This window comes from Periplaneta americana, chromosome 10 (assembly GCF_040183065.1).
Source record: "Periplaneta americana isolate PAMFEO1 chromosome 10, P.americana_PAMFEO1_priV1, whole genome shotgun sequence".
Lineage (NCBI taxonomy): Eukaryota > Metazoa > Arthropoda > Insecta > Blattodea > Blattidae > Periplaneta > Periplaneta americana.
The window spans coordinates 32,061,472-32,179,207 of record NC_091126.1 but is presented as its reverse complement, the minus strand read 5'-3'; the positions used below and the strand labels follow the sequence as shown (position 1 = coordinate 32,179,207).

At 36.2% G+C, this 117,736-nt stretch overlaps 4 protein-coding genes across 10 annotated transcripts; 3 read left to right on the top strand and 1 right to left on the bottom strand.

Moving 5' to 3' along the window:
- The first annotated feature begins 1,547 nt into the window (after positions 1-1,547).
- On the top strand, positions 1,548-13,426 carry LOC138707551 (zinc finger protein 100-like). 2 transcript variants are annotated; one of them, XM_069837104.1, is made up of 4 exons: positions 1,548-1,780; positions 5,017-5,118; positions 6,725-6,849; positions 9,416-13,426. In XM_069837104.1, exons 2-4 carry the CDS (start codon positions 5,110-5,112, stop codon positions 10,212-10,214), a joined length of 933 nt encoding a protein of 310 aa, XP_069693205.1. In that variant the 5' UTR covers positions 1,548-1,780; positions 5,017-5,109; the 3' UTR covers positions 10,215-13,426. The 2 variants fall into 2 exon arrangements, with proteins under 2 accessions (XP_069693205.1, XP_069693204.1); XM_069837103.1 differs by lacking the exon at positions 5,017-5,118.
- A 2,450-nt stretch (positions 13,427-15,876) lies between these two features.
- Positions 15,877-48,178, top strand: LOC138707549 (zinc finger protein 70-like). Of its 5 annotated transcripts, none has more exons than XM_069837100.1 (6): positions 15,878-16,266; positions 16,376-16,428; positions 27,123-27,256; positions 31,900-31,995; positions 35,313-35,474; positions 46,884-48,178. In XM_069837100.1, exons 4-6 carry the CDS (start codon positions 31,903-31,905, stop codon positions 47,856-47,858), a joined length of 1,230 nt encoding a protein of 409 aa, XP_069693201.1. In that variant the 5' UTR covers positions 15,878-16,266; positions 16,376-16,428; positions 27,123-27,256; positions 31,900-31,902; the 3' UTR covers positions 47,859-48,178. The 5 variants fall into 5 exon arrangements, with proteins under 5 accessions (XP_069693199.1, XP_069693201.1, XP_069693200.1 ...); XM_069837101.1 differs by lacking the exon at positions 15,878-16,266 and adding an exon at positions 19,101-19,226 and having other exon boundaries at positions 16,370-16,428; XM_069837099.1 differs by lacking the exon at positions 16,376-16,428.
- A 9,430-nt stretch (positions 48,179-57,608) lies between these two features.
- On the bottom strand, positions 57,609-98,354 carry LOC138707548 (toll-like receptor 2). Its single transcript, XM_069837097.1, has 8 exons — positions 98,150-98,354; positions 77,988-78,143; positions 77,571-77,715; positions 73,051-73,361; positions 71,014-71,315; positions 67,471-68,998; positions 63,610-63,799; positions 57,609-57,987 (listed from the first exon to the last, which is right to left on the bottom strand). Exons 3-8 carry the CDS (start codon positions 77,712-77,714, stop codon positions 57,715-57,717), a joined length of 2,748 nt encoding a protein of 915 aa, XP_069693198.1. The 5' UTR covers position 77,715; positions 77,988-78,143; positions 98,150-98,354; the 3' UTR covers positions 57,609-57,714.
- A 1,129-nt stretch (positions 98,355-99,483) lies between these two features.
- LOC138707547 (gastrula zinc finger protein XlCGF57.1-like) lies at positions 99,484-112,558 on the top strand. Of its 2 annotated transcripts, XM_069837095.1 has the most exons (5): positions 99,484-99,666; positions 102,244-102,403; positions 105,242-105,409; positions 108,299-108,388; positions 111,163-112,558. In XM_069837095.1, the coding sequence occupies exons 3-5, from the start codon at positions 105,329-105,331 to the stop codon at positions 112,420-112,422; spliced, it is 1,431 nt and encodes a 476-aa protein (XP_069693196.1). In that variant the 5' UTR covers positions 99,484-99,666; positions 102,244-102,403; positions 105,242-105,328; the 3' UTR covers positions 112,423-112,558. The 2 variants fall into 2 exon arrangements, with proteins under 2 accessions (XP_069693196.1, XP_069693197.1); XM_069837096.1 differs by lacking the exons at positions 99,484-99,666; positions 105,242-105,409 and having other exon boundaries at positions 102,268-102,403.
- Positions 112,559-117,736: the final 5,178 nt, after the last annotated feature.

The following is a 117,736-nucleotide window of genomic DNA, read 5'->3' as shown; positions in this document are numbered from 1 at the left end:
TCGGATTATCCTGGTGTAATGAGTCAAACCTGATGATGAAACCTGTATGTAGTTACAAAACATTGAAAATGTCAAGTTCAGGGACACAATGGATTACCCAAAAGCCAAATTCCACACTGAATCAACTTTAAGAATTGTATTCCAAAACTGGGATATTTTTCTTTCAATTCACCCAAGGTCTTAAAAGATCTTAATGCTACACAAAATTCAAACTCAGATGCATTTTGTTTAATGTCCTTTGTCAACCACTCATTTTCTCTCTTCCTTTCTTTATCTTTCCTCAGGACCTAACCTTATGTCCTTACAATTAGGCAAGAAAATAGAAACAGCCCTAGGAACAAGTTTAGGATGTTGCATGTTATAACAGCAATTCAATTTTTTTCCATTCTTAAAAGAAAATAGAGTGATTCGGATTAGGCTATGTCTGCAGCATTTTAGTGCATCTCACAAACCTGCAAATTTATAGAATATACGTTTATTTTTGTACCTAACATCCCAGTTTTCGGCACTGGACTCTGGATTCATTTTGCTGGTATTACCACCTTCATTTCATTCAGACACTAGATAACCTTAACAGTTAATAAAACGTCGTAAAATAACCAATTAAAGAACACCCCAGTAAATATATTCTCAAAGAAAATATCACTTTATGCTACCAGGTTTTACTGCAATTTATTTTCATTCTATATCAGTGTTCTTAGAATCACCACTTCTTTGTGGCTGTAGATATTACTCCTGTAAATAGCAATTTGCAAAAACTGCACAGCATACTAACGTTTTCACAAAATTTGGCCACAACATAATCATTTTTCAACAAAAGTAGTTTACAATGAATCCCAAGCAAAGCATTGACCTTTCTCACGACAATATTGTTTACATCGATAGTCTCTGGTAACAAGCAAACATTCTCATGGGGACAGATAAAAAATTCAATTTTTTTCTTCCACCAATAACGTCAAAACAAGTGCTTCTACAAATTTTGGCCACTCGACCGCAATTACGAGGCCGTCTAGAAAGTAATTTTCCCTGGGGCCGTTTACAGAAAGAAAACATAATTTCATGGAAATATTTATTGGAACAGATACAGAAATTGTTGCGCTATTTTTCAACATGTGCCCTACCAGAATTGGAACATTTGTCATACCATGGAATCAACAAAGAGGTGTGGACGGCTGTCACACACTGGTTCCGATCCCAGGTGGCAGACTTCTACGACACAGGGATACAAAAGTTGATCACATGGTATGACAATATCTCAATTCTGGTGGGGAATATGTTGAAAAATTGCGCAACAATTGCTGTATCTGTTTCAATATTTCTTTCACTGAAATTGTTTTCTTTCTGTAAACGGCCACAGGGAAAATCACTTTCTGGACGGTCTCGTAATTGCGGTCGAGTGACCAAAATTTATATAAGCACTTATTTTACATTATTAACATGGTAGAAGAAAAAACTTAACTTTTTTATCTGCCTCCATGAGAATGTTTACTTGTATGACTGAGTATCTAGGTGGTGTTGCTTCACTGTTGCTTAGATTCAATCACAAAATATTGTACGTGCAAGGTGATAGAAACATTCTTTGCACATTTGGTTTTTGTGCTTATATTTTGTGCAGAATGTGAAATTCTTATGAATTATATGTTCATAAATAAAAAACTTCCAATTTGCTTTCCTAAATAAAATGGATGAAGTGTTGGTGCCATTAATAATTAAGGAAGAACCGAATTCAGATAGCGAGGTTGATCCATTATCGACAAACGTAAATTCGCACAATGTAAAGGTGAGTTTTGTTGATTTAAATATATTTTGGACTGCAGTTCATTATGTACTGACGTAATGTTTAAATTTTTTAATCATATTTTATTTTCGTGATTGAGAAGAATTTTTGGCCAATCTTGGATATCGCCCCACACCACACAAGGTTAGTGGTTTAGTTGCAGGAATTATTTAAGTAATATATGATGTAGAAGAATTGTGTAGTGTGGGGAAAACCGAAGTTTCACCGAAATTTCCTGGATTGGAATTTGTGATGTATTATATCAACTTTGACTCTAAGCCGATAAAATTACATAGGCCTACATGTAATCTTACATACTCCAAAAATGATTTAGCATCAAACTTAAAACAGTTCTTAGAAAAAAAAAGCAGTAAATCATGTATACAAAGCCCAGTCAAGAAGACGTGTTATAAATTAGAATACTCTATTATAGGCTCAAAATTGGCTGAACTATGAAGTTCTAAATTTATGTTCTGAAAATTTTACTAAATTAACTTAACTTGTTCTTTCCGTATAGTCTTCAAATCCTAATTCAGATGTTATTATGGGTTATTGCTTCAGACCCATATAAAACGTATAAATAAAGTTCTACTGTAGGCCTACATACAAATCCGAATTCTATACATACAGGCAGAGCTCAGTTTAGTTAAACCAATTCTGTAGTGTTTGGTCAGAACATAACTCCAAAAAGTCGCCCTCGGTAGCGTAGTTGGTATAGTGCTGGCCTTCTATGCTCGAGGTTGCGGGTTCGATCCAGGCCGAGGTCGATGGCATTTAAGTGTGTTTAAATGCAACAGGCCCATGTCAGTAGATATACTGACATGTAAAAGAACTCCTGTTTGACAAAATTCCGGCACACCGGCGACGCTGATAATAATCTCTGCAATTGCTAGCGTCGTTAAATAAACCAGAATTCTTTTTAACTCCAAAAATGGCGATTTCCTGCTTACAAGTTATAGAAAAGCATGAGCATGTGCACATAATTAAACACTTCCCTAATCTGTGTTATTTTCATTCACATTTGTATGTACAGTATAATTCTGATTTTTAAAGGAAAAGTGAAAATAAATATGCTTGTATCTCAAAACAATTTTTTTTGGAGTTATGTTCCGACCACACCACAGAATTTACAAAAAGAACTAAGAAAATTAATGCTTATAGATTCTTTGACATCAGTTCCGTTTCATCTTACAATGAAGGAAAACTGAGCAGCCTACTGTTATGAATTTGTACTTTTGTCGTGAGTGGTATTGAGTATGTGATGCCTCTGAACAATTTGACTTTTCATTGCAAGTAACTAAAAAGATATTAACCAGCAGAGTTGTTCTTGGTGGCCTGTGGATCTGAGGTTCGCGAATTTAAACTCGTCCAAGGTTGATATGTTTAAAGGGCGATAAAATCCGAAGCATGGTGTGCACCAGGAGATATGTAAAACCGAGAATCCCTTTTCGAATATTTAGGGTACCGGTACGTGAAATTAACTATAGAAGGTCTCAGGCAAACTATTGCCGCATTTCTGGTCTTTTTACTGCTGCTGCTGTTATTACTACTACTACTGCTACTGCTGCTGCTGCTGCCACTGCCACTACTACTACTGATAATAATAATAATAATAATAATAATAATAATAATAATAATACACCACTACTACTATTACTACTAATAAAGTATTACTACTGCTACTACTGTGAGACCCAGCTGATGTTCCCAGTGCTTCTGTCACCTGACCACTGGGTATGTCCCCTGATACTGCTGCTTGCATCTGCAAACCCATGGTGCTTCGCTTACATATTATGTTATATGAATAACATTTGGTGCTCACCATCCCCACAGTAGCTGCTGGAAGTGTTGTTCATCTTTTGTGATGCATAATTCACATCACATTATTAACAGAATCTGTTTCATCACACCTATTCACTAAATTTCTGCAGTACTTGATGCAGGTTGGCAGCCTGAGCACTCCACGTGTTAGCTCTACCAGTTTGGTCTTGAAAAGTAGCAGTAAAGGCACGTAGTGTGTCATAAGTACAGTATATTTTCTTAGATTGTCTTGTGTTTCGCATTGGTTATATTTTCATTGAGTGAATGTACACTTCTGAAAACGTACATACAGAAATGTGTGGTAGAACAAGGAAAATTGTATACGTAAATTTCCTGACTGCTCAGTTCTGGGTAGAAAAACAATATTGAAGTTAGTGAATAGATTAATGGAAAAAGGTTTTGTGAATGATATGATGTGAATTGTGTATCATACAAGATGGGCAACATTTTCAACATATACTGTGGGGATGATGAGTGACTAATGCTGTTAATGTACTACTACTACTACTACTACTACTACTACTACTACTACGGCATCACAGCACAAAGTCGAGCCTTAGCCTCCTCAATTTTCTTCCTCCAACTGTCCCTGTCCTGTGCTAATCTCCTCCAGGCAGTTGTTCCGAGAAATTCACTGCCGATGTTTCAACCAATTCCGAGGCTTCAATTGAGGCTTCTCAACAAGTAGTTTTTTACAGTTGTGGGGGTGTCAGCCCCACGAACCAACCCCCAACCTGGAGGACCAGGTCTCTGTATTTATGGCCCCCAAAGACAGGGTGACCCAGCTGTACCCCCAGGCTCTGGGTGCTCATTTGATCGCCTTTTACGATCTGTATGAGCTCACAGTGGAACTATTCTCTTTCCTGGTCACCACACGGGAAGTTGTTAATGTAACATAACACGTAATTTTTATGCCAATGAGTTTTGAATGCATGCAGGGGCAGTACTCAGGGGACCTGCTTATTCAGAATACTTCAGGGAGACTTTCCTTCATTTATGTAAGACGCAAACTTCTTTGGGCCTTCACGAACTATAATAAAAATGTTAAAATGTGAAATGGTCCCATAATACCAATACCAAATTAGGATTAATTTTACGTACAACATAATATAAACTTTAAGTTGTATTAATTAATGTTTTTCTTTTTACATTGAACGTGACTCATTATCCTAACTTTCTGTCAATTTTAACATGAATAAATTAATTACATGTAGGGAATTGAATAAATTTGCACTTTGGACACCAATATGGATTTGAATTGAATTTTTGACATGTGAAAGAAATGGTTGGTAACTTTAATTTGAAGCATACTCATTCAGTTATAAGTTTCGTTAACGGATTGTAAATTTATGACATGGGCATCCAAGCTTTCTTTTCCTTTCAAAGTAAGCCATGCTAGTGATTTTTATCTCTCTCAGTAATAGATCATCCTCGACTGGTTTTGAACTTGTGAACCTTGGATCCAATGGCAGACATAGTAACAATTAGACCATGGAAGAGAACAAGTTGACATGTTCAGTGTAAGTATTGAATACTCTTATTTGACCTCAGTAAACTTTATTAAATACATTTTAGCCATTTGCATTAAGTTTTATTTCAATTTTGGTAAAAACACTACTGAATTTCACAGCTATACTACCACATGGAGTCCACACCTGTGGAGTAACGGTCAGTGCGTCTGGCCGCGAAGCCAGGTGGCCCGGGTTCGAATCCCGGTTGGGGCAAGTTACCTGGTTGAGGTTTTTTCCGGGAGTTTCCCTCAACCCAATACGAGCAAATACTGGGTAACTTTCGGTGCTGGACCCCGGACTCATTTCACCGGCATTATCACCTTCATCTCATTCAGACGCTAAATAACCTAGATGTTGATACAGCGTCGTAAAATAACCCACTAAAAAAAATAAAATAAAACTACCACATGGTACTTGCTTTTGTGATCAAAAGCAATACATTTTCAGTCCGTCCTTCATTTCTTGTATCGCTGAACAGAGCAATAGAACCCAACATCCTCTGCTAGAAAATCATCACAATATTTTCATCATGATTGCATTGTTAGGAAAATCACATACTATTGAAATTTTGAGTAGTATTATTCTCAAATGAAATTTAAGACCAGTTTTATCACACCCGATACAAAAAATAGCTGAAGAAAGCATGTTCTTCAGATTCTGTTAGTTTCTTGGAAATCCGATATAAACTATGGCATATACTTATCGTCCATTATTAAACTAAGAAATGTGTTGTGTATAGTGTGACCAGCGAATAGGGATTATAAAGAATGGACACTTCGCGTCGGTACCTTTGATGTAGCCGGACCGATTTCAATGACCTTCAAGCCAGCTAGAGCGTCAGATTCTGCTTTCTCCCTAGAGTTGGCGCTGACATCACACCAGCTAGCAGTCGACACAGTGGAAATATAACACATATAATTAATACATCTAGGTACATTATGTACTCAAATAAAATAAATTGGGTCCATAAAATAATAAATCCTTCATTAACTGTAATGTCTAGACTCTAGAGTTCCTTTATAATGAGAGTTCAGACGTTGACCCCAACAACAATTAAAATATGTAATGATTTGATAGCGCTGAAAATGGAAAAACAAAACTCTTACGAGATGTAAAACCATATACCTATATTAAATTATATACAAATATTAAACGAATTCGATACTTAATTTTATAATGTATTATATTATTTTATAATATAATTTATGATATCTGAAATATAACATATTATTATTACAACTAGTTTGTCACTGAGAAATAAGGGAAAGCTGTTAACTTGAATTTATTTGAAGCAAAGCGTTACTGGATTATGCAATAAGGTAGGCGATGTTTGGATCCTGTGCCTTAATTCTATTCTCAATTATTCTCAGCATATGCTCGATTACACTACCTCTAGCGCTTGAAAGTGGAACTAGCCGCTGGCGCACAGAGAAACAAAACACAGGAAAATTCGCTCAATGTCCATTTTTTATAATGCCTATTCACTGGTGTGACTGTGAAACAGTGGAGTGATACCTATTCTCTTGGCCACAGAAATGATAGGAAAATATTATCCATCTATTATTTCTTTCATCTAGTTAAGATAAATTGTGTTTGTCTTATTTTACGACTCTAGAAAGAAGATGAAAGGGAATACAGATCGTTTGCAGATATTGACGATTCTTTGGATATTCAGATTAATGGCTTCGGTATAAAAGAAGAGATCTCAATTGATGAACATGAAGTTGGAATGCAAAACATGTGAGTACTGCAGTTGAAGTACAGTGGGTGATAATTATGTTTGTGATTGATACTGAGTGAGCGAATTCACATGTGTTTCATGACCCAGGAGTGACAAGGGGGTCATGACTTGTTGCTGGGCAAGATAAAACCGAGCCTCCACATTTATGTGAGTTCGTCCACACAGTGTAAATCATAACCTTATTTCTCACCCAGTGCAATACAATTTAGTTTGAGTATGTCAATTTAACTTTCAAGTTGCTAAAAATTTCTTTAACAAGAAAGTTTATGACCATTAGTGTAAAGATTCAGCATTTAATAGTATGTGACCTCTCCTTGTTTGTTGGAGAGAAGATATGTTTAACATTGTTTTGAGAAAATGAAACTTATTGCAATCGCTTGCCCAGTTTTGAAGTGGAAAGTTATTTTTCTTGTAATAAGAAGAAATAGGACTTCATTTTTATAAAGGATAGTTTCTAATTTTGCTATTGATACCATCTTTGTGTTTGACACTAAGCATTTCGTCATCTGTTCTTGCCAATTTATTATTAAAAGTATTACGTTCTCAAGTCCTATTCCTGTAGTTTTTCTTCGCATTCCTTGTCTTTTTGCGTCACGTTTTATGTGTTTTTCACATTAAAAGTCAAATTTTTATTTGCATACCCCTGCTTTACTTGAAATCACTCAGGCTAAGTTTGACTATCCTGACTTTTTTAATGGTACCAGTAATACATTTTGTAAAACCTCAGGTTTTGTTTTATTTTTTAAATTTTGTCTCTTTTTTGTTGAAACCATTCTATATCACCAACTTTTTTTTTCATCAGTATTATTTTTCATCTTCTAAATAATTTGGAAATCTCTTTAAGAACCAGGCCTTAAATGAACCAACATTTTGTCATAAAAATCGGAAGTTGATTAGATCAAATTACCATTTGATCTCAAAACTGTTTTTGTAAACTTTATACAGCAAACTATGTCTGCCTCCTTTTTCATGTCATCATTTTCAGAAGTATCCTGACAAATTGAATTTTAATATGTGGTTTTGAGCCATGCAAGTATTGTCTAAGTAAAATATCTGTCTTTTGTGACCAAAATAGAATTTCATGCGTTGTGTGTAGTAATTTTATTCTACCACCATATCATTACTCTCTATTAAGAATTACCGGTGGTGTCCATTATTCGTCTTTTTTTATCTCAGACCTCAACTTCGCAGTATTCTGTAAAGAGACCAATTTCACACTATTAAATTTCGGTTTCAATAAATATAGCTTAATTTTTCGTAGGATTCCAAATTAACCTGTAGAAGTTGGATACAGTCCATTATACAACGTCCTTGTCTTAAGTATTTTAATTGTTGGGGTTCAGGAATATTTTAAATGTGATACTAATATCACATAAAATAGCTTCTGATTTTTTTGGTCTCAAGTCATGTGTGATACATAGCTTTACTTATCCCACAAGCCTCTAATGAAGTTCTACTGATTCAGAAAAAAAAAACAGTAAGAATTGTCACAGAAGTACCAAGCACATCGCATTGTAAACAACTATTTATACAGGAGTCCATCTTAACAGTTGTTAATGAATATATTCTGGAACTCCTTCTGTACATAAAGAAAATACTTTGTGGCTTCACCAGTGGGATGGATAAACAGGAGTATAATGCTCGTAATAAAGAAAAACTAGTTCTAGTTTTTCTTTATTACGAATATTATACTTCCTTATTCTAATACCACATTGCAGACTATCGAAAGTGGTCAAGTGTTCAAGGTCAAACCATTTCCCATTTGAAAGATTTTATAGACATTACTCTACATTCCAATTGAGAAATATTTTGGTCCTTGTAATTCAAGAAATTTTAAGGACTTGAGTACTTACAAGAAGTATCAGAGAGGATATTGAATTTAGAGGACATTTATTCATTTAATCTTTCCGTTTTTATAGCTAGCTGCACACAACGAATAGTAATTTGAAGTGTCCAAAAGTTTGAAGATCAAAATGTTATATATATGATGTCATGAAGGAGAAGAACGTTACACTACCACTTAGCGTAAAAACATCAATAAAGAATTAAAAATTGTTTCATTGGTATTTTATTATCAAATATATTGCTGCACACATTACATCATATTACAATTATTTTCGTATTGTTATTATATTACGCAAATTTTACAAACTTAATCAGAATAAAACTTTTCAGGAGCAAGTAACTGTTTTTTTTATTGTTAAGAGAGATCTGTATTTTTGGAAAATGCATTAGCTGGGATGAAGGAATGATTTTACGCATGCGTAAAGTCTTCCCTTTCTGTCGTCACTCTCTTTCATTCACGTGTGTGTGCACATGTGAAGTATTACAACGTATTTAAAAACTGCCTTTTAAGTTAACTTGTTCTTATTAACACAAAATAAACTAAGATTAAAATAATAGAATTGCATCTGAAACAATTCCAGTAGAAACTTATGATTTGTGTACAGATTTTCGTTCATATTTTCACTCTCAAAACTTAATGTAAATTTCTTCTTGTACACGTTTACTCATTTCTTAATACCTTATCCTATTAATCTTATAAGTTTTTATCTCACTTCGCAGCTCTGACGACAGCATTAGTCATCAAGAAGTGACAACCGATAACTCCAGACTCAGCCTCGACAGATTTTCTGGAAAACATGTTCATGTCCGAAAGCGTTTTTCTCATATCTGTGATGAATGTGGAAAAGGCTTCATCACGCCCAGCAAGTTGAAGAGACACTCACTCGTACACACAGGAGAGAAGCCGCATATGTGCGAATTATGTATGGGGAGATTCAAAAGTATGGATCATTTAAAAAGACATTCAATTATCCACAGTGAGGAGAAAGCGTATGATTGTAATGAGTGCAATAAGCGGTTTACTCGCCTGGATCGCTTAAAAGCACATTCATTGATACATTTCGGCAATAAACCTTACGCATGTAATGAATGTGGTAAAAGTTTCATAAATAGAAGCACGTTAAGGAGACACACGTTAATACACACAGGAGAGAAACCGCTTATGTGTAATATGTGCAGTAAAAGATTCAGTCATCGAACTGCCCTTGAAAGACATAAATTCACCCACACGGGAGAAAAACCGTATGTTTGTAAGGTATGTGGTGTTGGATTTGTTCGGCTAGACTACTTGAAAATACATACAGCGTCACACAGTGGAGAAAAGTCGTATGTATGCAAAATATGTTCCAAAGGATTCACGTCTTGTGGTGTGTTGAACAAACATACTCTAATCCACACTGGTGTAAAATCTTACAAGTGTTCACAGTGCAGTAAAGGATTTTTCCAGAAATTTAATTTGGTTCGTCACCTACAATCTCATACAGGTCAAAGTCAAAAACCGAAAAAGCTGTTTGATTAGGTACAAGTTTTAATAACTTTTTTTTTTTTTTTTTTTTTTGCTACTGGTATCGTATTTTCGGCGTTAGTGTAACTGCAAGTCTAGTGAATCTAGGTTCAATTCCTGTCAGGATTTTGAAAACTTCTCGGTTCAAAGCGACTGGGTATGTATTTGTGTTTGTCTTGTGCTCTCTTAAACTGTGACCTTTCGTCATGCTGACCACATAACCAAAGAGTCTTACTCCGTGAATGTCTTGGTGTTGGTTTAACTTTTAGAGGATTGAGGACAATAGGCTTTTACTGATGCTGTTTCGTCACGTCTTACAGGTTGTATTTCATCATCATAGATTTTGAAACTGCATTTCAAATTTTTTTTTTTTTTTCAGTTTAAAAGTTTGATTATCGGGTTGTAAAAAATGTAATGTTATTATCCTGTAAATGGCGTTCAGCCATATAACAAGATGGACTGAAAAAAATTAACGGAAAGAAAACTGTGAGTATAACATTGAAAAAAGGGAGAATGTTAGGTTTCTGTCTACTGATTTCTTCACATAAATGCGCATCTATCTCAGTCACGAGAGCTTTGATTACCTCGGAGTCACTCGACATAGCATGGAACAGCCACCGTCATGGCTCAGTCAGTTAAGACGCTTGCCTGCCGCTCTGAAGTTGCGTTCAGGCGCGGGTTCGATCCCCGCTTGGGCTGAGTACCTGGTTGAGTTTTTTCCGAGGTTTTCCCCAACCGTAATGTGAATGCAAGGTAATCTACGGCGAATCCTCGGCCTCATCTCGCCAAATATCTTCTCGCTATTACCAATCTCATCGACGCTAAATAACCTAGTAGTTGATACAGCATCGTTAAATAACCAACTAAAATAAATAGCAGGGAACCGTCTGTATGATTTATGTCAACGAAATAATGGCACTGAGTATAATAACTTTAAATAGAATTAAGCATCTCAGATAACTGTTACTGGTATTATCACTGAAGCTTTTCGATATAAAAATATACTCTGGTCTAGCATACAGATTGAAATTCACTTGGAAAATTGTCAGAAGGAAAAATCTTGCAACTTTCCATGCAAATTGCTGATATGCATTTCATTTATGAAAGAGCAGAAGAAAATGGAAGGAAAGTTGCAAGGTTCATTCAGTCACAATATTATTTACGATGCCAAATAGCTTATATCATGTTTATGAGAAATCACCAATGGTTGCAGGAACAGATTGCATGTAACCAAACTTCAAAAGGATGGCCTTGAGTTCGATTTTATCTGGTTACACTGACTGACATGTCTAGGCTTGTAACTATCAAACAGAACATTTTCGGACATAGGTTCCTATATGAAAGTTGTTCATAATTGTCTCCTCTATCACCCTTTATTACTTTCATCGTAATTACTGGTGCTTTTCTTTGTTCTTTTTTTTTATTTTTCCATGTTTTTGAGAATAGTTACTATTCTTTTATGTTTTAGTACCTTTTTTTTAGTAGGTTGTTTATGATGCTTTATCAACAGCTTAGGTTATTTAGCGTCTGAATGAGATGAAGGTGATAATGCCGGTGAAATGAGTCCGGGGTCCAACACCGAAATTTACCCAGCATTTGCTCATATTGGTTTGAGGGAAAACCCCGGAAAAAAACCTCAACCAGGTAACTTGCCCCGACCGGGAATCGAACCCGGGCCACCTGGTTTCGCGGCTAGACGCGCTAACCGTTACTCCACAGGTGTGGACTTTTAGTACCTGTACAGTATTTTTTTTTTTCACCTCGCTACACATCAATACAAATTCTGAATATGTTAGAGATTACCAGCATTTAATGTTAGAAGATCCACTTGTTTATGGTGATTTTTATGGAAGTACTTTTCTAGGCGTTGACGATATTCCATTGAAGTTTATCTTTTTCATACTTCACACTTCTGTGAATTTCTTTTTAAAATTATGGTTTATTTAACGATGCTCGCAACCACAGAGGTCATATTAGCATTGCTGGTGTGCCAGAATTTTGTCCCACAGGAATTCTTTTATATGCCAGTAATTCTACTGACATGAGCCTGTCGCATTTAAACACCTGGGCCGGGATCGAACCCGCAACTTCGAGCATAGAAGGCCAGTACTATACTACGCTACCAAGACCAACTCACACTTCTATAACTTTATACTATACAGTTGGGCCTTGACTACATATTATATTGGTTGCATTCTTGATCAGTCATTGAGATTGTGGGGTTCTGTGCAGTAAAAAATGAAGCACATGTACGCTTAGAATTATTTTCGCGGAACATGGTACTCTTCTGCAATTGAACTGCTGTAACACATTTTGTAATTTCTCCCCCTTTAAAATCTGCTCAGGGTGTCTACTGATAATGAAAGTGACTACTTTAAGCACTTGGTAACGAAAAGTAACGAATTTAAAAGAATCGAATGGTTGTGGATAATGAAATTACGCATATTGTTCTGCTGCACTTATTATGCTTGGCATCACTTCCTCAGCTATGATGGTCAGTAATCCGTGGTTATATATGTGAGTCTAATATGTTCTAGAAGGAGAGAAGTTGGGTGCGCATGGATTTAATTGAAGATCAGAGAACTTAAGAAACAAGTCTGATGGCATGTTGTAAAATGATAGAAATGTGATTAATGTTTTTTCATCGTGCTTATGAGTCATTAATTATAAAATTTTAGTTTCACATTTTCGGTAGACAACCTGCAGCTACAGCTGTGTTACAGCATAAATAGATAATATTTCTATTTCGTTTCAGAATACCTAACAATTCTAACGCATGCTGCCCTTAAAGGAACTTCGGGTACTAGGGAATATTCTGGCACTACTGAATAACGATGTTTCTTCTCTGTCAAGTGTCACAACACAGGAAAAATTACAGAAATGATAATATGATCTCTCTGACACTACAATGCCAGTTTAAATAATTATATTTTGCTAGTGGCAACATGTTTATTAGCAACTGTCTGTTTTTTGTTTTCCAAAAGTTTTGAAAGCAAGTTTTATTTAGTATATGATATTGAGTGCACGTGATATTAAATTTAATGAAATATGATTTGCAATAGCTAATAATAATAATAATAATAATAATAATAATAATATATTATTATCTCTGTGGTTTTACTTAAGTTTATGTCTCTCTCTACCATTATATTGTATAAATATGAAATACGAGAAAAAAAGTAAAATTGAGCACAAAATATGGTAAATAAAATGACGAGTCTAAACGAGCACGAATATTATTCTATTATTTTATCCTTCATTATCCCACAAAACATACCTAACTCATTAGCTCACAGTAAAGAGTACTGTAGGCTGTGTGCGCTTCCGAGTGAAAATTTAAACAATTCCAGGTTTGCTTCCTGCGAATCTTTTTCTACTCGAGCATAGTTCGCTCGTCAAAATGGTTTAGAGTTCTCCTTGCTCGAAGGACACTCCCTTGAGTGCGGGACCTTCAAACAAATGCAAGCGAATAAAAACGTTTGCATTGGATTACACTAATGAACACCCATTAGTGTATAAGAAGAGGTACTGTAAGGTTCATTAACGCCGCAGACAAATTCTCGAGTGTTATTTCGCTTGTTTCTCGCTTACAGACCTCAAGTGGATATGTGGCATGTGACCTGGTATGAAATTCTAAAATTATGGTCACCTTAATGTAACCCAATAGAAAATAAGAAAATGTAACTTCCTTGAAACAATTAATACACACTTCTACCTAATAGTTTCATTGTTGAAAACATATTCGTACCTTCTTGTTACATTACTCAAACATGATCACCTGCCCATCTGCATGCTTTTCACAGGTTTATACACGTAGAATTCTATGTTTATAAAGAGCTACTAGCCTGCATATATTTCAATGTGAACTTGTGCATTCAAATGTTCATATCAGAATATATTAAATGGCAGAAAGTGTATTTTGAAAGTGAAAGGTAGAAATGTCTGATAACAGAGAATATATTAGTTTGAAAATCATACAAAAAATAAAAGTACGTAAGAGTGAATATTCACTAGATGACTGCACGAATGTTATGGATTCAATCAAAGGACGAATAGTTGAGTGAACATTTACTCTCCTGAACAGCATGGCCTGCTCTCTACACTGAATATAAAAAAAGACAGCTCCAGGTGTCATAAGGTATGCTGTAGCATGTGAAAACGTCATTTGAGAAAACATCCAATTCAGAATCTAATTATAAACAAGACAAACATAGAAGGGAAAGGCCACTGGCGTGGCTCAGTCGGTTAAGGCGCTTGCCTGCCGGTCTGAAGTTGCGTTCGGGCGTGGGTTCGATCCCTGCTTGGGCTGATTACCTGGTTGGGTTTTTTCCGAGGTTTTCCCCAACCTTAATGTGAATGCGAGGTAATCTATGGCGAATCCTCGGTCTCATCTCACCAAATATCATCTCGCTATCACCAATCTCATCGATGCTAAATAGCCTCGTAGTTGATACAGCGTCGTTAAATAACCAACTAAAATTAAAAAAAAAAATGGAAGGGCAAAAAGTATACAGAGGTAAATGGAATAATTAAAGTCAAATTGAACACAAAATATAGTACCGGTAAATGCAAGAAATGTTGATAAAAGAAAATTATTCCCCAAAGAATATAGGACATCGCTAATTACATTTCAAATATCTTGCAAAACAGAAGATGCCAAAGACATATGAGACATGTGACATAGTAGAATCTTCCAGAGAAGAGATCAAGTTGATATGTCAGAATCTTCTTGGCAACAGTGGTGTCAAATGTGGTAGGTGTGAATAACTGCTCTTGAAAGAATGATGATAAGAGAAACATATTGTACTTCAAGTGCAAGAAACGATATGTGGTATACTACTGCTCGTTGGCCTGAGTGGCATAGTCTGTATAGTGCTGGCCTTCTGTGCCCGAGGTTGCGGTTCGATCCTGGCCCAGGTCGATGGCACTTAAGTGTGCTTAGATGCGACAGGCTCATGTCAGTAGATTTACTGGCATGTAAAAGAACTCCTGCGGGACAAAATTCTGGCACACCGGCAACGCTGATATAACGTCTGCAGTTGCGAGCATTGTTAAATAAACAAATATTAAAACGACAATTATCTGAATTGTTATTAAGATCAAACAATTATTTCATCCTACACCTTCTGTAATTTTTGGAAAGAGTTATTAATTTGTTGCTTCATTAGTGACATATGAGAGGAAACTCCCTGGTCACTTCACAATCCAGCTGTAACTAATCTTAAACTCATCCAGAGACATCCCCACTATACTGGGGACTTCACCAACTAAAGAGGCAAGTATCTAGAGAACAGACACTGCCATTGTCTTAGTTCTCACTCAGGTATGAGCAGACTGCAGCAGCATCTTCTCTCACATATATATATATATATATATATATATATATATATATATATATATATATATATCCCAGAACTTGTGGCTGAACCAACAATGTAATGGAATGTCAAGTAAAGGTTAGCATGTCTGACTGTGAACGAGGGGCCAAGGTTCAAATTCTAGTTGTGACAAGTTCCCTGAGTCAGATATCAAAATTCAAATTTGTATGGATTCAGACATAGGTTATCGAAAGTTTCTTAATTGATATGTTATGTGATAATGGAAAAGTGTGCCATTTTGTTATTTTATATCATGATAGAATATTTATTTTAGGCCTACTAAGATATTAAAGTATATTGCTTCTATCAATAGTAGGGCCACCCGTGCGTGTGTGTGCTCGCGCGCATGTGTGTGTATTTAAACTCCATTCTTGAATTCTTGATATTGTAAAATGTTCACTGGCCTAATTTTAGGGAAAAGAAGGATAGAGAGGCCATTTTGAGTGCGGAGATTCACCTACAAAAAACATACAATTGTCCAATCTGTATGTACACATAAATGAGTGTGACGTAGTCGACATCTATTGGTATTGAGTACTGTGCGATACATATAAGTTGATCAAATTGTAGAAGTGCTTACAAGGTCAAGAAGGTCACCAAGGTAGTGTGCAGAATAACCATGCAGTTATTCAACAATGATAATAATGGGTATCACTATGCCGTGCGAATATCAGAATACCAAAATAAAGGTATTTTGTACATTCATTCCATAGTAAACCATACGTAATTCTTTTTAGCCAGTCACTGCTTGTTGTATTCTGAATGCTTATATTGCTAATGTATATGTTTTTTTTCCAGGATATTTTATAATTACAAGATTAAAATATTGTTGGAAATAGACATTTTTCAAGGTATTCTGCATAGTTACACCATTGTAATTCAATTTATCAGTATACATAGGATGACTATTAGAAATTTGCCCGTGCATCCAGCAATTTTTTCATATTCTCACTAGTAAAATGTTGCGTAATTATATTGCAAAGTGGTACAATGTTGCTGTTTATATCGAAAACAGTGGTTAAAACACAATACCTTTTGCTCAGTAGCACTGCACCAACAATGGACTACTTCTTGGAGGTTGAAACATAACCTTAATGTCCGTCCGTGCAGGAGGTTATAAGTTACCATACCATTCATTTTATTAAATATCTTAAACAGATAGGCCTACATAATTTCATATAATAGATGTGGTCCAAAATCTGATATGTCCACAAGCTATTTACAAAGAATTCATTGTTTACTTTTTATTATCTACATATCATTTAGAATATTTCGTACAAGGACTGGTGAGTGTAAACATATTACTGAAAAAGTATACTTACAAAGTAAATTTAAACAATGCAATTTTATTCAATAATATGTGTTATTAACCCCTTACCGCATTCTGGGACAGATATGGCACATACCGGTTTTATATTCATATAATTTATAATATAAGCATATAATATTTCAAACTGCATACTGGGACAGATATGGCACACGGTCAAGAATTGGATTTGACCATATGTGACATCAGTTGAAAAAGAAAGAACTACTTAAGTTATTTGAATATTAAACCGGTGTGTACAAGACTGTCCAATGCGGAAAGGGGTAGAGGGGAAGGGTGCAACCCATGTTCTGGAGTTTATCCCTTGAAAGTGTTGTGTGGAGAAAATTAACATGGGTCCATACAATGCTGGCAAATCATAGAGTTTAGTGTAAACTCCTTTATTTCCTGCTTATGATATTGATTTGGCAATGCACTAACTTGTGAACATTATTTTACTCATTTCCAACATCACTTTTGTGAGAAAACGTGGTAGGCAAGTAAATTTAGGAATTTACACATATGTGGCTTGTGTAATTTTAACTCTTTGCTCTGAATGTAATTGGTTTCATGATTAATATCATTCCTGAGTACTCGTGAATTCTTTACATTCAGACTTGTTTCTGCTTCAAATAAGCTTACAATATGGATGTAAGTTAGCGAATTAGGTACCTAATTGGTACCCAAATTACAATTCAAGTAAAATTTTGTAATTAATAAAGTAAATGCCAGGTTTTCATTAAATGTTAATTATCAGTGAATACCGGTAATAATTACCAAGAAGCATTGGTTTCATCATATATGTTGATATTGAACATCTCTGTGTTGACCATTGTAGCCTGTTCTTTAACTCATTACCAGGGCCTACTCTATTGACCCTGAAGAGCACAAATTACTGATGTGCAGCATTCTCATTTTGTTACATATGTTGATTATTTATAATGGATGTGTTACCACTATTAGCGTATTTTTATGCCTGATTTATTCTGTGTTCTCCTTAAAAAATGGGTAGTATATAGTAGTATAGTCTATATAAAACAACCGAAATAAATATAATTATATGACAGGAAATGTGATGGGGGAGGGGGGAAGTAAGAACAATTTAAGAAACAACGTTTCTGGTTCCTTGGAATAATTTTAACAACATGTCTAAAGTATGACAATTTTACTACAACAATTGATATGGGACATCAGTTTGCTTCCTGTAGATGATATTTGCTTCATCCTTTGCCAATGTCTGTTCGATTTTGCCTATGCCCTCACTCAATCCAAAGTGTACTCTCTAAGTGCCTCATGTTGTGTATATGGACATTATGCCTTCACACTTAATTCTATGACACTACAGTAATGAATCAGTAAACTAATGGCTAGATGTCAGTAATTCCTCGTAACATTTTTACTTCATGCTGTCTTATTCTGGCCAAAGACGTTATATAGCATCATCTCAACTTAGCCTACTTCATATGGGACTATATAATCATATTTAGTAATAATAACTAGCAAAATTGTTTAACATTTTGTATATAATACCCTAACTTAGACTAGGTTTTGGACAAGGAAGGACAATACTTCGAAACTAGTCAGCCAGGTAATTTCTAAAAAGTTAACACAGTAAAGAAGTTGTAAAGTTAATCAAGTGGATATAAAAGTGTATACAGAACAATGAAGTATTATTGTGAGTTGAGTCTTATAACACAAAATGTTTAGTTCGATGGCATTGGTTGTCAGTTATTCATTTTCTTTCCTTATCTTTCTTGATATTCATTGATCTTGAAACTTCTACTTCATTTCACCATTAATTTGTTTTCATAGTGTCAAGCATCAAAGAGAATTCAGCAAATGACATGCAGTAGTGTGTATGGGCATAATATTGAATGCTGGTATTGTTTAATGTTTTTTCTGATGGTGAGTGGGTGAAACGAGCATTGAGCGACTTCCGCCGATTTTGGAATAGACACCGACACACTTGAACTGCCAACATAGAAGACAAAAATTCACACTCAATCGCTTTCACCTTCATCTTGACGGGATAATAAAAGTCTAAACTAACCTAACCTAAGTGCGTCGGTGTCTATTCCAAAATTGGCGGAAGTCGCTCAACACTCGTTTAACCGGTGAGTGCATGATACAACAATAATCATGATTCTCAGTATTCACACAACAGATTTCGTCCCTGTTATGTGTTTTTAATACCATTAACATTGTTTCACACTATAGGACTATACCAGAGGTCAAGCCAGTGGCATAACCAGGAATTTAAGATTGGATGTGGGGACAATTTTGGAAACATCACATAGCAAGTTTCTCATTAACTTACATCTAACATATTTTTTTAAACAGTAGGTAATTATTGTTGAACACTATACAATTTAAAACCAGTTTAGACTTACCAGATGATGTTATGAAACAAAATACATTCTCCGTCATTGCAGAGTGAATCAATAGACACTGATCCTAAATAAATGACTTAATAATTGTAGTTATTGCTTTCAGAATGCTAGTTTCGTAGTTTCTTTAAAAACATTGGTCAATTTAAGCAGAAATATAAAGAATTCGTTATTATACATTTTTGTCATTGTCGGTAGAAACAGCCAAAAATATTTATACATCTTGATTACACAACTTTTAACACTGTATCACTTCAGAATATGTATGGTAAGACTTTCCTGTGTTAAATTTCAACATGCCTCGTTTACATGTTTCGACCTGTTTATGGGTCATCTTCAGAACTGGTCGCTGTTGGTCTTGGCGCCACTTGTTCTGTTTCCTGTGAGGGTGTGTTCCTGTGGTATAGTGTAGAGTCAAAGAGTGTGTGTGTTTTGAAGTTGAGTTGTGTGTTGAGAATTTCGTTGGGGTGTGTTTTTGTGTGTCTGTATATTTCATATTGTTCTAGTGTGTTTAGTGAAGATGACCCATAAATAGGTCGAAACATGTAAACGAGGTATGTTGAAATTTGACACGGGAAAGTCTTACCATACATATTCCGAAAAAATATTTCCCTTTTTGTCACATTTGCATTGTCAATAGTGGATTTTTTCTCCGTGCTTTAAATGTAGGCTAATTTAAATTTTAATATATTTCTTGAAGAATGGGGGAGCTTCAGTCAGGTGAGCCTCCTCCTGCCTACACCACTGGGTCGAACCACACTGACTTTGTCAATGGTCCTCTCACACCTGTGTGTCGTGCTGCAGCACATTCGATAGAGGCTGCAAAATGATACTCCATGGCATGATATGATGCAGTGCGTTCGGTATTCATCAGGAAAAATAATTTTCGATGGCGCATCAGAGTCTGATTTTGTCTGGTAGATACTCGGGTTTTTCCGTTTAGGGGCTTTATTGTTGAAATAACAGTCTGCTCTCTTTATATACATATACTGAATTCTTTTGTGCAAAAGAATATTAAAAGTACCTATTGAAAATGAAACCAATTGAGTAAGGTTTAATACGTATTTTATTTGATGAGAAATACATGTAAAATACTTCCAGGTAATTTACTTGCCCAACCCTGGTGCCTAGCGGTAATGCTCAGGTCTGGCACAAACAAGTGTCAATTGCTCGTCCATTTACTGGTGAAGTGAAAGAAACTAAGGGCCGTATTCATAGACATTTTTAGCGCAGGCTTCCGGTGGATGATCAGCGTTTTTCGTATTCATAAACCAGTGTTAGCGATAGGATATGATTTGAATTCTGTACTAGTAACCAGTGGATAGCCGGGGCTAGCTTAGTACGCTCGTAGCGTGTGCTGCGAAATGTCTATGAATAGCACCCTTAGATATTAGACCTGTTGATCTCAGGAGTATGTGCATATAACTTGTTTACACTAGGTACTCAGGTCGACATACTGTCAAAATCAAATACTCAAAATATTGTCAGTGAAGATTGCTGCATTCGTTCTTGGTGGACATGAGCGTGGATTCCCACTTATTTCCTATGAATTTTAACTGTAGCATGAGCACTGCGTGAGCAGAGCTTCAGTATCCCTATAATGTGAATCAACCTTCATTGTGTCGACTGCTTGCTACCATAATTCTAATATTAGTTTGTCACATTACGCTTCACTCTGATTGAGGTTCTGGCTGATATGTACAGTCTTAGAAAAAAGTTTTGTCACACAGATACTTTACAAGTCCCAGAAAGGAGGCAGTGCGCATGATCAGACATACAACGAAACAAAACTAATTTTATTGCCTCAACTTGTGAATCAGGTCACTTGTCCTCCGACCATGTGCACTGCCTCCTTTCTGGGACTTATGAAGTATCTGTGCGACAAAACTTTTTTCTAAGACTGTACATCTATTATCAGGCAGTACCTCACACTTGACGATATGTGTCAGAGGAAGAACAATTGTTTGTATGCATCTGAAGTCTGGTCCCATGCCGTGGCATCGCGGTCTAAGGCATCCTGCCGAGGTCTCGCGTTACGGAATGCGCGCTGGTTCGATTCCTCATGGGGGAAGAAATTTTCTCATGAAATTTCGGCCAGTGTATGGGACCGGTGCCCACCCAGCATCGTGATGCACTTGGGGAGCTATGATAGGTAGCGAAATCCGGTTGCGAATGCCAGCTATAACGGCTGGGGGGATTATCGTGCTAACCACACGATACCTCCATTCTGGTTGGATGATCGTCCACCTCTGCTTCGACATGTGGGCGTGAGGCCAGCAGCCAGCTGGTCAGTCTAGGCCCTTCACGGGCTGTAGCGCCATGGATTATTTATCTGAAGTCTGACTAGTGTAATATGTAGCTAGTCAGCGATGTATGCAATGGAGGGGGAAAGAAACTGGCCACCCTACCGCATTATCTCCTGGCCTAGTTGCCTCATAAGTGGTGCCTTCTTGGTATCACTTGTGAGGTTCAGACCTGTCTTCGGACAGTTGACTAAACAAGAACAAAACATTACGCTTGTTTTGTTGTAGCATCAGAAAACATATTTCGGTTAGGTCTCTATTTGAACTATTTGAACATCCCTGTAAGTCGGAAAACCCGTTACATTTGGCATTCTCATGAAACTGGACAAATTCCTGTAAGTTTTTTACATGACCAACATTCTTCTGTCTTGTACTCCTCTTTATTCAAAATGATGGAGAGACCATATAATATTCTTAGCCTGGACATGGCCTTCAATTTGTCTCTCTTGCTCTTTATTTTGACTGATGCTTGGAGTTTAGTGGCATTTTGAGTTTTTAATGGATCATTTGCACAGTGAAGTGATAGTGTTTCATCTTGTATGTATCTGTTGAGGTTCTGGCTGATATGTACGTCTATTATCAGGCAGTACATCTTACTTGACGTTGTGTGTCAGAGGAAGAACAATATTGCTTGTATGCATCTGAAGTCTGACTAGTGTAATATGTAGCTACTCAGTGATATATGCAATGGAGCGGGAAAGAAACTGTAAACTCTTTGAACGTCCCTCTGCATTCCTGCAACTATAGGCCTAAGCTCATTGAACTTTCCCTTCTTTCTTAAGCCGCATACACATCTAGCAAACGAACAATGAATCGTTCGATACCTAGTGATCCTTTGCTTGTTGGTACAACAAAGGAAGTTTGCATTCCCCGTGGATGGGATTTGCTGAAATTCGACAGAAGTTCTGAAACTGAACTGATACAATTTGACGTAAATCATTAATAGTAGTCTTTATTGAACACAAATGTATACAACTTTCAGCCATTTTCTTTTTATTTATTCTGGAGGCCTGGCTTGGGACCTTGCAGAGTGAGGGTGACTGTGTTCTCTGACCATTTGCTGTTGATTCATATGTTGCTCCGAAGAGCTTCGTCATTTGCTCATTTTTCGTTCACTACGTGTGTACACATTTTTACAGTATTGTTTTTCTCATTCTTTGTAGTATGTCCAACAGTTACTCTTGAAGCTCTGAAAGTGATGATTAAGTTTTATTATCTTTAACAATTCGAGTGCTGGTAAGCCTAAGTTAGTGAAGTTAATAATTGGAAAGGAGGAGAAAGTTATCGAACGTCTAATTCATGAGCTGCAGGAATGTTGCAGAAGAGTTCCGAAGTTACAACTCTACAATTTCAAACATAAGTGTCAACAAAATTTCAATTATAAAATACGGTTCCTGATGAAACATCTGCACATCAATGAGCTCTAGAATACAGTACATTAAAAAATTGGAGCATTATGCTTCTATGTGGCCCACCACGGAGAAACTAGCGCTGAGGTAGTTCCGGTGATTTCAGAAGTGAAAATCGTTGAATTTATAAGCGACTTTTTTGTGGGAGATGCAGTTGATCGTGTATGCGAGGCATAATAAAAGCCTAAACTAACCAAACCTAACCTGTCACATATTCGTCTTTGCAAGGTGTATAAGCGGAGTACGAAGGGAATTACCTCAGCATTAGTTTAGCCAAAAATCACTCTTTTTCAATAGATTAAAAAAAGAACGAAAGTGTGACTTCATTGGGTAAGTCAATTAAAATGCTTGTATATATCTTACAAGTACTCTGTACTCTTCACTATATAACTAGTAGGGTTATGGAACTTTTATTTGGTAATTTAGTTAATATGTAATTCCTTTCCATAGTGCGCTATATAAATATTCCATTTCCCTTTACCCTGGACATCTTGTTAATTTGGACTTTTTTTGGCCATGTATTTCCAGATTAGAGAGATTTTAGTTCATCATAACCTCTCAGTACCCAGATATTATTCCAACTTTTTTTTTGTCTAGATGTCAGTGTTTTTAGCTAGTTTGTATTCTACATATAACCCCCAAATTACGATGGCAATGTTAGGATAAGCATGTTTCTGTGCGAAGGTAAGTGGGCATGAATCACCCGCGGTTTCGCAACAGCTGTTTCTTCATTTGATTGACTTTCGTGTCACTTTAGCACGAAGCAGGCGACACAATGACGGATGCACCCGAAGAAATACGAATATTGCCGAGGCCCGACTTGAGGAAAACAATGGCAGAAGTAATCGTATATATTGAATTTGAAGAAATATAACTACTGTAACACACAAGCGACACCCTTAAACGGAATTAAGCATACAGAATAACTGTTGATTGAGCAACGCCCAGCCGCTTCGAGCCTAACCATGGATAAATATTATATATTTATCCATGGCCTAACTGCATAAAACCTAGAAACAAATCTAACCCAACTTGGTAGCGTTAGTGATTGCGTGTAAGAATGGCACAAGTGAATGTCAGTTGAATGAACCAGGCTTGGAGATATAATTTTATTGCACGTAACAATTTACTACGTGCAACAACGAATCAAGTGCATTACCATGATATTGAGCATAATTAATTGCTGAACTAGTGGACTTACTCGTGTTAAGTCCACTAGTTCATCAATTAATTATATTCAAGTGTTAAAAGTGGTGTACGCAAGATTCAAAATGGATTATTGAGCAGTTCCATAGTTTAACTACATTTTTTTAAAGTTATTTAACGATGCTGTATCAATTACTAAGTTATTTAGCGTCGATGAAATTGGTGGTAGCGAGATGGTATTTGGCGAGATGAGGCCGAGGATTCGCCATAGATTACCTTGCATTCACCTTACAGTTGGGGAAAACATCGGAAAGAACCCAACCAGGTAATCAGCCCAAGCGGGGATCGAACCTGCGCCCGAGCGCAACTTCAGACCTGCAGGCAAGTGCCTTAACCGACTGAGCCACGCCAGTGGCTTAACTGCAGTGTAGGAAGACATGAGTAAGATAGAGTCCACCGCTGTGGAGTAACGGTTAGCACATCTGACCGTGAAATGAGCAAGTCAGTGTTCAAATCCTGGTTGGGACAGGTTACCTGGTTGATTTAGGTTTATTCCGGGGTTTTCCCTCAACCAATTGAATTTGATGGGTAACTTCCAAGCTTTGGACCTCGAGCTCATTTCGCCATCATTTCTTTATATGTCATTGCCATGATTAGTCTACCATAGTCTGAGTTAAGGTCAGAGTCCAGCGTGCTGTACTCATAGAAGAGCACGACCTTTTGGCGATAAATATTATTCACAAAATAGGAGTGGTAAGCACAGTAAGCCTCTTGCTGTGTTGCAATCTTTTAGGTCCCTCCTTCATAAAAAGGGGATGGGAAAATTAGGGACGTTAGATGACGTGCCCTTTCCGTGAAAATATTATGAGTGTTGGTGTAATATTGCTTTCAAATATTTATAGTCATAAGATTAAGGACAGAAAATTCAGAATTCATATGTTATGTTTAAAATAATTTGATAGAACAATATTTTACCCTTCCTTATTGTAAAAATTCACAAGCACATTAATTTTGCAACATTAATTGTTCACTCCATTCTCTCCACTAGATCTTTAATCATGAAATTATTAAAGGAAGGCAGAAATGCTTTGCAGAGCTTTCTTCAGAACGTAATTAAATTGTATGTCCAGTCATGTAGATGTACAAGATATGAAAGAATTCTGGCGGAGGTAAAATTATTGCCTCGCTTTTTATCGCCCCATGAAATTCTCCGCTCTGTCTCGATTGAAGTTGCAGATGTTATCAGGACAGTGTATCCTAAGGTCACATGTTTTTCTGGCAGAGAGAGTAAGGAAAAAAGTGAAACATCATGGCCTTTTAAAGACTGCTGTCATTAAGATTTTAAAGAATTGATACTATGCTTAAAAATGCTTCACATTTCTTATTTTTGATACTTCTTACTATCTGAGCATTTGAAAACTGAGGAGGGTTCCACCATATTGAAGAGGGGATGCAGTGGTGTAATCCACATTCCTAGATTTGAAATGTCCTTCCTCCTCTCCTCAAACATGAATATTGTTAAACATTAGAGCCACTGGCATATCAGTAGCTAAGGGGTTAGTGAGATTGACACTTGCATGGGTTGGAATCCTCCTTGCCCTGATTACCTGGCTTGATAGATTTTCCTCTGCTGTAAAACGGAAGTCGGATAATCTCATGGCTAATTCCTGGACTCGTCTTGGCAAATTCTATCTAGCTGTCACCGATTCTACCAACCAGACAACCACGCAATTGATATGGCATCACCAAATAAACAAAAGAATGTGGGAATTACTTGAAATATTGTTGAATGTGAAAACACGTCCATTTTTCGCTCCTTATTTCGTTTTGAGAAGGCTTTCATTCCATGTCACAGGGCATTTGTATGTGCTAATATTCCTTCACAATTGTTGATGCATAATTTAACGTCTTCTATCAGGAAAAATAGCATGTCTGCTAATTGAAAGTACACTCATACTGATGGTAATAGGTAGGTAATCTGAGAGATTATGCTAGTTAAACCTTACTGAGGGAAATGGCCTTGAACAATATTTAGTTATCTTTCTTCATCAGTAGTAACATTACGAAAAATCGCCTCTAGCATTGTTTGTTTTAGTCATATAACCTGTTGCATGAATAATAGTAAGCACGTGGAACTAAGTGAAATATTGTGCTGCTGCTTCCATCTGGAGAAGCAACATAGACTACTCACAAGTTGTGACTATGCGGTGATAATTATACTTACTTACTTATGGCTTTTAGAGAACCCGGAGGCTCATTGCCGCCCTCACATAAGCCCACCATCAGTCCCTATCCTGAGCAAGATTAATCCAGTCCATACCATCATATCCCACCTTCCTCAAATCCATTTTAATATTATCCTTCCATCTACGTCTCGGCCTCCCCAAAGGTCTTTTTCCTTCCGGCTTCCCAACTAACACTCTATATGCATTTCTGGATTCGCCCATACGTGCTACATGCCCTGCCTATTTCAAACGTCTATGTCCTAATTATGTCAGGTGAGGAATACAATGCGTGCAGTTTTGCGTTGTGTGACTTTTTTCATTCTCTTGTAACTTCATCCCTCTTAGCCCCAAATATTTTCCTAAGCACCTTATTCCTATGTTCCTCTCTCAAAGTGAGAGTCCAAGTTTCACAACCATACAGAGCAACCAGTAATATAACCGCTTTATGAATTCAAATTTTCAGTTTTTTGAGAGCAGACTGGATGACAAAAGCTTCTGAACCGAATAATAACAGGCATTTCCCACATTTATTCTGCGTTTAATTTCCTCTCTAGTGTTATTTATATTTGTTACTGTTGCTCCAAGATATTTGTATTTTTCCACCTCTTCAATACTTGGAGAAATCATATTCCATACCTGCTCTTTTTTTTCTTCCAGTATGTCTTATAAAGTCCAGCAAGAATCCTGGTGTCTTTGCTGAGAGTAGTGTGTAATCGTAACATAGGAAGCAAATGCATATGTCAATTATATATCTCTTGCTCTCTTAAAGGGACTGTCGTTAAGCAATGTGAAAAAGATCGACCTTCCTTTACGAACCAGGAAGTATCGGTATATCAGTATGCCGTTGTCTGGTCAGTTAGACTACACATCCTCAATGTGAATGCATAGCTGAATGTTTTACAGGTAAGCATGTGTATTTATATAGTGTTGTACAGTTGAAATTCCTGTTACAATAGCGGATTTCACCACACGTGCAATATTGCAATGACACCATGCCTCAATTTTCCGATCTTGCCCTGAATTGGACCATGCCTGCTCAACTTAAATAAGCTACATGTTAATGTGATGGGTTATTATTATTTATTATTGGGAAATTTTAATCTGATGGGAACTTGAAGTTGATCATTTATGGGGTGGTGTTTGATATGAGAAGGTATAATTTGATGATATGCTGTTTACTGTAGGATCATTGCGATGGGCTATTTTGAACTGTATGGTGATTTAATGTCATGGGATGTTGTTTACTATGGGTATATAGTAATTTGATGCGATGTTGAAGTTGTAATTGCTGGAGTGTTCATTTCAGCTATGGCTAGACTATAATTTGATGGGGCGTTTGTATACTGCAGACAGATTACAATTTAATAGGATTCTGGAATTATTGTAATTGAAGCAATGATTTTTTTTTGTTACTATGGCGAGATTATAATTTTATGGGGCGTTGTTAGCTATGTATAGATTGTAATTTGTAATTGCAGGAATGTTGTGTTTTACTGCTGTGAGAGCATAATTCGATGGGGATCATTTGTCTACTATTTGATTGTTTATCTTTTGGAGGTATAATACACTCAGGGACAAAAAAACCCGGACACTTCTATATTTGCTTGTATTTTGTTGCCAATTATTTCAAAATGAAACAAAACCCATTTAAACAAAATAATGTTTCATTTAGCACCTTATACGACAACATTTGAAAAAAAAAAATCTCTGATGAGAAAATTTACAAAAAAATTACAAAGGGCGTATAACTATGGCATTGTTTGGTCTAACTGTTTTTTCATTTTATGGTACCTTAAACATTAAAAACTCTTTTTAGTAACGGGTATTACCCCCTCTGGCTTGAATAACTGCATCCATACGTCTTGGCATGCTCTCAATTTGGTTAGCAGTGTCTTCTTGAGGAATAAGTTCCCATTCTTCGCCAAGTGCTCGCCTCAACTCTTGTAATGATTCTATTTTCGGTCGCCTATTCTTAACACGCCGTCCCAGCATGTCCCACACGTGTTCAATTGGATTCATGTCTGGACTCCTTGCTGGCCATGGAAGAATATGGATTTCCTCTTCTTGGAGATAATCTCCGACCGCATGGGCAATATGCGGCCGTGCATTATCATGCATTAAAACAAAATTATCGCCTACAAATTGGCCAAATGGCAAAACATGATCAGCCAAACATTCATTTATATACCTATCAGCTGTTAGTCTTCCATTTTCAACAAAAACCAACTCTGTACAAGCATCCGTACACACTCCTGCCCAAACCATCACTCAACCACCTCCATATGGCACATTTTCGGAAATGCAACACTGTGAAAATCGTTCTCCCCTCCTTCTCCAAACCCTTTCACGTCCATCAGGTGAGCACAGATTGAAACGGGACTCATCGGTGAACAGAACACAGCTCCACTGTCCATTTCTCCAATCCCTGTGATCATTTGCAAAATGCAGTCGTTCAACTCGATGCATCCTGAGAAGTCTGGGACCAGTTGCAGGTCTACTTGATATCAGTCCACTTGCTTTCAACCTCCTTCTAACTGTTTTGGCCGAAATTGGGCGTCCATGCATGTTAACAAATTGCTGGGCTACACTAGTAGCTGGCAGGTTGCGCTCCCTAAGAACTCAACACCATATACCTGTCTTCATTTGGATTTGTAGCTCTTGGACGACCCGAACCTGGTCTTCTGGTATATTCTAGGGTCTCTCTATACCGTTTTATGGCATCATGGGTTGTGCTTCTAGCCATATTCATAACATTTGCAATGTAACGTACACTGCGTCCATCATCGTAAAGGGCTACAGCTCGAGCCACATCTTCAGGTCGCATCTTGTTTTAAGACAAATGTTACAACCCACTTAAACTCAGAAAATGTAAAAATAAAGAAATAACGAATGATAACGATAATGAAGCACAAAATGGTTGAGACAAAATTGTTATAGCTGAGACTCCAAAAGCAAAATTGGAATATTTGGTTGTAATGGCTTGTTTATAAAACAAAAAACAATCAACAATGTATACACGTCTCCATAACAACAGATGGTTACCATAATATTGTATGGGAAGATAATGTTTTGCAAAATACCAGCAAATATTAAAGTGTCCGGTTTTTTTTGTCCCTGAGTGTATCTTAACAACTGCATTATCCTCGTAACGTACTGATTGTGGGTGTTTACATTAATTATGGCGACAAAGAAATATAGATTCTAGGAATACATTTGCTACACCATTAAAAGCTAAAGCTTTCATTAATTTTTTAAACACTAAAATATTTCTCTGAAAAGTTTTCAGTAGATAATTAATGTGTGTAGAAAAATAAAATAGCTTTTTCTGCTTATTTTTTAACTAGGTGTGTTTCTATTGCAGAATATTCTATAGATATTTACAAGCACTCCCAAAATGTTTGTTTGGAGTTTACAATTGAACGTATAATTATGAAAATAATAATTCGTTCTTTTTACATTAATGTTTTTGGATACATACCGAAACACACTTTTTGATAAGGAATCTTCAGATCCATATTTGTTTAATTTATATCTTTTTGTTTTTTTCACATGAAGACCCATTCATTTTTGTTATTATTAATATATATATATATATATATATATATATATATATATGAACCCCTTAGATCCAAAGTGGTGTAAGTCACACTTACATAGTTTTGAGATATGAGGGCTTAAAGTTTAACAGCTGTAATCAATTCATTTTGTACAAGAATTTTTTTATTCTTAAATAAACTTGTTGAAAAAGGGCTAACTTAAATTTCTATTTAGTTCCAAGGAAAAAAATAACATTTTCAGGTAGTAAAATATTTTTTTTTTTTCACAGCCATGTCACTTACACCACCTTTCCTGAAATGGTTTAAGGGTAGTATGTTTTAGCAAAGAACGAATAGAAAGAAAACTTTTAATACAGAAAAGTCAATTTTTATTTTTTACAAGAATTATAGCAATAGTTTACTAATGTCTAAGAATGGCTAATCTTTGATCAACAAATTTTCACAATAAACAGTCCTAAAGGTTGACATCAGGGGTTATCGGGATCCATTTCGCCATCTTCCAGCGGGCCAATATCTCTGACGTTGGATGACGTTTGAAGACTTTGAAAAATCCATGGCTTACAGGAGGGATGAAGGGGAGTAGATCAAGCATGTCTTTTTTTCTTTGCCGGTGTCACTGGCCGGGGTCCAGTGTAAAGGCGATCAAGAACGATATTAGACAGGTTCACTACTCTATGGCCACGTCTCGCTGTTGGTGTTATGTCCAACTTAAAAAAAGGCATGTCATCCATCAGAGTTTCTTTGTAGAAAATGGTGAAAGGGTCAGCTTTTGTGTATCTTAACCATTGAATCTTAAGCCAGTTCACAGGATTTTTTTCTTCATTAGTTTTTCTTCTAGTGATTTGTTTTTCCAGGTTTTCTGTTGACAAGAAGTCTTCTGTTGTCATTAATGACAAATGGAAAGGATTTTTCTTCCTAGATTCAAGAATTATTTTTTGCCAGTCTTCGGGGCCGTAAATAATATTATGTTTCCCTTTGCTATAATTTTCAATGCTAGCAAAATCGGTGTCATTTGGCAGGTATGATTGCTCACTCATAAATTTTTGGTCAATAACAGTGACCCTGCCAGCGGCTTCTGTCTGCAAAAACCTTAATAAAAGTAGGGCCATCTTAATATTTCAATTTTGGCCTGAGCTTGTGTCACTATACATGACCACATGTTCTGCTGTCTGTGCTCTGCATGTAATGTGTTTTATAACACATGCTCCAATTTCTTGAGCACCTCGTGAGCCTTCAATTTCGTTCCAGACAGCGATTGAGGGAAACCTGGTGTAAGTCCCAGTTACACCACTTTGGCTTGGAACAGAATAATGATTCTCTTGAGTGCTTAAACTTGTGCTGCACTCTATGAGAACTTATAAGTAAGCTAGGATTTGCTCCACTATTCCAGAAAATAGATTTTAATATGAAGAATCCATTTCTGGACTTAACTCAAAAATAAAAAAAATGGACTTACACCACTTTGGATCTAAGGGGCTCATATGTATTATGTGCTTTATCCCAAGGTATATTGTCTCTTAAGGGCTGAACTCGAACAATAGCTGCCCTATAATTTGTGAGAATTCGCTGTACACAGATGTGTAGGCATGATTAAAATGTGTGTTGTGTTGAAAATCTTAAAATATATTTTTTACTGCATCATATACCTTCTATTTATACTTCGTATAATCAACAAATAACAATCAAAGAATTTTACTCTTTCTAGATTTGCCATCTGTGCATCTCTGAAAACACGTAAAAAGAAAATGATAAAAGTACATCTTCCTATCAGATGAGTATGAGGTTTCATTTCCAGTGTAAATTGTAAAATAATTGGGTCATTACATTAATTGTTTAGTACCTTCTTATACCATATTCAAGGAATCATAAGAGGCCTATTTGCCTGCCTTTATAATATGTACATGGAAAATATTATCGGTACTAATACATGTATAGTATTTGAAATTAGTAACAGTCGTATGTCTAACTTTGTTGTTTTATTTTTTTAAGAAAATGATGTCAACTGATAAAAAATCTGATGACTGTGATAGAAATGTGTTGCACCTAAACATAAAACAAGAACCGCATATGGAGGACGAGTACCAGGTATGTATATTTTTTCCTGAATGAAGTTGAAGTGGTTTATAAAATTAATTACATATAAGTTATGATTTAAGACGTTTCTTTCATACTTCGACAAGAAACAGATAGGTGGATTAAAGGGGACGAGAAGAATGAATGGAGGAAAATGAGTTGGCTAGCATCTGTATTATGGTAAGAGAAGATATAATTAAGTACAAATAGACTTTCACACAAAATTCTACATTTTATAGCATACATTATAGTTTCTGATATTCTGCTGGAAGAACTAATTGCGAATGCTGAGAAAATGAAGCAGTTTGTTGAAGAGTTGTATGGAGAAATGGTTGTAATGGTAGCTAAATAAATAATAAATTTATTATATTCACTCACGAAATTTTACAGAACATAGCCACTCATGTGGTTTTTGGAAGGTTAAACATGTGTTGTATACAGCTTTCCTTCATTCAATCTCCTTGGCTGTGTACCTTATAACCACATTACTTATCTGGTGCAGAATAACTTGTGTAGTTCAATATCTCTTTAAAGGAACACTGAAAAAGTGATTTGTAGATGAAAAGAATGTCTGAGGCATCTTAAATAAGAGTTATTCAAGTAAACACGACTGATTATTTGCAAAGTACGAGAAATTTTGAGTAAAACAAACATAACTGCACTATGTGATAATTAGGGCTCGGATTTTTAGGTGTTAAAAATCGGAAAAATATTTATTTTTTATGTACTACAAATCGGGAAAGTATGTGGCAAAAAAGGAAAATATTAATTATGTTTAAATTATTTTATGTGAATATAAACAATATGCAGTATTCATCAATATAAATTATGCTGGCTCGCCAAATGCTGAAGAATTACAGTACACAATATTAGATTCATTCTCAAGTTGTCCATCACAAATGACTGATGATTATCACTGAACACTGCCTTGTACTGAAAAAAAGAGCGCCTTGGCCATTGAGAAACAACATGCATTCCCTAGGGACATGTTTATGATTGGAGACGAAAACAGAGGCAGCTGAGGTTTATGAAATTATAATTGCTTCCTGAATCAGACTTTCAAGGCACTCATAAATGACACATCAATGTAGATGTGTGTTAGTTACAATACAATTTTTTAGTGGTGACTGCTTTTATCGCTTGTGGTGAGAGAGCAGACTGCAGTTCCACAGGTCCACAAATAGGCAATTCCGAGAAACAGATGCCAGCTGTCATGTCTGAGCAGCTTCACTGAACATTCGGTGATGATTAATCTAAAATGGAGCTTTTGTCGAAAATTATTTGATGAAAACTTAATTTTTATGTGTTTTATGTGAATTTTTGAAAATATGTATTTACATAAAACAATTCAAAATATGTGTTTTTATGTGAAATAAAATTAAAAATATATGCTCAGGTGACCTTGTCCGAAACTTAAAACACAAGTACTAGTTCCCATTACAGTGCAAATAAAATATTTATTTATCTAAGAATCCCAGCCCTAGTGATAATATTACTGTGTTTCGATTATCATTGAAGCTTGTGCTTAAAGGGCAGGATTGTGTTTTTCAAGTTCTTTCTTCATTAGCTCTAACAAGAGAAACTTTACTATGTATTGCAGCTTGATTCAGGGATTTTGGTCCTTGCAAAAAGTAAGTAGATATACTAAGAGCAAGTTTCTCATCACTACTGGCGAAGCACAGGCAAGCTGAGTTGCCCAGGTCAGGCCACACAGTCATAACACCAACTTCCTTCTTATCATGTTAAGGTACACACACCTTAAAAACACAATATTCTTCCACACATCCCATTACTAACCACTACATCTGTTGACTAAACAATGTCATGATATATTTGCTTGACATGGAATATAGGGCTGGGGACAGAGCGGTTCGGTTCGGAGCAGTTACTGTGATGTCATTACTCAGTTGAACCGAGTACAGTACCGAGTATAAATTTGTGGCGGCAGATTTAAAATTTAGATAGATTGAGTCGATTTTAGAACGTACTTTGAAAGTGAAACCAAGCGTATTTTAAAATCGTTGTAATAAAGCGCTTTCGCTTTGCCAATTGACGAGAAAAAAGTGCTTCTCTTCATTGCGAAGTGGCGGTTGTAAATTCCATTTGCGTGATTACAATTATTTGCGGAGTTATTTTGTATGAAAGCCCTATTTAACTTTGAGTGTTGTTATATATGACAGACGAAATAAAATTGATAAAATAATTTATAATACTAACAGCTAATAAATTAACATGTGAGGTAAGCATTAAATACTGCAGCTAAGTAAAAAAGAAGATAGAAAGAAATGGGCTCCATGAAGCGCTGCCTAAAACACTTAAAAATAACACACAGAATTATTTACTATTACGGAAAGTGGATAAAATAATCAATAAAACGTTGGAATCTTAAACTGAAGAACATAATGTTTATTTATTTTATAACATTACTAGCCTTCAATACAACCATGTTATCTTTGGTGAAGAGTAATATTATTGATAAATTAAAGTAATTAGGTAACATAATTCGTAGAAATAAATGTAAATAAAATGATGACTGATGAGGTAACACAAATCCAATAAACACAAATAGAAGAAAAATGTAATGCACTTCCTTTTTTAACATATTTTAATATCAATGAAACACTCTAATATGATAATAATAATAATAATAATAATAATAATAATAATTAATAAATAATAATAATAATAATAATAATAATAATTAATAAATAATAATAATAATAATAATAATAATTATTATTATTATTATTATTATTATTCTTATTATTAATATTATTTACAGTAATATGTTCAGACTGTCAGTGTTCATTAGGCCCACTTGACAGGTCATTTAATAGGATGAACTCCTCTTCAATATTAGAGGCTTTTCAGCCCACCTTTGGGATAAGAAAATAATTTGTCCTGCAGCAGAAAATATTTAAATACAACATTAACAACGTTGTTGTCTGCTAGAATTAAGTAAAACATGTGAACTCTGTTTGAACGTTTGAACTGACCGGTAATGGGTACGGTTAACCGAGTAACTTCGGTGCTCCGCTGCCGAGCACATAAACCGATAGAACCGAGTAACTCAACAGTTCGACTCGCTCTGTCCCCAGCTCTAATGGAATATCCCTCAGCTACGAGCATAGATATTGTTTTGATTCTTCCTCTTCCCTCTTATGTATGTTTGTGATTAAATTTCTTTCTTATGACGTAACACACAGCTCGCTCACTAGCATAATGAGCAAGGACAAGGGCCAAGATCGTTGAATCGAGCTATATATAAAGCTTGGATCAGAACAGTGGGCAGTAACCACAAGGAGAGTATGTTTATTCATATTTCATAGCAAATGGATATGGACCCTATCATGACTCCTCAAGAAGGACTTCTGTCAAACAGAGTTGTAATAGATAATGTTGACCAGGCAGAAATGGTTGATAAGCAGAGGGAACTTCATGAACATCTGCTTGAACCTGAAGTCATTATAAATGTCAAACAGGAAGCACAGGTATGCAGTAGAAATAGCCATTCATCATTAATGTTGTAGGCCTCCTTATGATGATCTGTCATTTGAATTGCTCCTAGCACTTTCTCTTGCTGACCAATGTTTTAGGTAACATTCCATTTTTTCTCCCCCCTCCCCAGTACATTTTTACTTTTTCATTATGCAAAAGGACAAAGGGAAGAGTATTTCCATGTTATTATTTTTAGTGGGTTATTTTACAATGCTTTATCAACTGTGTGGTTATCTAGCATGCGAATGATATGAAGATGATAATTCCAGTGGGCCTGAATCCGGCACTGCAAGTTACCAAGTATTTGTTCTTAATGGGTTGAGGGAAAACCCCAGAAAAAACCTCAACCAGTTAACTTTTCCCAACCAGATTTTGAACCCGGGCCCACTTGTTTCACAGCCAGCATGCTGTTAATCCACAGCAGTATGCATTTCCGGAAAATTAAATTTTATGGCAAATGGGATGAGGATGCAGATAGAGTTGTGACTCGCTATAAAAAAGAATTGCAATCCATATAAACGACAACTGTCCTGTAATCAATGCCTACAGATTTTCTACAATTCATTGATTCTCGTTCCAAACATACTCCAAATACAACCATATTTTCAATAGCTATCATTCTATTTTGTGATTCTGTATATGAATTTTTTTTATTTCCACTCTCATAGTATATCCGGCATGTCTTGGCTTTTCGAGTCATACCCAGGTCTGAACCTTGCGAATCGGGATTTATCATTCCTGAAAACTCGCACCTGGAACATTTCGTCACACAAAAGAGAAATATCACTGGGACATTTTATCACACAAAAGAAAAATGTCACTGGGACATATTTGTGTGTTTCCTAAGAACTTCACAGGATCTGACTGTTGTACATTTCATTACGCAATTTCTAAGGACACTGGCTGCTGGAGGTCGATTGCGAGGGAGAAACAGTTACGTGCATGCCAGAAACCACACAGGACGTGTCCGGCCGGCCACTGCTTTTTGGGACCTTTGATAATAATAGCTCTGTATATCACCGAATGCATAAATACTGTTCGTGGTTTCCATTTGTGCAAATATAAAAGGATGAACATTTCCAAAAACATGTCTGAAATTTTATATTAATTTCTGATGCAACGATTGATGCCATAGGATCTCATGTGTTAAAATCATCCTTAGCTATAATTAGTAATCATTTGTACCCAACAAACTTTTATTGTAAATGATTTCCTATGTTTTCATATCATATATCTTAATGTTTTCTTTTTCCTTTCAAATTGTCACGCAATTGGTTTTTATGATTATTCTTTATGAATTGATTAGTAGGCCGATCTATTCGAACCCTTATCATGGATAAATATATAATAGGATGCGAAACTTAATGAGTTTCCCGTAACACATACTAGAGGCGCTGTTGTAGAAATTGATCTTGCTGCCATATATTTCTGGGAGGGGCGTTATTACATCTAGCAGCGCACCAAGTAGCGAAAAGAGTAATTACTCCATGCATTTAGCAGCGCACCTGGTGACGAAAATGTTAAACTGTGCAGAAAGTATTCCCTCCCACCCTCATCGATATTCAAAACTAACTCAATTTAAATTAAAACATTTACTGTTTTATTCCTCACAGCATATTCTACTGAAAATTCTTACCGGAGCCAACAGGAAGATAAAAGAGACGATGTGTTTTACACTACCCGATTAAAATATAACCAGACAGAGACAAAAAATAAAGCAAAAGGTTAGATAATTGGGATTGTATTCTTTGGGTATTTATTATACAGCACAATGGAAAAGTGTGCAAGAACTACTTACAATACATTCTACTTTACAATACATTTAACAACACTATTTTTACAACGTTCATAAACATCACTGTTTAACATACACTGCTTATACACACACGTATCACTTTTGTTCACTTATTAGCAAGTTTCAGTCCACCATCTCAGCTCTTCGACTCTCCTGTACAGCAATATCTCGAACATAGATCTCGAACGGATAAATAGAGAACTCTGGGTAATGTACCCAACACGTAGTTCTAATATTCACCACCTACGATGTTAGGCGCTGATCACCTTATTTCAAACCCCCAAATCCAGATGGTGCTGACCGCAGTTTCGCGTCCTATTATATATTTATCCATGCCCTTATTTAGGGCGGCTTTTTTATTAAAAAATTTACCTTAAATATTTCAATGTTAATTTTATATATATTTAGCATGGTAATACTAGGCGTCATTTCATTGATAATTAATCAACACCACCATGTCCATGAAAATAACAGAGCATTCCTATTCATGAAAACGTCCATTTTGATCCCTGCTTTTGGTCAACTTTGCAAGTAACAGTGCCTGACCTTTTAACTATGGTCATTGCACTAATTTGAGGAAGTTCTCAGTATGCAATAATATTGCAACACTGTGTAAGTTGTTAGAGTGTTATGGCTTGCCTGGGGCACATCACTAACTTGTACAGAATTTTTTAGGTTTTTCTTCTGCATAATACAATGTAATTCTTTCAAATATTTATACAAATCAGTGCCCTTTTTCTCCATTTCTTTTACATGTCTACTTTTTCGTTACTGCTCTCTTTTGTTGGTAGTTAATTTAAGGAACCAGAAATGTTTTCCATTACTTCTTTTTATTTTTATCCTATATTTTTAATCTTTATTTGCCATTAAAATTTTTGTGTAATGCAAAGGCGTTTTTTTATCCTTATTATTGAAGTATCAGATTGCACAGAAATCACAGTGTGGCAACCTGGCTCCCAGCCTAGTCACTTGCATACTTCAGTTATGCAGAGAGTGATACATAGTGCAGTGTAAGTAATTCGACACACCATAAATTATTAATCTATAATGTTACTAAATATAAGCAATTAAAACATCATTTACCTAAACAAATTGAGAAAGGAGATGCTGAAATAGTTTGTCTTCTTGTTCGTAACATTTGTTGCACTTGCTTAAGAAGTGGCACATTACTTGCTACAATTACTGTTGCGAAATAGAGGCGATATATTCCTGAATACTAATTTTTCAGTTTTTCCAGGCTTTGTGAATTATTTTTGTATATCATACTTCATATTTTAGAGTTACCCGGGAATAAGTCACAAGGATTTGAGTTGGAGTATGAGAGGGCCAAACATTCTTACTGGCGATTCTATCCTCTATACTCTATGAAGTTCGTCCTTAAAATAGTCAGCTGTATGTGTTTTTGAAGATCCCTGTGGCAAAGGATTCTACAGCAGCATATACAGCTGACTATTCTGTGGATGAATTTTGTAGAGTATTTATGATAGAATTATCAGTAGGAATGTGTGGCCCACTTGATCTCCTGACTAACCCCTTTATTACAAGTGAATTGGGATTTGCAGAAACAGCTCATATCAATAGTGACATATGCTGTTTCTGCAATCCCCGATTCAGTATGAGAAATGTTTGGAACATAAAGACAAGCAGTTTCAGCATCTCCTTTCTTAAATTGTGTAAGTAAATTATGTTTTAACTGCTTATACATATTTAGTTTACATTAATAGTTTGTGATGTGTCGAATTACTGATGACTGCACTGTGTATCACAATAGCATGCTTTCTGCATAACCAGGGTCTGCAAGTGATTTTTAGCTGACAAGCAAACATTCTGGTGGGGGCAGATAAAAAAGTTAAATTTTTTCCTTCCACCATGTTAATAATGTCAAAAAAAAGGTGCTTATACAAATTTTGGCCACTCGACCGCAATTACGAGGCCATCCAGAAAGTGATTTTCCCTGGGGCCGTTTACACAAAAAAGCACAATTGCATGGAAGGATTTATTGAAACAGATACAGAAATTGTTGCTCTATTTGTCAACATATTCTCCACTGGAATTGAGACATTTGTCATACCCTGGGATCAATTTTTGTATCGTTGTGTTGTAGAAGTCAGCCGCCTGGGTTCGGAACTAGCATTTGACAGCCGTTTGCACCTCCCTGTCGATCCCTTGATATGACAAATGTCTCAATTCCAGTGAGGAATATGTTGAAAAATATCTCAACAACTGTGTCTGTTCCAATGAAATTTTGTTTTCTTTCTGTTCTGAACTTATTTTTTTATAGCCTTCGTAATTACGGTCGAGTGACCAAAATTTGTATGAGCACTTCTTTGACATTATTAATATGGTGGAAGAAAAAGATTTAACTTTTTTGTCTGCCCCCATCAGAATGTTTGCTTGTGGGGGCTCGGTTACCATGTAGCAGTTTCTTTGCAATCTGTTCACCCAATATTTTTTAAATTACCTCATTCTCTTTCAACATCAAGGGCCTTTTCTTATAGTAAACAATATTCATAATGAAGACTGGATTAACCATTTTATGCTCGGCTGTTGGATTTTACTTCAGTGTTTAATTCTTTCTGATTTGTAGTTTTGCATTTCTTTTACAGCCAACCTTGTACATAATATTATTGAGTAGTGAACTGTTTCTAGTTCAAATGCTATGAAAACTATGGCCCCTAAAAACAATTTTCGTAATTTTTCAATTGGTATGTAATCATTGATGAAATAAAAATTTCTGCCAGAGTAGGTGTATTTTTAATTAATATCCTTTTGTACAAACCTGATGTTCATGAGTTTTAAACATAAAAAAATTACAATGTAATTAATTTTTGTCTATTGTTGTTAAGTGAATCTTTGCCATGATTTTCAACATTTGCTACAATTTCAGTTTCCCACTCTGTTATTTAAGTCTTTTATTAGTAATACCATGATATTTTTATGAACGTTTGGTACAGGCTTTGTAATGTGACAAAAAATAAAATTAATCAACTTCTATTTCTTCGTCTTCTACTAGTAAATGAACACTTAAAACTCTAATAGCCTGCTTACACCATCACGTCGCATTGCAATAGATTAATGTATTTAAGTGAGAGGCTGCAAAATGATGTGCTATGGCAGGGTGCAATGTGATGTGGCACAATCAGTATTCATCAAAAAGAATAATTTTCGATGGTGGATCAGAAGCAGTTGTCGGGTAGATGCTTGGGTTTTTCCATTTAGGGCTGAATTGTGGAAACAACAACAGTAAGTGTCTTTTTATATAGTCAAACTGTGCATCTCAGTGTCTTAGTTTAAAAATTAAAATGAACTGTGAAAAAGCTCATTAATTTGGTGAAGAAATATCCATTTCTTTATGAAAAAGCAGTAAATACTTTTGCAAATAGTATACGTGATAATTAGGGAGCGGATTTTTATGTGATAAAAAAATTTAAATATATTTATTTTTTATGTACTAAAAAGTACGAAAATATTTGCTAAAATAAAAGAAAAATATTTCTTTTTTTTAAATATGACAAAAATATCTTACTTAGCTTGAAAAAAAATGTTACTAGGTACTCACCAACCACACTTGAGTGCTAGTAGTTGGCCGAGAATTGCAGTGAAGAACAAGGGTCATCTCCAAATTCTCCATCACAAATGCATGCAGATTATCTCTGAACAACGACTTATACTGTGAAAACCATCTTTCCACATCACAGGACACCAGACATGCATATTTAAAGAGAGGAATGTCACAAACACATACACTGTGAATTTCACCTACAGGCACATCCTCCAATACTTGAGCAACTTTACACATTTTTTATATCCACTGTTTTTCCCAAACTCATTCTGGAATTTGTCCCTTAGTAATTGTGCTTCTGAACCTGGTAGCGAGTCTAGTTTAATTTCCATGGCATGCACCTCCCTGTTTCAGACAACAAGTTTTTTAATGTTTCGAGTTTTTTTATGGTGTCACACAAAAAGCTTAAATTTGCTAATAGGAAAGCCAAATCGTTTTTTAAATAACCATCTTTCAGTATATCTTGAAGGATATTGATTGACGAAGCCCAATAACAGGGAATCACAACAAGATATATTGCCTTACTTGATAGACATGAGTGAGAGGCGAGAGATTTGTTTAAATTAAATAATGTTCATACCCAAGCTCTTATCTGTTGTGTTTCACAAACAAAGCATGGAATGAAATCATCTTCAGCAACAATAAACATTCCTAATTATGTGTTGCAAGATCTCTCTTCCTTGTCCATGTTAATTTATTCTCTAATAATATCATCGTTATGCTGCCTAGCAGTTCTCAGAATTTGAGGCGATACTGTTACAAAAATGGATCACGGATACACCATGCAGCGCTTAGAAACACGAAGCAACCAAGAATCCTTAAAAAAAGATAACGCACTTCTGAGTGATATAATTGATTTAGTTTTAAAATACTTAAAAGTTCTTGTAAAAAAATAATTTAAGTAAAAAAACTCCAAGATTTATGTGTTTATGATAGATTTCCTGAAAATATGTGTTTTTATGTGAAATAAAATTCTGGTTTAAACTTGAAACTTAATGTTCGGAATTTTTAACTTTGTTAATTATGTTTTATCATACGCAAAAAGAATATTTAATTACATAGGAATCCACTCCTTAGTGATAATGTCTGGAGGGAAATAAGTAACACACTACAGATGAGAAAATAGTAGGCCTACTAATTTTATTTTGCCTTATGCTGTTCTGAAGAGTTCTGGTTAACGCAATCAAATACATGAGAACAATAAGATATGGTACTAGGTATCTTCACAGGATAGATTGTCGGCTGAATGTTGCCCAGTATCTGCACATTCTGAGAGATATAATTTCTTCAGTGCGCCAAATGTATACCATTTTGGTTATTCTTTTCCATCAGTTGGAGGTGCTTCATTTGCCTCCTTGTTAGGCCGATCTCAGCTCCATTGAAAACTTGTGGGCAGAGACAAACCGCATCATTTCCAAAAACTGGCCTGACCCAGCCCCAACTTCTAAAGACAATCTATGGGATGTACTAGATGCCTGGGAAGAGGTAGCTCATTGAATTGAATTGAAAGAGGAGAATTTGGAGGACAAATTTAAAAGGTACGCAAAACGCGTCCTTGCAAGGGGTTCGGGCTGTAAGACACTAAATATGTGAGCTCCATGCCTGTTGGCCACTTGTCTTACTCCGGGTTATGCTGCTCCACTGAAGGAGTTGTAGAAAATTTTGAAGGGGAAAAACCGAAAATGGACGTAACCTCTTAGGTACCACATATGCGAAGGGACGGAAATGTGATCAAAGTGATCACAGGACGGGACAAGGAAGAAATGGCTGGTGTAAATCTGCACATTGAAATGAACTGTGTCATTTCGCAGTGCAGGAAGTGTCGAGAAGACTTGTTTGTTTGCCGTTAGGATGGCAGGTGTTATCTTGCACATTGAAAGAGGCTTTGCCATTTCGCAGTGCAAGTGGAGTCGTGAAGACTCTGTCATCCGTTGTTCGATGACAAGGCAGGTGAAGGCCGTCAGAAGAAGTGCCGTGAAATCTGAATCTGCAATTTGAAAGGTTCCTGTCCTTTCACTTTGCGGCTAAATGAGTGACCTCGTACATTTAATAGGCAATTTATAGGTTCTGAACTAGGGCATTACGTCGTTGCTAGAAAAGGGGGAATATATATGGGAAAGGGTATATAGGTCTGTGGCCCATTTCTTTTAGGGCTCATCCCAACATTTGTCTTATGCCTTAGGAAAACCACGGAATACCTTAGGCAGGATGAGTTGTCTCATATAAGAGTTGTTGAATCGTCTAAATTTAGAGACCAGCCATTTGGCTTTATGGTGACTCAATTACGAAGAGAAGAAGATTTAATTATAATTAATTTAGAGTAATTAAAGGGTCATGGGGATATGAGTGCAGGTCCGTGGCCCATTTCTTTTAGGGCTCATCCCGACATTTGTCTTAGCGCCTTAGGAAAACCACGGATAAACCTTAGGCAGGATGAGGTAGCTCATGGTGAATGCTATGCAGCTGGTATTGTCAGATCCCTGCCTGGAGGATGAGGATGGTTGTAGGGAATGGACATGATATTAAACTGTAGCCCAATATGGTGCCCAGTCAAACAGTTCTTTCCAGGACCACCTAAACCACGCCTATCAAACTCGTGCTCCCAAGGCACGAACGAATACAGAGGAGGTAGTTACTAGTCTGCTGACTGCTTCATGTCCCTTGCAATGACTCAACATAGATGTCGTAGTTAAAAGATAGAGCCAGGCATTTGAACGTAAACAGAGCTGTTGGACTAGTAACAGTGGCAGCTGGTACTGTGCATATACTTTGCACCCCGATTTTAGTATATACTTTTTACTGTAATAAGTTTATCATCATCCTCGTCCTTCTCAGTAGGCCTATTGGTCCGTAAAATGTATATGATAGAAATCATTGCTGTGCTGCCACTTTGGAACACAATGGTAATTAAAAAGTAGGTTTATATGCTTATTACAATAATGTTTTAGTAAACATTAAAACAGTATACCAGTACGTATCCATTTCAAGAAGCTAACATTTTTCAATTTCTTCTGCCTCCTTTTTGACATACAATAGTAAACATGATTGATGAGATACTAACTTTCATGAACGTGGTAAGAATATGGCGTACCCAAATCGAAGGTGGTGATCTATGCAGTTTTCAAAATCTACAATTAGCTTCCTCTATGGTCAAAGTGAACTACGACTGAAGTACAGAGATGTACTAGACGATCTGCTTTGTGTGTTTGTTACTGCTAAAATACCTAATGAAGAAGTGTACACTGTTTACTTGATGCCAATTTTTGTTGTCTACGTCTACATCTTCAAATTAATGAAAAGTACAAAATGAAGTATTTTAACTGTTCAATAGAATGAGTATCAAAATTAACCAGACTTATTTGAACACTGTTATAAATAATAGAATTTAATTAAGAACTTAATATTCAGTGAACTAACAACAGACAACCACTTAGATATTAGAAATATTCACATTTGAACGACAGTAAGTTCTCAAACATATTTATATGTTAGCTGTTTTCACACAAAATGTAAACAACATCGTGTGAAACATTGTGGATGTAAGAGAGTTATAGGCACAGTACACATATATGGAGTGTAAATGTCTAGCTTTTACCTGTGATTGTTGGTTGTCAATAGCTATAACTATAGCTGAGCAACCTAGCCAGTCTGTTTTCGTTTATGTTTTTTAACTAATCACGGGGGATTAGAATTCCATCATTCACCCAAGCATCCCTATCTACTGGGCAATGCATCAAAGGTTGTAGTTCTTTCAGCTGCCATCCTTGGTGTACCCGGGCCAGGTCGATGGCATTTAAGTGTGCTTAAATGCGACAGGCTCATGTCAGTAGATTTACTGGCATGTAAAAGAACTCGTGCGGGACAAAATTTCGGCACATCCGGCGACGCTGATATAACCTCTGCAGTTGTGAGTGTCGTTAAATAAATCATAATATTATCCTTGGTGCACTGTAGGAAACAAACTATGTAACACTGAATGGTGATGATTTAATGGAACAGAGGTGGAATGCTGATAGGGGAAACGTAAACATACCGTGAAAATCTGACACCAGACATTGTTTTTGTCCACCACAATTTCCAGTTGGCTCCACCAGGATTCGGATCCCTGGTTACCAGTGTGGAAAGTCAATACTCTAGCTGTTAAGCTAATGGTGCGTCTTCTGTTTGTGGGGTGGTTGAGGCTTATTGTTCAGTCAGTATCTTGATTAGTTTTAACCCTTCCGTGGCCTCTACAAGCTTGGTGGTTTGCATATGCTTAAAGATATGACAAGCTGCGAAATTCATTATCTCCTTTCCTGTATTATAGGATGCCATCTTAGTTGTTATTTAGGATCCCCACATTTACTGTTGTTATTCTGATCTCAAGTAATGTTGTAGTATGATGATTACAAACATAAATTTTACCTAAGATATTAATGGCTGCTATCGATATATTTGATTTAAAGTACCTAACATATATGTTCAGATAATTTATTTTCATAAGTAATGTTGTTTTAAAGTTATGTGGATAATTATTTTGTTTTTTACTTTTTTTATAACACTAAAGTTCAAGATTTCGACACTTTTTAACTAATGGTGGGCGTCACTCTCTCAAGCATTCCTGTCTAGTGGCTGATGCCAATGTGCCAAAACATGTAGTTTTTGAGCTTTCGTGAAAGTGTTGCCCTTAGTGCACCATAGGAGACAAACTATGTAACACGTATGATGATAATGATTATTATTAATGGAGCAATGATGGAATGCTGGTAGGGGAAACGGAAGTACCCTCAGAAACCTACCATCATCTTTGTCCACCACAAATTTCAGGTGAATTCACCAGAACTGGAACCTGGTTTATCAGTGTGGAAAGTCGATGCTCTAGTTGTTCGCCTAATGGTACACCATTTCCACACAGTAGCTGCTGCAAAAACAACAGGAGTTTTACTTTGATTTCTTTGTAATAGAAAGTTCTTTACAAATGCCACCAGCTGCTGTGTTTCACACAGCCACTGCCTTCTGAAAATATGAGTCAGTAAATTGCGACCTGCTTCCAGATTGAAAAAAAAAAAAAGCATATTTAACTGCATTTACAATAAGACTCTTGAAATGATGACCATCTGTCTGTAGGCATGGTTCGTAACTTTGGAATGTGTTGTGTAGTATCAGTTGAGTTCTTCATGTTAAATGTTAATTTATTTTGTTTAAGGAATTTTATGCCTTCTACTAATCTAACTTTTTCATACTCCCATCTGTTGTGCTGAATGGCATAACATTTTTTAAGAATTAGCCCCTAATCAAGCAATGCTTTCGTGTATCTTTTCCTTAGTTAAAACGCTTTTTTTCGGTTATTTGACGTAGACTGAATCGCACAAAATTTCGTCACTAATCAGTGTATTATTGTTTTGTCAGGAACTGAAGAATCCAGACCTTCCAATGGAATTCTCTGCAACATTTTGCTCCACGAAGATCGGTTGAAAATGTCTCGCACATAACAAAAATCTGTTCTTCAAGGCCGTAACTCTTTTTCACAGGACTGCTCAAATTGCATTTTTTTGGTCTCCTGAACAGTACTAACATCTGCCTAACATCTGTTGATGCGACAACCAATAAAAATGGAATGCCAGGGGAGAGAGGCTTTGGCTGCAGACACATTTTCTCTAGCACTGTGGCATTTGTAAAGACATTCCCAGTGACTAAAATGGAGGAGAAAATAAATTATAATAAAGCTTTCAGTTGATTCTAATACAGTGCCAGCTTGTGTTGTTCTTCCTGCTTCTCACCCAATTATAATTTTGTGTTGCATAATTGCACCCAATTATAATTTTGTGTTGCATAATTGATCTAACAGACATAACCTCACAACCTTAATGACTGGAATACATGTACCAGTAACTCATTTCAATTGATTTTCTTTCTCTGGAAATGGAACAGAGAAAATGTTCTTAAATTGAGTCAGTCCTCCTTGATGCAGTACAATGGCTGAAAATCTTTGCACTATTCAAAGTTCACGAAAATTCTAACCCCATAAAATGTCATGTTCATTAATATTTCTGTATTCCTGGACAGGTTGTGTCAGAAGAGCCTGTTCAGGGACCAGTAAACAGTGCTGCTGAAAGTGGCAAGAACACACATAGTAACGAAGCTACAAAGAAAAAGAAGAAAAAGTCAAAGTTGCCTCTTGAGAAAAACTATGTATGTACAGTGTGTAACAAAGCATTTGCTTTGCCGTATTTGCTTAGGAAACATAACACGATACACTCGGGAGTGAAACCTTATGAATGCGCCGTTTGCAAGAAACATTTTCTTCAGAAGGCGCATCTGGATCGGCACCAAGTGGTGCATACTGGTGAGCGACATCATTGCAGCGTGTGCAGCAAGTCCTTCTCGCAGCTCAGCACCATGCACCAGCACATGCGTCTTCACACTGGCGAACAGGTTCACCAGTGTCCGGACTGTCACAAGTTCTTTCCTGTTAAAGCAAAACTTGATCAACACTCAATCGTGCACACAGGTCAGAAGATCTACCAGTGCACTTTGTGCAAGAAATTGTTCAAGTACAAAGTAGCCCTCGATCGCCATATCAAGATGCACAATAGGGACGGCCATTTATGTTCCATTTGCAACAAAGTGTTTGCTACGCAGAGTCACCTGGAACGCCATGTTAGGGTCCACACAGGGGAAAAGCCATTCAATTGTGAGATTTGTGGCAGGGCCTTCAGTAGCAAGTATAATTATCAGCAACATCTTGTAGTTCACAGTGGTGAGAAACCTTTTATTTGTAATGTATGTAATAAAGCATACACAAAGAGAAGTAAGCTAAAAAATCATATTCATGTTCATCATACTGAAAAAATTTATGCGTGTCCATTTTGTCAACAAAAATTTCCTTCCCAGTTATCACTCGAGAGGCATGTACTATTTCTACATAATTTAGGAGATCCTGCAAAGTTCAGGAATTCATCACCATGTGCAGAAGAGAGCCCCTTAGAAAGTAGTGGTCTGATGAATTATAATAGAGCAAATGATGGAAAACCCACGTAATATATCGTTTGTAACTTTTATTTAACATTTCTTTAATGAGATATAAATGACACTTTAAAATATGTTGCAGTTTGTTTCCACAGAAGTGTTGTAATATTGGTTCACAGTTAACAAATTCTGTACTTTTCTCATTTTGATATATATTCAAAGACAAATCATACAAGCTCAGTTAAATGAGTAATTCAAATAAATTGCGCATAATAAATATAATAGCATGCATAATACAAAACTCTATTAAGGTACACACCATCCGTTGACCTGAATAACAAAAAATAAGAATTAACTTTGAACTGATACAGATTTTAAATGTTTTTTTTTTTTCTTTTTGAAGGATATACAATGCTGTGTCCATTATTAATCGAAATAATTCTCTTTAGAAATTCATATAAATTAAATTCATTTTAAATGTGCTTGGCAATCATTTTTTCAGGAATTAAACAAATTTGTACTAATAGCTCATTCAATAAATACCTCAAGTAGAAATAAATCTTATATTATAAAAGAACAAAATATTTATTTTGAGTATTGTACCAGAATGTGAATAAACTTTATAATTGCCATGCTCTTGAAACAATTTTGGATGAATAGGTAGGTTCTAATTTAAATGGTGTGAGAAGAATAGCAAAGACAGTCAAAGTGCTCTTTTCCGATGCCCTGAGTTAGTGGGTATCGAGAGACACCTTTGAAGAATGAGTGGTTGGAATTGAGAGAATCTATCACCTAACGTGGGATTGAATGTCACCTTGATAGAGCACTGGCTTATATGACTGCGAACCTGGGTTTGAATCCCAGTCAGTGGCGGTTCCTTGGGGGAGGGAAGGGAGGAACGTCCTCACATTTTTCTTCTTTTGAAAGTAAATACCAAATGAAATATATGCCTTGAAATTCGAGAAAGATTCGATAATTTTTAAGTTCACAGCTATAAGAAAACCTCGGTTAATCGAGTTTTAAACGACGCACACTCATGTGCTGCTAGAAAACTGTGAGAAGGATGCGAGATTGTTTGTGTGGAGGAAAGTCAATCCATTCCTCCTTTACTGCAGTTAACACACATAGACAACAGCATGCTAGCGGCCAGAGAAAGAAGCAGAGTTTTAAAGTAAGTAAATGAACGGATAGGGAGGAGATCCTCCTCTGAATCAGCGCATGGGCGGGAAATAGAAACCGACTGGTCTTGCAGCAAGCTCGCTACCGCTGCCATCTAACGATGCTGCATTCAACCAGACTATAACATGTCATCTAGGAGGAGACACAATAAAAACAGTTTTAACGCAAAGCTATGAAAGATACCATATAAACTTTTTTTTAAATTATAAATCAAAATATATTATTCATTCCAATTGATATAAGCGATATTCATGGTTTGAAACTTTCGAGGATATCTGAAAGTTGAAGTTGGATTTGTATAAAACAAAGAGGAAGTAGTTTTAAGTTAGTATCGCAGATCTTTTTGGCCTCTGAAATTCACTTCCATTCATTGTCTACTAGACAGGACAACAGCCAAGTTGCCAGTTTTGTACAAATATATTTGAAATTGAAGGTACTGCAAACTACATTATTTTTAACATAAAAAAATTAATCGGCTACCGGCAGCTTTGAACAATAATGGTAGTATGACATTACAAGAGCTGATATTCTTCAAAAGCATATGATACTGAACTTGTAAAATGTACATGTGGCAACACAGACCACGTGGGTGGGTGCAGTGTTCTCGCTTTCCTAACAGATTATTTCTCATTCCCATTTCCGTAAAACGGTTCCGGTTATGTGTTAGTAGCTGGTCTCTTCCAACACCTGTGATGCTGTAGTGTGCGTGAAAAATGCTGCGAGGTTGTAAATTTCCTTGTAATTGTTAATTTGTGCAATTATTCAACAATGAATGGAAGTGAAAATATGTAAACTCAGTTTACAAAAACAGATTATTGCTATACAAAATGGAAGGCCAACCCTAACACTACCTGTTCTTACATGTATGCATGTAGGCTAATTTGTAGCTTGTTTCTCTCAAGAAGGTGTCATTTTGCGCTGTTAACTTCTTTCCTCCTCTTAAGAAATATGCAGGAGCCGCCACTGATCCCAGTGATGGCTGAGTCGCATTTATGGTGGACAAAACCAAGGTTTCTGAGGGCTTTTTCGGGGTTCTCCAGTTTCCCTCCATCATTCCACTCTCGCTCTCAATTTCAGTAGGCTTATACATAATGATCATTACAATAGCACTAATGAAAAGTGGTGTCAACATAATGTATTATGACTGATACAGATGGCACCAGTCTGTGGTGTAGTACATTTTCAGACAGGTGAAAGGGTACTCTAGTGGGACTTCACTGAAACCTTAAGTGTATATGTCTGAATTGACAGGTGGTACAATATAGCTGAGAAACGATATCTACGAAGAAGGTGGCCATTTGGATTCCATTCAACAAATGCTCGTAAGTAAAGGTTTTGGTAAGGTACAATAAGCCCATATGAGGCTGTGGTGCTAGCCTGCGAGTCCCTTCTCCATACAAAAGAATAAGAAGTGTAATTTATGCATTCAGGACTTAATTAATTACATTGAGAGACAATACTGATTTGAAATTACACGTGATACATTAAATATTGTAGCTATTTAAACATCCATCCAATATATGGTGTGCTGTATAGAAAGACATGTCATAAATTGTAAGTTTTGACTAGAGCAAAAGTAAAGTGTGGAATGAGGACCAATATTATATATATATATATATATATATATATATAAAAATTGGTTACTTTACGGTGCTTTATCAACTGCTATGGTTATCTAACATCTGAATGAGATGAAGGTGATAATGCCAGTGAAATGAGTCCAGGGTCCAATGCCGAAAATTACCCAGCATTTGCTATTAATGGGTTGAAGCAAAACCCTGGAAAAAACCTCAACCAGGTAACTTGTCCCAACCAGGATTTCAACTCGGGCCCACTCATTTCACGGTCAGGCATGCCAACTGTTACTCCATGGTGGACGTCATTATGATGGGCTGAAACTCTGATGCTCTACATCGTTATGGAAGAGGATAGACATATGCTCTTTATTCCATCTGAAGAAGTACATTTCTTTTATTCAAATGGAGATCTGACTTACGCCCTTTTTACCGCGCACCATAGAAATAATATTTGTGGAGAATTATGAAATCAGTGTTTCATATCTTGTGGTATAGGTCTAAACATGAAGAAATGGAAAAGTAGTGCTGCTATTTCTGAATATTGATCTTAGTGTGGAATGGAATTTACGGGATGGGGACAGTATGACCTGGCACTGCGACCTGTTACGATCTATTGCAGTAACCCTCAGGCTAGGCGCATTCCCATACCCACACCAGCTGACTACTAAGGTTTGTTGTGTACCCAGGTTTCGAGTAGGCCACCTCCCTCGTCCCTAGGCCAGCCCCCCCCCCCCCCCATGCGTTGCCAACCAGCGATTGGGGAATGCTATGGAATGATGACGAAATGGAGAAATGGTGATGTAGATGCATAATATAGGGTAAAACAGTAGAACCCTGAGGAAAACCCCAACTGCAACCTTGTCCACCACAAGAGTCACTATGGATTTTTCAATGAAAAATTCCAGACTTGACTGGGACTCGAACCCGGGCCACTTGCGTGACAGGCTGAAGGTCTGACCACTCAACCACTGCAGGAGTGTTGATCTAAGTGTAATAAATCTTATTTTGTCAGAGATTATAAAGAACAGGCAGAGAATTGATGACAAGTATTGAAAAAGTGCCAGTCCGGTATGGCCAAGAATGTGTTAAAAATCACGAACATATAGAAATTGGAAAAAATACATTGTTATTAGCGAGAAAGAAAATTTTCTAAATTACAGAAATAGATTATTGAATTATTAGTAAATAAAAGTTTTTCGAAAAATGAATTTAGAAAATTACTGGTAAGTTAATATATTAAAAGTGCTAACCAATATGACAGCATCATGGAAGGCAATGAAATTAATAATGTTGTGGGAGGTTAAAAAATATGTTAATAGATGAAGGAAAATGGATTAATCATTTTAGTAAGTTAATGATGAATAAGATGATTGAATTAGACAAGGACTTTTGAACAAAAAAAAACAGAGAATACCGGTATTAAAGGAGATGAACAAGAAATCAGTAGAAGTATATACAATGCTGGAAAGAATTGGATACTAGTATACAGCGGCGACTCGTCCATAAGAGCTGCGGAGCTGCAGCACTCCCTACTTTGACAGGAAAATAATATTTATTTTAATTCGTAGAATTGTTACAACTTTTATTGGTAAATTGCTTTATATTTCATCTGGCCGGGAATATGTACTATTATCTTATGCACAATCTTTTTGCGCGTCGACTGTATTGGAATTGACACTGCATTCAAAGTCGTCCTGGGATCTGCAGTGTGGGTAGCTCATAGAGAGTGTGTCTTGCACTGTCAGGAGGTAGAGAGGTGAAGGGAAGCAGAGGGAAACTGCCACTGTTTAAAACCCATATTTCGCTGCAGTGGCTTGCAGAGCCAGGCCATAAGGGAAGATCTTTCCTCCACTCCCACAACACTATTGTAATACTATATCAAATGGATTCTCTATTCCCTTGAAACTTAATGACAACATTTTTATTTTCTCTTCACATACTTATTGTTGTAGAATCTTATCGAGTTAATATAACGAAATTAATATTCTTTTTTGCCTTATTATTACGTATATATCCAGCCTCCAGTAGAACCTTAGGATTTGCCTTAACTCAAAATGATTGCACGAGTAGAATCCTTTTCATATAGCACGTAAAATACGAAAGAGACTTCTTTTCCAGTTTTAGAACATTGTTGACCATCAGTATATCTGAGTGTTGCTTTGGTGTGACGTCTTAGTACCGTAACTTAACCAGTGCAAATGTGCAAGCATGAGTGTGTGTGAATTACAGAATATTAATTTTATTTTTCTCAACTTTCCCTCGCGGAGAGGATTGATGTAATGAAGTGAAATCACAGGGTCGTCCATTACCCGACTTAAATCTTACTCAAGCTTCATCCAGCCGAAATAGTGCATATATGTAAGGAAGTATAACAATGAAATTTACGCTAAGCATTTGTGGTTACGTGGATGTGAACAAAAAAAATTCTGTATTTTGTTTTCCCTGCCTCCTCTTCGCTGGTGATACTGCATAGACTAGGAGTGGTGTGACAGATTTAGGACATTTGCCCCTAAAAATTAAAAAGCACGAATCTTCGCAATCTCACTGAAAAATGTTGTTTCATTGGCTATGCTAGGAAAAACTAATATTGCTGCGCAACTAAGTGAAATGAACAGAACAAATATTCTCAAACATAATCAAGAAATACAAAAAATCGTGAAATTATTTTTAAAAATATTGATTGTATCAAATTTTGTGGCCAATATGAACTTCCCCTTAGGGGACATGGTGAAAAAACGATTCCAAGAACTCTGATGTATTTCGTGAGTATTCTAAACGAGTTTCTCAAAAATCATTTGGAACATGCCACTGTTTAAAGGGAATTCTAAAACAATTCAGGATGAACTGGTAGATTGCATGTTGAGTGTCTGATAATTTGAAATTCAGACTGAAATCGATGGTATTTGTTTTTTCAGCGATTATGGCAAGTGATGCCACAGACATCTCCCAACTAAGCCAGGAAGTTTTGATTTTTCGATATGTAGTACATTTATTTTTGTCCTATACTTATTAGTAATGATATCAAGAAGTGAAATTTGTATGTACCAAAATCAACTGCAGCTCCCCCATTCCACAAGTTCACAAGCCGCCACTGCTAGTATACTACTAAAGGAGCAAGAGTGCTATTAAAGATTTTCAACATATTAAGGAATAAAGAGAAGGTTCTGTAGGCATAGAGTACAGCCATATTAATTCCCATTTATAAAGGGAAAAGTGATAGCAAGGATCATAATAACAATAGAGGGATTTCTTTATTATCTTGCCTGGCAAAAATTTATTCTGGCCTGTTATCTAGTAGACTAAGGAATTGGCTATCTAATTATGGAATAATTCGACCTACTGAATTTCAGAGTGGTTTTAAAGTAAGATTTCTTTCACAATTTCCGGGAGCAGGTATCGATATATGAAAGAACTACCTTTAACATTTCTACTATTTAATACGAGAAAAATTCGTACCGGCACCGGGAATCGAACCCAGGACCTCTCAGCTCTGCGCGCTGAGCGCTCTTTCCAACTGAGCCATGCCGGGACACAATCCACGGTGCCGGCCGAACCGCTCTCGTAATGCTTATACGGCCTTACTACCTGCATTTGAGACGATACAAGTCATATATGCAGGAGCGCATATTTAAATGACTTTGTGGCCATATTCAACATCAGTTTGTGACAACTGCTAACACTTAATACATCACATATTCATTTTGTATGAGGTCTCGCCCACCTCATTGGATACTATACTCTCGTATTAAATAGTAATAATACATATTGGCTACTTCGTAGTAGCCGTGTAGTATTCAATGAGGTGGGCGAGACCTCATACAAAATGAATATGTGATGTATTAACTGTTAGCAGTTGTCACAAACTGATGTTGAATATGGCCACAAAGTCATTTAAATATGCGCTCCTGCATATATGACTTGTATCATCCCAAATGCAGGTAGTAAGGCCGTAAAAGCATTACGAGAGGGATAGGATAAAGTTGAATGGGCCGTCAATGCTTATCTGTTATTTGCATTGATGTTACGATTTATTAATCACATGTGATTAATAAATCGTAACATCATTACAAATAACAGATAAGCACTGACGGCCCATTCAACTTTATCCTATTGTATATTGCTTATCAGACAAACTCTTTACAAAATGAAATTACTAAATGAAATTACGAGAGGGGTTCGGCCGACGCCATGGATCGTGTCCCGGCATAGCTCAGTTGGAAAGAGCGCAGAGCTGAGAGGTCCTGGGTTCGATTCCCGGTGCCGGTACGAATGTTTCTCGTATTGAATAGTAATAATACATATTGGCTACTTCATAGTAGCCGTGTAGTATTCAGTGAGGTGGGCGAGACCTCATACAAAATGAATATGTGATGTTTTAACATTTCTGTTAATTTGCCGTAATTTATATTGTTTTTAAACACATTAAAGAATCAAAATACTCATTCTATTTACACACAGTATTCATTTCACTTAAATACTACATAAGGTACTGGTATTTTTCAGAAAAATGAAATTTTTAAGCATGTCTTCTCTAGATCACAATTTTGCAGTAAATTCCTACAGGTCATGTCGAAGTTGGTTAAGGTAGCGAGCAAAGGTCAAAGAGGTTCTAAATTCATTCTGAATTTTTTGGATGTACGCATCATGTTCAGTGAAGAAAAAGTCTTCACTGATGCATTATTTCCAGGAAGACACAGGGATAGTTCAACTCCTGGAATTGTGCACAGTACATTTTATTCAGAAAAAAATTCAGAAACTTCACTCCATTTTGAGCACTGAGTAGCATTTTCTTCATTACAGTCCGCTATTTTCTCTGAAGACTACTATTTCATCAAGCAAGAAATGGAAATATAGTTTTGCACTATGAGAGTTTTCCACACTCTAAAATTGATTTTTTTGTACCATAGCTATAGTTCGTATGAATTTCAATGTGTATAAAATATTAACAAGAGAAGCAGTTTAGTGTTCTTATACAGGATACATTATAATATATACCGGTACATACTCTTTACACTATTACAATTATTAACTGCATTACGTTGATAATACATTGTTATTTAGAAAACAATAAGGATTTATTCAATCCGAATGTGGCTAAGCTTATTACAACAGTCACAACCAAAAACCAAATATTACCATGACAATCCATGGACTTCAATTCATATATATATATCTTGCCTGCTTAGAGTTGAAACTCTTCACTCTTTTGAATGATTAATATGTTTGTGAAATATTATTCCAGGTAGTTATCAGATAGTTTCTTGGTCCTACGATTTTTCGAACCTACTTGTAGCCAAGGGTGGCCCGTCCATAAGAGCTGCGGAGCTGCAGCACTCCCTGCTTTGACAGGAAATTTAAAATAATATTAATTTATTTTAATTTGTAGAAGAATTGTTATAGCTTTTATTGATAAATTGCTTTATATTTCATCTGGCCGGGAATATGTACTATTATCTTATGCATAATCTTTTTGCGCGTCGACTGTATTGGAATTGACACTGCATTCAAAGTTGTCCTGGGATCTGCAGGATGGGACAGCTCGTAAGAGAGTGTGTCTTGCTTGGTCAGGGAGTAGAGAGGTGAAGGGAAGCAGAGGGAAACTGCCGCTGTTTAAAACCCATATTTCGCTGCAGTGGCTTGCAGAGCCAGGCCACAAGGGAAGATCTTTCCTCCTCTCCCACACCGCTATTGTAATGCTACGTCAAATGGAGTCTCTATTCCCTTGAAACTTAATGACAAAATTTTTATTTTCTTTTCACATGCTTATTGTTGTAGAATTTTATCGGTTAATATAACGAAATTAATATTCTCTTTTGCCTTATTATTACGTACATATCCAGCCTCCAGCAGAACCTAATATTTGCCTTAACTCAAAATGATTGCACGAGTAGAATCCTTTTGATATAGCACGTAAAATACGAAAGAGACTTCTTTTCCAGTTTTAGAAAATTGTTGACCATCAGTATATCTGAGTGTTGCTTTGGTGTGACGTCTTAGTACCATAACTTAACCAGTGCAAATTTGCAAGCATGAGTGTGTGTGAATTACAGAATATTAATTTTATTTTTCTCAACTTTCCCTTGTGGAGAAGATTGATGTAATGAAGTGAAATTAAAGGATCGTCCGTTACCTGACTTAAATCTTACTCAAGCTTCATCCAGCCGAAATAGTGCATATACAGTATGTACTGTAAGGAAGTATAACAATGAAATTTACGCTAAGCATTTGTGGTTACGTGGATGTGAACAAAAAAAAAAAATCTGTATTTTGTTTTCCTTGCCTCGTCTTCGGTGGTGATGCTGTATGGACTAGGAGTGGTGGACACATTTAGGACATTTTCCCCTAAAAAGCAAAATGCACGAATCTTCGCAGTCTCACCTGAAAAATGTTTTTTCATCAGCTATGTTAGGCAAAACTAATATTGCTGTGCAATTAAGTGAAAGGAACAGAACAAACATTCTCAAACATAATCAAGAAGTGAGAAAAAAAATCGTGAAATTATTTTAAACAATATTGATTGTGTCAAATTTTGTCCCTTAGGGGACATGATTAAAAAACGATTCGAAGAACCCTGGTGTATTTCGTGGGTTGCTACAGTTCGTGAGTGATCTAAACGAGCCTCTCAAAAATCATTTGGAACATGCCACTGTTGAAAGGTAATTCTAAGACAATTCAGAATGCACTGGTAGATTCCAAGTTGAGTGTCTGCCGATCTGAAATTCAGACTGAAATCGATGGTATTAGTTTTTTTTTTAGTTTTTTTTAATTTTTTTTTTATTTTTTTTTTTTTAGCGACTAGCAAATGATGCCACAGATATCTCCCAACTAAGTCAGGAAGTTTTGGTTTTTCGATATGTAGTGCATTTATTTTTGTCCTATACTTATTAGTAATGGTATCAAGAAGTGAAATTTGTATGTACCAAAATCTACTGCAGCTCTCCCAATCCACAAGTTCACGAGCCACCACTGCTTGTAGCCATTTCTTTTCATTGCGATAATTCCTATAAAATATCCTATCTAGGAAGCTACTTTCAAACTCATTCCCTCCACCAATAATATTAATAAATTATTATTTAGAAAATAATAAAGATTTATTCAATCTGAATATGGCTATTACAACAATCACAACCGAACACAAAACAAAAATATGAAACTATGACAGTTCATGGCCTTCAGTAAATATCAGGTGATGTGATGATGTCAGCATTCTTTTGAGAGAGGCTAACACCAAGAGCAGACCTCAGTCGTTTCCATGCCAGATTTCTCGATGTCTGGTTATTTGGATTTGTATACGGCCACAGTAGGTAAGTTCTGGTTCTCATGAGGAATTGCAAGTAGTTAGGTATTTTATCTTGATCTAGTTGCTCCAGCTGAATCATGATAAGTATGTCTCTGTCCTCTTCTAGCATTGCATAGTTTGTCAACTCTAACTCCCATCGGCACCACTAAAATTATAAAATGTATGACATATTACAGACAGTAACAGTGGAAACAATGTACTTTTGAATTGCATAGATACAGAAATGTTCATGTCCAATTTTAAAGTAAATGAGAGTGGCTGTACTGTAGAAAAGAAATACATGAACACTTTTGAACCTAGTAATATACTTACTTATAAATGGCTTTTAAGGAACCTGGAGGTTCATTTCCACCCTCACATAAGCCCGCTATCAGTCCCTATCCTGAGCAAGATTAATTCATTCCCTACCATCATATCCCACCTCCCTCAAATCGATTTTAATATTATCCTCGCATCTACGCCTTGGCCTCCCCAAAGGTCTTTTCCCCTCAGATCTTCCAACTAACACTATATGCATTCCTAGATTCACCCATACATGCTACATGCCCTGTCCATCACAGACGTCAGGATTTAATGTTCCTAATTATGTTAGATGAAAAATACAATGTGTGCAGTTTTGGGTTTCGCAATAAGCTCTTTTTTTTATGGTGATGGGTTGTTAGCCCTTTGCCCAATCCCTGGAGGACCAAGCCTTATCGGCTGTCTGGGACTGCATATTCAGTATATTAGAATTACATAATATAATCATTATTATTAAAATTTAATAGTATAGACATGTAGTGGCGATTTCGGGACAAAAGTAAGTGATAATTACCAATCAATTTGAAGGAGGGGAAGTTCCATGTGAAGCCAGACAAAAAAAAATTAAGTGTTTATTACCTGTAATAGGCTATATAAATAAAGTGAATACAGAAATTCATTTCTGCACAATGTCAGCTTCCTCTGTGCAATAGTTTTCATTATATTAAATGTTTGACAGCAAAGGACTGAAAGATTTCGTTAAATTTTTGATAAACAGAATTTTCTTTTTTAGCCTAATTTAACAGAACCGTATATATAGCCTACTGGGTTTTGTGTAATAATGATTACCGATGAAAGTAAAATGAATGGCAATGTATTTACATGCTGATATAAATTTATTTCAATTGGATGAGCATTTTTGTACCATGTGATCTTATATGCTTCTCAGTTTGAAAACTTTGCAGTACTACATACTACTATAATAATCCATGGCGCTACAGCCCGTGAAGGGCCTAGACCAACCAGCCAGCTGCTGGCCTCACGCCCACATGTCGAAGCAGAGGTGGACGATCATCCAACCAGAATGGCGGTATCGTGTAGTTAGCACGATGATCCCCCCAGCCGTTATAGCTGGCATTCGTAACCGGATTTCGCTACCTATCGTAGCTCCCCAAGTGCATCACGATGCTGGGTGGGCACCGGTCCCATACACTGGCCGAAATTTCATGAGAAAATTTCTTCTCCCATGAGGACTCGAATGTTTAATGTTGGATTGCATAGAATTGTTCAAAAGATAACCATAAACCCAGGAGGTACAATCATCAATAGAACGGCACAATATATGGCATATGCAGACGATATTGTTATCTTATCACGCAATGTAAGTACAATGGATGAAATACTCAAACAAATAGAAGCTGAAGCAATCAAAGCCAGTCTGGAAATTAACAATGATAAAACTAAATACATGTATAATATGAATAATGACAATTCTAATAAGATTAATTTAAATGATACTGATTTTGATAGAGTTTCCTGTTTTAAGTATCTGGGTTCCATGGTGAAAGACAATAATGATGTTATGACTGATATAAAAGAGAAGATTGCAGCTGGGAATCGAGGTCTTTGGGCATTGAATAAAACTATGAAGTCTAGGTGTATCTCAAGAAAAGCTAAAATAAGAATATATAAAACTATTATTAAACCAATAGTAGTATATGGAAGTGAAACCTGGACTCTATCTGAAAGGGCAATAAAGATCTTAAATGCCTGGGAACGGAAAGTATTACGGAAAATCTTTGGGCCTACTTATGAGCAAGGGTTTTGGCGAATTAAAACAAATGCTGAGTTATATGAATTATATAAAGATAACAACATTGTTGTTGACAAAAAACTCAGAAGGTTAGAGTGGCTGGGACACGTAGCCAGGATGCAGAACAATCGCACACCCAAAGCTCTACTAGATGCATTGCCAGTAGGAAGAAGGAAAGTCGGACGACCTAAATTGAGATGGCTGGATGACGTTCAGGCTGACCTAACAAAAGCTGGAATTAGAAGATGGAGAACACGAGCATTAGACAGGAGTGATTGGGCGGATGTTCTGAGGGAGGCTAAGGCTAAACTATAAGGGCCGTAATTCCAATGATGATGATGATGATGAGGACTCGAACCAGCGTGCATTCCTTAACGCGAGTCCTAGGCCTGATGCCTTAGACTGCGACGCCACAGCGCGGGACACTACACACTACTACTCTTTTAAAATTAGTTACTGCAGCAAGACAATACCATAAAGCAAGATACAACAATATACTAAGATAGTTGTTAATTAAGCTTAATTATACCAACAACAATGATTAATTTAACCGAGCTGTGATATGGTAGATTATATGATGGCCTTTCACTGATGCAATCGAGGTTTGATCCCCGGCAGTGCCAGTGAAATTTTTGGTGGCCCAAGTGCCTCTGTGGCAGGTTTTCTCTGAGATCTTCGGTTTTCCTGGCATTTCATTCCACCTGTGCTCCATGATATATCCCTGCCCTCAGGGGTATGCAACAGCTTGACCAGCCACACAGATTATTCCTGTTGGTCCACAGAAGTGGATTATCAGTCAATTAGTCCACTCCGAAATGTTCACCAAAAAAAGTCCATCATCATTAAATGTCCTGTATCAGAAATGTCCCCAGTCATTAATTGTCCAATATAAAATATGTCCACAGTCATTAAATGACATTATCTTAAATGTACATAGACATTAAATGTCCAGTACCGGTAACAAAAATGTCCACAGTCATTAAATAGTCATTACCTTAAATACGGTATCCCGAATTATTACATGTATCATATTATGAATGTCCAGAACAATATTTATTAAAATGTGAATTAATAATTTAACAATGAAATGTAAGTTAATTTACAATATTCTGAATAATTTCAAGGGAAAAATTGTTCTGGGGCCGGGTATCGATCCCAGGACCTCTGGTTGAACGTACCAGCGCTCTTTCCAACTGAGCTACCTGGGAACTCCACCCGACACCATCTCAACTTTTCCCTTTATATCCACACAACTCGCGTGGGCTGACGAAATGCCAGAGACCCACATCGAGTGCACACAATCTCTGCGTGACTTGGAATTGTGGTTTTCTGTTAACGTACACAGTGACGTATATATTATGCAAATCTAGTCTTTCAGGTAAGGCTCCCTGTAAAGCAGATTTGAATAATTTCAAGAGAAAAATTGTTCCGGGGCCAGGTATCGATCCTGGGATCTCTGGTTGAATGTACCAGCGCTCTTTCCAACTGAGCTACTAGATGTACAATATTCTGTTACGTATTCTATTTTCTAATTTTCTTCCACACTGAGGTCAACATGCAGCTGCATATGACATGAAACTGCCCTCAGATACTGTTTCACAATATTGTTGTCCTTATATTTGTTGTATTGATGTACAGTAGTGGCAAAAAAACCGGACCAACCCTTGTAGCAGGTTCCAGAGCCTTGTTAACTCCAGAGCATGAGAGATTGGTAACTAAGACTTTCATGGTTCGAATCCTGCCTGGGAAGGACTTTTTTTCGTTCCTTATTCAAATTTATTTCCAATACTTTTCGATTGCAGCGATATTTTACTACTTAATTAACTTATTATTCCCAGAACATGAATTTTACCAGTAATCGAAACGTATTGGGAATAAATTTGAATAAGGAACAAAAAAAGTTTCCTTCCCTGGCAGGATTCGAACCACGAAAGTCTTAGTTACCAGTCTATCGTGCTCTGAAGTGAACAAGGCTCTGAAATCAGCTACAAGGGTTGGTCCGATTTTTTTTGCCACTACTGTACAATCACTTCAATTCGCCATTGTATAGTAATATACTCCTTGCTTATGGGGTGTTTTACATTTAAGTGACCAATGTGAACTTAAATTAAATGGCATTCTTTGTCTTATTCTGTTCTTGTTTTATGTTTTCTATAAATTTCCAAGCACTGACACAGTGTCCAGAAATCATTTTTTTAAATTCAGATTAGAAATCTTCCACTACATTATTGGTTCTACAGGGACATCATTTTATTTTTACTAACATTTCTAATATTAACCTGGCTATACCTTTGGATCAACGATTAAGAACCGGAAACATCGTTTGCTACCCCCTTCCATGACTGGAGTTCGAGGATACTGGCGTAATATACAAACAAATCACTTTACTAGGTATAGGAGGGAAGAAAAGTAGTTCATCCATTTACGTAAACTAGGAAATATCGCGATTTTGAGTTTGATCATTTTCATTAAGTTTTTGTTTAATAAAAATACAGTACAGTATTAACAATGAGTGTTTTTACTCATGCACTGAGCTTTCCATGCGGACGTATTCATTATGCAGTGTATATTGTATTGTCTACAGCACATTAGCGTACATTATAGAGAATGAAGTTACATTGAAAAATAATCATAATATGGATATTTAAACACATTTTTGAAAATGGTGGCCGTTCATTTAAATATAGGCTTCAGTTCTAATGTGCATATTTATCGCACTATAGACTACTGTACGTAATTCCAATTACCAGGTTCGTACTTCTTATCAGTAACTCATGTTGAAATAATTCTGTACCTACTCTATAAAAGAGACCTTACGTGCTGTAAATTCAATCTTCACTTCTGCCCGATCCGAAAAGATAAAATAACTCAGACATGCTATCTACTGTCCGTCCAAGTGATTACATCGCAGCGTTGTAGAAAGGGAGGAAATCACGTGACAGTTAATTACTTAACGAGGCCCTTTTATTTAAGTTATTTTAAACAATTGTATGGGTATAATATTGCCTAGACGTCCAATTCCTAACAGAAATTAATGTTTTCAGAAAAGAGCTAAGACACCCCAGCCACTAGCATCTACAGAGAGGCGAATAGAAGCAGGTGGGGGAAACCGGGAGGCGACGTAGGCAAATGGAAAATGATGCAATATTGAAAGCTCTTTCGTCACTGGAAAACGCGAACATATTTTTGGAACGTACTGTTTACTATGACAGTAATGCTACTATGATTGTATATGCGGTCTTGGATCTGTGTGGAGGACGGTTGAACTTCATTAGTAGAAGGGGTGGGAGTGAAGTACATTAAAAAACTCAGGTACAATAAAAATTGAAGTAAAAATAAAATGATGTCCCTGTATAACTTCCTTGCAGTGCTATTTCATTGGAATTCCTCATAGAAAGTGTGAATCTTGGTGATGTAGCTCTCCAAAAAGAATGATGAATAATCGTCTCTGTGCATAACACATATTGAATATTTTGACTTGTGGGGGACATTTCTGTATATTGCACATTTTGATTTGTGGACATTTCTATATATTGGACATTTTGACTAGAGGCGGTACCGGTATTTGATTTGATGTTTTAATTGTGGACATTTTTGTACTTAATTTTCTGTATATTGAACATTGTGCTGTGAACGAATTGACCTGGAACGCAGAAGAGGTTTCAAGTGCTGGAAACACGATTGAAGAAGAAGACATATGATTAATAGACTTACGGAACTGGTAAGAAATTTGTTGGTGAGAATAATAATAGTGTGTCGGCTGCTTCGGATGGCCTTGTCTATGTTTCTGATGATAAATGTACCAACAGGAAAGTCGCGTTCATGAATGCATAATTTGTAATTTTCTGGTTCTCTCTCCAGTTGAGGGCACAGTTCATTGCACACCCAAGAACTATCAGAGCCACTGAAAAACAAAGGTTAAACAGTCTGTAACAATTCATTTTATAGAATTAGAATTTTAAAACTTAAATTAGTTGCTTTTTTGCCTAATTCAAAATTAACACTTAATTCCAGAGTGCTGCAACCCTTGAAGAGCCTTCGTCTTCACATTTAATGTTTTCAACCTGACCTTCTACACTTTTACCGGAAGAATGGAAAAATAGTGTAATTATTCCCATATATAAAACAGGAGATAAACAGAATGTTGAAAACTATAGAGGGATTAGTATCCTCAACACATGTTATAAGATATTTAGTAGGATTTTAAATGAAAAATTAAAAAAAAAAACATGCTGAAACTTTCCTTCTGGAGTGTCAAAAAGGCTTTAGAAAAGGAAGATCATGTGTAGATCCATTATTTAGTATCAAACTATTGTTAGAAAAAAGAAGAGAATTTAATTTAGAAACCGATATAGCTTTTATTGATTTTGTGAAAGCTTTTGATAAAGTTCGAAGAGACCTTTTATTCGACATATTACAAGATAAAAATATTCCAAATTTGCTATTACAAAATATAATAGAAATCTACACAGACAGCAAAATAAGTGTCAAAATAAATAACTGTATATCCGAAAGAAAATTTGTTAATAATGGAGTTCGACAAGGTTGTCCACTATCACCAACTTTATTTAATATCTATATAAATGAAATTATTTTAAAATGGAACCAAATCTACACATCAGGAATCAAAATAACCAGTGCTCTAACATTAAATACCTTACTCTATGCCGATGATCAAGTCATAATTTCCAATTCAGAGGATAATTTACATAGAGGAATGTATACATTAAATAAAATATTAAAAGATTTTGGGGTGGAAATTTCAGCACAAAAATCAAAAGTAATGGCATTTTTAGGACAAGACCCAGTCAGAAGTAAGATAATACACAATAACCAATGCCTCGAACAAGTGCAAAATTTCAATTATCTGGGTTGTGAAATATCTTATCAAAATGAAAAAGATGTGAACAAAAAAATTACCAAATTTACACAAATTTTAGGAATAATAAACAATAAATTAAAAGCTAAATTAGTACAAAAATCTACAAGAATAAAAATATATAATACACTAGCATTACCCTCCCTTTTATACGGAAGCGAGATTTGGACATTAAAGAAAAAAGACATGAACAGAAAGCAACGGAAATGAAATTTTTCAGGAGGACAGCAGGATATACTCTTTTAGACCGAAAAAGGAATGAAGAAATTTTAGAACAATTAGAAGTAGAGTCAGTAGAAGAAAAAATCAGCAGATACAAATTCAATTGGCTAGATCATGTAAGAAGAATGAAAAATTCAAGAATCCCAAAAATTATGATGCAGTATAAACCTAGAGGACATCATCGACCAGGAAGACCTTTAAGAAGACTGCTAGATGGGGCCGAAACAGGTCTACAGAGGCCTAATTCGTGAAGGATGATGATGATGGCCTTCTACACTGATCAAATTGTTACAATAAGACAGATACAAGAAAAATGTTGGGAACAATCCATAAACATTCACTGCCTGTTTATTGATCTTAAAACAGCGTATGCCAGTGTGTGTGTGGAAAGATAAAAACGAAGTATGGGAAGGTATGCACCAACTAGGTTTCCCCAGGAAACTAGTCAAGATGTGCAGAGGTCTCAATAGGGATGTATATGCAATAGTAAAGACCTGAGACAAGGGGATACAATAGCACCCTTGTTATTTATTATTGTACTTGAAATTCCAATTAGGAAGGCCTCCAGCCAAACTAAAGGAACAATATTTAATAAATGTAGCCAGATTCTAGCCTATGCAGATGATCTTGTTATACTGGGAAGCAGACAAAAGGATGTTAGTGAAACATTTACAGCCTTAGTGGAGCAAACTAGTAAACTGGGATTAGAAATTAATGAGCAAAAGTCGAAATATATGGTTATGTCAAGGAACTCCCATCTATAAAATAAGATAATAAAAATAGGTAAATATAGTTTTGAAAGAAAAAGGATAAATTCATGTATTTAGACACATGTTTGAGAAGTAATAATGAAATTCATACAGAAGTAGAAACTAGGATTGGTGCAGCAAATAGAGCATATAATGTCCTTCTACCCATATTGAAGAAACAGATGGTATATAGCAGACGTCTCCAAAAGCGTACTCGTGAGTAAGCTCCTGAACGGAACTGAAGCCAATACATAAGGAGCGCGCTCTGCCTCACCCATCCCCATCTATACTGTACTCAATGTTTATGTACGAACGAAGAGCAGTGGCGGACTGCCATTATCATTGTGTTGGTCGGAGTGTTCCACCGTTTCACAATGTCTTTTAATCATGGACGTTGTACATTCAAGGGTGAATAGGAAGAGAAATTTTTTTGTGTTAGTGGGGAGAATGTGAAATGCTTAATTTATTCTAAAATTCTTAAGGGTGTGTTAAAATTGAACATGCGACGACAATACTCGACTCTTCACAAAGAATATCATACAATTACAGGCATGTTGGACATGTGAAAATAATTTATTTTGCGGCTATCTGTATAACTGTTGGTTATACATAATAATCAGTATATTACAATACATTTACACTCAGTTCCGCATGACAAACAAAGTTTTTCGTTTAATTTTAGGTGAAATGCGTAGGCCTACAAATATCTTGATAAATATAAAACAAGAAAATACAAACACAAATCACACACGTGTCCTCAGTCTTAAACAAAAAAGCTCCTTGCTAGCCATGTTCTAACTTGGAATATTGGAAAATCAATGAAGCCCTTTACGGAAGCATCATTTGTAAAATCGTGCATACAGGACGTTACTAAAATACTGTGTCCAGAACAAAGTCAAAGTTCAAGAAAATTAAATTGTTTCGAATTAAAGTTAAGAGAAAGAATTTCTAAATTTTAAATGTAATTGAACCTGAAGTCGAAACCACAATTTACCAGTTTGTAGCTTACTCACTTGAATTGGACAGATAGAAATGACAAAGCTCACCTAGCCATTTTCATCCGAGAAGTTAATGAACATTTTACTGTGTCTGAATGTCGTTTAGATGTAATTACAAAATACAACTGGAGAAGATCTTTTCCAGGCACTGAAAGGCACCATAGAACAGAAGAGGTTGAATTTACAGTGGCTTGTGTCAATAGCAACAGACGGGGCTCCAGCTTCATAGTATGTCAAAATAATATACAAACGAATGATATTTCTTATTCTTTTGATGTTATTATTTGTAAGCATAAGCAGACCGTTGCCACGATCCCCCACTGATCGCTACCATCTGTTGAGGTACGAATCTCTTCCCCTTCTCTAGCCTTACAGCACACTGTGTTCGGCGGGCAGCATCGAGAGCACGAATGATGATACGCTTTTTGGAGACCTCTGGTATATAGAAATACGAAAGTAAGAATATATAAATCTCTTATAAGACCTGGAACAGTTCCCTTGTAAGATTATCCAACATGAATTCTGGAAAAAATCAAGATTGTAATAATTGAAATTCTTTTACCTCATATAAATTAATGACACATTTTTTACCATAATTAATTACTTACAAACAGCATAGAAACATTTTTTTTCTTTCACCTCACTGTTGTGAAATTTTCTGCAGAACTCTATCTGACACAGAACATATTGTAACCATACCACATGGTCTGCATAACTCATGACTTACCTGTAGCATACGAAAGCATCATATTCTTTTACCACACTGCTGTCGCAATTTCTTTTGGAATTCCATCTGACACTCAACATATGAATAGTGTACATAATTTGCAGGCGGTAGCAGTACACAATTATTCCAGTTGAAAGTAGGGCTACAACCGCAATAATAACTATTATTATCTGTATTGAATAATGAACACCATTTCTTCCTGGAAGACATTCCACCTTCACATTGATTACATTCTTGCCTTCATCTTCCATAGGCCAGTGACAAGTATAATTGTGAATCTTATTTCGGGCACCATTCAAGAGCCAGTTCTGTACAGGCTTCAACTCACATTTCTCACAGTCAACGGGGTTTCTTCCTAGATCAGCACTATTGAGCACTTCCAATGATTTTCTCATATGTTCTGTCAGGATGTTAACTCTGTTGCTTGATAAATTCACGTTTTGAATTACTGTTGGTACTGAGAAAATCTTCGGGTCATTCCATTGGAAAATGTTATTTGAAGAAAGATCAAGCCACACGATCCTTCCCGATGACGTGATGTTTTTTGGGGAAGTTATATTATTGTGTGAAATATCCAATAATTTTATTTCACAATTTTGTGTCACGTTTAAATGTACAAATGAGAGGAGATTGTGTGACAAATCGAGTTTTTTTATGTAGTTCGCCGATTCGATAAGATTACTGGGAATTGTTTTTAGATTATTTGTGGATAAATATAATTCCTCAAGATTCTGAAATTTTGTAAATATTATTGGATCGAGGAAGGATATCTTGCATTTACTCAGATCCACAACTTTCAATTTTGAAAAGTTCTTTAAATATTGGACTTCATTTCTAAAACTGATATTAAGCCCACCTTGTACACTCATATCTATTCCTGACATGTTAAGTAACTCAAGGTCATGTTTATTTCTGAGAAATCTAAATGGCTCCTGTGCCCACATAAATTTAGTATTGCCCGATAAATCTATATACTTCAGAGAATTTACTTTCTCTAGTATGTCTTTTTCTGTCATTACTTTCTCTAGTATATCTTCATCTCTCATTACATAAGCTGTGTAAGAGAGTTTGAGTATTTCTAATGAAGTGTAAGGCTCTATTCCTTCTAAATAATGGAATGTGTTCAGACGATTGTAACTCAAATCAAGTAATTTTAACTTACTTAAAGATGACATTTCTTTAGGAATATTGTCTATATTATTATTGGACAAAACCAGTTCTTCTAAATTATTTAGAAAAGATATGCTATAAATGTCGCCAGAAGAAATTGCGTTTTTGGATATATCTAGAATTCTAATGTGTTTGAGACGACTGAAGTCGGATGGAAGGCTTCTTAGATTATTGGAAGACACATTTAACACTCTGAGGTCCATGCTTGCCAAAATATCAATGGATAAATTGGTAAGATTATTGATAGAAACATCCAGGAAAGTGAGTTGCTTGAGCATTTTCATGTCTTCGGAGAGTTGAGTCAATGAAGTGTCTGGAAGCGCAAGACTGGTTAACTGAGTCAAGTTTGCGAAGTTCACTGTGAACAAACAAAATGGAACATAGTTTTAGTGTATTTTAAGCAAACATTAAAAGAGACATAATCAATTATTCATAATAATTCAAACTATATGTTCTCAGCAAATTCGTCGTCCTTGCTAGCGTAGTCGGTATAGCTCTGGCCTTCTGTGCTCGAGGTTACGGGTTCGATACTGGCCCAGGTCGATGGCATTTAAGTGTGCTTAAATGCGACAGGCTCATGTCAGTAGATTTACTGGCATGTAAAAGAACTCCTGTGGGACAAAATTCCAGCACACCAGCGATGCTAATATAACCTCTGCAGTTGCGAGCATTGTTAAATGAACCATAATTAATAATAATTGTTCTCAGCAAATTCTCTTAGTTCTGTAAGAATTCTTAACCATTATATAATCCTCGGCTTCCACTATTTGTTAAACATACGTTTATCACAATTGAATAAATAAAATAAATATGTGTAAATAAATGAATAAGTACGGTACCTGTATATAAAATATATAAATAAATAACTAAATAAAGAAATAAATAAGCAAACAAACAAATAAGTAAATAAATAAAGAAATAAATAAAGAGATAAATAAATAATTAAAATAAATGTGTAAATAATATGAGTAAATAAATAAAAACAAATAAATAAGTAAATACCGGTAAATAAATAAATAAATTACATCCAATGCAAGATTTTCCAAACTTTACACAAATGCATTACATACCCGTAGATTTGTTACCACAGTAAAGAGATTTACATAGACCAACAGGCCATCAGAGCAATGGCCACTTCCAAAACTGGCTTCAGCAAAGTAAGTTACAACTGAATATTAATAAGACTGTTTACATACTCTTTAACAATAGCAGCGATCAAAATTCTACTCCTATCAAAATAAATGATAAAGACATAATGGAAGTTAAAAATACAAAATTTCTAGGCATCTGGATCGACTCTGCTTTAACCTGGAACTATCATGTTGAGAAAACTATAGAAAAATTGAACTGCTATATATATGCTTTCAGAATTTTAAACAAAACAACCTCTAATGAAGTTCTCAGATCTATGTATTTTGGCTATATACATTCCCAGATTCAGTATGGCATACCATTATGGGGCGCAACAAGCAAAATTACGGAAATTTTTAACCTACAGAAGAAAATTATAAAAATTATGAAACAAGCACCTATAAGGTCGAAAAGTAAAGAAATTTGTAGGGAACTCAAAATTCTGCCAGTGCCTTGTATATACATTCTAGAAACAGTGTCTTTCATTCATAAAAAACAAAGCAAAATTCAAATTGAATTCAGACTACCACATGTATCCAACAAGAACATCAAGCCATATCCATCTGTCCACTCACAGAATTACCACAAGTCTTAAAAGTATTTTACATAGAGGCATAAATATGTATAATAAAATTCCAAGCTCCATAATAAGTAGTAAACAAAAGAAGTTTAAAACCATGGTCAACAGGTTGCTGCTGCATCATATGCCATATACTGTAGAGGAATTTATGTCTTTAGACCTTGCATGAAAGTGCCTACTAATGTGTAATTGTGAAGGCATATAGGTCGTTATTGCTGTTAACATTATTATTATTATTATTATTATTATTATTATTATTATTATTATTATTATTATTATTATATTTATACAGTACAGTACTATCTTATATATAGTTCTTCTTAAATCATGTCAGCAGATGTCCTGCAATAACAAAGCTACAAATTCATAAATATATCTATAATATAATCAGAAACTAGATTAAGACTTAGAAATAAGATTGACGAAGCCATGATTTGTAAAAGTCTTTATGGTGAATAAATTACTACTACTATTACTATAGAAAGAAAGCATGTCAGAAACAAATGTTTAACTACTGGGGATTTCTTAAAACGTGTAATTCTCGAAACAAATCCTTCTATCATCATATTTATTTGTACTGCACATAAAGACATATTAAAAAGTGAAAAAAGTGAAGTTCAAGCAATTGAATTGGTACGACACTGTAAGCAATGCTTTAATACCTTTCGTAGTGTTCTTCAGGGCGTGAATTATATGAAGAGATTTCAACATAGGTTTATTCTGGATCACTGTATTTCCACTTCCAGTCCCTCTGAGCAACATTTCTTCGTAACAGCATTCACCTATCAAAGTTTTAAAGACCCCAAGTTGCAAGAATGGGTTGCAGTGAATATGAAGTCGCCTTGTATGTCCTTTGAAGGCCCTCACTGGTTCAAGAATCCAGGCATCCATATACAGCACACCTGCAGTATGATTTATCAGGTTCTTATGTAGAAGAAGTGAAACTCCACAGTCCCTGAAAGAGCTGTTAATAAGCAAATGTTTTACTGAAATATAAGGTCAATTCATAATTCTTGCACTTCTGAATTCAAACTCCCAACATTATTCTGTGTATGAAATATACTCTAAATAATAAATTATTATAGGTTTGAGAATTTCTGCAGCTTAAAAAACGAAGGTGCTTTTGTTGTCTAATACATTTATGGCACCTCATTAAGAAATTATCCACCACTTGCTGAGAAATGATGTCAATCTCCTGAGGAATATTAAGTTTAAATTATTCCAGGGTGTGGGTTTATCTTGTATACGACATCTTTAAATTTATCCGAGAGAGAAAAGTCACAGTGAATAGGTCGGGGGACTGGGAAGGCCACATCCCTATTAAGAACTCTGCCCTCGTTGAAAATTCTCTCAATTTCTGTCATTGAAACATGGCTTTATGCACTCTGACAGATCCTGATGAAAAAAGACAAACTTACGCTCCTTGTTGATTAATTCTCAAAATAAAGAGGGAAAATTCGTATTCACATATGTGTCTACTGTTGTCTCATAAAAATTGGTCTTATAATAAATTCTTTCGCCACTCATGATGCACTATGAACCAATTTTCTCATTGTGGAATGGTACTTCATGAATGATGTTAGGTTTCATTGAGAGAAAATAAGGATTATTTTATGAGTTCACTAACCCATGGAGGTGGAACCTAGCCTCATCCAAGAAAATTATTGAATACGGGTCTCTTTCTCCGTTATGTAGAGTTCAGCTCCAAACTCATGGCACTTGCTGCGCCGAAACAAGTAAACCAGCAGGAAGGGATGTTTAGGAGAGAGGGTAGTCCGCTTTTCCTAGCAGAAAACGGTCAGAATCAAGTGGGGATGGGTTGGGGTGAGAAATTTTGTAAAATTATGACAGGAAACATATTTCCCTAAAACTGAAGTAATGGTACCATTATAGTTTCAAATTGTATGGTTTATTTTATTTTATGCGTGTAGCCTTCATGAAATAAATATTAACCCTTGGCAAGCTGGGCGGAGTCCATTTTGTACCCCATACCATATTTTTCTTTGGACCTTCAAAACAAGTGAAGAAATATGGCTGGTTCCTTTTATAGCTGAATATTTAGATTTTCTTTATTCGATAGTAAAAAATAATTACAAGTACCGGTATACAAATATAAATGAATATAAATATCTACATAATTACCTAACATTCCAATGGTTGGGTTTGGATACATATATTCAAAAATATATGTCCAATTTTGTCTAAAGGGGCTGTTAGGCTTATGCAATTAAAAAAAAATCAAAATAATTTAACAGGACTTAGTTAAGAAATAAAATATAAAGTTCTGTACAAAGCCATTCCATTAATGTTATATTTGTGTGGACAGACAGACAGACAGACGTGCTGTCATTAGTAGGTAGTTTTATGCAGTTTATTGTTGTGCACGCGCCTACAGTGAAATTAAAACATAATTAAAAAAATAATGTGTGCACCCCACTTAGCTTAAAGAACATTCCATAAAATTTTGTCTGTTTATTTCTGAGACACTCTGTATACGTCTTCATATTTTCTACTTCTTTTCTTCATTGCGGTCCCTTAAAGTAAACATTATGTTGATCAAGTACTTATAAATAATATGTCAGTTATACACTCATCTGCATAAGTTTGTTTGTATTTAACTTTTGACCTTTGTTCTATTGTGACGAACACAATTCTTAAGTTTACCAAGTATTGAAAAGTTATTTTCAAATTAATATTACCTTTTGTTTCGTTTCCAACACATAAAGTCCAATATCAAAAATCCAGCTGTAATATTTTCATTCAGATTTGCCTCTATCGATAATTTGAGTAACTTTTCAGCTATAAACAAAGGTGGACTTGGAGCTGTAATCATTGAATTGCTGTTACAGGGAATTTTTTCAACACTCATATTAATCATTTTAATTTGAAGTTGTAGTGTATTGTTGTAATGAGTAGCAACTGAGTTATCATCAATTTTTGCAGTATATTCTCTTTGAAAACACATGTCATATTTTTCAATGGGCATAGAAATTACTTGCTGAATTGATACCTGTAAAAAAATAAAGAAACAATAAATTAATAAATTTATTACACAACTTTTAACACTATATCACTTCGACAACTTCAAGGACAGAACAAGTGATTGTCGCAGATCAACACATGGTAACAGGAGCGATTAGTAAGGAGTTCAGGAACCCACATACTGACGTATGAGGAAGTGTAAAGATGATGGCGCAGCTAGGAGAAGAAAACAGTAACGTGATCACGCAATGTAAGCGGATTCCTAGTCTACATACGATGGTGGTAAGGTTAGCGCACTCCAGAAGGAATGCTGACAATAACAGAACAAACAACACCGGCGCTAGAAAAAAGGCGAGGGGTGATAAAAAGAGAAACCAAGAGTCAGGAAGTGATAGGGAAGAAAGTATTGTAAAGAATAAGGGTGCAAGTGTAAGTGGAAATCTAGTATGTGAAAGTGAAAGCGTGGGGGGGGGGAATAAAAGAGGAATAGAAGAAGAAATAAATAGAAAGAAAGATAAAGTCAGAAATAAGGCAGAGACGAACAGTAAAGAAAGATCAGAATTTGCGACAGTTGAGGATTTAGCAGAGATATTTTATATGTGTAGAAAAAAAGTGGGGTTGTGATCAAAAAGTGCAAGTAAAGTGAAACTGGAAAAGATCGAGAAGTATAGGGGAGAGAGAAAGTGTATAAGCAGATGTGTAAAATAAAATATAAGTATTTATAGGAAGTGAGAATAGTGACAATGGTTTAGGTGTAAGCAGAATAGTGAGAAAGTGAAAGTGAGCGCAAATAGGAATGACTGAAAATAGTGAGAAAGGGTTTAGAGAAATGAACAAGTGACAGCATAAACTTAGTACTAACATTTGAACGTTGGAACAGTAATTGAATAAAATGTCAAAAAAACAAATAGGCAAATAATCCAATATGATAATTTATAGAGAAAAATTTAAATGGATATTTTAGTGAATAGTAGTTAGAGGATAAGGGGGGTGTGAAAGTAGTATATAATATTAGATAGATTAGGTTTAATGAACAAATAGAGAATAGCAAATGAAATGTAGGGAAATACTGAAGGGGAGATTGACCAAGTAACAAAAAAGGTACATTGCGTAATTGGGAGTATGTGTGAGACGTGTACTGCAAATAATGTGTTATTGTAATAATATGTTAATGGTGGCACCGGATACAGAAATGTGAGGTACACCATTACATGTAAAGAAGTGCTGTGAAGAAATATATATATCATATATCACTTCGGAATATAAAGCAGATGACCCCCCAGGCCGAAACTAGTCAACAAGGTAACCTAGTTGATTAAGACGTGAAAGCATATATACTTTATATTCCGAAATTAATATCACTTAATATTATGATATTTAAAAGCGGTCTACAAATGGAAAAGTGCAATGAATATATAACTCTGTATCTGTATGAATCTGTCACTATCTCTTTCCTACCAGTAATAATTTCTTAAATTGTAGTCTTTTCGACTGTCTACAAATATGTAATTTCATGTGCGAATTAGAAAAAAAATTAATATTTGGAACTCGCTGAAAATTGCTCACTCCTGAGCCAGGTTACCTTAGACAGAACTACACCCACCCCTCTACAACTTAGTAAAATGGAGTATATACTGTAGAGGCGTACGCAATGGGGTGGGGTTACCGGATTTGAACCCCCCTTGAACTTTTTGAAAAAATTACATGTTTAGATTTGAGTATTTTTTTATCCATAATCGTTTCTCTTTCTCTAATTTTTTACTGTCAGAGTAACAAAATCTACATCGACAGAAGGCATAGTCCCCCTATGCCTCCTTCAATATAATCCCTGTGCTTGGTGCTGCAGCACGTTCGAATTATAACAATGCTATCTTTATTATAGAGAGACCTACTGCCTAGTACCGACCTTGTAATAAAATGAAGTCGACAATATGAAATTTAACTTGTGAAACCTATCGAAAAGGTTGTTTGTCGTTCCGGGTTCTCTGATATTTCTAAACTACCGCGAAGCTAAATTTTACAATTTTTTTTACCAAAAAGTCGCGTTGTGTTTCTCGTGAGGTTAGTGAAAATTTCACATTGGCAAATGTTTCTTCGTAGTCACAACGTGACAGTGTTGTCGCGAATATTCTTCCCGAAACTAGTTTCACATCCTCTTGTGAAAACTCAGCTAATAATAATAATAATAATAATAATAATAATAATAATAATAATAATAATACAAATTCACAAAATTTTAAATACCGATAATGTAAATTGTAAACAATTTCAGTAATAACCCCCTTCCTTGTCAAAATTCTGCGTACGCCACTGATGTACTGCCATTTATGCTTTGTAGCATTGCTACATGTTGCAATTAATTTTCTCGAAAAACAAAAAAAAATCTCAATTGTTTATTAATCGTATCAGAACAATATTAATAAACACTTTACTTGTAATGACCTAGTTTATAACTAGTGTCTTTATTTTAGTTGGTTATTTAACGACGCTGTATCAACTACAAGGTTATTTAGCGTCGATGAGATTGGTGACAGTGAGATGATATTTGGCGAGATGAGGCCGAGGATTCGCCATAGATTACCTTGTATTCACATTACAGTTGGGGAAAACCTCGGAAAAAACCCAACCAGGTAATCAGCCCAAGCGGGGATCGAACCCGCACCCGAACGCAACTTCAGACTGGCAGGCAAGCACTTAACCGACTGAGCCACACCGGTGGCTTATAACTAGTGTCAATTAATGTAATAGTAATAGTAATTTTATTTTGCTTGGCAGAGTTAGGGCCATAAGGCCTTCTCTTGCACTCAACCAGGTTTGAATAATATACAGGAAATACATAATTATGTAATAGAATACAAGACAAAACAAAAGGAGATACTATAGAGCAGTGGTTGCCAAACACCACGAAATTGTGACGTAATAGAAATACAACCCGCACACCACTATAGTAGGGAGAGGGGTGAAGTGGGTGTCTCCTCAGGTAATGTATGAATGGCAATGCAGAGACGGACTGTGACCAAAAAAAAAAAAAAAAAAAAAAACATATAATATTCTTCTTCTTATTAACTACGCATACTTTTCCTGTGTTAACTTTTATCCTTCTATTCATTATTTTTATATTATTAATAAAATAAAATATATTTTCTTATTTACCATAAAAAGAACGTGTACTTTACATCAGCAGATATTAGAAAAAGCCGATACTTTTTATTGTTTGTTTATTAATGAAATATTCAAATTAAACTACATACGTCGAAGAAACATGGAAGTATTTTACCCCGATTAAGACATAGAAGCCGATACTTTTTATTGTTTGTTTATTAATGAAATATTCAATTTACAGGTAAGGGCATGGAAGAATAATGACAACGTACATTGTTCTTTTATACTTCATTTAAAATTTTACAACAAATTAAATATCTCATATTTTTGCCATCTGCACAAAAGAAATACTGTTCCTCCCATGCTCCTTAAAATTAAGTTTTTACATATTATCTGTTTTCTGTTTTGGAAAAGACATTGAAACATATTATCCTACACATTTGTCACATTACATGTGTACGTCCGTCTTTACTTATATCGAAGTGAAGACTGTAAACAGAGGGTGGGGGGTATAATACCATGGTTACGCTTGAGTGGAGGCAGGGGCATGTGTCGCGACACAGCTTTTGGCGATCACTGCTATAGAGATTACTTAAAATATAGTAGAAAATTACAAATAGTTAAGATCAGTTACATAATACAAGGAGAACATAAAGTAAAGTAGAAAATAACATATAATCAAAATTAGTTCCACAATATAAGGGGAATATAGGCCTACACAATTTATAGACATAAACTGCTCGAGATAAACTCGACGATTAATTTACTTGAGATATAATATACTAATTGGAGAATACATGTGAGTTTCAATACATAAAAAGTTGAATAGCAAATGCGTACTATATAGCATAGGCATACAGTTACAAAAGGTTAAGTAAAATATCAAGATAATAAAGAACAAGGAAAAAAAAGGAAGATAGAGGAGAAAAAAATAATAACTTGGTCATGTAAAGCAAATTATTTAGAAACTTCCGCAAGAGCCTAGTTCTATTCAATAAAAGAATTTCTAAATATAGTGTACTTAAAAGATTTTAGACTCCAATTACTGCTGACAAGGAATTCCAGGAAAGGTTCCTTGCTGCCACCTTAGGGAAAAGAATACCACTACCGATACATCTATAATTTGCTACTGTACCTGATGCGACATATTGCTGCTGGTTATTTCCGAAATTTTAAACTCCTTGGTTTCTTGGAATGTGATATTTTTGTAATTGTTATTGGCAGCGGAATAATGTATGACGAGAAATACACAGGAGAGAACAGAACTCAGTGTCACCATCCTGCAACATTGAGGAGCAATTTTTTCTTCAACAGATACGACAGATGTAACATACTGTTAGATGAATAAACTTGGGATTTGTGCTTTAAATTGTTCGGTTGTCCTGTCCCACACGAATTTTACATTCATCATAATTTTATACAAAATAATTGACATGTTAAAATAGGTCTAATATTTTTACACATTTTTTGCTTCATAAAAATATTATAAGCATATGCCAGAAGAAAAACACTATTTTGTACATATTGATTTCAATTAATTTCTCGTACTTACTTGGATTTAGTAATGGAAACTTGTAGATTTTCTGACAAGATATTTTATATTGAAGAGAAATATTTTGTGGTTCTATCGTTTGACTTGAAACATTGCAGAGGAGGAAAAACTAGCATCTCCGCATAACGTATTTCTCTTCTCATCCATTCAAACGTTCTAAAACACAGCATGAATATATTCGTCGATAAATTATAACAATAATGACATATCTTACACATACTGTACATGGTACTCTGATTGAGGTTCTGGCTGATATTTACAGATATGAAATTAAAATTTGGAGTGAGTTTGATGGGAGTCTACCTGTATTTAGGCAGCAGTTTCGCACGATTGTCCACAAGCAACATATATACAGGGGCTCTTGTTTACTGCATATGCGTAGTGTGTTGTAAGCGAAACTTTTACAATAAGGGAGCTCCAAATTTTATTTCCGTATCTGTACATTTATTATCAGACAGAACATCTCACTTGACGACATGTGTCAGACAAAAAACAATAAATTATACATCTTGATTACACAACTTTTAATACTGTATCACTTCGGAATATGTATGATAAGACTTTCTTGTGTTAAATTTTAACGTTCCTTGTTAATATGTTTCGACCTATTTTGGGTCATCTTCAGAACTGGTCGTTGTTGGTCTTGGCACCTCTTGTTTCCTGTGAGGGTGCGTTCTTAGTATAGAGTCAATGAAATATACAGACACACGAAAACACACCCCAACGATATTCTCAACACACAACTCAATTTCAAAACACATACACTCTTTGACTCTACACTAAGAACGCACCCTCACAGGAAACAAGAGGCGCCAAGACCAACAACGACCAGTTCTGAAGATGACCCAAAATAGGTCGAAACATGTTAACAAGGTACGTTAAAATTTAACACAAAGTCTTATCATACATATTCCGAAACAATAAATTGTTTATATACATCTGAAGTCTGATTAGTGTAATATGTTACTAATTAGCGATATATGCAATGGATGTGGAAAGGAACTGGCCACCCTACTCCATTATCTCCTGGCTTAGTTGCTTCATGAGTGCTGCCTTATTGGTGTCACTTGTGAGAAAAACAGATAGAGAACAAAGTGGCACTAAAAAGTCTATGAAGGGTTACAACTCTCCTAAGACCAAAAATACAAACATTTTGATAGAGACATCCCCCCAAGTCATCTAAGAAGGTCCACAAGCGAAATCAGAGAGAACTCGAGATCTTCCCAAAACATAGTGTCGAAATCTCCCTGAGATACCCCTTCATTCAAAAGATAGAGCACACTCGAAACAAATATAATTTTTTTAGGAGTCATTTTGGCGTCTTTACGAACCTGTAAAATGATGTACATATACAATAATTTGTGCATCTACTAATATCACCCACATTCAGTCAAATTACACTAAACTAAAGATGGTAGGCCTGTATTATATTTCATGACCGAAAAGAATAGTGTACCGGTAACTCACATTTGTTGTGTTTATTCCTTTCTGTGAACATAAAAGAGAAGTTGAAGACATGAGATTCACTTACACAGAGATTACAAACACAGTCAACACAGAACTAATGCAGTTCAAACTTTTTTTCATTAGGAACAGTGCACGCAATGACAACTTTTCTTAAAAGTGTCGAATCTCCCAAATGTCGAGTTCTCCCAGAACAGATTATTTTCGTACTTTCCACGATGTTATTCCCCCCCCCCCCACAAATATTTTCATAACTACTGGTACCACTGAACCGGGCTTTCCAGATATAAGACAATACAGATGTTTTCCAGGAAACACCAATATTCCAATATTCTGGGATTGCCAAGGCCAGTAAAATCTCCAAATTCCCGTTTAGAGGCATTGAGATTGTAGCGTCAAGGAATTCGAGAATTCTCTTCAAAATATGTGACTGGTTCTCAGTCAATAAATTGGTACAGTATTAAATTGTAACAAAACTAACATAATTCAATTTAAATCCTGTCCAAATTCAATCTCGCAAATTTCTAGCGTAATAATTAACAACAGATCCCTACTAGAAACAACAATAACCAAATTTCTTGGCTTAAAAATCGATAATGTGTTAAATTAGAAAAATCATATTCAAGAAATTACCCCCAAACTAAATTCAGCTTGTTTTGCTATTATATATATGCAAAAGATAGTAAATATCAATACCTTAAAAACAATATACTTTGCATACTTCCACTCGGTAATGAGTTTTGGAATAATATTCTGGGGAAATTCCACAGATAGTAACAGTAGGCCTATATTTCTATTACAAAAAAGAGTAATTAGAATAATAGTAGGTGCCAAATCTAGGGAATCTTGTAGGACTATTTTCAAAAAACTACAAATAATGTCCATGGCTTGTGAGTATATCTTGTCATTAATAATCTTCCTTGTATGTAATCGTGAAAACTTTGTAACTAATTCAACAGTTCATAGCATAAATACACGTCAAAAAATGACTTCCATACTCCATTGGCAAGTCTATCGTGCTATCAAAAAGGAGTGCGTTATATGGCAGTAAAAATTTTTAACAGCCTCCCTATCGATATAAAAAATGAAACTCAAAACATAAAATTATTTAGAGCCAAATTGAAGAAGTACCTAATTTCTCACGCCTTCTATTCTGTAGGTGAATTCATGACATTCAATAACACTTCATTAAATTAATACTAAAACTTTGTGTTGTACTAGTATACTATATTGTAAATCTCATCTGTATATATTTCTTCTAGACTGTGACTGTAAATTAAGATTTTATAATAGTATTACGTTTTTTGACTTGTTCCATATTCTAGCTGTAAGCAATGTATGAATACCATGGAATGTTAATAAATACAATACAATACAACAAAATAAGTGGATCCTGTTCCACTCTTATTCATTATTTCTAATCCAATGAAAGTCTTTTCAGTTTTATACGTGTAAATTAATGTTTTAAATGAGTTTCAACAATCAGTTTTGCTGTATACTTAATTTCTCCTCCTTTTGCAACTCCATCAATTTTTCATCGAACAAAACAATATTAACTGAGAGAAGGAATAATCTTGCCTCAGAAAATGTAGAAAAGTTACTTGTGTTATATCGTAACCAGTGTTCAGTCCAGCCAATATAAGAGCTCTTTTTTTTTCTCTCTCTCTTCAGTGTACAAAATCGACTTACCAAGTTCGTGCATCTAGGCAAGGATTTTATGTTACAAACATACTGTTTAATTATGCCGATTTATCGTATTTTATTTGGTAGCATTTAAAAATGGACAAAACAATTAATATCTATAGGTTTATGCTTCATATGGTTTAGAAACGAAGTTATTCTAGCATTGAAATATTTATTTCACATTTTGCCAAAGTATATTTCATATTATTTTCGACAACATTTCCTTCATATTGTGCCAGTCTCTAGTCATAACTCATGATATTCCTGCAGTTATATTTTAGTTTCAGGTCCTAAATATATTTTCCTCCATATAATCTCATAATCAGACTGATTAACTCTCCCATTCCCTGAGTTTTTACCATCTGCTGAGCATCCAATTGAAATGGCAACCAATAATGAAGGTGGAGTGTCGGGTGTCTTCTCTTCTTCAGGTACGAAAGACTTAAGGGGACACTTATGTGTTTTTAAAACTTCTACAGTTTTCATCCAAAATTTATCAATTTTAAATTACCGGTACATAAACATGCCTACAATACTATCATCTCTAAACAATTTGACGCAATTAGGGTTAATAGTTTTGAAATTATATTTTTTAAATGTATTTTCTATTGATGTCCTAAAAGCCTCATTGCGACAAAATTTTCAAAATGTTTAGTTCATATTGCCTCAAAGGCTTGAAAATAGTTATGGAAATATAAATTAATTAGATTTTTGAACTCAGTCTAAATAGGTAGTCACAGTAAATTTTTAAGTGGATTTTCTTAATTTTTCACTATTATTTAACCTTGACATCCCCTTAACCTTGACTATTATACTATTACATTTTCATGCAGTAGCAGTAAGAGCAGCTATTCTGTGCAATATTGTATCAAGTGAATTGTTTGTGATTACATTTCCCCAAATCTCTATTTATTCGAAGGTTTACAACCATTACTCAGGCTTATCTCGACCAGTTTTTACAAATCATTGTAGTTGATAAATCTCGACTCTTCCTTCTCGAGGGAGATACTATCCACCTTGCAAAACAGTCAGCTATCTTACATTTTATATTAATTATGCAGTGTTTGCTGGGTTTGACTTCAGAGCAACCCGATGGAGTTCTGTGTCAGAGATGTTTTATGACTTTCCTCACTTCGCTTTGGAAAGGTTCGAGGTAGTCTTTTAAAAAACTATGTCCTCTTCAGTTCATAATCATCCCATCATCTCACTGATGCTGAAGAATCTCTGCAGATTAATGTGCAACACAGTAGAACAGTGTACCGGTATATGATATTGTATGGCATGGCATATATGATATGATACAATATGGTATGATATGATATGATATGATATGATATGATATGATATGATATGATATGATATATGACATGACATGACATGACATGATATATGACATGACATGACATGATACAATACGATATGATATGATATGATATGATATGATATGATATGATATGATATGATATGATATGATATGATACAATACAATATGATACGATACGATACGATAACGATACAATAACGATACGATATGATATGATATATGATATGATATGATATTATATATGATATGATATGATATGATATATGATAAGATTCATATGATATAAACTTATGATTTGAAATGATATTATAATGGTGTGGTGTGATATGATTTGATATGTGATGTCATGTGATGTGGCGTGGCGTGTCATGACATTGCATGATATATATTTGATAATATATAGTCTGTGTATATGATAGGGTAGAATGGGATGGGATGGGATGGGATGGGATGGGATGGGATGGGATGAGATGAGATGGAATAGTATGAGATGGGCTTGGATGGGATGGGATGAATGGTATGGGATGAGATGGGATGGGATGGGGTGGGATGGGATTGGATGATAAGGTACCATATGGGATGAGATGGAATGGAGTGGGGTGGGATGGGATTGGATGATAAGGTACCGTATGGGATGAGATGGAATGGAGTGGGATGGGATGGGATTGGATGATAAGGTACCGTATGGGATGAGATGGAATGGAGTGGGGTGGGATGGGATGGGATTGGATGATAAGGTACCGTATGGGATTAGATGGAATGGAGTGGGATGGGATGGGATGGGATGGGTTGGGATACGAAACTATATGAAATCCGTGCCCAACCAGCATCGTGGTGAATTTGGGAAGATACAGTGCGTAGCGAAATTCGGTTTCGTAATTCAACATGTCAGCTACGACGGTTGGGCGATCTTTGTGCTAACCACATGTTAGTCCTGAACTGATGAATGATTGTTCACTTCAGGCGGACGAGAGTCCATTAATCGGCTCGTACGTCTTAGCACTCTGAGGATGGTGTCAAGTAGCACCGAAACAGCTGTAAGCCACACATGCTTACATAATTAACATGAGTAAGATCGCCATTTAATCAATTAATTAAAATGTGTCTCAGTGAAACGTACAGCAGAGTCCATATAGACCAGTTTCTGACTGACGCTTTTCCAATTCACTGCGGGCTAAAACAAGGAGATGCACTGTTACCTTTACTTTTTAACTTTGTTCTAGTTTTTTTTAAATTTGTTATTTAACGACACTGTATCAACTACTGGGTTATTTAGCGTCGTTGGAATTGGTGATAGCAAGATGGTATTTGGCGAGATGAGGCCGAGGATTTGCCACAGGTTACCTGACATTCGCCTTACAGTTGGCAAAAACCTCGGAAAGAAAACAACCAAGTAATCAGCCCATACGAGAATCGAACCCGCTCCGAGTGCAACTCAGGATCGGGAAGCAAGCACCTCAGCCGACTGAACCACGCTGGTGGCCAATTTTCTCTCTATTATATGCTATTAAGAAAGTACAGGAAAACAAAGAGAGTTCGGAATTGAACTTTTTTTTCTCTCTTTTTACGGAGGAGGGACCCGAAGGCTTGCACTGCAGCCTGAGGCTTATTGTGCTTACCACTCCTATTCTTGTGAATGATTGAGTAGCCGAACGGCCGCGCTCTTGTACAAGTACAGCACGCTTCACCGTGAATTTAACCCGGGCTATTGTATAGATGATGATGATATGTGAATTAATGATGGCGAAATGAGTCCGAGGTCCAACGTCGAAAATTACCCAGCAATTCTGCTTCAATTGGTTGAGGGAAAACCCCGGAAAAACCCGAATCAGGTAATTTGTCCCAACCAGGATTTGAACCCGGACCCTCTCGTTTCATAGCCAGACGTGCTGACCAGTACTCCACAGTGGTGGACCATTGAACGGGTTACATCAGCTGCTTGTTTATGCGGATGACGTGAATTTGTTAGGAAAAAATCCACAAACTGTTAGGGAAAACACGGGGATTTTACTTCAAGCAAGTAATGAGATAAGTTTGGAAGTACCGTCGCGCGGGGTGACTTTGTGCCAGGAGGGTGACTTTGTGCCATTCCCGCATTTCATTAAAAAACGTAAGGAAGTAGTCTTTAAAACCGTCACAAGGTCTTAAAGACTACTAAACGTAAGGAAGTAGACTTTAAAACCTTGTCACGGTCTTAAAGAATACTTCCATACGTTTTTCGCGAATGGCACAAAGTCACCCTCATGGCACAAAGTCACCCCTCGGGACGGTAAATGCCGAAAAGAGAAAGTAATATGAATATGTCTCGTGACCAGAACATATTACGGAATGGAAATATAAAAATTGGAATTTTATCCCAGGATAGAGGTGGGATATGACGCTAGTGACTGGATTAATCTTGCTCAGGATAGTGACCGATTGCGGGCTTATGTGTGGGCGGCATTGAACCTCTGATTTCTCTAAAAACAATCTATAAGTAACTAATTTTTGTAGAAACCCATTCCAGAGAGTAGATCTTTAACGTTAGATAAGATGTTAGAAACTGAAAATTATAGTCTACGGTAGCGCAAAAAGTATTTTTAACACTGACTTTCAACTGTTTACGCCGATTTATTGTTTCCCGCCAGATGTCACACGGCAGCAATATCAACCGATCAATAAATCGGTTTAAGGGGACACTCAACTTAAAAATTGGAGAAAAAGTGTCGTAGACATGAAAAATTAAATTTCTACACTAATTTACGTGACAGAACTAAATCAATAAGCAGAATTCTTCCCCTGTTCATTGAGAAGTCAGTCAAATGCACAAAGCCAAAAAATAAAAGAAATATAATTAAAAGTGATATTTCAATTAATGCCGGCGGGAAAAAGACCTTTGGGGAGGCCGAGACGTAGATGGGAAGGTAATATTAAAATGGATTTGAGGGAGGTGGGATATGATGGTAGAGACTGGATTAATCTTGCTCAGGATAGGGATCAATGGCGGGCTTATGTGAGGGCGGCAATGAACCTCGGGGTTCCTTAAAAGCCAATAAGTAAGTATTTCAATTAATGATTGATTAAAAATTGAAATATTTTTTATTCTGAAAAGTATTGGATCTAATGAGCTGAGATTTTGCATGTTACTTTCCATGTGTATATTAAACTTTTTCTCCAAATTTGAAAAAGATTGGTCAAATAGGAAAAAAGTTCCAAAATATAGTTGAGTGTCCCCTTAAGCAATGGCAAATCAGCTTTTGAAAATTACTTTTTTTCTGTTAAGAAACGCACAGAAACTAAATAAATTTCTTCAATAACTATTGTAGTGATAACTGTATGAAACAATTAGTATTAAGAATTAAATATAATTAAAATTATTATAGAACAGTGGCGTCTATAGAACACAGACTTTGGACCGGGGACTTGTTGAACTACAGTCAAACTCTCTATCACTAAGCTGTATTTATTTTTATTTTATTAGGTTATTTTACGACGCTTTATCAACATCTTTGGTTATTTAGCGTCTGAATGAGATGAAAGTGATAATGCCGATGAAATGAGTCCGGGGTCCAGCACCGAAAGATACCCAGCATTTGCTCAAATTGGGTTGAGGGAAAATCCCGGATAAAACCTCAACCAGGTAACTTGTCCCGACCGGGAATCGAACCCGAGCCACCTGGTTTCGCGGCCAGACGCGCTGACCGTGTCCCTGGTATTCATTTCTTTTTGAGTATAGAAAATTCATGATCCCATCGAGAATCGAACCCGCTACCTTCGGCCTTTGTAGCTTTACTCCTTAGTCGCGACGTTTCCCCGCTCCCCCGCATTGTATTTGTACAAAATGCTAATTAAGAGTGTTATTTTGACGTGTATTTTTAAATTCAGCGTTACAGGACCTAGTTGTGCCTTTTAAAGTCTCATTCACAACTCTGTCAAGGAACGGTAGGCTACTGAAGCGGGAAATGCTAACAAGGAAAAGTCTTATTAGAATATACAGTCGTTCATTTTGCAATTACTGTAGTGTACTCGACAACTGTGCTGTGAAATCCCTTACTATTTCGAAGGGAAAGTACCGAAGAGCGATAGCAGCTGTTACAAACTTCGCCGATAAGCCCGGGCGCTCGGCGACGTATAGTGATCTATAGAAACAAAGAGAAGTGAGGGAGAGCAACTGACATTGGAATTCTGGAAATACGAAATGAGTAGTGGTGTCCCGCGCCGTGGCGTCGTTGTCTAAGGCATCCTGCCAAGGACTCCCGTTACAGAATGCGCGCTGGTTCGAGTCCTCATGAGGGAAGAAATTTTCTCATTAAATTTCAGCCAGTGTATGGGACCGGTGCCAACCCAGCATCGTGACGCACTTGGGGAGCTACGATAGGTAGCGAAATCCGGCTAAGAAAGCCAGTTATAACGGCTGGTGGGATCATCGTGCTGACCACACGATACCTCCATTCTGGTTTGGATGATCGTCCTCCTCTGCTTCGGCATGTGGACGTGAGGCCAGCGGCCTGCTGGTCCGTCTGGGCTCTTCACGGGCTGTAGCGCCACGGATTAAAAAAGTGAATAGTCTTAGGTGATAGATCCGTGGTCAATTTCTTTTAGAACTCATTCCGACTTTTGTCTTAACGCCTTGGGGAGTGTATGGGGAGTTGAGAGGCGGCGCGCAGGAGGATCTGTAGCGCGGGGGGCCTTATGGAGTGCACACCATTCCATCCCGGGTAGTACACTGGGTCCTGCGTGCGACGACAATCCCAGTTTGTCCTCTCCTCTAAAGGCGGACTAATAGGTAGATAGAACAATGAAAATAACATGAGTAGCTTAATATCAAAGACGGACATCTGTTATCTCCATAGTTTTGATCTAGAGGCAATTTTTTAATTCACAGTGTTCTTTGTAATATTTAACACAATTTATTTTATAAATATAGTGTTAGAGTTTGCATATGGTTTCACTATATCTGGAAAGAGCATGAAAAATTGTATAAAAACCACAGCTATGTAAATTTCGATTGAGGTCAGATGTCCGTCTTTGATATTAAGCTACTCACATAACCAAACACTTTTATGATGACCCAAATAATCATTTTTGACCATTTAAATGTTTAACGTTGATATCTCATTTCTAATTAAATGAAATTGAATATTAATTCGTATACAAATCAAGATTTCAGGTATAACTCCTTGTAAAGTTGATTTGAATAATTTCGAGGGAAAAATTGTTCCCGGGGACGGGTATCGAACCCGGGGCCTTTGGTTTAACGTACCAACGCTCTACCAACTGAGCTACCGAGGAACTCTACCCGGCACCGATCCAATTCTTCCCTCTATATCCACATACCTCAAAGTGGGCTGACAACCGTCAAGCTACCAACTTCTAGTGCACACTAACTCCGTGTGATTTACATTGTGGTTTTCTGTTAACGAACAGTGACGTGTATTATGCATATCAAGATTTCAGGTATAACTCCCTGTAAAGTTGATTTGAATAATTTCGAGGGAAAAATTGTTCCGGGGCCGGGTATCGAATCCGGGGCCTTTGGTTTAACGTACCAACGCTCTACCAACTGAGCTACCCGGGAATCTACCCGGCACCGATCCAATTCTTCCCTCTAGTGGGCTCAAAGTGGGCTGACAACCGTCAAGCAACCAATTTCGAGTGCACACTAACTCCGTGTGACTTACATTGTGGTTTTCTGTTAACGAACAGTGACGTGTATTATGCAAATCAAGATTTCAGGTATAACTCCCTGTAAAGTTGATTTGAATAATTTCGAGGGAAAAATTGTTCTGGGGTCGAACCCGGGTTCGATACCCGGCCCCGGAACAATTTTTCCCTCGAAATTATTAATTCGTATAATTTAAATTATAAAGGTAGAAATTTTATAACCTAGGGCTTTTCAGTTTCTTCGTGGTCTACAATTTTTTATTGTACATACTTCAACAGGAAGCGGAGGAAGATAGTGTGATATATGTTCTACCCACGCAGGTAAGTCAAGAGCAGTTCCGTGTCGTGGCCTTGGAAACTTTGATAGTGAACGATATTTTCTAACTACTGGACATTCAAAATGAAATGACTGGTTCAAGCTAATTCACACCTCCCACCACGCCGCCTCCTCGCCGAATGTCACGCACAGTCCCACTTTCACTGCTTTTTGAAGTAACCAGATTTGGCTTTAAGTGACGAATACACTAGAGCAGTGGTTCCCAAACATTTTCCACTCGCGAACCCCTTTCACATAGATCTGAATTCAGCGAATCTCTTATTAATATAAATACTATTTAACAAACTTAAATTAACCTGAAGTTGCTGTAGTTACGGTAAATAGATCTACCTTAGGATTATTTGTTGTTGTTGTTTAGTCAACTGTCTGAACCTCACAGGTAATACCTATTGGGCAACTAAGCCAGGAGATAATGGGGTAGGGTAGCCAACTCCTTTTCTCCTCTAAAAATGACGCAATAACGTTTAAAATATTGACTCTACATAAGTTCAAATAATTATCAATTATTTTTACATTTAAAACATTAAAGCCAAAATTAAATAGGTAATTTAATAAATCAAAGTATATGATTATGTCTCGTGACCAGAATATTGTACGAAATGGAAATATAAAAATTGGAAATTTATCTTTTGAAGAGGTGGAGAAGTTCAAATATCTTGGAGCAACAGTAACAAATATAAATGATACTCGGGAGGAAATTAAACACAGAATAAATATGGGAAATGCCTGTTATTATTCTGTTGAGAAGCTTTTATCATCTAGTCTGCTGTCAAAAAATCTGAAAGTTAGAATTTATAAGACAGTTATATTACCGGTTGTTCGTTATGGTTGTGAAACTTGGACTCTCACTTTGAGAGAGGAACATAGGTTAAGGGTGTTTGAGAATAAGGTGCTTAGGAAAATATTTGGGGCTAAGAGGGATGAAGTTACAGGAGAATGGAGAAAGTTACATAACACAGAACTGCATGCATTGTATTCTTCACCTGACATAATTAGGAACATTAAATCCAGACGTTAGAGATGGGCAGGGCATGTAGCACGTATGAGCGAATCCAGAAATGCATATAGAGTGTTAGTTGGGAGACCGGAGGGAAAAAGACCTTTAGGGAGGCCGAGACGTAGATGGGAGAATAATATTAAAATGGATTTGAGGGAGGTGGGATATGATGATAGAGAATGGATTAATCTTGCTCAGGATAGGGACTAATGGCGGGCTTATGTGAGGGCGGCAATGAATCTCCGGGTTCCTTAAAAGCCATTAAGTAAGTAAGTAAGTAAGTAAGTAAGTAAGTAAGTAATTTAATAAATAAATATGCTCTTCAATCACAAAAAACCATAGCATAGCGGCGTGTGTCTTTGTACCCGTTCATTTGTTCCTGTCTTCCGTCGCCTGGCAAGCATCTCCGTCTTTTTAGTTTATAACAGACTAAAAAGCTACTCCATGCCGCGAAATAGAGCCTATGTAAACACACGCTTCATTTCAAAGAACTCAAAACAATATGTCTAAGCTACATGGAGTCGTAGTTGCTATAGTTCGATATTCGAGGTGTAACTTGTAATAATAGTAATAATAATAATAATAATAATAATAATAATAATAATAACAATGATAATACGAAAATAAATAATAAGAAACAATAACCTCAAAATCCGTCATTAGGAAAAATTTTGGCGAACCCCTTGAAAAATTTCGCTCGCGAACCACAGTTTGGGAGACGATGCACTAGATGAAATAATTTAATTGTTACTTTTGTCCCTAGAGAATTTTATCTCTTTTATTTTCCCCTTAGCGAAAGTATTGCGATGAATATCTTGTGAGAACAAAAATGGTGTAACTTCATCTGAAGCACTTAACTTATGTGAAAAATGTGTGAATTTCTAATAGTTAATTCGTCTAGAGGACATTCAGTAAACAAATAAAATACTGACATCTGAGTATTGATAATGCGTTTACGTATTTCCTTGTAACATTGAAAAATAAGGATAGTCTTGCAACAAAATTTCATGAAAAGTGAAGTTATTTTTACTTGGTTATTGAACTACGCTTTATCAAATATGAGGTTATTTAGCGTCGATGAGATTGGTGATAGCGAGATGGTATTTGGCGAGATAGGCTGAGAATTCACCATAAATTACCTGACATTTGGCTTACGGTTGGGGAAAACCTTAAGAATGTAATCAGTCCAAGCGGGAATCGAACCCGCGCCCGAGCGCAACTCTACATCGGCAGGCAAGCGCCTTAACCGACTGAGCTACGGCGGTGGCTAAAATGGAGTCAACACCATTTGTGCTCTGAGCCCCTCATATGATCGGCATCTCTTTTCACAAACCCTGACAATGACGACAGTAGGTTCAGCTTGCAGCACTTTTCTGTAGGATGTTGTCCTGCTCAAGTTTGGCACAGAATCTGTATCTTATAGCAGTCTTTTTTGTGGTAATATTATTGGTAGCACCTACACTTTGTTGGGCTTCAGTTGGGACATATTCCTCCTTCGTGACGCTCATCACTTCATCAAGTAGACTTATCCAAAGTTACCCATTTGTTCCCTGCTTTCCTTAATGCCAGAAGGTTTTTTGTGCAATAGCAGGGCTCCTATTTCCCTACGACTCTGGTTCATAGACGTCGTCAGTGTCGAGAGGCGTCGACCAGTAGTAGTTCGTCAGAGATATCCACAGTGCACCACAGACGATGGGTCTACACTACGCTCGTAATTGATGATTATGATGATGATGATGATAGATATTTATTTGTCATCAACATTTATATTAGTTATGGTGTACTACAACTTATGTATACGGGTTTCACCATAACTTTCTGTTACGTATACCTACAAATAGCATGCAATCCCGACAGCTGTTAAACTCATAACTCATCTACTCCCGCTATTAACTTAACTCCAAACAGTCAATTTCTTCTTAATGATCTTAAATGTCCACCATCTGTTCGTTTCACACTTACGTTCCTTTCAGCATTCTAATCTTGCTAACTAAATTTATAAATAATTCCGTCTTTCAACATTACATCTAACTCGTAACACTTCACGCAGTTATATACATTGGGATCTTTTTTCTACCTAATACACGTCATTATAATCTTATTAAATCTTGACATGAGTAACTAGTTCACTTTAGATTGATCATTCATTTCTTAACCAAAATCAACACTCAGAAAAAAACATAGAAAATTGTAAATACTATCACTAAGATCATCTTTCATATACTTCACTATATCACTTTTTAAGATTTACTTCTTTACAGTAAACTTCATTCGGTAACTATATTTATTAACTAGCCACTTTTTTAATTTCCCAACATCTTTTTTTCAATTTTATAACTACCTAACTATCTCTATATCTATGATGCCCTAAACATTTTCATCACACTAAAACAGTCCACACCTGTGGAGTAACGGTCAGCGCGTCTGACTGCGAAACCAGGTGGCCCGGGTTCGAATCCCGGTCGGGGCAAGTTACCTGGTTGAGGTTTTTTCCGGGGTTTTCCCTCAACCCAATACGAGCAAATGCTGGGTATCTTTCGGTGCTGGACCCCGGACTCATTTCACCGGCATTATCACCTTCATATCATTCAGACGCTAAATAACCTAGATGTTGATACAGCGTCGTAAAATAACCCAATAAAAAAAATAAAATAAAAAAAATCACACTAAAACACGATTTACGAAATTAAATCACCAAACTTCCTGTTGTAATTTCATTCAGACCTTTTATTTATTTCTTACCGCTCATGCACCAACTTCTAAGATTGTAACTTTTTTGGCCCTTAAATGTACCCGTCAACGATAAAATACTGCATTGTGGTGACGAAATCACTATCTCTTCACCCATCATACTTTTTGCATCCTGACGTCTTCTCTGAACACTAACCGCACCTTCTCTTGATCTCTCGTAGAACCCTCTTGATTCAGCTTCTTGTCTTTTTCTTCTCGCTGACTCACGTAGGCTAGACCATATGTTACTGATGATGATGATGATGATGATGATGATGACGACGAAGAATTATTGGCATGTCACTGGGGAACTGGAGTACCTGTAGAAAACCCCTGAGTTGCCTGAACATAGATTAAATTTATACAAAATTATCTAGGATTGTTTCTCCATTAAAACAAATAGAAAATTTGGTATAGAAATCTTGTTTAAAAGTATTATACTTCGTCCTTTTTAGTACTTTTTACTATATGGCATTCATATATGGGAAAATAATTCTAGTTTTCTGAATTATTGGGATTGTCTTATAAATTCTTTCACTTCTTCGCCAAGTTTCAATCACCAACAACCCCTGCGAACACCGCCAACAACCCCTGCACAGCTACGACGGAGAAGTTGCCGAACAATCTCGGGTACGATATGGAATTTATTTACAAAACATTAAACACGGCCGTATTCATAGACATTTTTAGCGCGGGCTTTCGGTGGATGATCAGCGTTTTTCGTATTCATAAACCAGTGTTAGCGATAGGATATGATTTGAATTATGTACTAGTAACCAGTGGATAGCCGGGGCTAGCTTAGTACGCTCGTAGCGCGAGCTGCGAAATGTCTATGAATAGCACCCAAGGTCATTCAAACAAAAACAGGCAGTAAGGCTTTGTAAAGAAACTTCATTTTGTACAGTACGAACTATAATATATTACCAATTCTCTGGAAGTTTATAAATTCCATTCCTCCAAAATCTGGCGGTTTTCTGGTTGATGAACAGTTTCATGGAGTCTGCAGACTTCCGAGTAAGTGAGGCGTTTGCCATTAAGGAAATTCTGCAGGGATCTTAGCAGATAAAAGTCTGAAGGGGCAATGTTAGGTAAATAGGGCGGGTGGAGTAATACATCCCAGTTGAAATTCCGCAACTTTTGACCATAGAAGTGTATGGTCTGGCGTTGTTATGCTGAAAATTAACTCCACTACTGACGGTCAATTCGGATCTTTTCTCTTCAATGGCTGCCTTGAGACAATCCAACTGAGAACAGTATTTGTCTGAATTGATGGTCTCACCAGTAGAAAGAAATTCGTAATATAGAATGACTTTCCAATCCGGCTAAATGCATAGCATATCCATCCTTGAATGAAGTCCTAGTTTAGAAACTGCGCCATGATTTTCTACTTCGGACGTTGTCGTCCAGAAAAGCATCATTTTTATTGCGTCTTACTAAGGAGTCACGGATGTAAACGCGCTGAACCAAATTCTCTTTACTCAGTTGGCGCGGAACTCATATGTCGCGAAGATTTACCTAATCATTTTTCTTTAAGTGCCTGGCTACACTAGCATGAGATACGTTCAGCTCCTGTGCCATCTCCCGATTTGCCAACCGTGGATTGTTTGACATAATACATGTTAAATTTAAATTATGATTTTTAAACGACGCTCGCAACTGCCGAGGTTATATCAGCGTCGCCGGCGTGCCGGAATTTTCTCCCGCAGGAGTTCTTTCACATGCCACTAAATCTAAAGACATGAACCTGTCGCATTTGAGCACACTTAAATGCCATCGACCTGGGTCGAGATCTAACCCGCAACATGGAGCACAGATTGCCAGCGCTATACCGACTAAGCTACCAAGGCCGACTTTGAAATAATATCCTTTATTCTTTGCACGTCTGTAACCATAGGCAGCCCAGTGCGAGGTTTTCCTTTTAGGTAGAAATTTTCAGCTCGAAATCGAGTAAACCACTTTTGACACGTCACTACATCTTCTCTGTAAACAGCACAGATTTTCAGTTCGGGTTGTGAGGCGGTTTTACCCCTACGGTAATAAAACAGCTTAATATGCCGAAAATATTCATTTTTGCCTTTCATGTTATTTTTGTAAACGCTCGCAATTCCACCGGTTGTTCTGTATGGTTGTGAAACTTGGACTCTCACTTTGAGACAAGAACAGAGATTAAGGGTGTTTGAGAATAAGGTTCTTATGAAAATATGCGGAGCTAAAAGGGATGAAGTTACAGGAGAATGGAGCAAGTTTCACAACGCAGAACTGCATGCATTGTATTCTTCACCTGACATAATTAATAATAATAATCCGTGGCGCTACAGCACTTGAAGGGCCTAGACCGACCAGCCGGCTGCTGGCCTCACGCCCACATGCCGAAGCAGAGGTGGACGATCATCCAATCAGAATGGAGGTATCGTGTGGTTAGCACGATGATCCTCCCAGCCGTTATAGCTGGCATTCGCAACCGGATTTCGCTACCTATCGTAGCTCCCCAAGTGCATCACGATGCTGGGTGGGCACCGGTCCCATACACTGGCCGAAATTTCATGAGAAAATTTCTTCCCCCATGAGGACTCGAACCAGCGCATTCCATAACGCGAGTCCTAGGCAAGATGCCTTAGACCACGACGCCACGCCTGACATAATTAGGAACATTAAATCCAGACGTTTGAGGTGGGCAGGGGATGTAGCCCGTATGAGCGAATCCAGAAATGCATATAGAGTGTTAGTTGGGAGGCCGGAGGGAAAAAGACCTTTGGGAAGGCCGAGACGTAGATGGGAGGATAATATTAAAATGGATTTGAGGGAGGTGGGATATGATGATAGAGACTGGATGATGATAGAGACTGGATTAATCTTGCACAGGATAGGGACCGATGGCGGGCTAATGTGAGGGCGACAATGAAACTTCGGGTTCCTTAAAAGCCATTTGTAAGTAAGTACGTTTGTAAGTAAGCTCGCAATTCCACGCTGTTGCATCCAACGTCAGTCACAAACACGTACTGACGTATCCAATAGTGGGTCTGGTTGTAGAACCCTATGTCGCAGGGGTGTTTCGGCAGCTATGATAACTTTACTGCGTACAGGGAGTAGAGTGTCTTCAGGCGGAATACATGGAACTTACGGTAGAAGAGAGCGAACTTATGAGACAAGACAATATTTATTTTACAGAAGAAATTCTTATTTTACGTATTATTACTTGTGCCCTTTTCAATGCCAATTACAGGGCGTTGTTCAATCAGGATAAAATTCCGACTTTAGTGAATATATGCAATATATATATATATATATGTACATATATATATATATATATATATATATATATATATATATGTACAGGGTGATTCACGAGGATTTACCGTCACCTACGGAGCTTATTTCCGAAGACATTCTGAGCAAAAAATGTCATATAAACATATGTCCTAATCTCAATATTTTCAGAGTTACACTAATTTGAATTTGTTTGCAAAATACCATTATTCTTTAGTCTTAAGGGTAAAATAATATTACAGATAAGGAATTAACTATTCAGGAGTATCGTTTCTTTAATTAGCTAGTATTCTGAAGCTGAAAATGTGTTGTGAATTCCATAGTTGCTTCGTACAGATTTTTTTTAAACTACAGAATTACATTTTTCTTACGCATTTGACACAAAAATTGTTACAAATCACGCCACTCTTGTAAATTCTTCAAGACTGAATATTTAGGATGCATAATTAAACTGTGAAGAATCAAGTTCCTAAAGTCGTATGATTTGTAACAATTTTTATAAGTGCGTAAGTATAATGTAATTTTTAGTTAAAAATTGAAAAACAAAATCTGTACAAAGCAATTAGACACACATTTTTAGCGTCAGAACACTAGCCAATTAAACAATTCTGAATAGTTCATTCTCAATTTTTAATATTATTTTTTCTTAAAACTAAATAAAAAAGGTATTTACTAACAACTTCAAATTAGTGTAACTCTGAAAATAATGAGATTAAGACATATGCTTATATTGAATTTTTGCTCATAATGTCTTCGGAAATAAGCTCCGTAAGTGACTTTTATTTTGAACTTTCCTTGCATTTTCGGTCTTTTATTGTCTATTGGTAATTTCTTAGGACATTTTGTACTTTTTGTTGCATTTTTACCCTGTTCTGCTTACATTCCAGAACACGAAAATTGGTCTTCTTATTTGAGTGCATGGAAGACAGTATCATTTATGGCTATTTTGCAAAAGTATATACTGTAGATATATTATTGGAAACATATAGGGGAGAGTCGGGTAGTATCGGACATCGGGTAGTATCGGACAGTGCGTTTCTTTCATCTACCACCATATGGTAGTACCTGAATGACATGGTTATGTTTCTCTATGCGTCATCACAGAAACGTAACCATGTCAATCAGATACTATCATCGTGTGGTAGATGAAAGAAACTCACTGTCCGATATTACCCGATGTCCGATACTACCCGACTCTCCCCTAGCGGTATTTTATTTTTTTGAACTAAAATTATTTTGTTGAACAAAAAATTATTGTGGCATATTTTCATTAAAGTAACGAGAAATTTACGAATTTGCGAAGGGAATTATAACTTTAAAGGAATGGCTTCGTACAATTCATTTGACACAAGAATACATAAAATAGTACATAGTTTCATCTGCCATTGTGTTAAATATTGATTTCACTCCTCAACATCTAAATGTCACTGAACAACTTTACATAGTAAAGAAAATGGATCAGAGTTATATATTTATTTCAAACCGTTAATCAATATTACGAGAAACGGGTCCATCAACTTCAATGGTCCCCGGCGCCGGAGCAAATTTTTCTCCTCAAATATTAATTGCCAATATTACAGATATTATTCTGTATGACAAATTAATAAATCTATAATATTCTCATAGATAGCTGTGCATAGCTATGTCTGTACAGATTACTGTGCACTTAACTGCGGAATCCCGGCCAAATAAGTCACTCAGCTGAGTGCGCTCCTAATATAATGGCAGTTGACATTGGACATATACGTCAACATATATGCCTAACTTGGAGTCAGGCCCTAAAAGGGAAACACTGAAGGAGGAGAATTGGATCCGCTGTTGTGGATTGAATTCGGCGTAGTTCAGTGGTCAGAGCGCTTGGTACATAGAACCAAGGACCCGGGTTCGATCCCCGGCGCCGGAGCGAATTTTTCTCCTCAAATATTAATTATCAATATTACGGATATTATTCTGTATGACAAATTAATAAATCTATCATATTCAATGTTGAGAAAACTGTTCCGACTGAAATAGAATAACATACAATAAAAATTGCAGCTTATGCACTGTATTTCTAAATTCTCAAAACTGAGTGTAAAGTCATGTTGACCAAGAAAACTTGGAAAAACTTCGTGACTCAGGAAAATCAGTGTCAACAAAATATTATTGCTCAATTTACAAAATATAACATACAAACGTACAAAGATGAAGTGCTTACAATGTATTCAACATTAATATAGGAATAAAGAAATAAAATAATCTAAGGAAATATTAGGAAATTCTGATTTTTCACGACACTACGAACTTTGTTTTTGTTCTCCTCTAAAAATTCAGAGCGTGAGTCATGATGTTTTTCCTCGTGCAGTGGGAAGTATCTAATGTGAAAGTATGTGTCATTTATACGGCACTGATTTTTATGGCAATTTATTCTAGCACATTAGCATTGAGTGTTACTCAAGACAAAACGGGAAATAATCTGGGGAAACTAGCTCACGGAAAGTTCAGATAATTTTATTGTATTTTTGTTCCAAGGAAAATACTCGTCTTTTCCGAAAATATTACAATGGCTGACTGAAGCATAATTTCTTAAATATTAAACTTCACCACCACTAAAATGTCCCTTACATATTCAAAGATTTTCACTTACAAAATCACCTGTACTGCTAGTTCAGTCAAGAATTCCATGCATAATCCATATAATTATGCAGTTTATCTACTTATAATCTATTCTTGCGTACCTTTACTTTCATTCTGAAGGTTCACTTCTGTTGTGTCAGACTGGTTGAACAGGAAAACTGAAACAAATTGCTCCGTATAAAATATAAAGCAAATTTACTTCGTTGACTCCTGACAGGAACGTAACACCGAAACAAGTTTATCCGCAAGTCAGCGACGCCAACTATACAACTTTGGTGGCGCGTCAAAGCGAGGCAGTGAGTCCCTGACCGTCGTATTTATCAGTAATGAAATGCTAAGAATGGGTGCGCACGCAAAGGGAAAAGGTTGCGCCGATTGAGCAAAGTCGCACAGCATGGGCCTACAAAGAACGTAGGCCTATGTAACACATAATTACTACAGTCTACTATATACAGTCACGAAGCTTGAGTTTTGAGGGTGCTAGGAACAATAGACTGTGACGGTACTATTTCGCATTGCCTGTAATGAGGCGATATTAGCGATCCTAGTGGTAAGCAACTATCTAATGTTTGCATATTTACTACGTATTTAGCTTCGCGACTGTATATACTAGACTGTGTAATTACTGTATATACCTGGCAGTCTACAAATTCTCCTTGGTGTGCGTGCAGTTCATGTCGAAGCTTGAAATCTTGTCTTCCCATCATGTACATACGCGGCAAGACAAAGTGATAAAAATAATTATTAATTTTGAAATAAACACTGATGCTGAAAATTATAAACAAAGCTTCAAATACCTGTAAAATTGATCAGCCTTCATGATCCTTGACTTTACGAGAGCTAGATCCGGGATGGGTTCCTACATTTAGGCACACTTTGGTCCATTGTGGGCCCTATATAATCGATGATTATCCAAGTTCGACAGGTGGCCTGGGCGACACTCATGAATCTGACACTGACAGATGGGCCATCCTGCCTCAGCCCCTAGTAAAGTCAGGTCCAATTTCGCGAACGAGTAACCTAATAACCCTATGGGCCTGGAGCCCCGAACCCTTTCTTATCAGCCGACGTTGATAAATAGGCCATCCTGCCTCGGCCCCTCATAGAGCCAGGGGCACACGACTAGCATGATAAGTCCCAGAGCCCCAAGCCTTCCTATATCAGCATCGGAATCCCGTACCACTCCTAAGATTTCATCCAGTTTATTTTTACTGTTGCATATGATATATCAAATGAGGGGAGGTGGAGTGTGTATTAACACAACAGTAAACATTTATTACATATGCAGTATTAATGACCGAAATTCAAATATTCCGCCATGGAACAGTTGAATCCTTCCACAGTTGAAATCTCTGGTAATATATGCTTCCTGGATTCTTGGCCGGATCACGTGGAGTATAATTGATAATGTTTATTTAATGTCATAAATACAGGTTCGTGTACAACACATGAATAGCCAAAATATTCTACATATTGAGCCTGAGCCCAAACTATGTCATTAAATATGAACAAAATATGGCGTGTTTGTATGTGCTTGAAAAGAGAATTGTTGTCCCTATTTGGAGAATCAGGAAATATACTATATGACAGAATCCATAAAATCTCTTCTGTAATAGAGGTTAGTAGTTACATATGTATATCATCTTGTTTGATGATTTATATCTTCGCTTATGTTCATCATAATGTACACAATGCCTTTTCGAAAGCATGATGATGCGCATTTGAAAAACACAGACAAATCTGCTCTTTTAGTATTTTAAGATATAATTGTCAATGAGGAATCCGTATACTGAAATTTTCCCAAAGAACGCTTGCGGGACAAAATTCAGGCACATCGGCGACGCTGATATAACCTCTGCAGTTGCGAGCGTCGTTAAATAAACCATATTTTCAATTTGTATATAATACATAACATATGAAGTCGGTTAACTGTCAGCTGTAATTGTATGTGCTTTTAGTGTTGTGTTCGGTTGGTTAGGTTGAGTGCTATGTTATTTTTGGATATATTTCACACACACTATTGCAAGCATGCAAAATACATCATGAGATAAAGACGATTTTGATTTATTGTAAAATAACATTTGTGTGATTTTTCAAAAGTGGATACCGGTGCATTTAATTCATAATCGAATGTGTAGTCATATCGGTAGCAATTATTAAATTGGTATGTGCTGCGTCAGTACATTTGTCTCACTCAAAATTTGATACGACATAGACTGCTAATAATGGTGATTAAATGTGTGAAACCAAAAATGTGACTCTTAACTGTTGGCTTTTTGAAATTAGGAATAGGCCTCCTTAATATTGAATTCATTTAAGTGTTAGGATAAATCGCAATAAAGAGAACGCCAGTAGGGGAAGTTATCCCCACCCACATGAAATATGCATTCGACAGAACACTCACCAATCACGTAGAGTGTCTGCTGAGCTAGTAGGGGAAAAGTGGAAGGGGTAGTGGGCGAAACTTCTACGTTCTGCTTATTGCGATTTTCCCAAGTGTTATAACATGTTGAATAATACATTGTAGGCCTACTAGTATCTCAATGTGTCTTTCGTTTGCAGTATGTATAACTCAGCTAAAAGTCAAGTTACATAAATAGATCATAACTTTCTTTGGTAACGCAATTGTAAAGAAATTGCAAATGCTTATACCGAGCGAGATGACTCAGTGTAATGTACTGAAATAGTATTCGACAAGTCCCGGGTTCGATCTCCAGTGTTGACCAATCTGTTCGAAGATTTTTCCATGGTTTTCCTCGACTGATTATATGGTAACTATTTTTCAGTGAAATAAAAGCGATTATCGGATTGGATCCCAATTGTCACGAAATAATAGCGTAGACCTACAACAGCACATTTCCAACAGTAAAACTACAAACAGTCGCTATATGATTTAGGACTTAAAGCAAATATGTAGGTATGCACTCACCTACTGGAAAGAATTTGGTGTATTCGGATTTTTGTTATATCGTTCATTTGCCTGCATTTTTTAATTGATCATCTTACAGTGTTATTTACTTCTAACTTATACTTCCTTGGAGTCTTTTGGATAAAACCTGGAAATAAAATGAGTGACTCTGAGGAGGATGTATTTTTAATTGCATTAGTTTTAGAAGAAGAAAAAACAAAATAAGCTTCGCATCATCCATTTTATTTAAACCTTCAGTATTATCGAGATTGGAGGCCTTGAAATCGATATATTGTCATTACTGTCTTTATTTTGATCTTGGCCGATACGGAAATCCGTCTACAATTGAACGGTTAAATGGATGAAGGTAATATGTGACATATTTTTTAGATGTGGATTTTCTCAATGGATGATAGTGGTATGTGTCAAGCTAACTTCTGAAACTTACCCCAGCTCTCTAAAATACTTAATAACAGATATTTTTAATGATTTGGTAAGTTTCAGAAGTTAGCTTGACATATACCACCATCATAGATTTAGAAAACCCTCATTTAAAACAAATCTTCATCCACTTAGCCCTTCAATTATCTAGCGAAAATTCTGGATGGAATCCAGTCATGCGGGCAGAGGCGATATGGCCCAGTGAGTAATGCTTAGTTTAAAATAGTGCAAAGAATAAAAATCCTAATGCATCAAATGAATCCGTTCTAGTTAGTGAGCACCAACATTTCGTAAATGCAGATAAAATGTGCTTACATTTTATGATGCCAGTATTAAACTAACAAAGAGTAAACTTTGCTGAACTGCTGCTTATCCAGGGGATAACAAAAATCAGCTACCTGTAAGACTGAGATAAAAACTTATAACTAGGGATCCTTTTTCTCTTCAACCATTCTATTTCCTTATACTAATAAATATCTAGATTACGTAGCTCAGTGTGGCTGACTTATGTCAGTGTATGTATATTGCATAGAATTGTTTAATAACACCACAGTAATTAGGTTAGTATAAAGTTAAAAGGGCGAAGGTTTTAAGACTTATTCTGAAAATAGATCAATCATATTGAGCTACATAATTTAGATAATTACATCCTTCTTATTGATTGAGCTTCATTAATTTCGCTGTTATCAAGGGATTTGCATAAAGGCTCATTAAACATTTCGACAGACGAGAATTGGATGAAATTATTTCGAAGAATCACTGCTCTAGATTTGTTAAATTTTTTTCAAATTGTTATGTCTATCCTTGTTGGTAATACTACAGTTGGAAGCATGTTTTCATTAATAGGAAACCCGTAGACATGAGAGAAACAGACTGAAAATGCAAACTGTGGAAAGTGAACTTCCTGGTATATTGACCTGCAAGATGATATTAAGGAGTTCCATGAGCAACAGGAGCAGTAGTTCCAGTATCAGCAGTAACTACTACTACTTAAGCAATCTATAAGGTAAAATATGTTACATCTAATGGTTGTGTGAACATTTTAAGCAGCTGGAATTAAAAATTAAATTTAAAAGTAACAAACCTTAACAGCCAGTTATCTGTTACTACAGTTTAAATGTCAAAGGTAGCAAGTTATATGTTACTTTTGGTTTACTTTATAAGTGGAAAGGAAAAGAAAAGTCCATGCTTTTCTCTTAATATAGAGCACGATTTTTCTTATGAAATATTCTCTTCTCTATAAAAGGGAAACAGAGAGTAGTACAGAAAGGTAATTTGGTTAAAATATTCTGCAGCTATCCCCACTGCACTTTTCACGGTACAGTCAACATGCTTTAAATAGGCAGGGTAGTGAACAAAGACCATAGCCAGTATAATTGTGGAACAAGAAGGAACTGGAGGTTAAGTATGAATATTGGTTAGCTTGGAATAAAATACCGCAGCGAATACTACCATGTAGAATCTACTGCAACAATGATTCAGAAGGTGATAGAAGTGTGTATTGGAGACGATTTTATTTCAGAGTTGAATTCTAGATATTTTCATTGAACTTGAAAAAGATTAACTTTAGACTAAACCTTTGTAGAGTAATAAAATTCTTTTCATATTAATCCTTTAATTAACGGAAAAGGTACATACGAGCTATTCCATTTCAAATCGACCAAAATATAGAGAAAATTGACCTTACAATTTCTAAATAAAATGAAACTTTTTTTGGACGTAGAGAACTGTGATACAATGCTTTGTGAAAAGTTTGAGGCATCAGAACTTCATAGTGTTTAAATTTAAAATATTTAAATTTATCGTATTTTCATAAAATTTGCAAATTTAAACTGTTGTAGCTCCGAAACCCTTTCACCCAATGATCAAAATCATGGTTTATTTTGATGCTGAGAAATTAAAGTTTATATTGACATATAAACAGATTTTCTTACTTTTTATGGAAATGGAGAAATTTAGATTTTTCCTCATTAAGATGCCTTTGGCTAGGAAAAAAATATTTTAAAAATATTTAGATACCGCATTGTAAGTACAAATAAACACATAATTTTTACTGATGGTATGTTGATAAGAAAGTATTGAAAATATCAAATAAAGAAAATAAATAGTACGCGCGTGAACTAACCAGTGACTGAGACGGGAACTTAGCCGAAACAAGCAAGGCCAGGAGACAAACACGTGATGTGTCTTCTAGCAGTTATGGCTGTGCTAGCTTTATCACAGGTTTTCATAAACACAGGAGTAAAATGACGCCCAACACTCGCTTATCTTCAGCTCTCGGCCAGTGCTTGCAGTACTGCGCCGTTCAAGTCTAGGAGTGTGAAATTAATTTATTTAATACCCTCGAAACTTATTGCCGTACTACTAAACAAACAATGCCGAATCCCTCTTAATTATGCAAGATTTTTTCTCAATATTTTTTTACATTTTTACAAATTAGCAAAAAAGCCTAAAAGTAAGTAAAATCAGATTATCTGTCTCTCTGTGTACATTAAAAATAAGGATTACTTCTTAACATAACCTACCAAATGTCAGCTTCAAAATAAGCTCTCGTTCAATGTTCTGCAGTAAATGGTTCGAGAGTTCTGAGCGCTGAAAGAGGCTTGTTTTTCTAAAATACGCTAAATTTGTCGCTCAATAATACGAAAACCGTTTGACTTTCGATAGTATATTTTTGGAAATGCACTCTCCTCAGCACCTTGTATAAGTAGGGAAAAAATTAGAGTATAAAAAATGCGTGGTTTTTTACTGATCGATTTCATATGGAATAGCCCATACAAAAAAAAAAAGAAATCATGTGGCAGAACAAGGTTAACTTCAGACGTGAATTTCCTGGCTACCCAGTTCCGTGTAGAAAAACAATACTAAATTTAGTGAAAAGGTTTAATGAAACAGGTTCTGTGAATGATGCGATGTGAATTGTGTCACATGACATGGACAACACTTCCAGCAGCTGCTGTGAGGAAGGTGAGTATCGAATGCTATTTATATAACATGGTATGTAAGTTTCAATCCAGCAAAGCACTGGGAGTTCATGACTGAAAGCAGCGGCGGTAGCAGGTGAGACCTGCCGCATGTCAGCCAACAGAAAGACTGGGAATATTTGCTGAAACTACTACCACCACCACCACCACCACCACATGAATATATAGGGTACATCTTAATTAGATCCAAAAACTTTGGAATCAGACAGAGAACCTTTTTTTAGACTTTAGATACAGAATGCATGGACATTGACTGCTAATTTTCATGTTATAAAGCATTTTTGAATGTTAGGCATCATGCTCCTCCCACTTTGACTGCACTGCCTGTGCCTAATACCATACTTCCACTCAGTACGGTGACCATCAAATACTGATGTACATCATGGAAATTTTCAGATGGATCAAGTTAGCGGACATGATATTGCATAAGGAGCAGTGTATCTGGTTCTGGTCTTGAGAAACAAAAGATTCAGCAGGAACTATTCCCAAACTAGCGAGCCCCTCACTACACTATATTTGCCAGCATTAATCGTAGACTGTATGAATAATTCCCATTAATTGGAACAGCATAAATAATTACGATACCCTATTGTGCTGAAACAAAATGTCAAAGCCCGTGAGTTTGTAAATATAAAAAGTCTAAAAACACTTTCTGTGCTCGATCCCAAAGTTTTTCGGTCTAATTTAGAAATATCAAAATGTATTATATTTGATATTTGTGATTAAAAGTCATCGTGGGTAATAAAATAGCTACTATTAGATAATTTAAAAGAACTTGATTGTTGTGCATAGTGGTTTCATTAATGGGTAAATCTGGTGCACAATTCTTTCTCGTTCCTTGAGATATGTTTTAATTTCAGATCAGTGCTGGAGATGGTTTGCCGGCCTAAATATGCCAACCTTGTCTTCACCAGGTAGTTTTCTACGAGTTCAAGATTAAGTGCGAAATGTCTGACACAGATTTAAGAAGTTACATGAGCAGTCAGCAGCTGACAGAAGCATCAGTTTGCATGAAGTCCAAATTTTTGGTACATAAAGCTTTCTTTCTAATAAAAAATATTCTAAGAACACTGATCTCATTTATAAATTAGTTCTTCTTCATTCTGTTACTTATTACTTAAAAATTGCCGTACAGGATGCAAAACAGGAAAGAGCCACAAAAAGACGAAAAGATTAAGGAGTATGAGTTTGATGATGTAACTGCCATCACTATGTAGAAAATTTAACACATGAATGGTTATGGGTAAACGAGGTTGTAAAAGGATGCGACTTGGTTTTAATTATTTTTCTATCTACCTTAAACTCATTCATTTGCACATTTCTTATAAAAAAATGTAAATATTTAAATGTGACACTTTGTTGGACTAAAATACGAAACATACCAATAAAATTACAATGACAGTCATAGGAATGTCCACACCTGTGGCGTAACGGTTAGCGCATCTAGCCGCGAAACCAGGTGGCCCGGGTTCGATTCCCGGTTGGGGCAAGTTACCTAGTTGAGGTTTTTTCCGGGGTTTTCCCTCAACCCAATATGAGCAAATGCTGGGTAACTTTCGGTGTTGGACCCCGGACTCAGTTCACCGGCATTATCACCTTCATCTCATTCAGACGCTAAATAACCTAAGATGTTGATAGAGCGTCGTAAAATAACCTACTAAAAATAAATAGAAATGTAGCTACTCCCAGAGTTTCATACTTCACATTTATTTTGCTTTCTTTTTGGAATAATGTTGTATAAAATTGTAAGATAAAAATAGTAGCGCCAAATTAAATTATTGCAACCTACAGGTATGTACAATAAGGTTAAAAAAGAATGGGCTTGTGACAAATGTCCCAAAATAATGCTCCAGTAAGAGGTAGCAAGAAAACGTTTTGTGGATCATATCTTTTAACAAAGCATATGTTGAAAATGATGTCCCCTTTCTAGATGCAAGAATCATACTGGAGAAACTTACAGATATTCAAGCAAGAATACAGCAAAGTCCTAGGAAATAAATCTTCACGCCGATTAGCGGTACAACATGTTACAGAGATTGGCATTAAGAGGGCTGAAAATACTGCACTTTTATTCTTATAGGGTGGCAGTGATTTACCGATTACAACAAGGGGATCCAGCCACTCCATGATGGTACTACTGATCCATGTCATTTAATGATGTCAGACGAAGTTTGGTTTCATTTAAGCGGTTATGTCCACTTTCAGAATGTAAGGCACAGGGACACACAAAATCCTTATTCATTGTATGACGTTCCTATTCATGATCAGAAAGTGGATGTGTGGCGTGCCATTACTGTATGCAGAGTAACTTTCCCCATTTTTTATATCAGGATAGTCAGGTTAGAATGCCTTCTTTTTTTTTTTCATATTTACCGAAGATGAAAAACAGTATGCTTACTTCCAGCAAGATAACTCCACTGCACGTGCAGCTGCTATATCATTAGAAGCATTAGGAGAACTGTTTCATGATCGTGCAATTAGTCACTGACATTCTCTAGCTCATTCTCCAGATTTAAATGTTTGTGTGATTTTTATCTGTGGGAGAATTTATAACAGAAGGTGTATGTGAGCAATGCACCCTCTCTTGAATGTCTGTAGAATGAAATCAGGTGAGTGGTTAGTGAAATTACAAACAGGGAGTTGCAGAAGTTCTCTAAAATATTTCTACACTGATGTGATTCTTGCATCCACAAAGATGGACACCATTTTGAACATAGGCTTTCAGGCAACGTAAGATCAACATAACGTTTTCTTATTACCACATTATTTGTACAGAACTACTGGGTGTTCAGTTCAAAGTGTGTCATGGCTCGCTGTATGCCGTCATATGGCTAGTCGATGAGCCTAGAGAATTCAATTTTCCTACACTTCCACAGAGGTGTATTACCTATGTGTCAGAGAAGTTGCATAGCAAGTACGGCATTCATTCTGAAGAGTACTTACTGATATGTACGGCAACGCCGGTAGTGGCAGGAATGTGAACTGTTTGGAAATATGTACTGAGGTGAGTTTTTTTCTTACTGTCAGGATGTGGTGAGAGAGTTAAGACGATTTCTTACGTATTTGTTGACAGTAACTTCGACGGTCAACATGGACACGGAGCATTTGATTTGTATTGTGGAATGCTGCCGTATGCAACCGATAACAAATACCCTGCGTACGACTTGGCCGCACAAAACACAGTTAGAAAGAGGTTATGGTAGCACACAGACCGTACAGATCGCCATCTGTTGCTACGACGTTCAAGTTATACCGGACACATTCTCAAGTTCAGATTGAACGCCTTAATTAATAGGCAACTTCTGTAACATAAAAGCTGAAACTCGCTTCAAATCGCTGACTCACAACAGTGACGTCATGACACACTTTGAAATGAACACCTAGTATAGGTCTAAATAACCTGCATTCACCACTGATACATTTTCTCCCATGTAAGAGAGCAGTTGGATCTCCTCACTAAACACGCACTTCATGACCAGTTAGACTTACAGTGCGGGTAAGTTGTATATGTCGCACACTCTATTAACACGATTTTATGGAACAAAACTATCGAAACTTACTTCACTGTTTTCACGTTATGTCTCTTATATGTATCGCAGTCAAAATTTGTTTCAAAATAAAAATTCGTCTTTCCGAAATAACAATTTTATCTTATATTTAGGCAATAATTCACAATTCAGGCTTATTTTATATTTCACGTGTCAGGAGCACCAGAATTAATCTTGATGTAATTTCTGTGATTGCTGACGCTATTGATACAATAAAATAACAGATGAAATGGTATATTGCTACATTTCAGGATAATGCTATGAGTAACTGTTTTGTTAACAGAAGTGGCCCCCCACTATTATTGACACATAAAGGTGAGGATTTTGCCATGAATGTTATTGCAAATAACATCACTCTGGAATTTTCAGGTTTTACCTATGAAAGACGAAACTAACCACGATGAACCTTTACACTCTGGAAAAAAAATGTCTACTGAAACAATAGTACTGCCCGGAGATGTAAGTATATGAAAACTGTATTTTTAGTGATATAAATATTTGAATAGAGAATTTTTTGAATTGATGTAAGATTATATAACTATAATAATAATAATTAAGTAATGCAGAATAACAGTAGGTTTATATTTAGGGTGGATGGTAATCTCTGCACCAAAATGAAACTGGTAATAGATCTTGAGAGATTTTCAAAATCGAACTAAGTTTTTTCTCTAACATTCACTGTTTTAGAGGAAATCATGTTTCTACGAAGCATTTGGTAACAGCATAGCTAATCTAGTAAGTGTGGCGTGTGCTCCTTACCTTCCCCTCTCTCTCTGCTGTACTCAGTTGTTGACATGTGACAATGTCTTGCGTTGCAAGATTTATTTCTACAATTTTCACAATTTAAATTCATGGCTAACGGTTTAAATTACAAAAAAGATTCAAGGCATTAACTATTCAGATTATTTTTACTTACCTGCTTGTATAGCAATCAGTCATTTCTCTCGGGCCGTTACCACAACAGAGTGCAGCAAACATTGGGCAAAGACTATTTTTTTTTCCTGTTTAACAGTGCTTCATCGAAGGAAAAGTGTAATAAAAGTTTTTATATATTTGTTTGTATGTATGTCCGGCTACACAGCGAGAAGGGTCGCCTTCTGGATCCTAGTTGCCACCTTCTTCTGTCCTCCCAATCACAGTCTTGTAACTCTCTCTGTGACATAGCATTACTAACTCCTTTAATCCAAGTATCTCACGGTCGCCCTCTTCTTCTTCTCCCATTTGGAACCCATTTCAAGATAGTTTTCGGCAGTCTTTCGTTTTCCATCCGCTGAACATGTCCGTAAAAAATTAACTGTCTTCTTTGTATTTCTTCGATGACTGTTTTCTCTTTATGCACAAGTCTTCTAATACCCTCGTTCTTGACCCTATCTAGTCTTGACTTCATGGCTGATCTTCTCAGGAAATCCATTTCAGTAGATAGAAGATTATTTTTCATACGCTCAGGTATCTGCCAAACTTCACATCCATAGAGTAATGTGCTTTTAACTATGGATTCATATATCATCATTTTTGTTTTTGTCCTAATGTTCTTCTGCCATAGAATAGAATTTAGTGTTCCTGTAACTTTCCTGGCGTTAATGATTCTTGAATTTATCATATTTTCATATCTTACTGTATTATCAAATTTTGCTCCTAAATATGTGAATTCATTACATGATTTTATTGTTATATTATTACTCAAATTCAGATTTTTACTTATACCCCCTATACACAAATATTCAGTTTTATCCCAGTTTATTGTCAAACCCCATTTTGTGTATTCCTCGTGTAATTTTCTCATCGTGTATTCTATATCTTCCTCCTCTTTGGCAATTACCACCTGATCATCAGCATAGAGGAGTGTAAACAGCATTTTATATATATTGGTATATTTAACATGTAAAATCACCTCGTAAATGTTGGTGCATCCGTCCACATTCCACCCTGTATGTTTCTGTTAGTAATTTACAAATTTTAAATCGGTTATTTAAAGATATTTTATGAACTGTGAGGTTATCAAGATTCAGTGGAATTGGTGATAGTGAGATGGTATAATGGCAAGATCAGATCGATGATTCGCCTTACAATTAAGGTAAATCTCGGTAAAAATTAGGTTGAGGATGTCAAGCTGAATTCGAATCCACCCCAAGCACAGCTCTTAATCAAGTTCAGCTCACAAGCAAACGCTCTAATGGGGGCAGATAGAAAAGTTAAAATTTTTTTTGCCATCATGTTAATAATGTCAAAAGAAGTGCTTTTACAAATTTTGGCCACTCGACCGCAATTACGAGGACCGTAAAAAAATAAGTTCGCTAGGGGCCGTTAACAGAAAAAAAAACACAATTTCATTGGACAAATTTATTGGAACAGACACAGCAATTGTTGAGCTGTTTTTCAACATATTTACTATCGGAATTGAGACATTTCTCATATAATGGGATCGACAAAGAGAGGAGCAGATGCAGTCAAACATTGGTTCCGGTCTGAGGCAGCTGATTTCTACGACACAAAAATTGATCCCACGGTATGAAAAATGTCTTAATTCCAGTGGGAGATATGTTGACAAATAGCGCAACAATTGCTCTATCTGTTTCAATAAATATTTCCATGTAATTGTGTCTTTTTCTATAAACGGACCCATCCACACCTGTGGAGTAATGGTCAGCGCGTCTGGCCGCGAAACCAGGTGGCCCAGGTTCGAATCCCGGTCGGGGCAAGTTACCTGGTTGAGGTTTTTTCCGGGGTTTTCCCTCAACCCAATACGAACAAATGCTGGGTAACTTTTGGTGCTGGACCCCGGACTCATTTCACCGGCATTATCACCTTCATTTCATTCAGATGCTAAATAACCTAGATGTTGATACAGCGTCGTAAAATAACCCAATAAAAAAAATAAACGGACTCAGAGAAAATCACTTTCTGGACGGCCTCGTAATTGCGATCGAGTGGCCAAAATTTGTATTAGCACTTCTTTTGACATTATTAACATGATGGAAGAAAAAAAAAATAACTTTTTTATTTGCCCCCATCAGAACGTTTGGTTGTCAGCTCCTTAACTTTGAGCTACTTTACTTTTAATCTACTACTTTACGCGCAGTTTTGGGCAAGCTGGTAGATGAGCTCACTCCCTAACTCTACTACACTTTTTACTGAAGTCTATCCCTGAATACACATTCCGAGAAAATATGAAAATAATGTACAATTTTAATTCGCGATGTGATACGTGTAATTCACTAATTATTTGCCAACAGGATGTTACAGACGTGTGCGAAGACGACGAGGATGTTCTGTACATTGCAGAGAACAATTCGGATGTCTCAAACTCCAGTGAAACAGAAACGCAAAAACATGTGGCTGCTACTCCTGCCTCTGGAGATAAAAAATTTGGCGAGCCAACAAGCAACAAGGACTTGAGTGAACGTGTGTACCAATGGAGGCAGGAGAATTTAGAAACCGAGTCTACTGAAAGTTATGGCGATACTCATATTGCGTTAAGTTACTGGGATAAACCGTGTGGACAATCCAGTAACAATGATCTCACAACTGCTGCTTTGCAACAGTGGATCATGTCCGGTTCAGAGAGCAATTGTAGGAATGAACATGACACGCCCGAATCGTTAGACGTAAAGAAAGCGGTTGGTAGACCAAAGCGGAATTCAGAAATAGTAAAATATCATGAGTGTCCGCTGTGCGGGAAATCCGTTCAGAGACTGAGATTGCACATGCGGATGCACACAGGAGACCGACCTTATCAGTGTTCTCAGTGTGGCCAACGATTCACTCAACTGGGAAGCCTTAAAAAACATCAGACACTCCATTCGGAGGAAAAACCTTTTCAGTGTGGTGTTTGCGGGAAGTGTTTCAGATGCAAATCTGATTTATCTCTGCACTCTAAACTTCATACTGGAAAAAGTTTTGACTGTTCGTATTGCAGCAAATCTTTCGTAACTCAGAAGGCTATCGACAATCACGTGAGGACACATACGGGAGAAAAGCCATTCTTGTGTCACGTATGTGGTTTGAGTTTCAGTCAGGAAGGCAACCTATCGATGCACGTGAAGGTTCACACAGGAGAGAAGCCTTATCAGTGTTTCGTGTGCATACCTAATAAATATTTTGCTACTCGAACTCATTTAGAGAAACACACGAGAACTCATACCGGTGAGAAACCGTATACTTGTGCTACGTGCCAGAAATCGTTTAGTGATAGAGGATACTTTATGAGACATTTGGCTGTACACACTGGGGAGAAGTCACATGTGTGTAACGTCTGCAACAAAGCATTTACCCAAAGAATAAGTCTGAAAAGACATTCAAGAATACACACTGGTGAGAAACCTTTTGAGTGTATTGTTTGTAGGGAAGCATTTTCTTTAAAACGTGATCTCAAAAGGCATAGCGAGAAAGTACACAACACAGAAAAGAACGTGCTTCCAATTAAACACACATTAACTCGTTTTCAAAATTTTCCAGGAGAATTCAGCGACAACTCAATTGGACATCAGTATTAATTGAGGGCTTGTGTCACAGGTACCCAATATGCCATTTACTTTGCAGAAAATCAATGCCAAAAATACATCATATTAAAAAATATATTGTCTATAACATGAGAATTTTAAATGTCAATTTTTACTATTAAGAAAATCAAATAACAATTAATGAAAAAAAGTTTTTTTTTCCGACAGTGAAAAAAGGAACATTGGTACGTGTGGCACAAAAATTTGTTCCATGAGAGGCCTTTAGGCATTGACATCAGTATTAATAGTGCCAGAGGTACAATATGTTGTTTACTTTTCAGAAAAGCAATGCCGAAAAAGTATATCATAAAAAATATTCTCTCTTACACGGGAATGTTAAACATTATAAATTTTTACGACTAAGAATATACAAATCATTAATGAAAAAAAGTTGTTCTATGAAGAATGAAACATACGTGGCACAACAATTTGTTCCTTAGAAAAATATTTATTTAGCTCACAAGAATTATTCGCCACTCTAATCCTGATGGAGGAATGAGTTTAAAAAGAACTCTAAAAATCGCAGTATGTATGGTAGGGCACTATAGTAGTACAGTGTAAATTTTCAATGTGATAATAGATATAAGTACAATGTTTACTTACTTGAGTTACATGTTTTATATGGTTTCCTTTGCATTCACATCATTTTCCCTATTTGTGATCGTCCATATGAAAAATGACCTTATCTTCACCCTGATCAGTATTGAGATTTTATTTCTGTCTTATAGAGCAGAAAATTGTGATTATTCTGCTGGTGTTTTTTTATTTCAAAATATTTTATTTTACTACAGTAAAAGGGACCTGAACTTCTTCCATTAAAATAGTATTGGTGAAGATAAGGTACCTATTCTGTTTTGTGCAAGGGTACAAAGAAATCAATAATTGCACCATCTAGATGTGTTTCCAATTCACTGTGGGCTAAAGCAAGGAGATGCACTATCATCTTTACTTAACTACGCAGCTTCCAACATAATACGTAAGTTCCGCACATACTAAAAATGTTCTGAAAAAGCATTAATTACTGGTTATAATTAAACACAATAGTATTCCTTTTTTATTATTTTCGTTTGAATATTTGCATTTGCATATGGCCTCGTTGATTTACACAACTTGCAACGATCTTCTTTATGAAAGAGTATGTTACTAACTTTAGTTACAAGAGTCAACAAATATGGCACGAAAACAACCAGTTATTAAATAACTTATTAATTAGCAGGAATTCTTTTATATATTTTAACTATTTTACATGTTAATTGATTTTAACCTTGATACTCTTTGTACTCTATAATCTTGTAAAGTGTTCATATATTGTAACATTCGTAGCTAAATGATCTGAAGATGGCAAAATATTGCTGAAGACGTTCATCTATGTAACATCGTCATATACATTATGTTAATTCAGTGAATAAATTTCACTTAGCATTTGATAAGCTATTTTAGACGTCAAATACACAATATATAATTTTCTAGCTTGATGAAGATGAGGTTCCTTTCATATGAACGATCACATTTATACAGTTAGACTGTTACAAAAGTCATAATGTTTAGGTGGAAAGTATTTCAGCAGAGGCTATTTTTTTATCATTGAACATTTTTCTGCACACCACTCGAGAAAAATTTTAACAGGATACAACTTTGTCCCTTAGGAAAATTGCTTGATACCACCCACACTGCATTATTTAGTTTAAAAACTTCATTTGTTCATTCGTGACCCAGTTTATGCTTTTAATACAACGTTCATCAAATGGAATGCGCCACCTATACAGTACTTATTATGTTAAGAGATCCATTCTCATTTGTTTTTATATTTTACGAGTTCATATACAATAAAGCATTTCCTGAAAGAAACAATTGCGCCATCCAGGATGTCATCTCTCTATATAGGCAGTTTCAGCAACAATGATGTATTCATTAATCAATTAATAATATAAGGGGACCATGTTACAGTTGCTGTAGGTCTATGATTTCAGTATCAGATGGACTTGCAAAAAAATTCCCATGAAACTTTTTTTAACGTGTAGCCTAAAGCTTAAAGAAATTTTAAACTTAATTTAGTTTAATCAAAATTGTTCGTAGACAAATGGGATTGATTATTAAATACGGTGAGTATAAATATAGAAATCGTCAATTTTACTTAGTGTAATTCTAGAGTTATTATAACTGGTATAAATTTCCAAGTGAATACAATTCCTGAATAGTTCCTCTTAATTATCATAAAAGAAAAGAGTGAGAATAACATATATTAAAATTAATGGGCTGCTTCTTTATTAAATGTGACTTACATGGCATGAAATTGGTAAAGTAGAGCAAAACTCCAACGAACGATAAAAATTATGGTCGTCTATGAGCAACACAATGTTGAACTGTTCTTATTTATTACAAAAAAAAAAACATACAAAGTTTATTTGACTCTTAATCGTAAGTTTCACAATACTAAATGAGATGTGACCTACACAACAACACCTTGTGACACTACCAAGTCAAAAAAATACAGACTGCATCAGAACGAAACAAGTTAGCTTATTCTATGTAACAATTTAGAATTATTGTTGATTATCTTCTTGAGAATTCAGAAAAAAAATTAAACATTTAAGCAACATTATTTCAAATTTGGCACAAAGCTGCTTAAGTCTACAAGAAAGGAATAACGTATTCTTTTATCAAAGGTTGCTTCAGGAATCTTGAGCTTAACCTGATCATTCTCTACATTATATCTGTGTTGCCATCTATCTGGATATGCCAATTAAAATTTTTAGTAACAACATTGTGGCGCAGAAACTGAATTCTAAGACATTTATCCTTTACAGACATAACCTGGCCAACAAAATGGTGTACTCTCGTATTATTTGTACTATACCCAACAATAAACCATTCCCCTCCTTTCAGTACTTTTTGACAAGACACTACTTCGATGTCTTCATGCTTTTTTTCCCTTAGCAGTTTTTCAATTTCTCTGGTTTTTCCATTTTTTAAGTTAAAGACGCCATTTTCGCTGTCAGCATAAGGCAAACACTTAATGGTGTATGGTGCAGCAGTTTCAAAATGGTGATTGCTTCTTGTGTCAGGAATGTTCACAGTTACCTGGCCCTCAGGACACAATATATCATCTAGAGCTTTAATTTCTGCTGCAATATTTTCATCTGAAACGTAAATAGTATGTATGTGGGGACACATTTTTTTTGGCAGGCTATATAAAAATCCTGTGCACATTTTGGGTCAATAATTCATGCTTTGGTGGCCTCATGTATGTATCTCTTGACAATTCGACCAAGACTATCTACTGGTCCTTTCCCATGAGCAGTTGCTGAGAAAGTCCAAACTGCTGGCACGTTATGATGTGTGAGTGCACATAGAGGAAATTGTTGCTTAAAATGTTGGGCACTTTCATAAGACTGGAAATGTAAATTGTCCACTTTAGTTTTTTTTTTTAGTAGGTTATTTTACGACGTTTTATCAACATCTTAGGTTATTTAGCGTCTGAATGAGATGACGGTGATAATGCCGGTGAAATGAGTCCGGGGTCCAGCACTGAAAGTTACCCACCATTTGCTCATATTGGGTTCAGGGAAAACCCCGGAAAAAACTTCAATCAGGTAACTTGCCCCGACCGGGAATCAAAACCTGAGCCACCTGGTTTCGCGGCCAGACGTGCTAGCCGTTACTCCACAGGTGTGGACTTGTCCAATTTATATTCAGGATGACCATTCTGGAAATATCTGATTATAGCACTTTTGAATACTGCTACAGCATACTTATTATGTTGCATATAATTAGAGCATATAACATAGGTAACGGATTGTATGAAATTCTTTCTATCTCTGTAGTATAACATTGCAGTGTACAAAGAACGTGAGGGTGAGTTCCAATGAGATGATTGTACTTCGTCCTGATACTGAAATGAGTAGTTTTCACTAAAATCCATGTATTATAAGCTTCCCCTCAGGAATATTTTCTTTTTGTGACAAAATAATCAGCTTGTTTCCTTTTGACAAAGACATGCCTCAGAAAAACTGACAGTTTTTTTTTCCTGCAATTTATCTAACACAACCTGCAGTGGGGCTGAAATAGAAAATCTACTTATTCTTCTATTTTCATCGGACATCCATTGCTTGTACGTGTAATCTTGAGAGGATTGTTCATGTTGTGTGAGACAAATGGATGATAACTGTTTGCAGAGCTTTAAGTTGCCACATGTTAGAAAAGTCTAAAACATACAAGATTCTGACAAGTCATCACACACTACTTTCTTCACAAAATCAGAAGTACTTGATGGAAATGATTCGGATAAGCAAGAAAGAATAAATCTAATGTTTTCATGGTGGACACACAGGCATAGATTCGAAGGAGTCTCTGAATGCAGCCAGACATGGGATTTTGATAACCCTATCTTCACACTTGAATACTCTGATCTGAACTGTTCAAAGGTCTCCCCAAGAGTCTGAAAGAGATATCTCTTCTGAATTTTTGTTGAGAGATTTGGGATCTAACCCAGGCATATTGATGCACAATTTAGTGATTAGAAGTTGTGCACCGCCATCTTTCCTAGCCCCGAGGTAGAAATTTTACACGAAAATTTCCGACCCTGCTGGAAATCGAACCCGGGCCGTTTAGTCTGGAGGCAGACACGTTATCAGAGAGCTACTTCAGCGGACATTCATAAAATTTAAGTATTCATATCCGCTTACCTTTCACTTCACGCTATATTATCGCATTCAAGAAGAAAAGTGTCCACACGTGTGGAGTAACGGTCAGCGTGCCTGGCCGCGAAACCAGGTGGCCCGAGTTCGATTCCCGGTCGGGGTAAGTTACCTGGTTAAGGGTTTTTCCGGGCGTTTCCCGCAACCTAATATGAGCAAATGCTGAGTAACTTTCGGTGCTGGACCCCGGATTCATTTCACCGGCATTACCACCTTCATCTCATTCAGACGCTAAATAACCAAAGATGTTGATAAAGCGTTGTAAAATAACCTACTAAAAAAAAAAAAAAAAAAGAAGAAAAGTGGATTGAAGTAAATAACATCTCTACTGATCCAACTCAACTGCTTGAATGCATAAAGTTGAAAGAAAAATTGAATCGTGTGGATGCACCTTTACTGTTTTTCAAACACCAGTCAGCAACGTTATTGCCATTGCACAATAAGATCGCAGTTATGGCGTTACACCGCAACCTAAAGATCGCGAGTTCGATTCCGAAATATTCTCCATTAATGTAATCCCGTCAGCCACACTGTGGCACTGAGATTCACTCAAACTCCAACATAAATGAGCACCAGCAGCCCCATATTTAGGAGTGCTACGCCCATGGGCT

Coding starts and splice junctions, on each gene's coding strand:
- LOC138707551 (XM_069837103.1), top strand. CDS start 1,682: ATGGATGAAGTGTTGGTGCCATTAATAATTAAGGAAGAACCGAATTCA. Junction 1,781..6,724: donor TAAATTCGCACAATGTAAAG/GTGAGTTTTGTT, acceptor TTACGACTCTAG/AAAGAAGATGAAAGGGAATA. Junction 6,850..9,415: donor GAAGTTGGAATGCAAAACAT/GTGAGTACTGCA, acceptor CTCACTTCGCAG/CTCTGACGACAGCATTAGTC.
- LOC138707549 (XM_069837098.1), top strand. CDS start 16,213: ATGATAATAATGGGTATCACTATGCCGTGCGAATATCAGAATACCAAA. Junction 31,996..35,312: donor ATATGGAGGACGAGTACCAG/GTATGTATATTT, acceptor CATATTTCATAG/CAAATGGATATGGACCCTAT. Junction 35,475..46,883: donor ATGTCAAACAGGAAGCACAG/GTATGCAGTAGA, acceptor ATTCCTGGACAG/GTTGTGTCAGAAGAGCCTGT.
- LOC138707548 (XM_069837097.1), bottom strand. CDS start 77,714: ATGGTGACACTGAGTTCTGTTCTCTCCTGTGTATTTCTCGTCATACAT. Junction 73,362..77,570: donor GCAGCAATATGTCGCATCAG/GTACAGTAGCAA, acceptor ATTTTTTTACAG/GTATCAATTCAGCAAGTAAT. Junction 68,999..71,013: donor CCTGAAGAACACTACGAAAG/GTATTAAAGCAT, acceptor GTTTGTTCACAG/TGAACTTCGCAAACTTGACT.
- LOC138707547 (XM_069837095.1), top strand. CDS start 105,329: ATGTCTGACACAGATTTAAGAAGTTACATGAGCAGTCAGCAGCTGACA. Junction 105,410..108,298: donor GCATGAAGTCCAAATTTTTG/GTACATAAAGCT, acceptor TGGAATTTTCAG/GTTTTACCTATGAAAGACGA. Junction 108,389..111,162: donor CAATAGTACTGCCCGGAGAT/GTAAGTATATGA, acceptor ATTTGCCAACAG/GATGTTACAGACGTGTGCGA.